Raw genomic sequence first — 125,363 nt, 5'->3', positions numbered from 1 at the left:
GAAGCTCATGCACATCCCCAAAATACATAGTGTACATGTACATGTTATACCGGTATACACACACGTACATGTTATACCAGTATACATGTACAATGTACATGTAACAATTAAAAATTTAACATTTCCTTGAATTAAAATTCCTCAATAAAATCATAAAATTTACTGCAATGATATGAGCCTAACTGAAGTTTAAAGATGATACATGACAACTGCATTTAATTTTTTTTTCCCCAAGTAACTAGAACCAAAAACTTCAACATTTTTATCTGAACGCGGACGGCCGGACGGACGACGGACGGACGGACGGACGGACGGACGGACGGACGGGCGCCCGGACAGACTGACGGAAATTGGTATTACAAAGGCTCGCATCTGACTTCGCAGCTCGCCAAAAAGGCCGCGTCGCCGCACCACTTTTGGGGCAAGCTCCATACCAGAAACCGGAGACTTTTTTTGGCCTAAGGTGCTTTTGTTTTATGTGTTTAAACATTGAGCACAACGATCATTCCAACACCAAACGGTAGTGTACGAGTCAGCGTTTGCAGAATGTCAAGTTAAGAATTAAAAAACTCGTGCAAAATCTGCGAACGGCTTTATTTACCGCGAAATAACGCAAAACCGTAAAGCCCGGTTCATACTTCATGCGAAAGCGAATGCGAAGCGAATTTGACGTCATAAACATTCGCTGCGAAATTCGCCCGAGTTGAAATATGTTCAACTTTTACGAATTCGCAGAGCGAATACTTGCCACGGAAGTCACAAGTCGCGTTCGCTTTCGCTTTCGCGCAGAGTATGAACCGGGCTCAACTCTTTTTTTTGTGAAATGACGTGATAGCATTGAGGCATACGTATCAGTTTGCAAAACAGCCCCCAAGAATCGCGAAATACCATGACAGTAATTTTAAAAATAAACACGTACCGTACACATGTACTGTAAAATAACAGAGTGTTACACAGTTTTGGAATTACAACGCATTATTTGTGAATTATTCATTCTTTTTCAAAAACTTTTAAACCCCCAGAAACACTCCCACTTCCTGATCTCACGGTATTGTAGAGGTTCCGATTGATGCATAATTATGTGTAGGCCTCATTAGTACTTTTTTGGTATCAATCATTTAATTCATGAACAAATAATTATACATATATAGGTTTTCCCCTTCCTCCACTTAAAAGTACACATTCATAACAGTCCCATGGTCTATTTCGATCAAAATCAAAGAATGTCTTGAATCAAGAATCACTCTATAGGCCCTATATGAACCATTATACACATGAATGTATTGATCTGATAATATGAAATATTGCGGTGTGTTTTTTTTTTCACTTTCTTTTTTAAGAAACTGTGTGCCTTTGGTTGGAAAAGTTTAACACTCCATGGACAGCTGTAAAAATTGTGTTACTTTAATTAAACATGCGTATGACTTCCGTTAGTTGGGATCTATGTTTTCCGGATGAGTGGAAAAACATGCCCATTTAGAACAGCGCTTCTTTGGTGTGTCCAATTCAATAGCAGTTTTTAAAGGGGAAAATCATCGATCCCGGCCATTTTGTATCATCCTTTTTTATGCCGAAAAGGACTCGCATCAAACTGGGGAGAAAATCCAAATGGCTCTTAGGATCCCCGGCATACTAAAGTGTTCGCCATATCATACATCCTAAATCTTTTGCTTGCTTTCAGGCCTTCTTCGTAATGTATCGCTCTTTAATAATTCAGGCTCCGCCATGAGTGAGTCTGCTTTACAGTCCATTCATGTATCAGGTAGGCTTTGATACATCGTCAAAAAATCTAAAACTGCTTACCTCCGGCTCGGGTAATTATCAGCACCCAGACTCTAAGCAGTCTTAAACAGAGTGATTAAAACCTCTCGAGCACACATTTATTCCCTAAGTATCGTATATTACACTATGTTACACTGCAGTGGTTCTGCAATGCAGTACGTGGGTAGCGATGCTTTGGTGTGCATTGCGTAATACTTTTTAAGCCGTGCAGAAATCGGCAATTAACGGATTTTTTATTCGTAAGTTGAAATTCTGCGAAAGCAGACTCATTCATGACTGTTTGGTGTTGAAATGATCGTTCTAATGAACTTAGACATTAAAAAAAAATTAGGCGGTGTCCCCCTCCCAGACGCACGGGTATGACACTTAAGAATTGTGGTTTTGAAGGTTGGACGCCCCACCTACTCGCTGCCGTCATTAAACCTTTTGTGAGAGACCTCAATGGGCTCTCGGATTATATGGGTAAAATACGAACAAGGAAATATTTGAGAGGATTTCCAACCAAGAGGATAACACAGAAACGGCCACTATTAAGAGCAGGAATTTGAAATCCCCTAACAGACGCAAAATGCTTTGAATGTTGTAATTCCAGGCCATGATAGCAAAAGGGATTTGATTTCGCATCAACGCTGTTTCTTTCAACAGCCTCATAATGTACACTCTCCGTAAAAAGTGGGATGCAGAACAATGACTGAAGTGTATAATGCCAACTTTAGAAATTGCCCAACTATAGGCCTATTGGACTGAAAAAAAACTATTGCCTGTTGCAGCCGATTTTTTGTTTGTTTACGCCATTTGCTCCTTACTGTTTAACAATATGGCCAACTCCCAGCAATGGCGACATTCTTGAATTATTTTATATTCACTTGGGTGAGCAGCTCTATGGGTGAGCTGGCCAAATGCAGAAAAGAAAAGAAAAGGTGAAATTATCGGAATCGTTCTTTTGCCGGCGCAGCCCCCCCCACTTTTTAGCGTCATGACCCGCCCCTAAAAGGGTCAGACAAAATGGCATTAAATGGTTTTGAACTTGTTGAAGTACCGCCTAGGCTATATGTGTTGGGAGAGAGTGTACCCAAAAATACATATAGAGTCCGCCCCACTTGAGTACATAGGAAAGGGCGCGCAGTGACGGTTGTTGCAACTATAGGCTTAGTTCTAGTACTTTTGTTCCCGGTCGTCAGAGAGCATTGCCATAAAAAAAATTGTTGATATTTACCCAACTGCATGAAGACCATGATTTTGGAAATTTCGGAGTTGTGAAGTGAAGCTTGAGGAAACTGAAGATCGGAAGCCTGCGTCTCCATCTTGTCTCTCAACATTTCTGACATCTTCATGATTTCCTTCCGACGCGGATACAGCCAAAGGTGTTGTATTTACACCGAAGCGGCGGGTAAGACATTTGAGAGCGCCTGTCATGTGCTTCTGAAAAGATGTAAACGAGCCGACCGTCGCACCAGCAGGGCTGCACCATCATTCCTTGCAATTGGCATAAAATAATCATATGGCCATTGCAAATTGACATGAATTGGATATTTGTACATTCCACACGCACAAAGATGGAAATGTGGTCCACATTGTAATGTTTTGTAAAAGTGGATACACACAACAAAACGTATAAACCGCGGCCCGCTGGTCCTGTCAAAAGCGCCTTTGAAAACTTAAATAACTTGGGGCGCCTCACGCGGATAGAGCGCCCCCAAGAGTCTACCGGCATTCAAGAGTTTTTTGTTGCCGGCCCGATTTGGCTTCGCGCGTGCCTGCCTGTAGCCGGTTGCAATTTGCCACTGTCAGGCGCGGATTCGGAGGGGGTCCCCTCTGCGCTGTCAAAACAAAAAAACAAAATACATAGAAATTATGATAAAACATGTGAAAGTCCCCCCCCCCTGCTTTGACACCCCAATTTTTTTTAATGGTAATACATGTCCGCCTTTGCACAAAATACGGACAGAGCCAGCTCAGTACTGTGGCGCACCCAGGATTTCGGTTTGGGGGGGGGGGGCTTAATTTATTTATTTATTTATTTTATTATTTTTTTTGGTTAAAAGTTGAATTTTTTTCAAAAAAAATGGCCCAAAATTTTTGGCGGCAGAAAAACATTGGGGTTTGTTTTAGGGGTGCTGCTCAATCAAATGGAATCGAATGCTCTGGTAGCGAAAATGAAACGCGTGTTCCGAACAATTCTCAAATTCAGACGAAAATGAATGACCGATTTTCAGAAGTGAATGAACATTTTAGGAAATTGGCCGGGAAAACCTATAATATTTATTTACATCGTACTTAGAAATATACTTAGAAATATCTTCCAATGAATAAATCATCGTCTTTTTTACTCGCAGTGGAAACAAGTCAAGTTACCCCACGTGCGCTTTTACCCCAGTTTGCCCCTAATAACCTAAACGTCCGTTTTCTTCCGGTTAACTGGATCCAATTGTTCCTTAAAATCAACTTGTACAAAGAGGATGACATGTAACTGTTAACACTGAATAGTTTATTCTCGAGCACCTCACGATATTAATACAAATTAACCGACCAAATTTTTTGAAACACGTGGGCAGTCATGTGTCGGTTTGTTTAAGTGGTAGTTTCCATAATTAATATGAAATTGTATTAAAAACACGGATTGTTCATAATTCATCCAACCTTTGGAATATTTCAATCAAAGCTATCATTTAGGCTTGCAATTACCTAAAAAGGAAAACACCACATTATATAAGCTGCAGCGCTTTGGAACACTTGCAATATAAATAAGTAAATACAAAAATACATGCTGAAATGTATACAAACAACGTCATCTCAAATAGTCAAATGTAACAACAAAATATGTCGGGAAAACTGGCAATGAAAATTTGGTGCAGCCCAATTAGATTCCATGAGGTTTTAAGTAAAAAGCCTTAAATGTTGACACTTAAAACATGTTGCGTCCCATATATTACCTTACTGGCACAAACCGAACAGAGCGGCAAATCTATGGCAGCCATTCAACAGATTAGATAACATAACCAATTATTGGTTGAAATAACCAATTTGATAATACAATGTATGTGTTCAACCAATCGATTGGTTGGACACGTATTAACCAAGTGTTGGTTATTGCAACCAATGATTGGTTATGTTAAACAATGTTGTTTTTAGAGTATACAACATCAAAAAAATCAGTTACACACAAAAAACAGTTTCAATACTTGTAAATATTTTGGCAAATTTCTTTTGAATGAACCTTGTAGCCTACGGCCTCATTGGAGTGAAAATAAAGCATTCCAAAGATAACCAACAGTGTTTCAATTACTTCAAGTACCCTGAGTTCACTTTCTAGACATCCTTAAAGCCAATTTTGATATTGAGGGAATAAATTCTTAGTTTTCTAGCTTTTAGAGACCTGTTTGAAATGAAAGAAGTGTACAGATCAATGTTAAAATGATTTTTTTCTTCCAATTTTGTTCAAATAAAAAAATACCCGTCAACCCAAGAAAAGGTTTGTTTATGAAAAAAAAAACAATCAAAAAAGAAAAGAACTCAAACATGGATGATTTCGAATGTACTGATTGGAATGTTTTATAGAAAAGCAATGCTAAACCATAAACACGAGGTAGAAGTTGAATGCTAGGAAGCAACATAATCTTTAACATGCACCACTTTCTCATTACAATGACAGGGCATTGAGAAATTTCTACAATTATCTGTGTTACATGTAGTTTGTACCACAAAACTGATAATGTTTCCATGCATTTCAAATAACATGATTTCATTTCAAAAGACACGATTGCATGTCAAGAGTTAACAAAGATAATTGCCTTCATGTAGATTATGACCAGGAAAACCATACTGAAATTCTACAAAATTGAGCTCTGATAAACTTCCAACACGTTTGTAAATATGAACATGTAATCAATTGCCAAATTTACCTCATTCACTTATGTAGTGTTTAGTATTTTTCGTTCTAGGAGACATATTGTCACAGAAGACGAAGACTTGCCATTGTTTACTGCAATCAAATTTCAAATTTTGCTACTGCATTTGCCCAAGTAAGTAATGTATCAAACTTAAACATGTTCCTGCACATATATACACACAACAACTTTAACCTTTAATTCGATTTAGTAAACAATAAGTATGAGTAAATTGTTACACACATATCATTGCAGAATGTATATATAAATAATACTGATACCAGCCAATAACTGACAAAGTACTGTACAAAACCTAATTCAATATTGCTTTTGGAACTTTTGTACCCTGCAATCTTTCATAAAAGCTCTCTTTAAGGAAATGCTTCGATGCAACTTGGTGTGTCCTGCACTGCAAAGCATTTTCTAATAATGCTGTCGCTATACCGGTAATACACTTGATTCAATCCTTACAATGTAAGAATTTGGGATAGTTTACCAGTCTGCTTAAAAAAAAAGTCATTAAGCTGACAAATTCAACGAAAGTATGTGATTTTATTCTTTTCTTTTGACCATCTTTCAATAACTTTAGGGAGTATTTCAATTTTGGAATGTATTACCTGGAATACCATCTGTTGTAATTTGGAATGCACACTGTTGCCAAAGGGATTTGCATTCATGTTTGCATTTGAATGAATTGGCCTGTACTTAAATGACATAATGATATATTGCTTACATGCATGTACATGTACATCAATATGGATATATGGCAGAGGAGCAGGATGAGGAGGAGGAAGGGCTAAGGGGAGGAAGAAGAAGAGAAGCAAGGCAACACTCCTGCTACTATACGATTTAAGAACATTCCTTCTGGGAGTGGGTCACCCCATTTGTTGGCTGCCCTCAAGGCAAAAGAGCATAACTTGAATTTTTTGAACTTGTTGGGTTATAGACCTTTATCATGCTGCCACCATTTCAGTCATGTTCCCTGCATCCATAACAGTACTGAGTGTGAAAAAAGAAACCAGACTATTGTTACTTCCAGCCTCGCTTTGGTTACGTTGATTTAAATAAGAAAAAATCATGATGGCTGCAACATAATGGTCTATTGGGTGGGAAAGAGTTCCATACCTGGACATCACTCGACACCCTGTGCACAAAACCTAGTATGAGACTGGTCTGAATACCGATTTCCTGTTTGCTTGCTTATTTATGCCAACTTTCGAGTAAATATACTTATGCACCTAATGATCTAAAAATTGATCCCCTTTGTAACTGCACATTGCTCTGCTTTTAACAAACTTAATAATTTTATGCAATTACATTTACATGTATGTTGATGCTATGATGGTACTTTGCTGTTTTCATGCTTGCTATGATAAACACTTACTGTTTATGTTAAGACACTGTAGACACTTCGATGTACATAAATGTATATTGGTTATTAGTAATATATTTCGTTATGAGAATATACTTTGTTATAATACATACCACTGTATAGTTTCTAACAATGTGAGTGGTAGTTGCCTGTAATAATACCTAAATGGCAAGAACTGTCTGTACATATAGTCATTACATTAGAACTAGCCATTAAGTCACGCCCACTGAACATGTTGGCAACAAAATAATAAATCATTATATGTGAAGCGATCAAGCTACATGAGTCGTTTGTTACAGATTTGAAAAGAGCACAACCTCAGCATTACTGCTGTGAAAACCGCATGCTGATACCATCTTTAGTTCAAAAATTATGGAAGTGGGAACACCAAGGGATGTGATGAAGTGATGTGATGAAGTGGCCCTATTTTGGCCTGTATCTCCAAATACAAATTCCCGACAAACGACTCCTTTAGCTTGATCGCATCACATATGCATGTTATACAATTGTTATCTGCTGTGATGTAGTCCATGGTGTTTCGTACACCTGAGGGGTGCGCTTCGCCTTGGGTATTATTCCAGACTTTCTTTTTGATACCTTTATACATAACGGACTGACCCACCACATCAGCAAGGCACAGGAAGTTGGCCTGGCTCATTGTTCTTCTAGTAACGACTTTGCCAACATGTGTCTTGTATATTAAAGTTGTCCTGTATACTGTACTCTTGCCTGATATCTCTCCATTATTTCTAACAGGGTCACCAACTAACATGACCTGAGTGTGTGTCATTTATGGCACTGGTGTAACATTTAGAGGAACATGAGGGATTGGCAAGTCTGACAACTCTTACAGAAGACAAGACGAAATGTGCCTATCCAGTGAAGCAAACTAAGACTAGATGAGCCAGTAAGTCGACTGGACGTGGCAGACAAAGGTGTACCATCAAAGAGTGAGGAAGGATCACCTCAACAGAGATTGACTCAAGTGACGTCACCAATCATCTGGCTGTCTAACAAAGGACCAACATTGAAGTGCTGGGATTCTTGAGCAAGTTACTACCATCCTACAGTTTTTCCAACTATGCGAGAATTTAGGGGTGGAGTCATGAGATACGGGGAGAATGTCTGAGGCTGGTTGAGATGGCGATACACCACATGAACAGTGAGCACATCCAAGACAGTGACAATGAAGGGTTTTTGCTACTCCAGAGCCTGGACCAATGCATCAGAGGCTGTGATTACTGGTGAAAAGACCACGGGCTGGGATTATGGGGCAGTCCACTGTTTTTCTTGGACCATGCAAAGCTGCCCTCTTCTAGTGAAAATAATACTGTTTGGTTAGGGCACTCATGCGCCATTGAATAACAAAATGCTCAGGTACTTTCCTCTCGCATGATGTATGTTGGACATCTGTGGTAATGTGGTCGTTCACACTGGCTTGAAAACTACAAACAAGCACAGCCGTGCTACATGCACTCACTTGATTATCAGTAGGTAACCAGACAACATATGTCAGTATTCTGCAGTACAAGCATCAAGCCGACACACAGTACCATTCTTGTGTCATATTGGGTCTGCAGTCAATGCTGTGTTTTTGATAGATTTGCCGTCACGTCATTTAATAAATAATATTGTTACTTGCACCTCGATCTTAAACATCTTATTAAAATACAATTCATGAAAACCTTTAATCAATCTCTGGAGCCTTATGAGTTATAGGTATCTTACAGCTAGTCTTCTCCGCTTCGTGACATCACTTCCTGTGAAACTTTCTTGAGCAGAGCCACTACATCATCATGACCTAAAAATCAAGCAAACACACAGGATAGACTGCGTTACTTATTAGCAGACAAGTTCAACGGAGTTTAATTCATGTAGGGCAACACACACACATACAAACGCAGGCCTGCCTTACATACCTACTGTGGACATTCCTTTGTATTCATGTAGTTAAGAAAAACCGGAGGAAAAAAACTCACTTTACTCACACTATGAAAACTATTTCAACCCAAATTTTATCATGATTTCCGTGAGTGTTCCTCTTCATTTTGCGACAAATAACCCTAACCTCAAAACGCCTCTAAACCTGTTTTCCAGAGAGGGGGGAACCCTTGTGTGGAACTGGATTAGTCCACAGAAGGTTAAGACAACGTGCATCATGTGGACCTGTTTTGTTTTCTGGTCCTCACAAAGATGGCAAGGTTGGCACACTTTTTCCTTCGACTTTAAGTACATAGATCTTAAGCTGCACCATAGAGCTATATTGAACTACTAGAGCGCTAACTCGCCATTCTGCGCGCGGAGACGCTTTGAAGCCGTCCGGGGCGCAGACATTTTGAATTCATGTGCGTGTTTGTAGAACATAATGAAATTAGATGGATTGAATTTTGAAAGTGTACTCTACATGCAACGCGCAAGTAGAACATACGCAAACAACTTCAGCACGTCATTGACAGTTCAAAAAAACCATACGGCAAAAAGCATCTGCAGTGAATACGCGCACGCGTTGCGCTGTTTGCGTAGAGCAAAGTTACGAGCTCATTTGCTGATCGTGCGTTTCGGTTTTGGGAGTATTGGCTTCGATAACGCACCGGTATGAAATACAAACGCAGATATGCAAATAGCCGTTAAAAAAGCCATACAAAATTTCTAGGTCTCCATAGGTTTGTGCACAAACATGGATGCGCCCAGCAGGCATTACTTTGTACACGAAGTTAGCGCTCTAGTAATTTAATATAGCTCTATGAGCTGCACTGATGCTTTACCAAGACCCCTGATGAAGATCTTGTAAAGACCGCAACATCAGGCCAGCAAATTTTGTTGATTTGTAACTTTCGGGTCAATCCGGTCAGTAAGCAGTTTGCAGCAGTTTTATTCATTTACATATAACTTCATGAAATATAACAATGTCCACTCCTACCTAGCTATTCCATGCTAACATTATCTAAATTGTACTCAAATGGGATGAGCAACAATGCTGCATAAAAATTCTCGGTTTCTTTATCAACAGTGGTTTGTGTTATAAGGTCCTGAATGCAGTAGCCTGAAACAAACCACTTTTCAGTTTTCGAGAAATAATTTCCTCACCTCTCTCTCTTGCCCAGGTGAGACATGTCTGTTTTTTATTGTGGCTGGTGATGACGTCATCATGACAGGCTAAATCCAGGTTTGCTCCGCAGTCAATCAGCAACTGCACAACTGGTGTATGGCCATGGTAGCATGCACTGTGTAATGCTGAATGACGAAAAAAGGTAACAAATGCTGCTTAAACAGGAACATGTATTTTTTTTTTAAACCATACGTGCATTTAAAACTATGGGGATTGGGATATTGCACATTGTACAGTAGTAACTGTTCCCCTTACATAACATGCAGTAATGTTTAAAGGGAATGTACATCATTGGCTTTTGCTGTAATTTTCAGAAATGAACTATTTGAGGGGTTAGTATAATAGATCAAATATTGTTACACTGACATGTTTAAAGTTTCGTGTTCGAAAATGCTGGAAAAACCAAGAAAAACCAAAATATTCAAGTAGTCTGGTTCCTTGACTCCACTAAAGATAAAATGGACCAATTTATAGATGCCGGAAAATTGTAAGGTAAGGGAACCAGTCTAGCTGGCCTGCACCCGTTCATGAACATGTAACCAATAGCAAACAAAATTTGGACTGAAAAAAAGTGTAAAGTTGGAGCAGTAATCGAAAAATAGTTAGGTTTTTCCAACGGCGGCCGACCACCGTTGGAAATGTATACAAAAATACCATTTTCTTGAAAATGACTTCACACCAGGTGCCATAATTTTACAGGATGCTATAGACTGTCATTTACCAACATCCTAGTAAGGTATTTCAGAAAAACTTGGTAGTTTTATTTTTCGATGTTTGCAAATGTTGTATATTCCCTTTAATTATGTATAAATGTATACATACCCTTGAGTACAAGGAACAGTGTTTTCTACATTCCTCCCTCCCCCAATATTTAACCAAAAAACCTAACATTTTGTATTGTGCTCTTTTTTTTATCACCTTGCCCTGTTTTTCATGGGCGCCCTTTTTTTAACTAGTGCTCTTTTTTGGAACGTCGCGCGAAAATTGGCAATCGTGCTGCCATGAGAGAGCGTTACCTATTGTCCGTTATAGTGCCCATGATAGTCTACTTTGAATAGTCCCCCTCCCCCCACTTTTTTAATTTTACGGGGGCCGGGTGAGCGGTAAAAAAAAAACCTGTCTGCCTTTCAGCACGGATGAGGCGAGTGCCCTTTTTCACGTCTACCCCCCCCCCCTCCAAATAAAAATTACCTTGCTACGCCTCTGGTTTCCCACGACAAAAATTGACAAATAAACAATGACTACACAGCAGTCATTGCATGCACAGTCATATATTATAGACAGACATACAAAAAGACGGACAGACAAGCAGACACTAACCCGTGTGCCCATCTCTCCCCTGTTGGTTGACATCCACTCCTGGCTGCTCCAGTAGGAACCTCACCAAGTCCAGATTCTTGCCATAGGTGCAAGCACTGTAGCAACGAAAGTCAATTTACACGGTGAGTCAAAAAAAAAGTGGTACCCAAACCCCCCAAAAATATATTTCATAATTAAACAAATCTGTAGCACCAAACATAATACTGACTGGAAAGCCAATTTCATAAGCTACTTCTAGAAGGAAAAATACTGAAATTGCTCAATCCGTTCCAAGAACATCACCATTTAAATGCAATGACCCTAAAACCTGTTTCATAAAAAAAAACAGTTTAGTGTGTATTCTGACTGTTTGGAACAACAAAGAAAATGACACACAATACTTGTTTCAACAACTGTCAACAACTATACTACACAATATCTTTATTAACAGCCCTGGTTAGGCAAACAATATGATTTATAAAATCCACTTTTTTTTTAAAGACGGGCCTTCAAAAGGACTTGGTTGAATATTTTGAACTTTTAAACTGAGGTCTTATCGCTGGTGATGTTTGAAGACAATTGTGAAGACGATTCTTGAAATCGCATCTTTGGACGAAAGAGTTTAACCTTTTAGGGTCATTGTGTTTAAATGGTGATATTCTTTGAACGGATTGAGCAATTTCAGTAATTTTTCCATCTAAAAGTAGCATATGAAATTGGCTTTCCAGACATTATTATGCTTGGTGCTACACATTTTTTTAAATATGAAATATACGGTAATTGTTGGGCTTGGGTTCAGCTTTTTTTGACTCACCCTGTATATCACATACTTGTTTATGAATTTCCTTCTAAATTTATGGACCTGGTTTGAGGCAACATTTGTTAAATACTGCAAGGAGTACTCATCCACTTCGACCTCGACTTCACACACAGGCAATTCCGTAAAATCCAATCCACTGCATACGCCAAACCATATGATAACAAGGTTGTTAATGCAGTGGTACCTTAGTTGGGTCTGTAATTGTTAGTGACTGTACATGTATCACATTAACTTTTCCAACAGCAGCTCATGAAAGTTTCTGACGTGTATTTACGGAATTGCCCACAGACATGCCGGCTGAATGAAAATCATGTCACGAGTGCTGACTTAGGCACTTCACACAACTGGGTGCGATTCACAATATATGATTCATTTGAAAGTGCTAGCAGTTATAAAAGTGCTCAACAAAATCCATTAACGTGCCCAAGACCAAGAAAGTTGCGCATGGATTTTGTCCAGTCTGCGGCTACAGTGCATGTGTTCTTGGGCAAGGCACTTTGTCACTCATTGTTTCTCTTCACCCAGGAGCAAATGGGTACCTGTGAGGGCAGAGATGGTTATTGTGGTTGATTTAGCTGCTTTGCGCCGAAATGGCAGCATTGAGCTGTATATTTCCCAGGGAGCTGAGATTCTATTTGGAATGTTTCATTGGTATAATGAGCAGGGTAATAATAAGCGCCTTGTACCCGTTGGCAATTTGGCGCTCTATAAGTCCAGTTATTATTATTGTCATCATTATTTTGTCAATCCACTGAGTTGAAACTTAATAGCAGAATAGTTGTTGCACATAAGATTGTGAGTAATTTTCTTGCTTCCAATGAAAAAAAATGCATGAAATGTAATGAGCTTATGAACTTTTAATGGCAAATAATTATGGCGGCTCAATGTTCACCTCTTTGCAAGACACTGACCTGTGAAGTGGTGTTTCACTGAAGATATTTTCCATGGCCAGACACTCCTGGCCTAGTCTCAATACAAGCTCCTTGGCAACATTGAGTCTACCATGGTAACAGGCTCTGCATACAAGAAGCACAAACAGTTGAATTGACAACAGTGAAGCATTTGAAATATGTTGTTCAGAAGAAAAGACCCTCCCTGCCTGTTGATCTAACGTTGCGCATTAACCACTTAGGCCCAAAAAAAGGCTTCGGCTTCTGGTACGGGGTTTACCCCAAAAGTGGTGCGGCTTTTTTTCCCTCTACTTTTTTCCTACTTCAAAATGTCAGCTGATGTTGCAGATGACGCTTTGATCCCCTTAAAACTCTCAAAAATATCCTTCAGAGTGGAGCTTGAGGTGACCTCAGTATTAAAAAGGCCATAAGGCTTGAGAAGTCTGCACCCAATTACGATCTCAACCGACACAAAAACTCTTCAGGAAATTTGGATAGTCAAGACAAAAATCAGAGAAAACGGTAACGTCAGACCATTCGGCAACATCGACATCGTGCATGAGCTGCCAGGCTTATGCTGCCAGGCTGGTCATTAGTCTGCTCCCATACGTATTGCGCTAATTAAAAAGCATTTACAGGTTCCAGATGCACGACCAGCACTCCCTCAGTCTGGCTTCCAGACGCACAATTACAAAATTATAACACCGTCTGCAAATGGTGCCCAGCTAAATTTATACTCAATCGAAACCACATCCAAAAACATGTTAAAATTGTGCAGCAGCAGGCTTCCAGTCAAACCAGCGAGTTTGGCAGATCTTACATTGAAAAAAAAAACTTTTTAATTTTGCCGACGAGCATGGCTACGGCGGCAAGCATTCAGAACAGAAACCGGAGACTTTTTTTTTGGCCTTAGATCACGACTTTTGGTCATGGGACCACAATAGCTGTCAAATTTGCTCAAAATTTAGAAAAATTAATGCAAAAATAAAGGAGGGTGGAGGTTATAAACCAATGCGGAACAGTAAATTTGAGACAAACAAAAAATCCTTTTAGATTTATTTGTTCTTTTTATCCATAACTTACGTGTGCAGAGCGGTGTCTCCGTAAATATTATCATCGAGACCTTTCACACCATAGGCTGGGTCAAGGAGGTGTTTGAGAGTAGAGATGTGCCCTGTCCTAGCGCAGTAGTGCAGCGGGGTGTTCTTCTCATTGTCATGTATGTTCACTGGAAATACGATCAAAAGATTTTGAAGTGGTTGAATATACTGTCCGTGAAGTAATAGGATACAAATATTGAGTGGCTCAGAGTGACATGGGAGGATTATCGCAAGATAAAATCTGGACTTTTCCATTTCACAAGGCGAAGCCGAGTGAACTGAAAAGTCCAGATTTTACCAAGCAATAATATTCCTCTCATTTCACAATTTAAAGCCACTCAATATTTGTTTTATATAACTGACATATATAGATCCTTGTCATTTGATATATTTGAACTTTTTTCAATACAAAACTGGAGGAAAATATATTTCTCTCTTCCAAACCACCCCTTCACGAAAATGTTTAAACCCAACGCTGTAGCGCTGGCTCTTTGGAACAATATGCGCTACGCGCAATGCTGACACACCAGCATGCATTTGCACACAAATACCGCGTCATGATCCTAACTGTTGAATAGTATTTCCCATTCCCCATGGGCGGATAGTGCTTTTTGAGCCGCGGCATGAATGGGAGCAATAAAGAATGCCACGTGATGTGAGTTCCACCAATCAAATGACAAGAATCTGTACGTCAGTTATATAATTCAGGTGACTTGCAGAGAATTAATTGATGTGGACTACATGAGCAATGGGTTATTTTTCTCTTAGGTATGAATTTCAGATATATTAAGCATGCATCTCTGCAACCGATGATATCCAAAACAATTAGCAAGTTGAATTTATATTTCTAGTAGTATGGTATACTGGTGTAGGAACTGTTTTGGCCATGTGTAGATATCGTCGATGTTTTCACGAAGTGACAAAAACCTCCAAGATCAAAAAAAATTTCAATTTTGAGTTTTGCCGACCAATTAATTGCATTTGACAAAAGGAAGAATTTGGCTGAGTTTACTTTTGTAATTATCGTAAACAAACATTTGACAAAATGCCTAAAATCCATGTTTTCTGTTTTCACGAAGTGACACAAACTTAACTCGATAGCAGGGCCAGAGGAATAAAGCATTTCTCTACACACACGTTATGATGGGATTGGACGCGCACGCCGTGAACGAAGTCGATAAAGAACAGACACGCGCGCGCTGCAGTGACGTCAGACGCGCAAATGTAACAATTTCTTAGAAGGTTTTATGTTTTCACGAAGTGACAAAGAGTGTGTACAGCTTAATGGGACAAAAAAATGAGGCCTCTGTGTTCTGCTGTTTTCACAAAGTGAAAAAAACTGTTATTGATCTTTACTAATGAATTACAGTTTAATTAAGAGAGACTCCTAATAAACAACTTTGAATTAGCAAAGAACAAAGCATACGTTACTTGACAATGCAAGAATTTCTTAAATCCGTAACTAAAAACTAGTCGAAAAGGTTTTTTGAAAAAATGATTAACTTCAAAGGCCATAATCTCGGAATGACCTTTTTGCACGATATTGAGGTTTTTGTCACTTCGTGAAAACACCGACGATATGAGTCATGTGATATCTCACTGACGGTCTCAGACTGTCATCTGTGAATTAGACTAGCCTCACCTTGGCCCAAAAATTTCGCTCAGATGACAACTCACACCTCTTGGACCAAACTGGCTTACTATTGTAGGCTTTTCAAATCTGGTTTATCAGTGTCTTATTATAACATTGTTTTCAAATCATGTTGTGGTTGACATAGGTAATCAAAATAACTTGTATAAATGTAACATCTCAGACATAACAAATTGCTGTTTAAAAAATGTAAACAGAATTCTGTTAAGCACTGTACATACCATCAGCTTTGTTGTTTTTCCTGCCAGTTATGAGCAGCTTGGCTACAGTCAGGAACCCCTTGGTGCAGGCCAAGTGAAGCGGGCGAACTCCGACCCCACTGCTCATGTTGATGTCGGCGTTATGGTTGATCAGGCATTTGACAACCTGTCCAACAAACAGTGGCAAAGAACATGTCATAAATCAGTCATTTCAACGAAGACGTATCAGCGTGAAGTGAAATCACTTGGTGAAATGAAAACTAACAAATAACACTGAAGGTGTTTTGGACACACAGTCATGTTTTACATAGCACCCGAGGACAAGCCATTGTCTTTCCTTGGTTCCTGTAATATAACACTCTCCCATAGACTTAGCACATCAACGCACAATCGAGGACCGTTTTCAACAAAAGATTAATGATCGAGGTCAACAAAGAATCTGTTGTTCCCTCTTTGTCTGTGGGTCCTCGGGTGTATGTAGTGTACGCCCACTCTTGTTGTTTCAGAGGTGTAATTGTATTAAATCATACAATTTTTCAAAACCAACCAGGTTTTGGGCACAGAATACTTGAAACCATCAAATTATACCTGAGTGTCTTTCTGAAACATTTACATTGGAAGCTTCAAACGCTTGCCAATGCAAATGGCTAAGAAAAACGTTAAAACAACGTCAATTACATGTACATGTATTTCACTTTTCAGAACGGCTGCGTTCTATTGTGATAAACATGGAACCAAAGTCTATCGAAGGGGCCAATGGTCACTTGTTTCTCCTTTTTAAAAGACCACTCCTACTGAGACCAAAGACAAATTCTTTTAGAACTAGCAGGACTGTTCTTATCAGATGCATTGTCAGAACAAAAACTACTAAGCGAAAGTTGATAATAAGCAGGACAAGTTCTATTCAGAACTAAATATCTTCTAAGCAATAGTTATCACCACAAGGTATTACCGCAAACTGAAACAATACCACTCCTACTAGTTGAGTGTTTAAAGTTCAAGAGACTATACCAATATGATTAATAGGTATGCACTGGAAGATGCAATGGCTTTATTAGCTATGGACAGAATTGATGACGGAAGCATTAACCGAGGCAACAGTTGTTTGCTTATTTGATAGATGGTTGTCTTTGGTTGTAGTCAGCCTTGACTATGGGAGACACTAAAAGGACAACACCTGTGGCTTGTAGGATATGAAATTCTAGGTCCCAACAAGTGTCTACAAGTCCACCATATCACAAGTCCATTACGTGTGAATCACGAGTCCACCACGAGACCATCACAAGTCCATCACAACTGTGACTAGTCCATCTCAAGTCCATCACAAGTCCCTCGGTTTCAAATCAAGTCACTAGCTCTTCAAATGAACTGCTGCAAAAGTATTCTGTCACTGTTCACCCCATTACTTGCGACTGGAATATTGAAAGGACTTGTGACTAGACTTGTGAAAGGACTTGTGATGGACTACAGCACTGTCTAGGTTGAACTGCTGTGGCAAAAAAAACTGACAGACACCATTCAACAAAATTTCTGACTGGACTATTAATACGATTCATTGGTGTATACCTGGTCATGACCAAAGAAGCATGCACAGTGCAGCGGAGTAAACATGAGAGCATCTTGGGCATGAAGGTCAGCATCGTACCTCAACAACAACTCTGCAACCTGAAGGTGAAATTAGAAACGTTATAAAAGCAGTCAAACCACCAGTAAACAGCTGTCATGTTTTGTGCTCTCAATATATGCACAGAACATAAATAAATCATGCATTGGGAATTTACTTGTGGAGGACTGAGGCAGAATCCAATGTTTGCGTGGATTGAAAATGGTTTCTACCCAAAAGGGCCTAGTGGTTAGGGTCACTGTTCACACTTGCATGCATCTACAGCTCATGTGAGTGGGCTCACAGAGCACTACCAGTGTTGGAGTACTCGTACTAATACTCAAGTACTTTATTATACTCATACTCGCAAGAAAAAATTACCCGTACTCGTACTTGTAACAAAGTACTCCTACTCTTGCAAATCGTCGTGTCAGTGCAACAAGGTCGTATAACCCCTAAAATGACATTTTAGAATGTCAAAAGGTCGTATCTCGCTTAATATAACCCGGATGTACACGCAAAGTCAATGGACGTCGAGATACGACCTTGTTGCACGGAGCGTATTCACGCGAGATACGACTTTGTTGCAGAATGGAGTTACAACCTTGTTGCACTGACGCAACAAAATGTTCTCCCACGAGAATTTAAAAACAAAAAAATTAAAAGCTGCATGCAGGAATAGAACCAGTTTTCTACTATGAGAGTCTTCTGTATTTGTTTAATCCCTAGTTTGACAGCAAAAAGCCCTTCAAAACATGCATCACATTGAAATTTGCTCCCACTTGTGGAAAGCACTCGTACTTGTACTCATACTCGAGTACATTTTTTGGTACTCGTACCCATGGAAAAAATATTGCCATGCACTTGTACTCACACTCATGAACTAAAAGTGGTGGGCAGCCATGTTAGTCAGGCAAATTCTAATATAAAAGTAAGGTAGCACTTTAACCCCCTTAACTCTAACTCCCTAGGGGGTATGCAAAATCGTATTGAATGTGGAGGATTCAGGACTGTTAGGGCTATCGCCGAATGACAGCTCTAGACGCAGCTCGATAAAAGCCGATAGTATTCCTGCTGCAAAGAGCATCCATTAATAGACTACGGCTGAATGCCTGCATCCCTACACATTCCACCCAATGTGCAGCTGTCCTTGGCCGAACAGTGCCAGCGTCAAGGAGTTAAATGACTAACTGACTAAGGTTTATAAACCTTCCCTCTTCATTGCATCTTATGAAGTTGCTGCGAAAGATTATGCAACCCTTCATTCCAGTTAGTCATTTAAAGTCCTACCTTACTTTTATATTTGATCAAACTCATGACAAAGCACTGGTACTCAGACTCAAACTCATGGCAAAGTACTCGTATTTATACTCATGGAAATGTACTCGACTACAACACTACTTAGAAATAATAGTTAACCTTTCAGAGTCTGTTTTGTTAAGCATGATGTAGCTTGCGAGGTTGTGACGACCTCTTCATTCAGTGTCTTGACGACCTCGCAAGCTACGTCATGCTAAACAAAATAGAGTCTATGTCAATATGACAAGAGTCCAATATCAGTCTCCATGCTGCTACAACACTAGGGTTCAACATTAACTTTTGTATTCACTAGCCAGCCGGGCTACTGAAACAGACTCTTAACTAGCCCAAGGGCATTTTCACTAGCCCACATTTTTTTAGCTCAAATACAAAAAGGCTAAATTCTGAGGCAATTTTGTCAGTGTTATTAATAAACAGATCTAATAATTTAACCTTTTATAGCTATAGTCCATCATTTGCAGCCATCCGAAAAAGTAACTGGCGTATTATTGTTGAAAAACATACTTGATTAAAAGATAGTAAGTGGACTAAACTCCCTGAGAAATCAATCTTTCTGGCAAGCTATCATTTTGAAGTAATCAACGAAAGAAGGCCTTTCCAACGGTGCGTCTTAAGACGCACCGTAGGAAAATTTAAATTAGTAGTTCGTTTTGTTATTCGGCGCAGCGTGCGCAAGCATCGGAACGATGCACAGGCGCGCACAGTTGCTATAATTCGTCAGATCAGTGCGCGACATCGCGTATAGCTGCAATTCAAAACAATTCAAAACATGATTCAGCAACTGTTGATTTGAAATTGAGATCCTAGAATGCTGTTTTTCTCGGAATATACAGCTGAAGCTGAGCTGAAACTTCATCAGGTTAGTTGTTCAGTATCCTTCTTTAGATTTTGAACACTTTTGTTGCTTCAAACGAACAAAATGCACAAATTACAAATGATGGACTATATCTTTAAAACAGTTGATAAAATGAGATACAAATTGATGAGGTTATTTTCTGAATTTAATGATTATTTCTTCCTGTCTGTTCATCTTTGCCGTATCCCAATAATTTCTTGATTCGCCATCCAGGCTACTTTAGGAATAGCTTGACTAGCCCGCCGCTGTTTTGACTAGCATCAATTGGCTAGCAGGCTACCGTTAATTTTGTACCCTGCAACACTGCCAAACGTACATGCACATCAATACAGCTAATACTTGATCACATACCTGAGCATGACCACCAAGGCAAGCCAAGTGCAGGGCGGTGATCGAGGCATAGCCCACACTTCCCACATCAGCCCCGCCCATCAGCAAATCACCCACCAACTCAATATCACCCTAGTAAATACAAAAATAATACTACATGTCAAAGAAAACGTGTCCTACTTTTGACCTTGAAAATTCTGTCGTTTACCAAAGGAAATAAACCAAAATTTCAGATCATGTAAACAAGACATGACAAATTTTATGGAGCGAGTTTCATCAGCTTTGTATAAGAGGGTGAGATTTGAACGCCATATGAAAACAATGCTCACTTTCAGAATGTTGATACAGTGCTGGAGACGATGGCAGAAGGCGCGAGCTGTGGATGACAGCTTCTGAAGGAATGCAGGATCATCCCTGATGTCATTGCACACCTCCTCGATCGTGTGTTGCACCACTCAAAAGTTGCAGATTTTGAAAGCGAGTATTCATTTCGTACAATGTCGTATGGCGTTTAAATCTCACCCTCTCACACTAAGCTAAGAACTAATTGTTTGATTGGTCGATTCGAATGCAGTGTTTTTGTAATACAACAACAGCCGGGCACATATCGCGTAACATGATACAGAGCGCATGACACAGGTTTTATTAAACCATGTCTATGACGCACAATGGGTGAATGATCGAAGACCCAACACAGAAAGGGCCCGCTGATTGGTTAAAATCTAGAGGTCAAGATTACTGCAGGATGCTGTGGTCCAGTGGTTATGTCGTTCGACTCGTGTGCCGTGGTACATGGTTTGAATCTTGACGGGGAACATGGTACTTGTGTGCTTGGGCAAGGCACTTTACTACGATTGCCTCTCTCCACCCAAGTGTAGTAAATGGGTACCTGGTAGGAAGAAATTCCTTAAATGCTTGAGCGCCATAATGGCAGCCGTGCTAAAGCCAGGAAAATAATAGAATGTCAGGAGCGTCACTTCGTGATGGACATGAGCGCTATACAAGAAGCCATTATTATTATTAAGATACTGTTGCCTGCATAATTAATCAGCGAATCTGCTCAAATGAAATACCGCAACATCATGGCTTTCACCATGGACAATTACACATGTACACAGACAGCACTGATGATGGGCCAGTTCCCAGATCTTCCTAGAGTCGTACGTACCTTGAAGCTGGCAACGTGAAGAGCTGTGAATCCACGTTCACTCAGGCTATTGATAGATGCTCCCACCCTGGCAAGAAATCGTACAACACTTCTGCAACCTGCGAAAGCACCCAATAAAATGACTGAATATAACACAACCTCAGATTTGTTTTATTTGTCTAAGCTTTTCATGCTGGAAAATAGTTCCTTTTTTAATAGTGGTTTTTAGCATAATTGTTTTAATTTTAATTTTTTTTTACATTTATTTATATATTTCTGTTTTTATATTTCCTGCTCAACCCAACACGGTCCAATACAACCCGACTTGCCAAGTTGGTGGGTATCCTGAAGGTTTAAAGTGACCGGCATATGCTCAATCCAACAGAATCCAATTGTTTTTCAGTTGTCTGCTGGATCCAACAGAGTCCAACTTATTTTACCAGTACCCAACAGAATCCGACTCTGAATGTTTTCAGTTGCCTGCTGAACCAGGCATGCAACTGGGAATTTAGAAAACACGAAGAAATTCCAAACCACACAAGACTTGTGTTTTTCAATTTGTATTAATAATAATAATTATAATAATAATTTGGGAGGCTAATCATCCTTACTCGCAGCTGGTATGCTGAATTGCGAAGGACGCGGCTACAACGTGGTCGGGCCGCTGGCATGTAAAGGGGCCTATGGCTGCCGGCCACATCGACCCATACATGTATATGACCACGGAGCACAGCCTGAGATCGAAAGGTTTTGATTTTTCCGGAGGGAGGAAAACCGGAGGGCCCGGAGAAAAACCCTCGTGGCACAGGAGAGAACCAACGCACAACTCTACTCACATGCGATCCGCGGCCAGGATTCGAATCATGGTCACGTCGGTGAGAGGCGAGCGCTTTACGCACACGCCACCCATACCACCCTGGCATACATGAGAAGTGAACAATGAGGAACTCAGCGGGGATCTGAGGAAAAGTTGCCTGCTGAACCCAACAGATTTTAACAGGAATATACCAGGGGTTTACTGCTTAAGCCAACGGGCTCCAGCGGGTATGTCCAATAGTGGGATCCCATTGGATTGAGCAGGGTTATAGGCACTTCTGGGTTAACATGTGTCTCCCTCCTATTCCCTTCTGAGTGTTTTCTATACCTCCATCCATGCAGCATAGATGCAGCAGTGTCAGCCCACTGTCAGTCTTCTCATGAATATTTGCATCACTAATCAGCTGCAAGATTTCATCAAGGTCATCAACACTGATAAAAGAATAGAAAAACAATTCCTATTATTTTATTCTGATGATCAATTTAGTATTGAAAAGTCCCCATGATGCGAATGCGAGACAGATAAATACTACATTGTGACCAAGCGTATTCCTCAAACCTCGACCCACCTTTCATTCATTTCGGCATGGCAGTAGTATTAAAGGGAAGATACAACATTTGCAAACATCAAAAAACGAAATGATCATATTATCACCAAATACCTTACTGGATTGTTAAGGAATGACGGTCTAAAGCATCATGTAAAATCATGGCTCCTGGTATGCTGACATGTTCAAGAAAAATTGTATTTTTCTAACGCTGGCTTATTTTTAAAAAAACTGCTCCAACTTTTTCGTATTCATTCTGCATTTTCTTTGCAATTAATTACACACCTGTGAAGGGGTACAATCCTGCCAGACTGATTCTCTGACCTTGCGATTCCCCAAAGTCTACACATTGCTCTGTTTCATCTTAATTGTGGCCAGGAAACCAGACTACATTATTTATTACAAGAACACGATTGGTTTTCTTGGTTTTCCAGCATCTACAATCTCACGTGAAACAAGCCAGTTTAACAATATTTGCCATAACATTCTAATTCTCCAAATCCATTTACATGTATTTCTGAAAATTGCCGCAAAAGCAAATGTTGTACTTTCCCTTTAAGCTTATAACAGTGCTGTGACACAATTGTTGAGTACTGGTACAACTGTTGATCTGCCAAAGGACCGTGCCGAACAGCCAAGCCAAATGGTTCCTAATGCGGCATTAAAAGATATACAAATTAATAGAGTTTCGGAGATGCTACTGAAATCTGTTATTACACATACATACCAGCAGGCTTGTTGTAGAGCACTCAGCTCATTGTCCTCGTTAACGGTTGTGTCCTGTGCAACCCTGGTCCTCAGTGTGACGTAACTGTCCTTCACTCGCTTCAACCATGCTTCTATAAAAACATTTCAAAATACAAAATTACATGTAGGCCTACATAGCTTATGTATTTCAAGGTAAAGGGAAGATACAACATTTGCAAACATCAAAAAACGAAATGATCAAATTATCACCAAACATCTTACAGGATTGTTAGGGAACAACAGTCTAATGCATCCTGTAAAATTGTGGCTCGATCTGGTGAGCAGACGTTTTCAAGAAAAATTTATTTTTCCAACGCTGGTCGGCCGACCAGCGTTGGAGAAAACTGGCCTTTTTCCAAAAGTGCTCGTTCTTTTTTATATTTCATGTATTCAGTTCGTCTGCATTTTCTTTGCAATTGATTACACACATGTGAAGACTAAAACCCTGCTAGACTGATTCTCTGATCTTACAATTCCCCAAAGTCTATAATTTGTCCGTTTTATCTTAAGTGGGGTCAGGGAACCAGACTACAATAATATCATTGGTTTTTTTTGGTTATTCCAGCATCTACGAACCCAAAACGTGAAACAAGTCAGTGTAACAATATTTTCTATAACATACTAATCCTCCAAATCAGATCAGATCCCACCATATGAGTCGTTTTTAATGACATATAAAAAACTTCACTGTCCTCAATGCATTTGAAAAAGTTTTACCCAGCCTTTATGTTTTTCCCTTTGCCAACTTTTTGAATCAAACATTTGTAACATATTGTCTTTTAATTTGTTTCCAGCAACGTCCTAGCTACTATGCAATTTCAAAATGTAGTAGAAAGGATAATGGCTCCTTTGGGCACAAAAGCATAAAGAGAGTCGAGAAAATAGAAGAATCATCTGCCATCTTGGAAAATCTTAATAGAGAAAAAAGGGTCACCTCCTCCCCTTTTTTCCAATAGCCTGGACAAGAATCTTTTTTTTTTTGGTTTAAATTGGCCTACGGAAGACATCTACTTGTACATCAGACTGGGACCTTAAGTGCAGAAAAACGTGAAAAACAATTCATGCCAACCTTTTAACTGACAAAGTTTCCACGAGTCAAATAAATTAAGACGACATCGTCAGTATTTCACCAGCCAGGTTTGAAGTCTCAATTCAATTTTTCCAGAGAAAATGTTCTTTACTTTTTTGCACCTGATGAGAGTGAAGCCATGTAATTGCAATTTGAAGCCTAAGACTCGACTGGTACATGCATGTCCAAGTGTTAAAGGATTGACCCTAACCCCCTAGTACTTCCTCGGGACTACCCTGCTAAATCCAACAAAGTCCAACCAGACTTTCCTGCTCAATCCACTGTGCCTCATTTTCAGTTGTCTGCTGAATCCAAGGGGGTCCAACAGGGTGTTATTATGTGGTTCAGTTGCCTGCTGAATCCAACATTTTGCATGAGGGGTTAACTGCTCAATCCAACAGGCTCCATCGGGTATGTGACATTGTTGGATCCTGTTGGATTCAGCAGGGTTTTTCAGTCACACAATGTATAGTCTGGTGTCATGACTAGGAGATATGTGTAAAAAAACAGGGACTGGCCAGAACCAAAAGCTTATTTAGACACAGTTGAATGATTCTGTACTAAAGGTGATGGACTAGTTTTTTAATGTGCCAGTTATTTTCTTGTTTTGCATGTTTTCCGCACTTCACATTTGGGGACTCTGATACACAGTATGGAGAGCCTCAAATTTTTGGACTACTGTACATATGTGCACCAATGGATTCCTTTGGGGAACTAACCCACCGGGCCTGTTTGTACAATGTATGTGCAACCTCTATGAGAGAACACAGCAAAAAAATCATTAAAAACAGGCCCTTTTTCACATCTGTCACCACCACTTCATTATTCGACAGAGTATACATGTACCTTAGATCTTACTACAGTATGACCCCAACAATCTTTCAGAAAATGAAAGAAAAACTGAATAAAACACTGATTTTCACTCGCGAATCGATGTTAAACACTGCATTTTTAGTAAAAAAAATCTCTCTGTTTTGTGTGTAAACCACGCGTTCAGCCAAGAACTGGTCCATTAACATCATCACAACGATAAATACAACCACCCGGAAGCTTAGATCACTTGAGTCATTTTTCTTCGTCTCGTCAGCTTCCAACAGTATAACCCTTATTGTGATTGGTTGAGGTTTAGGCTCGAGTGTATTCATTTACAAAAGAATTGTTCTCTAAACTCCCATCAAATTTGTTGTTGCTCAAGGCTCAGCGCGTAGGGTCTGTTATTGTACACATGTGCTAGGCGGTGCTAGTGTATATACACAGAGCCCGAGAGCTGTTTTTTATCTCTATGTCCAACATGTCCAAGGTCATCTGCCTGTGGGCATTTGGTACTCCTAGAACTATAAAGCTCCACGTAGTGGAGCCTCATACATGTAGATGAAGAACCCCGCAAAATTGTTTTCAGCACAAAACACTAATTAAGTACAAAAACGTCCATCAAAATGCACACATTTCCCACAGAACCGCTGCACAGTTTGCCCCCAAACTCCATACTACACCTCATGACATACTCACGTAATGTGCGCAGAACAAACATCGCTGGATTTTGTTGGTTTTTTGGCTAAAATGATAAAAATATGCCCTTTCCGCACTGAGCCAACCTGACACTTGAAACGTGCACGCATATGATCCAGCAATGATTTTTCTGTTCGCTCGGAGCGCGCCGCGGGGGGTACGGTACTTGCACTTGTACGCTTGCGCATACTATCATTTCGTTAGGCTTTTGGCTGGTTTACATGGGGTCCTTTTGACCACAAAGGATTTGATACGAACTCATATGAAACATATCCCATAAACATATTGAACTATATCTCCTACCTGAGCAGGATGATGGTGGTCTGGACTTGTAGGCTCCCATCACACCGGTGCCCTGCCACGCTGGTCACCACCTGTCCAACGTCTACATTTTTGTTGTCCGCTGCTGGTTACGGAGCTATGCACTTACATGTAGATGTCATTTAGGCTTGGATGTCTTATGAGACTTGTCTTATGAATTATGGAATCTGGGCTGGGATAATAGAGGGAAAATAGACAATTTTTGTAATACACTGGGGATATCTGGATATACAGTTGCGTTTTTCAGGCCTCTTATGATCTAGTTTTTATAACGTAGTTTCTCCAGCTCTAATGCGATTGGGGCTGGAGTTACTCAAGCTTCCGTAGACCCCCTACTGGGGTGCTAGAACTCCTTTGTCAAATTTTGGATTTGGAGTACAACAGACCAAATCCAAATTTGAAAAAGAAGCTCTCATGTTCTAGTGCCCCATTTTAGTGAGTCTAGCATGTCTAGGAGGAGGATCAAGGATATAAATCACGATAGGCCTAAATATCAGTATTGGCTGATTTAAATCATGTTGATTTAAATTACTGATTAAAATCGCGATTTAATTCAAATGATTTTATTGAACCACTGACTTAAATCACTTTTTTTGTAAAAAACTTACTTTTGGCAAAATAAACTGGTTGAGGGTCATTTTAATCATATGGAATCAACCGATTCCGCTTAATTAAAAAAAGTAAGATGTTGTTAACACATTCAAACATGCCCTTTTTCATCAGCATCAACTCAACTTGCATTTGTACATATGTACATATAGTTTTTGCATAATTACCCAAAAGCATTCATCTGATTTAAGTCCAGATCTGAGTTTAAAAGTTTTTCTTTGAAGTTTGAATTTTAAAGACAGCACACTCACATTTCCTTTATGTGAATCAACTGTGCTAGTGTATAGGCTAACCTGAACCATCAAAAGGTGTATTAAGACCCAATTGATAGTCTTATCCCTAACTTTTCTCCATATAAATTTAGAGGAGATTTAAAATGCCTTAAAAAGGTGTGAGGCCTGATTTCTGTTCGCCACCTTGTATGAAGGACCATCAATCCAACACTATAAGTTACACAAGGATCAGTGCTGCCGGTTTTGAAATTAAAAGCATTTTTATGAAATCAACATGCCAATGGAGAACTGCAATATTCTTTTGTATACCATGTACACATACCATAAATCATGTTATTCATTCATCCACACTCACACAATGTATATCAGCTGTATCAATCAAGAAATGCACCTTTAAATGTCTTCAGTATTATATTGGTGTACCATTGAACCAATGTAGATGAAATCAAACTGATTTTTTAATCACTAATTCAATTCAATTTTTTCAAAAGCATTTATCAATTGACTGATTGATGGAGATTTGTGGATGACGGGTATTTTTTAGCTTGAGTAACTCCCGCTCAAGATCTGGAGTATACTCAAGCTTGGTATTTATAGGAACCTGTTAACTCGTTATTCATGTAACTTAATTACTAAGGCCGGTACGGGTACGGGTGCATGGGGAGATTAAGAAACATTTTTACTAGAATTAGAAACATCAAATTATTTGAAAGTTAAAAACATCAAAATAATCTGATTTAATTTAAAAACAAAACAAAAATTGATGTAAAATTTTGTATAGGCCTAGTCCTGGGCACGGCCGCACGGCCTAACGTTAGGCCTAAACATTAAAACAAGTAGCGTTCACTTACATCTGTAGGCCTACATGTAAATCTGATTTTCAATTTTTTTTCATTAAAAAAATCGCCAACCCTGCTGAAAATATAGAACCGTAAACGTGGCGCCATTTACATTTGTACAAATGACAATGCCACGTTCCAGAGTCAGATAAAAGCTACGCGATCCTATTTCTACGCACTCACAAACTGACTCACATTCAATTGGTGAGTGACACTGACAACGCGCAAACGGTAGGCCTGTCACGCCCCAACTATCGCATCGGTCCCAACTATAGTTGGGACTGTCCCAACTATAGTGCGGCAGTTGGGTCGGCCCAACTATAGTTAGGACTGGAGTTGCGCCGGATGCTTCATGCTTGATAGATCTTGTTGGATTAAATGTTCCGCGGCGCTGGCACCATGTATTCGTCGTGCATGCATGCCGCAAGGCTGGCCGGTCACGTGGTACTGCCTAGTTGGATGAGTTTTCCAGCTGCTGGGTTCATTGTCCAGCAACATTTTGCAAAATTCAAAGATTGCCATGGCCGGCCAACTATAGATGGGCCCCACCCATAGCTAATGTCAAAGGTCCCAAGTAAAGTTGGACAGTATGTAACAGAGATGTAGGGAATGTTTTATAGTCGTCGTACATCAATGTAAACTATAGTTGGGACCGCCAAATAAAAATATTGCGGTGGCCCAACTACAGATGGTCCCCACCCATAGATAATTTCATTGGTCCCAAGTAAAGTCAGATGTGTATTAGAGTTGTAGGGAATGTTTTATAATCGTACAACAATTTACACTATAGTTGGGACCGCAAAATAAAAAGATTGGGGTGGCCCAACTATAGATTCGCCCCATCAATAACTAATTTCAGTGGTCCCCGGTAAAGTCAGACGTGTATCAGAGCTGTAGGGAACGTTTTACAGTTGTACATCAATGTAAACTATATAGTTGGGACACCGCAAAATAAAAAGATCGGAGTGGCCCAACTATAGATGGGCCAGCCCAACAGTGGAACTTACAGTTAGGACCGTCCCAACTATAGTTGGGACAGGCCCAACTATAGTTGGGCCAGCCCAACTGTGGAACTACAGTTGGGACAGGCCCAACTATAGTTGGGACCGATGCGATAGTTGGGGCGTGACAGGCCTACGTACATTTTGTACCTGCGCAGATTTGGATGGTGATCGACATTGAAATTTGAAATCAATCATTTTTGTGGTCATGATGGTCGAGGATATTAAATTCACCCACCTGCCCACTGCACTAGAGGCCTCCTGCTGGCTTTGCAAATCTTAAATCATGTCAATAATGCCTCTATTTTTGTTTCACACAGTTACGGTGTGTGTTCCGTTAAAAAAACTTGCGAGTGTAACAACAACACTCAACAGCGCCTCCATCGGTGAAATGGCCACCTCCGCAATAAGACTGGTCCCCGCCGCCCACAATTCAGATTCGAAGGAGCATGGATGGACCAGGAACCAGGCTTTCCCGCGCGCGCGCTAGATCCATGTGACAACTCCATGCAGCTGGTTTACACACATACATGTAGCACAGTGAACGTACTTCATGTAATTACGCGACGTTCACAGGTCTCCGAGAATCGACCTCGACAAAACATGTAATTTTGGACACTCTAAGGTTGGGTACGTTAGTCGGGAAAAAAAATGTAGGAAAAGATCCCATAGTAGGCCTGTCACAGTTACTGTTTAGCCTCATAATGCATAAATGTGGCCAATTTACCATGTTTACTGGACTGGCCTACCTCCGTCATTGTCCGTAAATGGCTTGACATTTCTCCATGCTTCCCCATGTGCTAAAACATGTGGAACTTTGTCAAATTTAGATTTTCACATGTAGGCTTAGTTTGTAGTTTAATTTTGCTTTAGAAGCATACTCACTGTCTTCATACTTATAGGCTAATCAGAAGGTGCTGCCTTTTTTCAGAACTAGGGGCCTATGTCTATTTTTCGTGGAATTTCATGTTGAAATTTTGATACGCAAACGTACGTGTGCAAACGAATCTGGAAATTTCACGAAAAGTAGACTAGACATCTGAAAAAGGCAACACTTTCTGATTAGCCTATAAAGAGGGTCCGTACGTGAGTATGGTTTTAAAGCAATAAACTACAAACTAAGCCTAAATGTGAAAATCAAAATTTGACAAGGTTCTACATTTTTTTCCAAGTTTGGCCTTTATAAAATTATTTACAATTACAGAGGTAGTCCAGTAAAGAAAGGGTCCTCGGTACCTGTATTTTACCAACCAAGTTTGAAGACTCAATTCAATTTTTAAAGGAGACTTTTCTTCAATATTTGGCAGTGGCTTGCACAAGAGAAGGAAGTCAAATGATTTCAAAATGAGGCTAAAGACTAGACTTCTACATGTCCATCCATGGCCCAACTGTTTGACAAGACTGACTTCTTCATTCATTGTCATTAGTGACTAATAATAGTCAGAAATAGTGACCTTGTACCGGACATCCTAGGTATTTCTTTTGGCACAGTCAGCGGACAGTTGATTGATGCAGTACTGAAGAGTTGTTGGACTGGTTGTTTCATACTGGTTGTTGGACTGGTTGTTTTGATCACTGATTGAATATTGCAGTGAACTCAATCTTTCTTTTTGTTTTCTCTTCTCTCAGACTGACATCTGAGTCATACATGTAGAACAATTTTCCAGCAGGCAGCTCCATTCATTGATCAATGTTTGCAGTCAGTCAGGAAAGACGGAAGGTAATTCATTAACCCTTACTCCCTCTGCATTTTTGTTAGAAAAGGATGCAGCCTCATTCCTGCAAAATTCTCCATTACACAAATGTAGTTCTTGAAATTTGGTCTTTGGATCGGGGTCCGCTCATAAGTCCGACGCCTCATAAGTCCCACAAAATCGCATCCCCCAACCAAATATAGGCCCATAAGTTCGACGCCTCATAGGTCCGACGCCTCATAAGTCCGACGCCTCATAGATCCGACGCCTCATAGCTCCGACGCCTCATAGCTCCGACGCCTCGTTAGTCCGACAAATTAAACGCCTTGTTTTTCCGTTGTCGGACTTATGAGGCTTCGGACTTATGATACGGCCCCTTTGGATCGGTGTCCACTGCTTCAATCCTTCAAAATCCTCCAGCAATCACTGGCAATAATTACAAATGTATATTGATGCAGAGCCAGTGACATCCTGGGATTAATATAGCAAGTAATTATAACACGGGTGGTTTACTACCCAACCATTTGACGCACTCAATCCAAGAGGTTTTATACCTGAGATCGAGGGTTTTTAAAGAATCAGGTGTTATTTGAAGGTTTGTTGGCCGGTCTTCAAAATTGTCACGTGATGATTGGAATCGACGCTCGGGGAACTGGAATATATCAGGGAGCTGAATTCTCCAAAAAGTGGAATCATTTTTGATTCCGAATTAAGAATCAAGTTATCGATTCTATTTGATTCCAGCGTGCATTCGCCCAAGCCTACATTTAACATTCGTGTTCATCTCGAGCTTGTTGGGTAACCAATTTGTCATGCATGGTACAAAGACATTGGGAAAACTGTTCCTGGGAATGGCAGGGATCACCTTACTTATTTTTCACATGCATGCATGCCAGGCATAATTTGGGCGATTCACAATGCAGTTCACCACCAAGAGTTTGCCACAGAGAGTTAATTTTTCCCAGTGCGTTGCGGGAGGTGGTTGACAAATTCGCAGCGCGGGACATTTGAAATCATTAGTTTTTCTGTCAGTAGTATCAAACATTGTACAATGTAAGTGTATGATTAGAGTATCTGTTTGCCATTTTCTATTCTTTTTATCAATATGGTGTTTTTTTATATGCCCCTACCAATCTATAACAAATTAGCTCAAGTTGTCTACTGACACTTGCATTCAAATGGGCCGTGCAGTTCTGTCGACCAAAAAGTTGAAAAATGATCTCTCCATGGCAAACTCTGGCTGGCACACGTACTGTATTTTGAATTACCCGAATTGAAAAGCATTCATATTGTATTGTGCATAGCTAGCTGGTTTCGTGTCAGGCAAAATGCTTAAAGTTTGCGTTTCTTCAATTGTTTCAGAAATCTTAGTCGTCTTACGCTACCAGCTGATGGTCCTCCCTGGGATATGTGCATACCTCTGTGATACTGTTCTGCTTATGTGTTGAGTTAAAGTGTAAGTACTGGGACTGAGAACTTAAATCTGTGAAAAAAAGTAAAGTCTGTCATGAGCCAATGTGGCCCATCAGGCTGGCGTTTATCTCCGGTTTCAGTAGCATGAAACAACTGAGAATATTTCTACTCCCCCTGGATGGGATGCTAGTCCATTGCAGGTTACTCTTCAGCTAATGTCGGTACCCATACTCCTGGGTGGAGAGAGCTAAGTGGGGGTGAAGTGGCTTGTCCAAGGACACAGCATATGACCAGCAGATGGATTCGAACCCATGACCCTCTGATCATGAGTCACGAATCCTATCCACTAGGCCGCTCTCCCCCACGTGGTGGACAAGTAAAAAAATATCTGGACAGCCAAATTTGCAAAGGAAAAAGTAATTTTGTCAACTGTTTTGATTGTAAAAAGCATCGTCTTAGTCTGGTAAACCTGACAAAGTGAGGTATGCAGTGGGTGCTGGTCTTTTCTGTAGGTCAGTGCTCCATTTAAACAAATTCTATTCTGAAATGCTTGAACTAATTTCAGCCAAATTGTCATATAATTTCATAGCTTTACCTGCTGTCACTATTTTACACCTTAATTTCTTTCAATATCGAACTTAGTGTACATTTACATGTAGGTGTGATGCAGTGAGTAGTCATGGTGCCATGAAGAGTTGTGGTGATGTGACTTCATAAGTATTTCTTGTCAAATAATTTAGAAAATTGCCCCATTTCGTCCCCGTTTTTGAAAACTGACCTGCACATGCTTTTTGGTGTCAGTTTGTAAAAACCGCATCATCAATAATGTCGGTTTCACAATTTTTGTTTTCACGAACCTACATGCAAACATGTGGCGGACATAAGAATGCTTTGCAAGGTTGGACACAAATTTAGTCTATCTTACGGCTTCAATGGGCTTGTGAAAAAATTTAATTAAACACCATTTTACTTGTGAAATTAGAACTGGGTGTCAAGTTCGTGAAAACGAAAATGTGCGGATTGCGCACATGTATTTGTAGTACAGGATCCTAGTTCGTGTTCGTGAAAACCAAATGAACATGTAACACAAATCTGTCTGGCACTCAATGCGCAACAGAGTGTCAGTTTGTGGTGTCAATGACGATATTTGTTTTCATATTGCAGCGGTCTTATATCCAGTGAAGGTGGATGAGTCAAAGAGTTTGCAGCACTCTCTTCATGGTGACTGCTGTGAATGTTTGACAAATGTACAGCTGCCAGGTACATCCCTTATTACCAACAATATACATTGCAGGTGTCATTGGAAATAGGTCTTTCTCAAAACGGCTATCTCTGTAGCAGAACTGAAACTGCGTATTTTATGCAGTCAAGCACGCATTGTGCAGTGTTGAAAGTGTTCCAAACACACGTGGGCTTGTTGCTCGAAATGCGTTCGAAATATGACGCAGCCGATGGACTTTATGCAAGTTGATGCTCAAAATGCCGATGCACGTGGCCGGTCTGTAGGAAATAATATCATTTGAGAGAGACCTATACCAGCTGTGTAAATGTAGGTGTCATTCAGTCATTGGAAATTGTTAGTGGTTTTCTGCACTGCGATATGCAATTTACGTGTTCTGAAAATATGTTGGAAGTTAGAAATCACCAAGTCTGATATTTCCTTTGAGGCTTTCTCGTAGGTAATATACCAATAGCCAATTTTGTTTTGTACATGTAACCACTTCACTGGTTAAACTCGACAAGCAACACTTGGGGTTTTTTTTATTATTGAGTAGAAAGATAGAGTTACAAACAATTAGTGGTCTTATGATTTGCATTTTAATCAAATGCTTGATGTGTTTTCGGTGACCTCAATTGATGTATTTATCCATAATTAATCCTTCCCCCGCCAGTTGGCCGCTGTAAAGCGTAACAATGTTTCTAACAAAAGTTCCACATGAAACAGATTATAAAATAACATAAGTCCTGATCATTTGTCAGAAGTGAAATCAAATCTGCCTCTTTTCTGAACATACCAAGCCCCTACCCTAAGGAAATTTATGAAAAAGACAATCAAATGAACCCACATCTTCATTTTTTGTCGCTAAGTAATTAATACCTCTAGGATCTTAAACTAAATGTTGCTTCTCAGGCTGAAATAAATCTTCCATCTCACATTTAAAAAAATCACATAATTGATCCCTAATTTTATAATGAAATATTATTTATTGCATGTCACCAATACCACATGATCAAGACACCATGGAGCCTCAAGGAGACACCGAAATACAGGGAATTTCAGGGGTTTATACTTTTCATTCAGTTTCCTGGCAGACTGTTCCAACGCAGAAACCGGTTCTTTTTATTGAACCGGAACTGGCTCCAACAAATTCTGGACCCTGTTAGTACTAGTCTGAAGCAGCATCACACCAAATTTCTTTGACCACCTAATCTGAAGTCCCAAACTGCCATTCCAGTTATTTAGCCAGTTTTGGTTAATAGTGTTTGTCCAGTAGTCTTAAAAACAATTTAGAAAACCACCCCTTTTTTATGTCTTCATTGTGCAGTGGTCATTTCAAGTGGAGATCAGCGTGTCAACAGCAGTCTTTTGAAGGGTTCTGCTTCCACTGTGTTTGCCATTGCTGTAAGAACTACGTCGTAGTTATCAGGTAGACATCCCATACTATCTACTGCTGCCCTGTTCGGTGAAATGCAAATTAAGATTTTAATCTGAAAATCTGTTTGATGCTTTAAATCACCAATTTGATGATTAGAAAGCTTTTCTGTAGAAAGGTTTTCTTTCTCTATTTTGCTTGAACTTTGCAAACAACGAATGTAATATCATTTCATTTAGTTGAAAATGCCACAAAGAAAGTTTTCTTTGATTCTAGTGTAAACTAACACCTTACTATCCTGTTTGATATGTTTTCAGTATTGTAATTGATTTGTGTATTTATTTATCCGTACCAGGTTCAGTAAATATGAATACTACAGACTGTTTGATGTGCAAAGCTCCCTTTTTAAGCAAGGAAAATGACAATGGCAGGTACAGCTTGCAAGATTGTGGCTTATCCCCAGCACAATTTGAGGGGCAGGATGGGTTTCTTTGCCACTCATGCAAATCAAAGCAAATGCAAGAAACAAGAAGAGCTTCAAATAAGAGACCAAGTAGCTGCCCTTTAGAACATCCTGAGTGTTTAAAGTGCAAAACCCCATTTCAAAAAGCCCCTAAAGGAGGATACCAAAGGAGGAGCTTAAAGGCTATGAAGATTTCCCCAGAGCAGTTTGGAGGGCAGGATGGATTCGTTTGTTACAAATGCAGACGGATTCTGATGAAGCAGCAAGCTCGCATTCCAAAAAAAAAACCAAAACGGAAGCGTCTCGTCAATCCCAGACCAAAACGGAAGCGTAGCTGCAATCCCAGACCAAAAAAAAAGTCAGAAAATACAAGACCTCATCATGAGACATTGAAAGAGCTTTTATTAAATAGAATGAAGGACTGTCAATATGGCCCAATGGTTAGACTGCTCCTTCGAATGGAATCAGCTAGGAAAGCTTATCAACTTTTTTTGGATAAGGCAGTCCGAAAAGAAATCAAGGCTTATCCCAAAACCCACTTAGCACATGCTGTTACTGCTGAACAAGTAGCCAGTTTCAAATGGGTTGAAGTCATTGAGGAAGCTACTTCGTGCATGCCGATCCTTGTAAATGTCCTGAAAGCTGCTCTCCCAGATCCATCGCACAGGAAGGGAAATGTATTCTGTGGCCGTGGGGTGAGATCAACAAAACAGGCTCAGGGTATTTATAACCAGCGCCTGGGCTTTATTTTGTCATTGATTATGTATTCACATAATCCGCAGGTGTACAGTTTCATTCAGGGATGTGTTTCTCTGCAACTGTGGAAACATGGATGCAGCCAAAAAGTTGTTGAAAGTTTGCATGCTCTTGGCATATGCAAAGGACTTAAGGGGACAGCTAAGACCGCATCCAAACTGAAGAAGGATCCAGCACAGAAACAGAAGCAATGGCAGCGTGCACTAAGTGAACAACTCAAGGCAAGTGCCGCAGCTGTTGAAGATAGTGAGACCCATAAGCCATCCCTTTGTAATCGAGTGCAGGCAGGTGTTCTGAAGTCACCTGTTGTAGAAGACATGGATGATGATGTTTCATCTGATATGAGTGTACATGTATCTGCTGACAGCAACTCTGATAGTGATGTTGTGTCATCTCATGAGGGGCAGGAGATTCGTGTGGATAGGAAAACCCACAAGCCAGCCCCTTGTAATGAAGTGCAGGCAGGTGTTTTGAATTCGCCTGCCACAGATGGCATGGATGATGATGCTGCTTCTGAGATGAATGTGTCTTCTGAGAACAACTCTGATAGTGATGCTGTGCCATCTCCTCTAGCACAACTTTCTCTACATGTAACTGCTGTTAATGTTGATAATTTGCCAAGTACATCAAGCGGTAAACATGGTTCATTCTTTGAGGACACATCCCATAAAAGAAAATATCAGGCACCTATTCACACGCTTCCATTGCACTTACGACGTAAACCTGAGCCTGGGTATACCATAGTGTGTGACAATGTTTTGATGCAGTCAGCTAAACGTTCCAACGAGTTAAAGTTGCAGGCCGCAATCTTTGCTGTAAGGAATAGAGTTGGATTTGACCAACAAATGGCTTACACTATGAAACATGCTGAAGACATCCCCCTCTCATGTTTTCTTCCGACTTTTTCCGACTGGAGAAATTTGAAGCAGAGGATGTGCCAAATTTTGCAGCACATTTTGAAAGATCATTTGCCGTTTTTGAAGGGAGTGACATGTTCTGCCCCTAAGCGGCACCTGCACAGTGATGCTTTGAGTAAGAAAAGTGAAATTGTCAGCTTAGGCGTGATAGATGAAAACCCCTTCAGCACACAAGGCTCAGTCTGTATGCTTGAGTCACTTCATCGGTTTGTGCCGTCATATGGAGAGGACTTGTACCCAACTGCATGTTTTGGAGATGGGCTGTCTGTAGCGCAAATGACCGATGCCAAACAAACGAGAGTTAGTGGAGCTTCTGCAGCGGATAGGTTGGAGGGACTAGTGCAGTGCCCACAAGACTTTCATCGAAGAGGTGTTTTGCTCCAAGACACAATGGATAGATTCTTCAAAGAGGAAAGTGCAACAGACAGGGGAACACTCTTTCAGTTGAAACAGGAGTTTGGTCATCAGTCAGTCAAAAGGAACGTCATGGAAAACTTCAATCATGTGGAAGATCTTATTCAGTTCTGCACACGTGCATTCAGCATAATGCTAGCACTCAAGCTTATCCAAGAAGAAGATATCCCTGAACCTTTTCCATCCTCAGGAGCTGCCTCTCATCAGAAGGTATGGCTCACGAAATTCATCTGGAAAATCGTAGATTTTGTTTGGCCTGAAATCCCAAGTGAAGACATGAACAAAGCATGTGAGCAACAAGGAGCAGGCGCCACACTTGGTTTTAATGGCCATAATGGTGATGTGGAAAATGCCATCAATGATGATGCCTGTAAGTGTGGTGAATCAACAGGAGAAGGAATGATCAGATGTTCCAACAGGGAATGTGGTTGGTTCCACTACTCTTGTGCATATGTTCATGGTCCCGTGGAAGGTGATTGGTGGTGTTCAGCAGAGTGCCAGGCTTCCAAGTCCTCTTTATATTGTAAATGCCATAAAAAGACAGAAAAGGAAGAGGTTATGATCCAGTGTGAGTTGCAAAGACATTGTTCTTTCAACGAATGGTATCATCTTGAGTGCGTAGGAGGGGCTGAAGATTTCCCAGATGAGTGGTATTGTTCTCCTGAATGTGAACAACGAGGTTTAGACAAATCAGCAAGTGACGGGGTCCAGGAATATTCCAGAGCCTTGTTATTTGAAGGTCTTTGCCATCTAGCCTTCCGTGATGCAGTATGGGAGGGTGATGGACCAGCCATCCTCAGCCACTGGAGGATCAACACCCTACAGTTTTGGAATAACAGTCATCTCAAATACTTCAACTTGGCACACAACATGCTGGCAGGAGTCAATGGATTTTATCCTGCCCGAGTTGCACATGACATGACCTGGAACAGAGTGGCTAATTTAACAGGTCAGGCAGATCACAACATTGGTCTGGATCTGGTGAAAGAAATTCCAACTGAAGACTACCAGGAAATGTTGTCTCAAGTGCAAGGTGTGAATCCAAAGCACCAGGGGGAACATTCCAGCAAACTGAGTGAGACGTTGTGTCGTGATCTAGATGACATCTTTTTGCAGTCTCGTTTTGGAATCCAGAAGCAGCGATCTGAGCAGGCACGACAGAAATTTGATCAGGACGTCCAGTGTTTTGCAGCTTCCTATACGGATGATGGCCTCTTTGATTTTGTTCCAGGCAGACATCACAAGTGCTTTCCATTTTTCAAGCACTCATTAGATGTGAAATCCCCACACATAATGGGTAAAAAGCTCCTGCAACTCAGTAAACTCATGGACATGGGCAGGGAATCTGTACAGTCATGGTCTGCTGCACATACATGATGATGTAATCAAGACAGTTTGGCTAAAATCTCAAACTACTTTTCAAGTTTGTGACTAATAAGCAAGTTGGTTTTTGTTTGGTTTGTCTTTAAGTTTATGTAATGTAGTATTGAAAAACAGTTAAGAAAACTATCCCCATTTTATGCCTTTGTTTCACAGTGGTTGTTCAAGTGAAGATCAACAAGTCAAGATGTACAGTATTCTCTTGAAGGTGCAACTGCTGTGAATGATTTTGGCATTGTCTCAACTGTTGTTGCAGCCGCCATGGTTATGGCTTGCATTATACTACCCGTGTAGATGCCATCTGAATTGTTAATGGTGCACTGACTTTGAAAGAACAAACTTTGATTATAACAAAAATTCCTGTAACCATATCCAAATTTGCAAAATTGTGCATGCAACGAGCATGTTTTTTAAATTTACAGATCTGCAAATGGGTTCTTTTTAATGTTGTAAAATAGCGCAACCCTGTTTGGTATTGTCAGTTAACTCAATTGATCCACACTGGCCTCAGTAAATATGAATAATACAAACTGTTTGATGTGCAAATCCCCTTTTTTAAAAGAGGAAATTAACAGTAGCAGTGATTATAAGGGCAGTTGCATGTACAGCTTGAACGATTGTGGCTTATCTCCAGAGCAGTTTGAGGGTCAGGATGGATTTCTTTGTCAATCATGTAGATCAAAGCAGATACAAGATAAGAGACTCGCAAAAATGAGACCAGCCTGTAGCCATTTGGAACATCCAGTATGTTTGAAGTGCAAATCCCGTTTTAAAAAGCAAAAGAAAGGATATAAAAGACGCAGCTTGAAGTGTTTGAAGATATCCCCAGAGCAGTTTGGAGGGCAGGATGGGTATCTTTGTTTCACATGTGTACAAGTAAATAAAATGATGCCGCCAAGAATAACAGGCCCTCCAAAAGAACATGTACATGTACATGTAAATAAAATGAGGCCGCCAAGAACAACAGGCCCTCCAAAAGAACACGTACATGTACCGGTACAGTGGTCTTCCAAGAGATCACTCTCTCAAGTTAAGGAAAGGCCAGCAAAGAAAAAAAAGCGAGAACAGACAACAGACCTTAAAAGGTTAAAAATCGTGGTTTTAAGATCTATCCGCAAAAGCCATTATGATCCCATTTTTAGAGCGCTCCTGAAAATCAAATCGGCTAAAAAAGCTTGTCATCGGGTTTTGAATACAGAGGTCCGAAAGGAAATCAAAGCCTACCCCCGAACCCACTTGGCACAGACTGTGACTGCTAAGCATGTTGCCGATTTCAGTTGGGACGAAGTTGTTGATGAAGCTTCTTCCCACATGCCGATTCTTGTTAATGTCCTGAAAGCTGCCCTCCCAGATCCATCCAACCATACAACCACAGGGACATTCTGCGGTCATCTGTGCAGATCAATGCAACAGGCGTATTGTTTTCGTAACCAGCGCCTTGGGTTCATATTGTCGTTGATTTTGTATTCACTTAAGCCACGGGCGTACAGTTTCATTCAAGGATGTGTTTCTCTGCAACTTTGGAAGCTGGGATGCAGCCAAAAGCTTAACGAATGTTTGCATGTTCTTGGTGTCTGCAAAGGACTTCATGGGACTGCAACCGCAGCAATTCACATACAGAAAGACCCCACCGAAACACAAAAGCAATGGCAGCGTGCACTGAGCAAGCAACTCAAGTCAAGTGCCGCAGATGATGAGCATAGTGAGACCCGTGAGCCATCCCCTTGTAGTCAAGTACAGACGGGTGTTCTGAAATCGCCTGTTGTAGATGACATGGATGCTGATGTTTTTTCTGATATGACTGTATCTGTTGACAGCATCTCTGATAGTGATGCTGGGTCATCTTCTGAGGGGCAGGAGATTCCTGTAGCTGTGGATGATAGGAAAACCCACAAGCCGGCCCCTTGTAATGAAGTGCAGGCAGGTGTTTTGAATTCACCTGAAACAGATGATGTGGCTGATGATGCTGCTTCTGAGATGAGTGTATCGGCTGACGACAACTCTGATAATGACGCCGTGTCCTCGCCTGTTGCAGAATCTGCTTCAATTGTGGCAAACGTGGCTGATTTGCCAAGTTCATCGGGCCGTAAACATGATTCAAGCATTGAGGCCACATCACATCACAGAAAAGATCAGGCATCTAAAGTAAAGCACATGCCTCAATTACAGTTACCACATAGACCTGATCCTGGGTATACCATAGTGTGTGACAATGTTTTGATGCAGTCAGCTAAACGTTCCAACGAGTTAAAGTTGCAGGCCGCAATCTTTGCTGTAAGGAATAGAGTTGGATTTGACCAACAAATGGCTTACACTATGAAACATGCTGAAGACATCCCCCTCTCATGTTTTCTTCCGACTTTTTCCGACTGGAGAAATTTGAAGCAGAGGATGTGCCAAATTTTGCAGCACATTTTGAAAGATCATTTGCCGTTTTTGAAGGGAGTGACATGTTCTGCCCCTAAGCGGCACCTGCACAGTGATGCTTTGAGTAAGAAAAGTGAAATTGTCAGCTTAGGCGTGATAGATGAAAACCCCTTCAGCACACAAGGCTCAGTCTGTATGCTTGAGTCACTTCATCGGTTTGTGCCGTCATATGGAGAGGACTTGTACCCAACTGCATGTTTTGGAGATGGGCTGTCTGTAGCGCAAATGACCGATGCCAAACAAACGAGAGTTAGTGGAGCTTCTGCAGCGGATAGGTTGGAGGGACTAGTGCAGTGCCCACAAGACTTTCATCGAAGAGGTGTTTTGCTCCAAGACACAATGGATAGATTCTTCAAAGAGGAAAGTGCAACAGACAGGGGAACACTCTTTCAGTTGAAACAGGAGTTTGGTCATCAGTCAGTCAAAAGGAACGTCATGGAAAACTTCAATCATGTGGAAGATCTTATTCAGTTCTGCACACGTGCATTCAGCATAATGCTAGCACTCAAGCTTATCCAAGAAGAAGATATCCCTGAACCTTTTCCATCCTCAGGAGCTGCCTCTCATCAGAAGGTATGGCTCACGAAATTCATCTGGAAAATCGTAGATTTTGTTTGGCCTGATATCCCAAGTGAAGACATGAACAAAGCATGTGAGCAACAAGGAGCAGGCGCCACACTTGGTTTTAATGGCCATAATGGTGATGTGGAAAATGCCATCAATGATGATGCCTGTAAGTGTGGTGAATCAACAGGAGAAGGAATGATCAGATGTTCCAACAGGGAATGTGGTTGGTTTCACTACTCTTGTGCAAATGTTGATGGTCCCGTGGAAGGTGATTGGTGGTGTTCAGCAGAGTGCCAGGCTTCCAAGTCCTCCGTATATTGTAAATGCCATAAAAAGACAGAAAAGGAAGAGGTTATGATCCAGTGTGAGTTGCAAAGACATTGTTCTTTCAACGAATGGTATCATCTTGAGTGCGTAGGACTAGGAGGGGCTGAAGATTTCCCAGATGAGTGGTATTGTTCTCCTGAATGTGAACAACGAGGTTTAGACAAATCAGCAAGTGACGGGGTCCAGGAATATTCCAGAGCCTTGTTATTTGAAGGTCTTTGCCATCTAGCCTTCCGTGATGCAGTATGGGAGGGTGATGGACCAGCCATCCTCAGCCACTGGAGGATCAACACCCTACAGTTTTGGAATAACAGTCATCTCAAATACTTTAACTTGGCACACAACATGCTGGCAGGAGTCAATGGATTTTATCCTGCCCGAGTTGCACATGACATGACCTGGAACAGAGTGGCTAATTTAACAGGTCAGGCAGATCACAACATTGGTCTGGATCTGGTGAAAGAAATTCCAACTGAAGACTACCAGGAAATGTTGTCTCAAGTGCAAGGTGTGAATCCAAAGCACCAGGGGGAACATTCCAGCAAACTGAGTGAGACGTTGTGTCGTGATCTAGATGACATCTTTTTGCAGTCTCGTTTTGGAATCCAGAAGCAGCGATCTGAGCAGGCACGACAGAAATTTGATCAGGACGTCCAGTGTTTTGCAGCTTCCTATACGGATGATGGCCTCTTTGATTTTGTTCCAGGCAGACATCACAAGTGCTTTCCATTTTTCAAGCACTCATTAGATGTGAAATCCCCACACATAATGGGTAAAAAGCTCCTGCAACTCAGTAAACTCATGGACATGGGCAGGGAATCTGTACAGTCATGGTCTGCTGCACATACATGATGATGTAATCAAGACAGTTTGGCTAAAGTCTCAAACTACTTTTCAAGTTTGTGACTAATAAGCAAGTTGGTTTTTGTTTGGTTTGTCTTTAAGTTTATGTAATGTAGTATTGAAAAACAGTTAAGAAAACTATCCCCATTTTATGCCTTTGTTTCACAGTGGTTGTTCAAGTGAAGATCAACAAGTCAAGATGTACAGTATTCTCTTGAAGGTGCAACTGCTGTGAATGATTTTGGCATTGTCGTCTCAACTGTTGTTGCAGCCGCCATGGTTATGGCTTGCATTATACTACCCGTGTAGATGCCATCTGAATTGTTAATGGTGCACTGACTTTGAAAGAACAAACTTTGATTATAACAAAAATTCCTGTAACCATATCCAAATTTGCAAAATTGTGCAAGCAACGAGCATGTTTTTTTAATTTACAGAACTGCAAATGGGTTCTTTTTAATGTTGTAAAATAGCGCAACCCTGTTTGGTATTGTCAGTTAACTCAATTGATCCACACTGGCCTCAGTAAATATGAATAATACAAACTGTTTGATGTGCAAATCCCCTTTTTTAAAAGAGGAAATTAACAGTAGCAGTGATTATAAGGGCAGTTGCATGTACAGCTTGAACGATTGTGGCTTATCTCCAGAGCAGTTTGAGGGTCAGGATGGATTTCTTTGTCAATCATGTAGATCAAAGCAGATACAAGATAAGAGACTCGCAAAAATGAGACCAGCCTGTAGCCATTTGGAACATCCAGTATGTTTGAAGTGCAAATCCCGTTTTAAAAAGCAAAAGAAAGGATATAAAAGACGCAGCTTGAAGTGTTTGAAGATATCCCCAGAGCAGTTTGGAGGGCAGGATGGGTATCTTTGTTTCACATGTGTACAAGTAAATAAAATGATGCCGCCAAGAATAACAGGCCCTCCAAAAGAACATGTACATGTACATGTAAATAAAATGAGGCCGCCAAGAACAACAGGCCCTCCAAAAGAACACGTACATGTACATGTACCGGTACAGTGGTCTTCCAAGAGATCACTCTCTCAAGTTAAGGAAAGGCCAGAAAAGAAAAAAAAGCGAGAACAGACAACAGACCTTAAAAGGTTAAAAATCGTGGTTTTAAGATCTATCCGCAAAAGCCATTATGATCCCATTTTTAGAGCGCTCCTGAAAATCAAATCGGCTAAAAAAGCTTGTCATCGGGTTTTGAATACAGAGGTCCGAAAGGAAATCAAAGCCTACCCCCGAACCCACTTGGCACAGACTGTGACTGCTAAGCATGTTGCCGATTTCAGTTGGGACGAAGTTGTTGATGAAGCTTCTTCCCACATGCCGATTCTTGTTAATGTCCTGAAAGCTGCCCTCCCAGATCCATCCAACCATACAACCACAGGGACATTCTGCGGTCATCTGTGCAGATCAATGCAACAGGCGTATTGTTTTCGTAACCAGCGCCTTGGGTTCATATTGTCGTTGATTTTCTATTCACTTAAGCCCCGGGCGTACAGTTTCATTCAAGGATGTGTTTCTCTGCAACTTTGGAAGCTGGGATGCAGCCAAAAGCTTAACGAATGTTTGCATGTTCTTGGTGTCTGCAAAGGACTTCATGGGACTGCAACCGCAGCAAATCACATACAGAAAGACCCCACCGAAACACAAAAGCAATGGCAGCGTGCACTGAGCAAGCAACTCGAGTCAAGTGCCGCAGCTGATGAGCATAGTGAGACCCGTGAGCCATCCCCTTGTAGTCAAGTACAGACGGGTGTTCTGAAATCGCCTGTTGTAGATGACATGGATGCTGATGTTTTTTCTGATATGACTGTATCTGTTGACAGCATCTCTGATAGTGATGCTGGGTCATCTTCTGAGGGGCAGGAGATTCCTGTAGCTGTGGATGATAGGAAAACCCACAAGCCGGCCCCTGGTAATGAAGTGCAGGCAGGTGTTTTGAATTCACCTGAAACAGATGATGTGGCTGATGATGCTGCTTCTGAGATGAGTGTATCGGCTGACGACAACTCTGATAATGACGCCGTGTCCTCGCCTTTTGCAGAATCTGCTTCAATTGTGGCAAACGTAGCTGATTTGACAAGTTCATCGGGCCGTAAACATGATTCAAGCATTGAGGCCACATCACATCACAGAAAAGATCAGGCATCTAAAGTAAAGCACATGCCTCAATTACAGTTACCACATAGACCTGATCCTGGGTATACCATAGTGTGTGACAATGTTTTGATGCAATCAGCTAAACGTAGAACTTCAAAGGAATTCACGTTACAGGCCTCGATCTTTGCTCTCAGGAACAGAGTTGCATTTGACCAAGAGATGGACTACACAGTGAAATGTGCAGAAGATATTCCCCTTTCTGATTTTCTTCCAACTTCTACTGACTGGTATTTCTTGAAGCACAGAATGTGCTTAATTCTGGAGCGCATTTTGAATGACCACTTTCCATTTTTGGAGACAGTTGAGTGCTCTGCTCCTGAGCAACACCAGCACAGTCATGCTATGAGTAAGAAAAGTGAAATTGTCAGTTTAGGTGTGATAGATCAAAACCCCTTCAGCACAGCAGGCTCCATTAGTATTCTTGAGTCACTTCATCAGTTTGTTCCATCGTACGGTGATGAGAACTTGTACCCAATTGTATGCTTTGGGGACGGGCTCTCTGTGGAGAAAATGGTGGATGCCAAACGTTCAAAAGCTGGTGGGGCTTCTGCAGCAGATAGGTTGGAGGGACTAGTGCAGTGTCCGCAAGACTTTCATCGGAGGGGTCTTTTGCTCCAAGACACGATGAATAGATTCTTCAAAGAGAAAAGTGCAACAGACAGGGGTACACTCTTTCAGCTGAAACAGGATTATGGCCATCAATCAGTCAAAAGAAATGTCATGGAAAACTTCAATCATGTGGAAGATCTGATTGTTTTCTGCACACGTGCATTCAGCATAATCCTGGCACTCAAGCTTGCTCATTTGGAAGGTGTCTCTGAGAGGCCTGGAGATTTTCCGTATGCAGGACCTGCCGTTGAGAAGAAGAAGTGGCTAGCACATTTCACTCGTAAAATGATAAATTTCATTTGGCCAGGTGTTCCAAGCATAGAAACAGACAAAGCATGTCGGTTAAAAAAGGCCTACGCCTCAACCCTTGGTTTTGCTGATCTTTATAGTGAAATGGCAAGTGCTGCCAATGATGATTGTTGCAAGTGTGGTGAATCAACTACAGAAGCAATGATCCGATGTTCCAACATCGAATGTGGTTGGTTCCACTACTCCTGTCAAAATGTTGATGGTCCTGTGGAAGGTGATTGGTGGTGTTCAAGGACCTGTGCAAAAAAAAATCAGGCTTCCAAGTCCTACAGGTATTGTAAATGCCATAAAAGGACAGGGAAGGAAGATGATATGATCCAGTGTGAGTTGCAGAGTCATTGTACTTTTTATGAATGGTATCATCCCGAATGCATAAACGTAGAAAATGCTGATGATTTACCAGATGAGTGGTATTGTTCTCCTGAATGTGAGCAAAAAGGGTTACACAAGCTGGCAAGTGACGGGGTCCAGGAATATTCCAGAGCCTTGTTATATGAGGGTCTTTGCCATCTAGCCTTCCGTGATGCAGTACTCGAGGGTGATGGACCAGCCATCCTCAGCCACTGGAAAATCAACACCCTGCAGTTTTGGAATAGCAAACATCTTGAGTATTTCATCTTGGCTCATAACATGCAGGCAGGTGTCAATGGGTTCTATCCAGCCCGAGTTGCACATGACATGACCTGGAACAGAGTGGCAAATTTAACAGGTCAGGCAGATGGCAATATTGGTCTGGATCTGGTGAAAGAACTTCCAACTGAAGACTACCACGAAATGTTGTCTCAAGTGCAAGGTGTGAATCCAAAGCACCAGGGGGAACATTCCAGCAAACTGAGTGATACGTTGTGTCGTGATCTAGATAACATCTTTCTGAAACTTCGGGGAGTCCCGACAACGCCATCTGAGCAGGAACGACAGAAATTTGATCAGGATATCCAGTGTTTTGCAGCGTCATATATAGATGATGGCCTCTTTGATTTTGTTCCAGGCAGACATCACAAGGGGTTCCCATTTTTCAAGCACTCATTTGATGTGGAATCTCCAGAAACAATGGGTGCAAAGCTCCTTGAACTCAGTAAAAGCATGGACATGAGTAGGGGATCTGTACAGTCATAACTTATTGAACATGCATGAATGTGTACAGCTGGGCATCATAAGACAGGTGATTCAGAAGAGTCTCAGAAGAGGTTACGCACCTGAAGGAAATGCATAAACAGTCAAGTAAATTGTACATATTTGTAAATCCATTCACAGATGCTCTTCCTTTAAAAAAAAGATCCTTACAAGCAACCTCCTTTTTGGAATATTACTTATGCTCTCCCTTTTAAAAAAATCTTTACAAGCAACCTCCTTTTTTAAATAAGAAGGTTGAAAAAAGGAGATCCGTGAGGAAAACATGTCACATTTTGCTGTTGTCCAGTGAAATTTGCAAGATGAAGGAACAAGGTCTGCAAGGTCTAACATCAAGTCACTGGTGTACCCTCCGTCAGTCTCGGATGTAAACATACATGTGTCGGTCTGTGAGGTACATCCAGATACTACTGGTATCTGGACAATAAGTGGAACCATTCAATGGTACATGTATGGGACGATTCATGTTTACAGTTACAGTTTGGCAGAAATTGAGAAGGAAAGATGCCCTGCTTAAGCTCTTGACTCAAGAGAGTCAACTTTCAAAGAACTACATGCACAGTGATCAGATCCTTCCTTTTGCCTCACAGTGTCTGAAACAAATGTTATTTTTGGTTGGTTTGAAGAATCTCAGAATATTCAAAATATCCCCAGCTTGACATGTTTGCATTTCCTGGCCGCTTCACAGTGAGCTTTCCCAGTCACTTCCTCTTCTGGAAAACTTTGTCATGTCTGGCAAGACTAGGTCCTGATGATACAACGTCAAAGTAACACGTGGCCATCCGTCCACTATGCCATTATTGCAGTAGACAGGAGTTCTGTAAGTAACACCACTGTGCATGCATTTCAAACTGGACAATCAGGCTTCTTTTTAAAATAAAATAGCTGTAAATTCTTTGCCATCTTCATAATGGTTACTACCTGTGCTGTGTGTGGTTGTCATAATCATGCCGATCCAGCACTGGAGGTTAGCTCCGTGTTTTTAGTACAGTTTTTACCATCCATCACAGTTGAAAGCTTGCCTACGTACCTACATGTACCGTTACTCTGCAGGGTCCTTAATGATATTTGCCTACTTCAACGTTGATGCTGACTTTCTGATGGATGTTGGCCGGGTCATGTGGGTCAATGAGAGGCCTCTTGCCAGCACTTCTCTGGTTTTTCTTTTTCTTTTCTTTTTTTCAAAATGAGCAGCATGCTTCCCATTTTTGAATGCTTTTCTCTCATGTGCTCATTGGGCATTAGCAGGCACAGGATCATGTGCTCTGATACTGTATCTAATCCTGGCATAATATTAAACCTTCAGTGTGCAGTTACAAATGTACGGTACATGTACTAGCACTTCTCAAAACATTCTCACAAGTCATTCTTAGCTGTACTCTTTCAATTCACTGAAGTAAACTGAACATCAGGCACAATTGTACACTGGAATGAGTTTCATGTGATGATGGTGCGACAGCTTTTCTGTTTGTATAGAACTTTTTTGCCTCACTTACAAATAATGCCGCCATTCCCAACGTGAACCCAAGCCACTGAACTGCAAATGGGTTGTGTTTAACAGTTAGCGATAACGCTGCATTGTTACACTGCATTGTTATAGCATGGCTATGTCAACAATTTTGGGGGTTTTGTGGAAATTACTCTCCCCTGACAAACGAGACTACAAATAATATAAGTGGAAGGCACTTGTAATTAAGTGACAGTTGTTGTAATGTGGAAAAAACAGGCCAACCTTTTGTAAGGGTGTTACACTTCATTTTGAAGAATCTTATGCACATGTAGCAAAGAATCCATCCATCCCTTTGTCATATTTGGCTTTATATATATACAGTTGTATATCCAACATTAATGTCATAGAATGGGTAAAACATTTTTGGAGAAAAAAAAAAACTTACTTGGGGATAGCAGAATGTATATGTGCCTTGTACATGTAAACCAGTTTGTGGAAATTTGCAAATGTTGACTGAACAAAGCCTGTGAATGTTGAGCGGTACAAATAGGGTTGGAAAGGGATGCCTAATTTTTATTTACACCGTAGTGTAGGGTACCCATTTTTCAGGTGACTTGAATCAAGGTTACAGGATTGTACGCGGCGTTCTACAATCCTGTAACCTTTCGCCTACGCGCGCGCGCGCGTATGCTCTCTATACATGTGTGAAAGTGTATAAATTATGAATTGCAAGGTTTGGTCGAGCACTGTCATTGTCTAATGGTTAGGCATGCTGGCTAGAGGTCCCGAGTTCGATTCCTTGCTCGGCACTAATCAGATTTTGCTCTTTTTTCATCTTATCTTAGAAACGTTATTTTTCAGTCGGATTCTAATAATTTATAGCAGCAATTTTCTTTTCTTTTCAGTTTTGAGGCTCTGGAGGTTGTTTTTTTTTAAAGGGAACTAAAGTCCGAAATCCACACCAAGTTGAATTATACTAGTCTCCACTCAAGCCGGGTAATAATACCACGGCCCCATAGGAAAGCGCACAAAGTACCCTACACTGCGGTGTAAATAAAAAATACGCGAAAGGGATGAGGCCTGCATGCATGAGTTCTTAGTTTGTAGTTGAAGCACTTTGTTTTGTTAGAAGACAAATTGAATAACAAATAAGGTCATGTAAAACTGCTTCACTTTGACATTTATTTTGCTTTACGTTTGGCTTCTTTTTCACTACTGCTTCAGACAAGTTGAAAGAAATGACCAGAAAAGGGTGTACAAAGAAGTACAAAACAAGTTACTTTATTAAGTTACATGTTAAGTTTTGTTGATCATTATGAATTTGATATTAATGCTTGCATAAGAAGCATTGTAAGTATCATGCAAGAAAAGTCAGATCATGCGCGAGGCCTGTATTTTCATCATTTATAACTTGTTCAGCATTTGTTGTACTTGTTATATTTTCTATTATGGCATTCTGCAACACGAATAAGATGACTGTCACCAGTGAACATGGTGAAAGAAGGTTTCTGCAGGTCAACAGTAATGATCAAAATGCACATGGAAGCACTTGTATACATTACAAAGAGTGCAAAATAGCGGGAACCTCTTTTTTTAGGGGGGGGGCATTTTGTTCACTTTAGGTTTTATTATCTGTAGCTCTCTTTGTTTTCTTCCACATAACTTGAAACATATGAGATTATAATATTACAATTTGCAGACCAATTATATTATGGCATTCTGCAACAAGAATATTAAAGATGACTGTCACCAGTGAACATGGTGAAAGAAGGTTTCTGTAGGTCAGCAGTAATGACCAAAAATGCACATAGAAGCACCTGTATACATTACAAAAGACCAATTTGAAACCTACATGTACATGTGAGGTGTTGATATTGTAGTATGTGTTCTGGAATACTGAACACATGTATGTTATTGTGATTGTTTTCTTCAATCAAATATAACAAAAAGAACAGATTGAACAAAGAAGTTCAAGTACTACAGTGTACATGTACACATTGAACAAGTTAGTTTATTAAGTTAAAGGGAACATGAAATAAAATTTTGATTGCATTTTTTTTGCTTAAATCAATAAAGGATGATGTTCTTAACAATATTTTGTGTATGGCGGTGTTTATTTTCTAAGATAAATGGGGGAAAATAATTTGTAAACATGTTTGGTCAAACTACTCCGCCCCACAAAGGGAAGCTTCATTAACATAAAACTTCGCGAGGGGTATGACGTGAGTGGAGGCAGAGACTTGCCGCGCTGCGGGGGCACCGGCATTGCGGCGTGCATCATAATACATGTACATATACATTGCGGCACTGAAAGTTTTTCTGGTGTTTCGTTCGGAATCGAGGAGAAATAACACCCGATTTTCGGCCATGCCGACAAGGTGTGTGGCTGCTGGGTGTAGCAAAACTACCAAGGATGGATGGAGTAAGCCTTCATTTCCAGTAAATCCGAAATATCGGAGCATTTGGAGAGCCAAAGTGAAGGTAAATACCAGAGCAAAGTGGTCCGGGCCCAGTGAGTTCGCTGCCCTCTGCGCTGCACTTTGAGCCGCACTTTGAGCCGTCGTGCTTTGATGCTGGTCTTTACAGCAACTTGGGCATGCCCCTAAAAAAACATCGAGTCAGTGTCTGAATCATTAGAACTCAGATTCGAATCGGACGAATCTGTACCATTTTCATCGGATTCGCTAAGGAAAGAAGAGGACGGTCTTCGGAACTTTTACGGTCATGACGGTCGTCGTGTTCATTCGACAACGGTGGCACCGTGGCACGTCCACGTGTACTGTACATATCCCATGTAGACACATTCGTACGTGTGCATATAATGCCACGTACGGGTACGCGGCGGCTGCACATACACACAGCACAGTAGCTTCGCTAATCCGTCTCGTACCCAGACGTCATTTACGGGCCCTGGATTTCTCTGCCTTTGTTTATGTCATGAACAGCGCCCTCATTTGGAGTTGCCGCGAAAATCAAAAAGGGGGGTTCAATTTTGGACGGCAAATTACCACACTAAACGTACACCAGAACCAGTTCTGCTTTTATTTCACATTTAATACACATAAATGAATGTATATATAAAATAAAATACGTTATGAAAATTTTGGACTGCATGTTTCCTTTAAGTGTGAAACTTAAACCAAATAGAAACAAGTTCATTTGTGTGTATGTTTTGTTATCGCCACTACATGTGTCAATTATCTCATGTGCCAAAACTTGTTTTAGGTATTACGTCAGTTTTATGTATTACTTTGCACCAAGATGACTGCAGGGGGTGACCAAGAAGGTCCTCTGTGAGTTTGTAAAAAAATAGAAATGACCACTGTCCACATAGAAGATCCGAGACAGAAGTCCTGGAAGTTTCATTTGCATACATGTATACTTTGGCGGAAACGTTTGACTTTGACATAAGTTTGGTTTGTTCTGTCTTCTCGTTTGCTTCCAAATTATATGAGATTTTTTTTGTGTTACAACTTGTGGTCCAAATGAGAAGCAATCCTAAGGTGTTGAATTTATAATGCATATAATTTATGTACTTGTAAGTGATTGTTTTCTACAGTAACTTTTTCACACTTTACAAAATGTGTACATACTTGTGTAATTTGTGGGTGATTCGAACATTTACCGATAAATATGAAGTGCTGCAATTTCAGGGTTTATATTTCTTTAATTTAAAAAGGAATATTACAACTGCATGAGTGATTTGGTAGCTGGTGTGATTTTTTTGTTTGTTAAACAGCTCCAACGATTGATCCAATTTGGACATTGGATCGGCTACATGTATGTTTTGTCTTCCGAATGGATTTGAGCAAGAACACAAAAGAAAAGGTTGAACATGAGACAAGTAAAAAAACAAGTTAATTAAAGTTACTAAAGTGTTTGAAGTTCATTATTTTGTTTGTTATAAATGTAGAGGCCTATATAATGATAAAGCAGTTGTAAGGTATTCATTTGTTGTTTCTGCTTTATGTTATATCTGATCTGCACCAAGATGAGTGCTACAGGTCAAAATGGCTCGAGGTCTAGCTGTGAGTAGAAAACATTAGAAATGCCCACATGAAAGTACACAGTATGAAACTATGAATTGAAGGATTAAAAAAAGAATAGGTCTCTCTCAAATGACCTCATTTCCTACTGGTACAGATCAGCCACCATGACCCGTGCATCACCATTTTGAGAGTCAACTTGCATAACACACATTGGCTGCGTCATATTTCGGACACATTTCGAGCAGCAATTAAGCGTACATGTTTGGAACATTTTCAACACTGCGCAATGTGTGCTCGATTGTGTAAAAATACGCATTTGCAGTTCTACAGAGATGGCCGTCTTTGAGCAAGAAAAAAACCTTAATGTGTTTAAATTGAATAATACCGGTACACATGTTATGCAAAGCCTAGTCACACTTGTAGATGTACAAGGTATGGTGATGCAGAATATGTGGGTCAGATAATACAAGTTCACATAGTATTTTCTGTTGGGGGTGGGTGCTGACTTGATACACAAATGATTGTATTGCTTGCTTTGTCAAAAAAAAGCTCAGAATGTTACAGAGAACCTCAAATTCCACATATTGTATATGTTAACCAAATGAACAAAAAAGAGAACGTTAATTTGCAGTTCTTCATGTTTATTTCTTAAAGTTTTTTTTTTTCCAAATTAGATGACTCACAACAGTTATGCCATCATTACACAGGACATTCTTTATCTAATTTGCTTCTGGGCATTTTGCCATATTCTTTCGGGGGTATATAGAACCAAGCCGAGTGCAACATTAAGGGAGTTTTCGAAATCTTTGCTTCGTCTTTGGCTTCGGCTTTGTTTCGGACTTCTAAATCACTGAGAAGCAAACTAAACAAAAATATTCAAATTTTTGGCTCCAATTCAACCGATTGAATGTTCCTGAAGCATAACAGGCACCAAAATATAGCTGGATTTCCAGAAGTTGGGGGCCTATAAAATCTCCTTAAGCCAAAAACGAAGCCGAAGCCAGTCATTTCGAAAACGCTCTAACAATGCAAATTTAGTTTGTTTTATTTTGAAATTACAGACAAGTTGATATTAGTTTCTTAAAAGTGTAATTTCAGTGCTAGTCACGATTGTATCCAAGACATTGTGCAGGAACGGGTCTTGTAGTTAAAATGTTCATATTGACAGTGGGAAAAAGAAACTCACAACCAGTCTTGTTGGACACAATCACAGTAACAGTGTCAGTAAAATGTTATGCCTCACAATAACAGACTCTATAGATATCATTATTACAAAAGTAGAAATGCTATGCCAAGAGAAATGCTTGGGTTTTACAAAGCTTGGGAAAAAACATATGCCATCAATTTTCAACAAATTAACATTGTTATTACTGAGTTGAAGAATTTCCAGAACCTAATAAGCCATGATGCTTTGAATAATGGCCTATGGGTAGGCATTGAGGTATACATTTGAGGTTGTATGAACCTAATTGTTTCTGGGTTCCTGGAGGTAGCATCATCGACACCATGACTTAATTAAAGACTTTAAAGCACAAATTTGACTGAGGTGAATTGTGAAACATTACTCTGTATAAAAAGGTGAAATAAACACTGAGTTTTTCAGAGAAACGTTAATTACTTCACTTGATGTGAAACACTTGTCCAAATTATTTATTGTTTTCTCAAAACAAATGGTAATGAACTTGCTAGCCAGGTACCGGTACGAGAAAAAAAATATCAAAATTTGACTCTGGGGATTGGGCACAAAACAACCTCGTCCCCAGTGCTTACTTTATTTCCAACCGCGTTTCCAGGTAGTGGTGGGCGCGTACTGCACCCTGGAGACGAGGTTGGGCACACAAAATACCCGCGCAACATATAAGGCCTTTTTAAAATCCTGGCTTTGTTTTCATCTGGGCTTAAGAAAATGTAATGCGACCAACTTGTGGGACTTTATCTTCATTTTGGTCCCTATTATGCTTCAAAAACAATCATTAGGTTGATATAAAGCCAAAAGTTTTAATATTTTCGCTTGGTTTTCCTATAATTGATTCAGAATTTTGAGGCAAAGCCAAATCAGAAGACGAAGCATAGGTTTCGAAAACACCCCATTGTTTTCCCGCTTGTTTTCAGTCTCGTTCCCACAATGTCGAGCTAACAGTACGGTGCATAACAGAACGCGCCCCTTCTACTCGGACACGAGGTTGGTTAGTTTCCCGCCGTCAGCCATGTCAGCCATCATGTCAGCCGCGTGCATGAGTTTCTGAAAAATAACCAAGAAGATCTGTAAGTTTATTATAACATCATTGTATTTGTAAGGTTCGAACCATAGTCAGAGCAAGTGTAGTTATTCAACGTTATCTTTGTTATCAAGCATGTCATTGTCAAGCCAATATTTTGCGACTTTTTAGTCGGCGTGCGATGGATGGTCGAACCATGGAGCTGAAAATGGTCGAACCATGGAGGTAGGAAACATTACTGCATGTGGCCTTACGCTGGTACGCTATACAAGTCATGTCATGTAGCCTACACACTACAGCCAGAGCGGAGTACACACTGAAAAGTGATTGGTGATTTTGGTACCGATTTTGAGAGCGATTATCTTCTCATCGAGGACAAAGATTTCCAAAGTTTGGGTACTTGCTCGTAGAGAGACTCATAGGCCCTACTTTTCCATTAAAACTTCTGGCGTCTGGCCAAGAAACGACGATCAGCATGATCAGCAGTCTTCAAATTTCAAACATGAGATGCATTCTTGCCAAAAAAATTGGGGTTAAAAATCTCTCCATAAAACTTTTATGGAGAGATTTTTAACCCCAATTTTGTTGACAAGGAATCCTAAAAACTTGAAAAACTAGTTTGCCACGAACTAGTTTTTCAAGTTTTTAGGATTCCTTGTCTGCCATGTCTGCTTGTAACTTTTTAGCCCCATAATGTGGCCAGTTTACTGGACTGCCTCCGTAAACATAGGCCACACGTCCACCATCTTGGAATCTGACTCGCCGAAATTTTGTAAGTGATTTCCACATTGCGACTTCAAACCCAGTTCATTTATGCTTTAAAAATACACTTACCCTCTTAATAACAAAATTAGAACCTGCTGCCAGTGTCAGTTGCCCAGCTGCTGCGTAATTTACGACATTTTCTGGACCATTCTTGGCAACTTGATCCAACCGTGGAGCTATCTCCATGGTCCAACTGAACAATGCCCTCGTGCAGATCGTTCACCTGTCAATCACGCGTGCAGGACGCACGCCGCAGGCCCAGTGGTAGTCCGGTTCCCAGACCAAAAGATTCTGACTATTCCTGATCCTAGGAATAGTCAGAATCTTTTGGTCTGGGAACCGGACTACCACTGGGCCTGCGGCGTGCGTCCTGCACGCGTGATTGACAGGTGAACGATCTGCACGAGGGCATTGTTCAGTTGGACCATGGAGATAGCTCCACGGTTGGATCAAGTTGCCAAGAATGGTCCAGAAAATGTCGTAAATTACGCAGCAGCTGGGCAACTGACACTGGCAGCAGGTTCTAATTTTGTTATTAAGAGGGTAAGTGTATTTTTAAAGCATAAATGAACTGGGTTTGAAGTCGCAATGTGGAAATCACTTACAAAATTTTGGCGAGTCAGATTCCAAGATGGTGGACGTGTGGCCTATGTTTACGGAGGCAGTCCAGTAAACTGGCCACATTATGGGGCTAGTAACTTTTGTAAGATGGGTTTAAGACGAAAAGGATGATTGCAGCCATTTTTTCATGTCGAAGTGGTTAAAAAGATAAAATGGAAGTTTTTTCTGACGTGGTTTGTGCCGGCCGCTGAGACTGGAAGGTACTCCTTGAACTATGAGGCTCCACACAGCCTCATAGTTCTAGGAGTAACTGGAAGGTGGAAGATCGTCTGTACAAAGTGCAGGTGTGTAGTTTTGTGGGGGATGCCGAACTTACGAGCAGGGGTCAGAAAGTGACCCTAATTTCGGCACATGATAAACAACTCACAAAATCAATATTGCAAATTTTGTTGGGGACATAGGCCTACATGTAAGGCCAAACAAAAAAAATGGTGTGTTTACGGTAACGGTCTGAAAAAATCCAGGTAGGTAGGTAGGGTAGGGAAATAATTTTATTTGTAATGTTTTTTTTATTTCACCATGTTCACTCAGACAGTTCTGCAGGCTCATGCGTGTTCTTTTGCAAAATATTTGTATAAAAACATTATCCAAGCATTCAAGATACTCAATCGATACATTTCATTCCAAAGTAATTCGTACCATCCCAGGGTTCTCCCCAGGATTTTTTCAAACCTGTGGGGGAAGTGTTGCTGTGATTCAACAACCTGCGAAGCCATGGCGTGGGGTTCGGGGCCCGCTTTTTAAGGGCCCCGAAAATATTTGAGAGAAGATCTTGTACTTTTGTAGGCCCCTATTTTTGTAATTAAAGAAAAAAAAATAAAAATTACATTATGATTTACAAGTAAGTTTCAAACTGAGAAATTAATGTGAAGAAAAAAATGCGTTTGCTTTCTTTTACATGCCTTTCAAAAAAGCGTCAATTGTTGTATATAGGTCGGAAAAATTATTTCGCCAATTTTTTGGGGGTGCTGATTAATGGAGCATCACAGAGCAAGGAATCATGTTTATTTTGTGCCTGGATTATTTTCATTTCCGCCACGAAAATTATCAGTGGCCATCAAAAGTGATCAAAACTTGCCTCACCTAATAAAAAAATATTTTTGAGGTGGGTGATTCCACAATATACTACATACATCACGGCCGCTGGCTCCGCCGACATTCAGTCTGGCCGGCCGTACATCGCGCCGTGCTCACGGCGCAGTATCAGTGTGCATTACTGCACTGTGTACTGTACGGCCCATCGTTATGGCCCGAAAATCTTGCACTACTGCAGAAACACGCTACAATGTTACGCCACAAGTTCGAGCTTTGCAATCTCGTCATTTTAATGAAAAACACATACACAGAAAATAAAGATCACGTTCTGTGAATTAATTCGTAGAAATTCTTTTTCTCCACTGAAGTTTGTTTGGTATTTTTACGATCCAACTTCAGCCGACGGTACTGGTACGACGTTTGTATAGCAGTAGTCACTGGTTCCAGTCCTTCAGTATAGTATTGATTCCGTTAGCATGCGAAGGGAACCAGTGCACCTTGCTGTATGCGCTGCATGCCTGTCAGCTGGCGGTTCTAACCCGTCATCGTGTGCATTTTGATCACACATGCATCACAAAAACAGGGTTTTTTCAAGATTTTGCATGTCGAGATGAAATAATGGCATATGTAACGATTATATTGTGCATTTTAATGGCGTGAATAATGATTATAATGTGCGTATTGGGGGCTGAAAAATGTGATCGGCATTTTTGTCGGGCCGATTCGCAGTACGCACGTTTGTACGTGGGGAGAACCATGCCGTCCGTCAGCCAGGCGCACCAGTTCACCCTGATGCGTTTGTGCAAAAATAATAGTACTTCATGTAATTTGAGAATTCAAGTTTTGAGATCGTTGCGATTTCGCACGTTCAACACAGGTATGTTTGTGTCAAATCATGGTCAGTTTCAAGTGTTGAAAATAGTCTATGTTCATGGCAAATAATTAAAAGTACTTGAAATTTGTGAAATTTGTTCATTACAAATGATCAATATCAACCTTCAAAATGGCAAAAATAGGGCCAATGATTTTCCGTTTCAGAAAAGTGCAAATTCCGTTTGCAGAAATCCTAAATTCCGTTTTAGACTGAAAAATTCCGTTTCACATTTATTCATTTATTCAATACAAAAATTGGCATTTTATATACATTAGGCCTATACCATGTGCACAGAAAATAATTCCAAGACCATAATGAAATAGTCGTTTGGTTGGAGCGCGGGCAAATTGCCCCCAAAAAGATTGCTATTTTATCAACGGCCGATCAATGTACAGACGTAGTATTTAACTTCGCCACAGTCAAGTCGTATACTGCACTGCCACTGCCACACACGTGAGAAACATGCGATAGCTGTACAAGCCAATCCAATGACGTCACACACATCAGCTGGCCGAAGCGAAATTCATGTCCGCCATTTTGTTTTCGGGCTAATGTTAGCTACAAAAATAGGATACTTTACGGTAGATTATTGGACCTAAGCACGACATGCATTTCAATAGAGCCAAAGTTAGATGTTATACGAATGGTTGATTGATTGCACAGAGAAAAATAAACCTGCCGATGGAGCAAAAGAGACCCGCGAGAGCATGCCGTGAGTGTGATGATTTTCACCCGTGCGCTGGCCGACAGCTACGGCGTGCGTTGGGACTGTCACTCCCATGACCACGCGTACTACGGTAATGAACTCGTAACATTTATTGCTCTGATCTTGAACGTTTTTGTCCCACCAACATCGTGATATAAACATCACTCATTTTTTATATGGCTCCTCTGTTCAATCAATCATCAACAACTCGTTACATTTTATGAAATTGTGTTTTTTATGCCCCGCGGCGAAGCCGAAGGGGCATACTGTTTCCGCCTTGTCCTTCCGTGTGTGGGTGGGTGTGTGGGTGGGTGTGTGTGTGTGTCCGGATAAATCTTGTCAGCGCGATAACTGGAGAAATACTTAACATACGAACTTCAAATTTGGTTTGTGGATTGTTCTTGGTAATCCTAAGAAGCCTTTTGCATTTGGGGCCAAAAGGCCAAAGGTCAAGTTCACAGTGGCTAAAACAATAGAAATCTTGTCAGCGCGATAACTTGAGAAATACTTAACATATGAACTTCAAATTTGGTTTGTGGATTGTTCTTGGTAATCCTAAGAAGCCTTTTGCATTTGGGGCCAAAAGGCCAAAGGTCAAGTTCACAGTGGCTAAAACAATAGAAATCTTGTCAGCGCGATAACTTGAGAAATACTTAACATATGAACTTCCAATTTGGTTTGTGGATTGTTCTTGGTAATCCTAAGAAGCCTTTTGCATTTGGGGCCAAAAGGCCAAAGGTCAAGTTCACAGTGGCTAAAACAATAGAAATCTTGTCAGCGCGATAACTTGAGAAATACTTAACATATGAACTTCCAATTTGGTTTGTGGATTGTTCTTGGTAATCCTAAGAAGCCTTTTGCATTTGGGGCCAAAAGGCCAAAGGTCAAGTTCACAGTGGCTAAAACAATAGAAATCTTGTCAGCGCGATAACTTGAGAAATACTTAACATATGAACTTCAAATTTGGTTTGTGGATTGTTCTTGGTAATCCTAAGAAGCCTTTTGCATTTGGGGCCAAAAGGCCAAAGGTCAAGTTCACAGTGGCTAAAACAATAGAAATCTTGTCAGCGCGATAAGTTGAGAAATACTTAACATATGAACTTCCAATTTGGTTTGTGGATTGTTCTTGGTAATCCTAAGAAGCCTTTTGCATTTGGGGCCAAAAGGCCAAAGGTCAAGTTCACAGTGGCTGAAACAATAGAAATCTTGTCAGCGCGATAACTTGAGAAATACTTTACATGTGAACTTCAAATTTGGTTTGTGGATTGTTTTTGGCAATCCTAAGAAGCCTTTTGCATTTGGGGCCAAAAGGCCAAAGGTCAAGTTCACAGTGGCTAAAACAATAGAAATCTTGTCAGCGCGATAACTTGAGAAATACTTTACATGTGAACTTCAAATTTGGTTTGTGGATTGTTCTTGGCAATCCTAAGAAGCCTATTGCATTTGGGGCCAAAAGGTCAAGGGTCAAGTTCACAGTGGCTAAAACAATAGAAATCTTGTATTTATTCTGAGATTATTGGGATTAGGGATTAATTCATATAAAATCTACAGAAGACACTAATGCTGTCAATGAATGTTCCATGTGACCAAGGTACATGTAAGTTGATGTTAAAAGAGTGGTGTTATGTCATGGGAACAGTCACGGTTGCGGGGCATTTGTGTTTGTAAACACACCTGACTTGTTTATCAATGAAATTGCAGAAGTTATTTTGTTCAGATTCAAATTCCGTTTTCCGTTTCAGGAGCAGATTCCGCGAATTCTGTCCGTTTTCCGCGATCGTGGAAAGTCATTGGCCCTACAAAAAGTTTGAGGTCGGCAATTTGGCCAAAAAAAATTCCAGGTCGGTCGGGTTACCGTAAACACACCATTTTTTTTTTTTTGACCTAACTAATATAGGGCAAAAATACAACTTTTACGGGCATAAAAATATAAACCTACGAAACTAAACGTGTGCGTAACGCAACTTTTTCCCCACGCGCTGAAACATTGTGCTGCCCATTGCAAAAGCATGTGACTGCACGCAGTGCCGAACTTAGGCACAGGGTGCCGAATTTCCGGACAACATGAACGTCTTTCAAAGTGACGTGACATTACCAAAGCAGGTTCGGGATCGATTAAGTTTTGGTATCGCAACATGCGCTATGCCCACATGCTGTGTGTCGACGGGAGTACCGGGTAAATCGATACTGCATACCGTAGGTCAAAAAATAATAATCGACTCTTATGGTGCCGAAATTCGGGACGTCTACCCTATCCAAGCTTCACAGAGTTTTTATTTCTTTTGTACTTTGTCATTTCAGACTGATTCCCGAGGCGACAAATCTGAGGAGCTTCCTGTTTGCATGTCTACTGGTCATTTTTACATGTGCATGTCACAGGCTGTCAATAAGGACTAAAGGTAATTATCCATGGGAATGTCGGCATGATGACAGAGATCACTATTAACCCTAACTAACCCCCCTTGCGTATTTTTACTGGAAAGTATCCTGAATCCGCCAAAATCCATCAATTTTGCCATGCAATAAAAAGTTGGTTGGCAGTGAGTCCATCAGAATGCACCAGTTAGCCGGGAGTAAATCTGTTGAGATCCTGAGTCCATCAAAGTCCCCCAACTGCTGAATATGGAGGTATCCTGAATCCATCAAAATCCTGCAGTACCGATAGGCTTACTGTCCTGAGTCCATCAAAATCCCCCAACTTTTTCAATATGGAGGTATCCTGAATTCGCCAAAATCCTCCAAATCAGGGGTGTGGATTTTGATGGATGCAGGTACGTTAGGGTTAATCAGTGAATCATATAACCAGTTTGTGTCAGACGACTTGTTTACACGATCAGGCTGTTTTTATACACACACGTCTCATGGGTAAAAATGTCGAGCGTGCCTCGACTTGCCTCTGGATGACGTCTAAACACACTAATTCGCCATTCGTTTGTACACAGAGACAAAGTCTGAGAATGACAGTAGTCATTCAATAAGACAACCCCCAAAATGGACAGAGCACATGCACACAGACAATAGGGGGTACTGATATTGATACGCTCACGATGCATATGCGATGTATGCATTAGGACACCCTTTGCGACACTGATGCATGCAGCAATCATGGGCCGTGCCAAACCACTTTTCACTTGACACTTTTTGTCAACCGCAGAACAGGAAGTCGATGCCAATGCATGAGTTTTGAATGCTGGCTTACACAAAGGATGTAATGCTTTTTATGGAAAGGGGACTGTGATTAACACGCCGACTTGAGCGAAATGGCGACTTACAAAAGCCGAATTAGAAATAAAAAAAATCAATGGAAATGCATTACAGACAATCGGGACTTAAGTCAGACGGCAGACTTGAGTGATTTGACAAGTTGTACGATGTCGGTTTAGCCGGAGTTTTCTGTATATCAGAAGTTGGCTGCTATATTTTGCCTTTCAATCTTTCGGAAGTTTCCCTACAACTGAGGGCGCTGTTGCTGTGATGTTATTCAAGGCACACTTCATAAATAAACTCAATAATTAAATTCAAGCATCCTGTTTATTTCTTGCTCAATTTTTTTTCCCAGACTGACATCTGAGAAATCTCCAGTGTGCAGATCCACAAGTGATGCATGTGCATGTAATTCAGCTGTCGGGGGAAAAACAGAAGGTAATTATTCATATTTAATCTGCATTATGTTCTTAACCTCAGCTGCTTTGAAAAGGACCAGACATTGTATACTTTAAATATAAATGCAGGTGCTACTTGATTCTTTTGGCTCTTGCACCAATATGCAAAGTGTTGCAAGGTAATTGTTTTATTTGGGGGTGGGGTGGGGGGGGGGAAGGGGTAAACATTTTGTGAACAGGGCACTCGCACATCCTTGCTGAAGTGGGCACTTGGCCTCCATAAAATCAAAGGGTGTGGGGGGGGGGGGCTGGTTCCATCTTCCATTGGCGGGCTGTTCAAGCTAGACAATCATGCACACTATCCGACAATATATGGCGCTCTTCCGGGCATGCAGTTGTGCAAAATTCCAAAAAGGGCACTTGTACAAGGCCGCTGGTACAAAAAGAGCACCTGTTATACCATCTTCTCCTCATTCCTCCTCCCACTTTTACCATACTCCCGACCCACGCCTCTGATATTTCATTTTATTTTTATTTTGCTGGAATAAAAAACAGACAAATTGAAAAGTTTTCCATGAGAATGTTGGCGGGATGACTGAGAACACTTTTAATCAGTGGAAAACCAGTGTGTGTCAGATGACGTGATAACACGATCTGGTTGTTTTTATATTTACACACGTCTGAGGGGGTTAAAATGTCAAGCGTGCCTCAACTCGCCTCCGGATGACGTCTAATCTTCCATTCGTTTGTTCACAAACACAAAGTCTGAGAATTTGGTGGAGGGGTACCGTATGTTGACATTGAACAAAGCCGCTGTGTACGGCCTAATGTTCTACAATTTATGCTCCGTGGACACACCCCGGAGTGTTGAACAAAAATGAGGTTGCGGTAAGAAATATTGTACAAATACTGTTGAAATGACTCTTGCAAATCAGTATATCTGGGGTTTGGCTGTATATCAGAAGTTGGCTGCTATATTTTGCCTTTCAATCTTTCGGAAGTTTCCCTTCCATTGAGGGGGCTGATGCTGTGATGTCATTCAAGGCACATTTAATAAATAAACTCTATAAATAAACTCAAGCATCCCCTTTATTTCTTGCTCAATTTTTTTCCCAGACTGACATCTGAGAAATCTCCAGTGTGCAGATCCACAAGTGATACCTGTGCATGTAATTCAGCTGTCAGGAAAAACAGAAGGTAATTATTCATATTTTATTTGCACAATGTTCTTAACTTCAGCTGCTTTGAAAAGGACCGTAATCATTGTAGGCCTATTCTTAAAATATAAGTGCAGACTACTTGATTCTTTTAGCTCTTGCGCCAATATGCAAAGCGTTTCAAGGCAATGTTTTATTTAGGGGTGGGGGTGGAGGGGTAAACATTTTGTGAACAGGGCACTCGCACATCCTTGCTGAAGTGGGCACTTGGGAAAGATTTCCATATATGAAGTTCACTCAACACTCTGTGTACAAACCCTATGAGAGTGGACTGAAAAAGTGTTTTCTAAGAAAATGCTTGTATTTTCTCACTGCTGAAATTGACTTTGATGACATGAAATTGCTATCTTGGGGCTTGTTAGTCAATACAGAGGAAAATTAGTGAACTTCATATATGGTAATCTTGCCGGCACTTGGCCTCCACAAAATCAAAAGGTGGGGGGGGGGGGGGGGTCCTGGTTCCATCTTCCATTGGTGGCGCTATTCAAGCTAGATGATCATGCACACTATCAGACAATATATACATCGCTTTACAGGGCAGCACAATTGCATACAGTTGCGCAAAATTCCAAAATGGGCACTTGTACAAATGTACAAGGCCGCTGGTACAAAAAGGGCACTTGTTTTTCCATCTTCTCCTCACCCCTCCTCCCCCCCCCCCCCCCCCCCCACCATACCCCCGACCCCCGCATCTTCTATTTTTATTTCATTTATCATTTCGCAGGTATGAAAAAACAGACATACAACTATAAACAGTAATGTACAATTATGGATATTAGAATGACCAATATACAAGAAAATTGCACCCCTGCAGGATCACTAAAAAAAAACATGTTCTTTGCTTTGCCATGCATTGCATGTGTGCAACTGTTTCTGGAAATTGATGATTGTATTTCTTTTTCACACACATTTGTCTGAAAAAAACTAGACTAAATTTGCGGTAGGTTCAAAGTGTGTGGGCCGGTTTTATATTAAAGGGAAGATACAACATTTGCAATCATCAAAAAACGAAATGATCAAGTTGTCATGAAATATCTTACTGGATTGTTTGGGAATGACAGTCTAAAGCATAATGTAAAGTTGTGGCTCCTGGTGTGCTGACATTTTCTAGAAAAACTGTAATTTTCCAATGTTGGTCGGCCAACCAGCGCTGGAGAAAACTGGCTTTTTTCAAAAAGTGCTCCTTCCTTTTTTATATTTAGTTCATCTGCATTTTCTGTGCAATTGATTACACACCTGTGAAGACTACAACCCTGCTAGACTGATTCTCTGATCTTTCAATTCCCCAAAGTCTATAAATTGCCCCGTTTCATCTTAAGTGGGGTCGGGGAATCAGACTACAAGAATATGATTGGTTTTCTTGGTTTTTCCAGCATCTACGAACCCAAAACATGAAACAAGTCAGTGTAACAATATTGGCTATAAAATACTATTCCTTCAAATCCATTTATTTCTGAAAATTGCAGCAAAAGCAAATGTTGTACATTCCCTTTAAATTATATGCTTTAAAATTGTACATGTTAATGTGTTTTCCTTTCAGAAACTGAATCATCTGGGCTTCAAGCTGAAGGTCTTTTGTGGTGCTGTTCTGCTTTTTATGTGTTAATCACAATGTAAGTATGGTGCATGTAACTGAATTTAACCCACCTGGGGAAAGTTCATATTCAGATCAATATGTAAAAACCCACTAAAACCTTGCAGTTCAGTTTCAGGTGAAGTGTTATACAACACCTGAATAAATCCCAGTCATCTGATTGGTGGATCGTTGATCACATGTCATTTAATTATTCGTACCAGCGCGCGTGGCACGCAGCGCACAGTGCAATAGAAGTTCCATTGCACGGTGTCACTGCTGCCGGTGGTGTCGCTGTTTTAAATCAAGATAAATTGAATCTGATTGTTCTTAACCTGTCAAACAGTTTGCATTAATATAAATATGATGAACTAAGTCAAACTTTTAAACAGTTTTTAACCTGAATAAACTGGCTATTAAAAGTCAACCAATCAGATGACAGGGATTTATTCAGGTGTTATATAAAACAAATAATGAATGTTTCAAGTTCGTGCAATGGAAAAAATAATTTCATTCGGTGACATAAACCTGAATTGCACTCACCTCATGAAATTACTCTTACCATTGCACTCACAAACATTCATTATTTGTATATTAAAGGGCTCATTGGAATGATATGGAATTTGTTGAAATGCATTCCTTGAAATGTCCCTTGAAATACCGGTAAGAAAAAAGCTATACTTTGTACAAATGTTAAACATTTGTACACATATTAAACATGTTTAACCCTAACCTCCCCAACTCCACCGAAATCCTTCCCCCTATTTTGGTGGATTTTAGGGGACTTGGTCCTGCAGGCCTGGTTTGACTAAATATTGATGGAGTATGATGGACTTGGTCCTGGAGGCCTAAAGCAGAGCGTGCATTGAAAGCAGTGTGATTGGTGGATTTTGGTGGACTCGGTCCATTCTTTAGTAAAAGGCAGTAGGGAGTTAGGGTTGAAATGTGTTGCCTTAGATTCATATCAAGCAGGTTTAAAAATCAGCATTAAGAAAACCAGCCACAATTTATATGTATGTCTTCTTTTCGTAGTGGTTGTTCGAGTGAAGGTTGACTCGCCAAGATTTCTCAGCATTCTCTTGAAGGTGTGAATGCTGTGGATGTTTGTGTCAACTCCATCAGGATCGTACGTGCAGCTGCCAGGTAAATCCCGCACACTTCCTGAGTGCATGCGTTTGTTTATGGTGTAAATCGAGGACACACATGTGCAACATCATCAGGACGACGACCTCAATTAGAAAACGTGTGCAAAACCAATGAGAGCTGTTGCGAAAAGTTAAACTACAAACAAAGGAAAAGGGAAGAGGAACAAAAGAAAATCCCAGATTTACACCATAAACAAACATGTGCGTGTACATGTAGGTGTCATCCTTAATGGTGTACTGTACTGTGATTTATAAAATCAATATGATATAGGTTATAACAAGTTTGAAAACACCATCTTTGTTCAAAAACACACCTTCCTGTACAGGGTGTTTAAAATAAAAAAGGAAACCCAACTTCAAAGAATGAGTATGGACAGATGATATGTTTACTGGCTATAAAACTGATATTATTTGAAAGCGTAATCTCTATGCTTTTCAATGATACCGTGTTTAGGTTTTCTGAGTCATGCATCACTGAGCATCATTGTCCTGAAAATAGGATGCAAAAATGTAGCTGGTTCACTTTCATAAAAAAAAAACCCACTGGGAACGGTGTGCCTATTACGAAAATGTCTGTGAAATGGCTTGAATGTTAATCCTCGGGAAAATGGCACATTGTTTTAAACGTGGCTTGGTCAAATCGAGAAATTTATGACAAACAATAAAATCCAGTTCTGAAACCAACCCTATTTGTGTTTTGGTTTCTTTTTATGCATTGGTGTCTTCTTCTTGAGTACTTATTATCATGCACACAATGCCTATTGTGTTTGACATGAAAGTGAACCAACTGCAATTTTGCATCAAAATCTCTCGACAATGGCGCTCAGTGATGCATGACCCTGGAAATGTAAACAAGGTATCATTGAAAAGCATGGAGATTACGTTTTCAGACGATACCAGTTTTATAGCCAGTTAACATTTAGTCTGTCCATATTGGTTCTTCAAAGTTGGGTTTCCTTTTTAATGAAACACCCTGTGGTTGCCCAAATTTCCATTCATAGAAAATTCAGCTGAAAACCATCCTCTTTCTTACTGTATAAGCAGTAAGCATTTGTGATATTTTGCTGAAAGAGCTGCAAACAGTAGTTAGCCTTTGATTCAGTAGTATATTTGTCCACAATGGTTTCAGTAAATTTGAAGCACATGGACTGTTTAATGTGCAAGACCCCGTTTGAAAATGAGGAAAATGGCAATGACAGGTACAGCTTGAAAGTTTGTGGCTTATCTCCTGTGCAGTTTGAGGGGCAGGATGGGTTTCTTTGTCACTCGTGCACATCAAGCATGTACAACAAACTACAAGTACATGTAGGAGAAGTGCACGTTCAAAGGAGAGACCATATAGCTGCCCCTCAACAGACAAAACATATAGACAGCTAAAATATCGGTGGTCAAACGAGGGTCTGATGTGCGAATCCCCATTTGTAAGAAAAGGAAAGGGATTTAATAAATTGGTTACTCACGTTACGAAAATGTAATGCGAGTAACCAATTTTTGTGCTTCTTGTTTATCATACATAACACGTTTTTCTGGATGTCATCTTTGGTGCTTTGGTAGGTCTAGGTCTACTCTATCTAAAATGGAGACGCACAAAATTGGTTACTCACGTTACGAAAATGTAACATGAGTAACTGATTTTGTGCGTCTTGTTTATCATACATAGCACATTTTTCTGGATGTCATCTTTGGTGCTTAGGTTGGTGTACCGGTAGGTCTACTCTAACTATCATGGAGTAAACAGTTATTAAACCTTTTCAGTAATAAAAGCCCAAGCAAGGAAACTCACAAGTACATCAAAAATGTAACATGAGTAACTGTGGAATTGCCCATATGCACATGTGTACATTTAGACAGAAATAAGTTGTTTTGTGCTACACTAAACCAGAAAAGAAAGTCACCCCTAAATACTTTTTGTCTAACTCAAAAACTGCTGGGCACATCTTGCTCAAATTATGACTTATCAGTACAGACATTCCTTAGCAATCCAGCTATACTCTTTGTTCGGCCCAAAACAGTGATAATTGGTACAAAATTATGCATTTAAGACGAAACTACCGAAAAATAGTTGCACTTTTGTGTACATGAAAGGTGAGTGTGAACCACAACTTGCACGTATACAAAAGTGCAACTGTTTTCAGTATCATTTGTCATAAACTGCATAATTTCGTACACATTATCACCGTTTTGGGCCTAATAAAGTGTATGGCTGAATTGCTAAGCATTTTTGTACTGTTTGGTTGTTATTTGAGCGAGAGGTGCTCAGTTGGTTTTGAGTTAGACAAACAAGTATTGGAAAGGGGGGAGGACTTTCTTTTTGATTGAGTGTATATGGCCTACCGGTCCTTTTCCCACTATGCTTGCAAGCATTAAATATGTTCCCCCTCCCTCTGCCCCTTCGACTGAAGGCCTCAATCATGCAATCCGTAGAACTGTAAAGATTCAATTTTGCTTTGTCTTAAATTCATATCAGGTACTTTTAAAAACAATTAAGAGAAACACCCACATGTTATGGCTTCTTTTGCAGTGGTGGTTCAAGCATTCATGTACCTCAACGAGTCAAGATTTTGCAGCATTCTCTTAAGGTTTGAATCGCTCCATCAGAATTGTAGCACACAGCTGCATTGTAGCAAGTTAATATTGTAATTTGAACTTACTACAGGTATGCTCGTATTGAAAGTTTGAAATACCGACTTTAGCCCAAAAGAAGCCTTCCTGTAGACACCATCTCCTCAGTTCTGTTTCGTAAAGATAGCAAATAGTACAGAAAAAAAGGTTATGTTTTTCTAAATCAGATGTAAAGTTACACAGCCCTGCTGAATAATTTTGAGTCAACTGTATTTGTTTATTTATCCACTGGCATCAGTAAACATGAATAATACGGATTGTTTGATGTGCAAAACCCCATTTGTAAATGAAGAAAAGGACAATGGCAGGTACAGCTTGCAAGACTGTGGCTTATCCCCGGCGCAGTTTGAGGGGCAGGATGGGTTTCTTTGCCACTCATGCAAATCAAAGCAAATGCAACAAACGAGAAGAGCTTTAAGTAAGAGATCAAGCAGCTGTCTCTTGGAACATCCTGAGTGTTTAATGTGCCAAACCCCATTTATAAAAGGCCCTAAAGGGTACAGCAGGGTCAGCTTAAAGGCTTTGGGGATTTCCCCTGAGCTGTTTGGAGGGCAGGATGGATTCATTTGTTACAAGTGTCATCCACGTGCCTTGCAACCAAGAGCGGCACAAGCCAAACGTAAGAAGGACCCAAAATACATGTATCCGCCCTCGCCTGTAAGGAGATCACAGCAACATAAATGTGAGAGAGGGGGGAGGTCATTCTCTCCAAACTGGCAAAACACACGTGGGCATACCTATCGTAAGAAATTGAAAGAAAAGGTGTTATCAGCTATAGACAACAGCAAATATGAGGGCATTTTTAGAGAGCTGTTTCAAAGTAAAACTGCCTCAAAGGGTTCTCATCGACCTTTAAAAAAGGTAGTCCGAAAAGAAATCAAGGCTAATCGCAACCCCCTCTTTGCTCTCCCTGTTACTGCTGACCATGTTGCCAACTTCAATTGGGACAAAGTTGTTGATGAAGCTTCTTCCCGCATGCCGATTCTTGTCAATGTCCTGAAAGCTGCCCTCCCAGATCCATCCAAGCAGGTGAAAGGAAGGGCGTTCTGTGGTCGTCTGAGGAGATCAACACAGGAGGAGTATTGTATTCGTAACCAGCGCCTGGGCTTCATATTGGCAGTTATTTTGTATTCACAAAGGCCAAGCAAATGTCATTTCATTCAAGGCTGTATATCTCTGCAACTATGGAAACATGGATGCAGCCAAAAAGTTGTGGAGTGTTTGAATGCTCTTGGTGTATGTAAGGGAAAAGGTGCAACTGCCAGACAGCAGTCCAATCTGACGATAAACCCAGCACAAAAACAGAAACAGTGGCAGCAGGCACTAAGTAAACAACTCGAGTCAAGTGCCACAGCTGTGGGGGATAGCGAGACACGTGAGGCATCCTTATCTAATGAAGTGGAGGCAGGTGTTCTGAATGAAACACATTCACCTTGCACAGGTGACGTGGATGATGATGCTTCTGATATGAGTGTTTCTGCTGACGACAAATCTGATAGTGATGCTGAACCCTCTCAAGTTGTAGAATCTGTTTCAGCTGCAGCAAACGTAGATTTGCCAAGTACATCAAGCAGTAAACATGATTCTTTCATGGAGCACACATCCCAGGAAAAAAAAGATCAGGCCCCTAAACTAAAGCACATGCCCCCATGGCACATCTCACTCAAACTTGAAGAACCTGAACGTGGGTATATCTTAGTGTGTGACAATGTTTTGATGCAGTCACCTAAACTTACCAACGAGTTAAAGTTGCAGGCCTCGATATTTGCTGTCAGGAATAGAGTTGGATTTGACCAACAGATGGATTACACTATGAAACATGCTGAAGATATTCCCCTTTCATGCTTTCTTCCAACTTTCTCTGATTGGAGAAATTTGAAGCAGAGGATGTGCCGAATTTTGGAGCACATTTTGAAAGATCATTTGCCATTTTTGAAGGGAGTTGAAAGCTCTGCTCCACAGCGGCACCAGCACAGTGATGCTTTGAGTAAAAAAAGTGAAATTGTCAGTTTAGGCGTGGTAGATGAAAACCCCTTCAGCACACCAGGCTCCGTCTGTATACTTGAGTCACTTCATCAGTTTGTTCCATCGTACGGTGATGAGAACTTGTACCCAATTGTATGCTTTGGGGACGGGCTCTCTGTGGAGAAGATGGTTGATGCCAAATGTGCAAAAGCTAGTGGGGCTTCCGCATCAGATAGGTTGGAGGGACTAGTGCAGTGCCCGCAAGACTTTCATCGAAGAGGTCTTTTGCTCCAAGACACAATGGATAGATTCTTCAAAGAGACAAGTGTAAAAGACCGGGGGACGCTCTTTCAGTTGAAACAGGAGTTTGGTCATCAATCTGTCAAAAGGAATGTCATGGCAAACTTCAATCATGTGGAAGATCTTATTGAGTTCTGTACACGTGCATTCAGCATAATGCTAGCACTCAAGCTTGCCCAACTACCAGATATCTCCACAAGGCCTGAAAACTGTCCATCTTCAGGAAGCACCACTTCTGAAAGGATATGGCTCACTAAATTCATCTGGGAAATGATAGATTTCATTTGGCCTGAAATTCCGAGTAAAGACATACACAAAGCATGTGAGCAACAAGAAACGGGTGCTGCACTTGATTTTGATGGCCGTTATGGTGATGTGGAAAATGCCACCAATGATGATGCCTGTAAGTGTGGTGAATCAACGGGAGAAGGAATGATCAGATGCTTCAACAATGAATGTGGTTGGTTTCATTACTCTTGTGCAAATGTTGATGGTCCCGTTAAAGGGGATTGGTGGTGCTCAGCAGAGTGCCGGGCCTCCAAGTCCTACAGGTATTGTAAATGCCATAGAAAGACAGGAAAGGAACGCAAAATGATCCAGTGTGAGTTGCAAAGTCATTGTACTTCCAATGAGTGGTACCATCCTGATTGCATAGGAGGGGCTAAAGATTTACCAGATGAGTGGTATTGTTCTCCTGAATGTACACAACGAGCCTTAGACAGATGTGCAAGTGATGGGGTCCTGGAATATTCCAGAGCCTTGTTATATGAGGGTCTTTGCCATCTAGCCTTCCGTGATGCAGTACGTGAGGGTGATGGACCAGCCATCCTCAGCCACTGGAGGATCAACACCCTACAGTTTTGGAATAACAGGCATCTCAAATATGTTGATTTGGCACACAACATGTTGGCAGGAGTCAGTGGATTTTACCCTGCCAGAGTTGCACATGACATGACCTGGAACAGAGTGGCAAATGTAAAAGGTCAGGCAGATTGCAATATTGGTCTGGACCTGGTGAAAGAAATCCCATCTGCAGTCTACTGTGAGATGTTGTCTGAAGTGCAAGGTGTGTATCCAAAGGATCCAAGAGACCAGCGTAGGAAACTGAGTGATACGTTGTGTGGTCATCTGGATGACTTCTTTTTGAAATCCAAATCAGGAATCCAAGATGAGGCATCTGAGCAGAAGGGTCAGAAATTCCATCAGGACATACAATGCTTTGCAGCTTCATACATGGATGATGGCCTCTTTGATTTCGTTCCAGGCAGACATCACAAGTCCTTTCCTTTTTTCAAGCACTCGTTGAGTGTGAAATCCCCAGAAACAATGGGTGCAAAGCTCATACAACTCAGTCAATGCATGGACATGAGTAGAAACTCTGTACAGTCATGAATATGGGGGCATTATAACCAGGACGTGTGGTACCAATGAGAAAATTAGTCGAAGATATAGACACATAAATTTACCATATGGGTTTCCTTTTACTAATTGTGTACCTACATGTACATCTCAGATTTGACTGAAAGTAGGAAAGAAACTGGTGTGACGGGTATTTGACTAGTCCATGGGTCACACATGTGGATTGTATTCCTACCTATGAATAAAGTTTTTATCCCAGTTGGTAACATACACATAACTTTCACATTGCAATTCTGATCAGTGATTACCGATCCCAGCATTGGTCAGTGTAGGCCTATAAGTTTAATGGAAGACATAATTATGTGTAAACCCTCTTATTTGCTACCTTGATATCAGAGAATGTTCACCATTATTTGGGGGATCGTACCGATATGTGTTGGTGTGAATTCAACTACCGGTATTTGCATGTCATGTGATTGCAAGAAGCACTCAGAAGGCAAACTTGCCAATTAAATTATAATGACAATAATAAGTTGGTTTTGAAAGGATGCCAGGAGTAAAATAGCCAAATGTGGAGCAGCACAGTTGTTAACTTTAATATTTTGCATACATGTCATAAACACAAATAAGTAGGTTTCTGAATGCAGACCATGTACAGGGAACAATATGGGAAGATCTCAATTTTTGGTGTCTTCTCTTCACAGTGGTCCTTTACAGTGACGGTGACAAATCAAGAGTGTGCAGATGAATCTACAAGTTGAGCTGTGGCTGGTCGCACCATCTCCATCAGTTTCAGATAATGTAGCTGTCAGTTAAATGTACAGCCAGAATAGTACCTCAATATGTGGACGAACTGGTATTCGAGACTCTTCAGTTGCAATATGAGTCAGACAGAAGTCCCCACTCTACGTATAGAATCCGAAGGGTAAACTTTCCAACAGATGCATTCAACCAATACCTTCCTTTTGTTCATTGTGCTTGAAACAAGTGATTTGTGGTTTATTTTTATTTTTTAAACAATGTGTTCTATATGTAATTCTGCGGCAGTACTAGTGTGAAATAATACACTGTTACTTCACATATTTGTAGTCAACTGTTTTATAGATTACTCCACAATGGCCTCCTCAGGAAATACAAACACTCCTGAGTGTTTGATGTGCAAGTCCCCAGTTGAAAACATGGATAACAGCTGGAGGAGGTACAGCTTCAAGCTCTCAGGCCCTTCCCTTGAACAGTTTGAAGGGCAGGATGGATTCCTTTGTTCTTCATGTAAATCAAAGCATCTGCAACAAACTGCCAGTCAAACACAAACTGGTCAAGTGAAAAAGAGACCTAGCTTCTCTTTTTACTCAAAACAAAAAGCTCGTAAAAAGCCTAAGTATAGTGTGCCACATGTGTCTTCATCACATTCGAAAGTGAAAACCCGTCAGAATAGGACCTCTTACAATTGTAAATTGGTAGAGTATGTTTCAAAGGCAATCCAGGAAAGTCGATACGCTCGAGCTATCAGGGCCATTCTTCATCATAGCAAACAATCAAAGAAAGCATTCTGTACGGTTGCCAGCACAGCTGTCCGACAAGAAATCAGCAGCTGTGCCCTTAAAACACTACAATGGTCTGTTACCGCTGGAAATATCGCAACGTTCAAATGGGACAAACTTGTTGAGGAGGCTGCTTCACACATGCCAATTCTTGTAAATGTTCTGAAAGGAGCTCTTCATCGTCACCAGGTGAGGCTCTCAACACGACGAAACAAGTGCATGCCTGGCCAGCGCCTGGGCTTTATCTTGTCGTTGATTTTGTATTCAAATCGGCCGATCAAATACAGTTTCATTCAAAGTTGTATGTCTGTGAAGCTGAAGAGACATGGATGTATAACTAGTATTTTTGACTGCTTGCATGCTCTTGGTGTATGCCAAACTCGAACATACACACCCTTGTCAATAGATATAGCAGGGACAGACAACACTAAAAGGCAAAAACAGTGGCAGCTCAATCTAAGTCAGCAGCTTGAGTCAAGTGCCACAGTTGCGGCAGATAGTGAGACCCAAAGAATATCACCTTGTGGTGAAGACCAAGCAGCTGTTCTGAATGAAACACATTCACTTGTAGCTGACATGGATGATGATGCTTCTTCTGAAATGAGTGTTACTGCTGACGACAACTCTGATAATGATGCCGCAACCTCTTCTGTTGCAAAATCTGCTTCAGCTGCAGCAAACGTAGATGATTTGCCAAGTACATCAAGCAAACATGATTCAAGCAGTAAGGACACATCACAGGAAAGAAAAGATCAGGCACCTGAAGTAAAGCAAATGCTTCCCGCAATGCATAATCCACACAGATTTGAATACCTCGACCCAGGGTATATCATAGTGTGCGACAGTGTGTTGATGCAGCTAGCTAAACGTAGACCTTTCAAAGAGTACCAGTTACAGGCTTCAACCTTTGCTGCAAGGAATAGAGTTGGATTTGACCAATCGTCGGATTACACAATGAAACGCGCCGAAGAAATTCCGCTTTCCTGTTTTCTTCCAACTTCCGATGACTGGGAAGGATTGAAGCAGAGAATGTGCTTAATTTTGGAGCGCATTTTGAAAGATCATTTGCCGTTTTTGAAAGGAGTGGAATGTTCTGTTCCTGAGCAAAACCAGCACAGTGATGCCTTGAGTGAGAGAAGTGAAATTGCGAGCTTAGGCGTGATAGATGAAAACCCCTACAGCACATCAGGCTCAGTCCGTATGCTTGAGTCACTTCATCAGTTTGTTCCATCGTATGGTGATGAGACTTTGTACCCAATTGTATGCTTTGGGGACTTGCTCTCCGTGGTGAAAATGTTTGATGCTAAATGTGCAAAAGCTAGTGGGGCTTCTGCAGCAGAAAGGTTGGAGGGACTAGTGCAGTGCCCGCAAGACTTTCATCGAAGAGGAGTTTTACTCCAAGACACAATAGATAGATTCTGTAAAGAGGAAAGTGCTAAAGAGACTGGTACACTTTGCCAGATTAAAGAAGACTTTATTCATCGTTCTGTCAAGCAGAAGGTCGCTGAAAATTTCAGTGATGCCGAAAATCTTCTGAATTTCTGTACACATGCGCTCAGCACTATGCTAGCACTCAATCTTGCAAAGTTAAAAGGAACCACCAAAACTCCTGCAGATTTTCCAACTTCAGGAAGAGCCTCCCAGAAAAAGAAATGGCTCACTGAATTCACAGAACAAATGGTAGATTTCTTATGGCCAAGACTTCCATGTGATGGCAGCCTAGACAAAGTGTGTAAGCAAAACGAGACACAGGTTTGTCTTGACAAGAAAGACTTTGGCGATATTCTTGATGATATGGTAAAAGGCACCAATGGCTGCAAATGTGGCGAGTCCAGTGGAGAAGGATTGGTCCGATGTTTAAACAGGAAATGTGGTTGGTTCCACTACTCTTGTGCAAAAGTTGATGGTCCCGTGGAAGGTGATTGGTGGTGTTCAGCAGAGTGCCAGGCTTCCAAGTCCTTCGTGTATTGTAAATGCCATAAAAAGACAGGGAAGGAAGATAATATGATCCAGTGTGAGTTGCAAAGTCATTGTTCTTCCAATGAGTGGTACCATCCTGAGTGCATAGGAGGGACTAAAGATTTACCAGATAAGTGGTATTGTTCTCTTGCATGTAAACGACTTGGCTTAAAAAAATCCAAAAGTGATGGGGTCCAGGAATATTCCAGAGCCTTGTTATATGAAGGTCTTTGCCATCTAGCCTTCCGTGATGCAGTACGTGAGGGTGATGGACCAGCCATCCTCAGCCACTGGAGGATCAACACCCTGCAGTTTTGGAATAGCAAACACCTCAAATATTTCATCTTGGCTCATAACATGCTAGCAGGTGTCAGTGGGTTCTATCCAGCCCGAGTTGCACATGACATGACCTGGAACAGAGTGGCAAATTTAACGGGTCAGGCAGATGGCAATATTGGTCTGGATCTTGTTAAGGAAATCCCAACTCATGAGTATTGGGAAATGGTGTCCAGAACACAAGATGGGTATCCAGAGAAAGAGGGGGAACAGCAGGGCAAACTGAGTGATGAATTTGTACGTGATTTGGATGGCATCTTCTTGAAATCTCAGACATCTGGAGCAGCACAATCTGCTCAGGAGAAACTCAAATTTGATCATGATGTCAAGTATTTCGCTTCTGCATATATGCATGATGACCTCTTTGATTTTGTCCCAGGTAGACATCACAAGTCCTTCCCATTTTTCAAGAACACTGTAAATGTGAACTGCCCTGAATTAATGGGGAAAAAGCTCTTGCGACTCAGTCAGTGCATGGACAGTTGGAGGGGTGTTGGGAAGTCTTGAATGCAATTGTAAAATCAATTCAGTCACCATTGTTGGAGGGAACCGAACTGGTACATGTAGAGAGGGTCTCATGTAGAGACTTGTGCGTGTGCCATTTATTATCTTATGTCAATTGTTCGGCTGTTTGAGATGCAGATTCCTCATGACTGAGAGTAGACCACATGTCTGTATCTTGTTGATCGACATTTGTTAGGGCAAATCATTTGTGTGAAATAAATCCTAATGAACTATTGTTCAGCCATGTTGGTTTTGTGCTTCAATATCTAATATTTGTTCCTATATTACACATAATACACATAATGCGCCACGTCGCATTGTTACGTCGCATTCATGCTGGTGGCCCAGAATCTCTGACCTGCAGAAATCAAGATATAATGAGGGATGTTACAAAGCAATGTGGTCAGTATTCTGGATGCATGTACATCAGCAAATGCCACAGGTAATGTAGTCCTGCACGAAGGTAGCCAGACACTTGAAACAATTCTGTGATCTGCAAAAGAAAAATGTGTAGTTCATACCACTTGTCAATACTATATTTGGAAATGAAATTTTTATTTTTTTTTCTTTTTTTTATGCTTGGTCTCTGTCTCGGTGTCGGTCTCTGAATTCTCAGTCTCACTCTTGGCCTCAGTCTCGGCTTTCAAAAATCTCGGTCTTGGAAGTCCGGTCTTGGTCTCAGTTTTGAATGTCTCGGTCTTGGTCTTGGACATGGAGATCTCGACTACAAAACTGACACATGTACATGTGTGTACCTGTCTTTAAAACATTGCAAGCCATGTACAGGGAACAGTATGGTAAGATCTCAATTTTTGGTGTCTTCTTTTCACAGTGGTTCTTTCCAGTGAAAGTTGACAAGTCAAGAGTGTGCAGGAGAACCTACAAGTTGAGCTGTGACTGGTCGCACCATCAGTGTCAAAGGATGTAGCTGTCAGTTAAAGCCAGAATACTACCTGAATATTCAAAGCAAACTGCATTTGAACTGTACCGCAGACCATTCAATTGCAAAACGAGTCAAACAGAAGTCCCCACTCTACCTATAGGTTACGAAGGATAAACTTTACGCCAGCTACCGGTACTTTCACCCAATATTTTCCCTTTGTTTATGGCACTTGAAACAAGTGATTTGTGGGGGTTTTTTTTGTTTTGTTTTTTTAACAACGTATACTACATGTACTTCCGCGAAAGTACTAGTGTGAAATAATACACTCTTGCTTCACATATTTGTAGTCAAGGTTTTATCAATTACTCCACAATGGCCTCCTCAGGAAATACAAACACTCCTAAGTGTTTGATGTGCAAGTCCCCAGTTGAAAACATGGATAACAGCTGGAGGAGGTACAGCTTGAGGCTCTCAGGCCCTTCCCTTGAACAGTTTGAAGGGCAGGATGGATTCCTTTGTTCTTCATGTAAATCAAAGCATCTGCAACAAACTGCCAGTCAAACACAAATTGGTCAAGCAAAAAAGAGACCTAGCTTCTCTTTCTACTCAAGACAAAAAGCTCGTAAAAAGCCTAAGTATAGTGTGCCACATGTGTCGTCATCACATTCTAAAGTGAACACCCTTCAGAATAGATTCTCTAACAATTATCAATTGGCACAGTATGTTGCAAAGGCAATCAATCAAAGTAAATACTTTCTAGCTATCAGGGCCATTCTTAAACATAGCAAAAGTTCGAGGGAAGCATTCTGTAGGGTTGCCAGCCATGCTGTCCGACTAGAAACCAGCAGTTGTGCAAAAAAACCGCGTGCACTTAAAATACTCCAATGGTCTCTGAACGCTGGAAATATTGCAACCTTCAAATGGGACAAAGTTGTTGAGGAGGCTACTTCGCACATGCCGATTCTTGTAAGTGTTCTTCAAGGTGCTCTTTATCGTCACCAGGCAAAGATACCAACCTTTTGCATGCTTGACCAGCGCCTGGGCTTTATTTTGTCGTTGATTTTGTATTCACATCAGCAGAAATACAATTTCATTCAAAGCTGTGTGTCTTTGAAGCTGAAGAGACACGGATGTACCAATAATCTTCTTGAAAGTTTGCATGCTCTTGGTGTATGCTTAAATCGAAAAGCAACACCCTTGCCAAAAGATATGGTAGGGACAGACTACACCAAAAGACAAAAACAGTGGCAGCTCACTCTGAGTCAGCAGCTCAAGTCAAGTTCAACAGTTGTCGCAGATAGTGAGACCCAAGGAACATCCCCTTCTAATGAAGAGCAAGCAGCTCTTTTGAATGAAACACATTCACCTGTAGATGACCTGGATGATGATAATGCGGCTTCGGATATGAGTGTATCTGCTGACGACAACTCTGATAATGATTCTGTGTCCGTTCCTGTTGCAGCATCTGCTTTAGCTGCAGCAAACGTAGATGATTTGGCAAGTACATCGAGCAAACATGATTCAAGCATTAAGGACACATCACAGGAAAGAAAAGATCAGGCACCTAAAGTAAACCTCATGCCTCTCACACTGCATATTTCACAAAGAATTGAAAACCTTGACCCAGGGTATATCATAGTGTGCGACAGTGTGTTGGTGGAGCTAGCTAGTCCTCGCAGTGGATACAAATTACAGTCTTCAACCTTTGCTGCAAGGAATAGAGTTGCATTTGACCAATCGTTGGATTACACAGTGAAACGTGCAGAAGAAATTCCACTTTCATGTTTTCTTCCAACTTCTGATGACTGGGAAGGATTGAAGCAGAGAATGTGCTTAATTTTGGAGCGCATTTTGAAAGATCATTTGCCATTTTTGAAAGGAGTGGAATGTTCTGTTCCAGAGCAACACCAGCACAGTGATGCCTTGAGTGAAAGAAGTGAAATTGCAAGCTTAGGTGTGATAGATAGAAACCCCTACAGCACACCAGGCTCAGTCCGTATAGGTGAGTCACTTCATCAGTTTGTTCCATCGTACGGTGATGAGTCTTTGTACCCAATTGTATGCTTTGGGGATGGACTCTCTGTGATGAAAATGTTTGATGCTAAATGTGCAAAAGCTAATGGGGTTTCAGCAGCAGATAGGTTGGAGGGACTAGTGCAGTGCCCGCAAGACTTTCATCGAAGAGGAGTTTTACTCGAAGCCACGATGGATAGATTGTTCAAAGAGGAAAGTGCTAAAGAGACGGGTACACTTTTCCAGATTAAAGAAGTCTTTAGTCCTCATTCTGCAAAGAAGTTAGCTGAAAACTTCAGTGATGTCGAAAATCTTCTGAATTTCTGTACACATGCGCTCGTCACCATGCTAGCACTCAAGCTTGGCAAGTTAGATGGAACCACCAAAGCTCCTGCAGATTTTCCAAGTTCAGGAAGAGCCTTCCAGAAAAAGAAATGGCTCACTGAATTCACCGATGAAATGGTAGATTTCTTATGGCCAACACTTCCAAGTGATTGCAGCCTACACAAAGTATGTAAGCAAAAGAAGACACAGGTTTGTCTTGACAAGAAAGATTTTGGTGATATCCTTGATGATATGGTAAAAGACACCAATGGCTGCAAATGTGGTGAGTCTAGTGGTGAAGGCATGATCCGATGTTTCAACGGAAAATGTGGTGCATGGTTTCACTACTCTTGTGCCAATGTTGATGGTCCCGTGGAAGGTGATTGGTGGTGTTCAGCAGAGTGCCAGGCTTCCAAGTCCTACATATATTGTACATGCCATAGAAGGACAGGGAAGGAAGACAATATGATCCAGTGTGAGTTGCAAAGTCATTGTACTTCCGATGAGTGGTACCATCCTGAGTGCATAGGAGGGACTAAAGATGTACCAGATAAGTGGTATTGTTCTCTTGCATGTAAACGACTTGGCTTAAACAAATCCAAAAGTGACGGGGTCCAGGAATATTCCAAAGCCTTGTTATATGAGGGTCTTTGCCATCTAGCCTTCCGTGATGCAGTACGTGAGGGTGATGGACCAGCCATCCTCAGCCACTGGAGGATCAACACCCTGCAGTTTTGGAATAACAAACATCTCAAATATTTCATCTTGGCTCATAACATGCTAGCAGGTGTCAGTGGGTTCTATCCAGCCCGAGTTGCACATGACATGACCTGGAACAGAGTGGCAAATTTAACTGGTCAGGCAGATGGCAATATTGGTCTGGATCTGGTAAAGGAAATCCCAACCCGTGAGTATTGGGAAATGGTGTCCAGAACACAAGATGTGCATTCAGACAAAGAGGGGGAACAGCAGGGCAAACTGAGTGATGAATTTGTACGTGATTTGGAAGGCATCTTCTTGCAATCTCGGACACCTGAATCAACACAAGCTGCTCAGGAGCAACTCAAATTTGATCACGATGTCAAGTATTTCGCTTCTGCGTACATGCACGATGGCCTCTTTGATATTGTTCCGGGTAGACATCACAAGTCCTTCCCTTTTTTCAAGCACACTGTAAACGTGGATTGCCCTGAATTAATGGGGAAAAAACTCTTGCGACTCAGTCAGTGTATGGACAGTTGGAGGAGTGTTGTGAATTCTTGAACGTGCAATTGTCAAATCAATTCAGTCACCATTGTTAGAGGAAACTGAACAGATAAATGTTGGTCTTTCGCAGAGACTTGAGTGTGAGCCATTTATTATTTTATGTCAGTTGTTTGGTCGTTTGAATGAAAGTACGTGTACCAGTACATCTCTGATTTGACTGAAAGTAGGAAAAACATGTTGTGACAGGTATTTGACTAGTCCATCGGTCACACTTGTTGATTGTATTCCATCATATGAATAAAGTTTCTATCCCAGATGGTAATGTACATACATGTATAACTTTAAGTTTGCTAATTTGATCAATGATTACCAATCCCAACATTGGTCAGTGTATAAGTTTGATAGAAGACATACATTTGTGTAAACCCTCTTCAAGGACAGATACCAGCGATACCGGTATTGGCTTCCTTGATAAAATATGTATACCATTATTTTAAGGATTGTGTGTGTTGCTGTGAACTCAACTATTTGCATGTCATGTCTCTGCAAGAAGCAGTTACATAGCGAACTCACCAAGTAAATGACAATAATGAGTTGGTTTTGAAAGGATGCCAGGAGGAAAACAGCAAATATGAGCAGCAGTTGTGATATTCTTAAATATTTTGCATGATACATGTCTTAAAACACAATGCAAGCCATGTACAGGGAACAATATGGAAAGATCTCAATTTTTGGTGTCTTCTCTTCACAGTTGTTCTTTCCACTGATGGTGACAAGTCGAGAGTGTGCAGGAGAATCTACAAGTTGAGCTGTGACTGGTCGCACCAGCTCCATCAGTCTCAAATGATGTAGCTGTCAGTTACAGCCAGAATACTACCTGATTATTTAAGGGAACTGCCTTTTAAGTGTACCGCAGACCATTCAGTTGCAAAATGAGTCAGAAAGAAATAGCCACTGTACCTATAGGTTCCGAAGGATAAACTTTACAACAGCTACTTCCACCCAATACTAACTGTTTGTTCATGCTACTTGAAATAATTGAGAAGTAGTTTATTTATATCTAAAACAATTGATTAACCTATTATATATAGTTCTGCGGAAGTTTAAGTGTAGCGTGAAACAATACACTCTTGCTTCACATATTTGTAGTCAGTACAGTTTTATCAATTGCGCCACAATGACCTCCTCGGGAAATAAAAACACTCCTGAGTGTTTGATGTGCAAGTCCCCAGTTGAAAACACGGACAACAGCTGGAGGAGGTACAGCTTGAGGCTCTCGGGCCCTTCTCTTGAACAATTTGAAGGGCAGGATGGATTCCTTTGTTCTTCATGTAAATCAAAGCATCTGCAACAGACTGCCAGTCAAACACAAATTGGTCAAGCGAAGAAGAGACCTAGCTTCTCGTTTCACTCAACACAAAAAGCTCGTAAAAAGCTTAAGCACAGTGTACCACTTGTGTCGTCTTCACATTCCAAAGAGAAGACCAGTCGGAAAAGATTCTCTAACAATCGTAAACTGGCACAGTATGTTGCAAAGACAGTCAGTGAGAGTAGATACGTTCAAGCTATCAAGGCCATTCTTTGTCATAGCAAATATTCGAGAGAAGCATTCTGTACAGTTGCCAGCAAAGCTGTCCAACTAGAAATGAGCAGATGTGCACTTAAAATACTCCATCGGTCTCTGAACGCTAAAAATATTGCAACCTTCAAATGGGGCAAAGTTGTTGAGGAGGCTACTTCGCACATGCCGATTCTTGTAAATGTTCTTCAAGGTGCTCTTTATCGTCACCAGGCAAGGAAAGCAACCATTTGCATGCCTGACCAGCGCCTGGGCTTTATTTTGTCGTTGATTTTGTATTCACATAAGCAGAAATACAATTTCATTCAAAGCTGTGTGTCTTTGAAGCTGAAGAGACATGGATGTTCAAATAGTCTTTTTGACAGTTTGCATGCTCTTGGTGTATGCTTAAATCGAACACTCAAACTCTCGCCAAAAGATATGGTAAGGACAGACTACACTGAAAAACAAAAACAGTGGCAGCTCACTCTGAGTCAACAGCTCAAGTCAATTGCCACATCTGTGGCAGACGGTGAGACCCAAGGAACATCCCCTTGTAGTGAAGAGCAAGCAGCTCCTTTGAATGAAACACATTTGCCTGTAAATGACCTGGATGATGATAAAGGGTCTTCTGATATGAGTGTGTCTGTTGACGACAACTCTGATAGTGATCCTCTGTCCTCTGCTGTTGCAGAATCTGCTTTAGCAGTAGCAAATGTAGATGATTTGGCAAGCACTTCGAGCAAACCTAAGGTAAAGCACATGCATCCTGCATTGCTTAATTCACTAAGATTAAAATACCTGGACCCTGGGTATATCATAGTGTGCGACAGTGTGTTGGTGGAGCTAGCTAGTCCTCGCAGTGGATACAAATTACAGGCTTCAACCTTTGCTGTAAGGAACAGAGTTGGATATGACCACTCGTTGGATTACACAGTAAAACGTGCAGAAGAAATTCCTCTTTCATGTTTTCTTCCAAGTTCTGATGACTGGGAAGGTTTGAAGCAGAGAATGTGCCAAATTTTGGAGCGCATTTTGAAAGATCATTTGCCGTTTTTGAAAGAAGTGGAATGTTCTGTTTCTGAGACACACCAGCACAGTGATGCCTTGAGTGAAAGAAGTCAAATCGCCAGCTTAGGCGTGATAGATAAAAACCCCTACAGCACATCAGGCTCAGTCCGTATAGTTGAGTCACTTCATCAGTTTGTTCCATCGTATGGTGATGAGACTTTGTACCCAATTGTGTGCTTTGGGGACGGGCTCTCTGTGGTGAAAATGATCGATGCCAAATGTGCAAAAGCTAGTGGGGTTTCTGCAGCAGATAGGTTGGAGGGACTAGTGCAGTGCCCGCAAGACTTTCATCGAAGACAAGTTTTACTCCAAGACACAATGGATAGATTCTTTGAAGAGGACAGTACTAAAGAGACGGGTACACTTTTCCAGATCAAAGAAGACTTTAGTCATCGTTTTGTCAAGCAAAAGGTCGCTGAAAACTTCAATGATGTCGAAAATCTTCTGAATTTCTGTACACATGCGCTCGGCACTATGCTAGCACTCAAGCTTGGCAAGTTAGATGGAACCACCAAAACTCCTGCAGATTTTCCAACTTCAGGAGGAGCCTCCCAGAAAAGGACATGGCTCACTGAATTCACCGAAGAAATGGTAGATTTCTTATGGCCAACACTTCCAAGTGATTGCAGCCTAAAAAACGTATGTAAGCAAAACAAGACACAGGTTTGTCTTGACAAGAAAGACTTTGGTGATATTCTTGATGATATGGTAAAAGACACCAATGGCTGCAAATGTGGTGAGTCCAGTGGAGAAGGAATGATCCGATGTTTCAACGGAAAATGTGGTGCATGGTTTCACTACTCTTGTGCAAATGTTGATGGTCCTGTGGAAGGTGATTGGTGGTGTTCAGCAGAGTGCCAGGCTTCCAAGTCCTACATATATTGTACATGCCATGGAAAGACAGGGAAGGAAGGCAATATGGTCCAGTGTGAGATGCAAAGTCATTGTACTTCCAATGAGTGGTACCATGCAGAGTGCATAAGAGGGGCTAAAGATTTACCAGATGAGTGGTATTGTTCTCCTGCATGTAAACGACTTGGCCGAAACCAATCCAAAAGTGACGGGGTCCAGGAATATTCCAAAGCCTTGTTATATGAGGGTCTTTGCCATCTAGCCTTCCGTGATGCAGTACGTGAGGGTGATGGACCAGCCATCCTCAGCCACTGGAGGATCAACACCCTACAGTTTTGGAACAGCAAACATCTCAAATATTTCATCTTGGCTCATAACATGCTGGCAGGAGTCAACGGATTCTATCCAGCTCGAGTTGCACATGACATGACCTGGAACAGAGTGGCAAATTTAACGGGTCAGGCAGATGGCAATATTGGTCTGGACCTGGTTAAGGAAATCCCAACTGATGAGTATTGGGAAATGGTGTCCAGAACACAAGATGGGCATCCAGAGAAAGGGGAACAGCAGGACAAACTGAGGGATGAATTTTTCCGTAATTTGGAAGGCATCTTCTTGCAATCTCATACATATGAAGCAACACAAGCTGCTCAGGAGCAACTCAAATTTGATCACGATGTCAAGTATTTCACTTCTGCATACATGCACGACGGCCTCTTTGATTTTGTTCCGGGTAGACATCACAAGTCCTTCCCATTTTTCAAACACACTGTTGACGTCAATTGCCCTGAATTAATGGGGAAAAAGCTCTTGCTACTCAGTCAGTGTATGGACAGTTGGAGGGGTGTTACGAAGTCTTGAACATGCAATTGTCAAATCAATTCAGTCACCATTGTTAATGGAAACTTATCAGATACATGTTGAGGGTCTTTTGCAGAGACTTGTGTGTGAGCCATTTATTACTTTATGTCAGTTGTTTGGCCGTTTGAGATGTGGATTCTTTGTGAGTGAGAGTAGACCACATGTCTATGTATCTCGTTGATTGACATGAGTGATACATGTATCTGGTCAATCAACATTTGTTAGTGCAAATCATAATAGTGTGAAATAAATCCTAATAAACAGTGGTTCTGCCATGTTGGTTCTGCCATGTTGGTTCTGTGCTTCAAAATCTAATCGTTGTTCCTACATGACACTTTAAGTTTGCTAATCTGATCAATGATTACCAATCCCAACATTGGTCAGTGTATAAGTTTGATACAAGACATTCATTTGTGTAAACCCTCTTCATGGACAGATACCAGCGATACCGGTATTTGCTACCTTGATATACAAAATGTAAGAAAACGTATACCATTATTTTGAGGATTGTGTGTGTTGCTGTGAATTCAACTATTTCCATGTCATGTATCTACAAGAAGCAGAAACATGGTAAACTCACCAAGTACAATATAGTGACAAATAATGAGTTGGTTTTGAAAGGATGCCACAAGGAAAACAGAAAATAAGAGCAGCAGTTGTGATATTCTTAAATATTTTGCATGATACATGTCTTAAAACACAATGCAAGCCATGTACATGGAACAATATGGAAAGATTTCAATTTTTGGTGTCTTCTCTTCACAGTGGTTCTTCCCAGTGAAAATTGACAAGGCAAGAGTGTGCAGGAGAATCTACAAGTTGAGCTGTGACTGGTCGCACCAGCTCCATCAGTCTTAGATGATGTAGCTGTCAGTTACAGCCAGAATACTACCTGATTATTTAAGGGAACTGCCTTTTAAGTGTACTGCAGACCATTCAGTTGCAAAATGAGTCGGAAAGAAATAGCCACTGTACCTATAGGTTCCGCAGGATAAACTTTACAACAGCTACTTCCACCCAATACTAACCGTTTGTTCATGCTACTTGAAATAAGTGAGAAGTAGTTTATTTATATCTAAAACAATTGATTTACCTATTATATGTAGTTCTGCGGAAGTACCAGTGTAGAGTGAAACAATACACTATTGCTTCACATTTTTGTAGTCAGTACAGTTTTATCAATTGCGCCACAATGACCTCCTCAGGAAATACAAACACTCCCGAGTGTTTGATGTGCAAGTCCCCAGTTGAAAACATGGATAACAGCTGGAGGAGGTACAGCTTGAGGCTCTCAGGCCCTTCCCTTGAACAGTTTGAAGGACAGGATGGATTCCTTTGTTCTTCATGTAAATCAAAGCATCTGCAACAAACTGCCAGTCAAACACAAATTGGTCAAGCGAAGAAGAGACCTAGCTTCTCGTTTTACTCGACACAAAAAGGTCGTAAAAAGCCTAAGTATAGTGTACCACATTCTAAAGTGAATACCCAATCCAAGGGAGTCTTAAGTAAATGTAAATTGATACAGTATCTCTCAAAGGCAATCAAGACAAATCAATACGCTCAGGCTATCAGGGCCATTCTTAATCATAGAAAAAGTTCGAAGAAAGCATTCTGTACGGTTGCCAGCACAGCTGTCCGACAAGAAATCCGCAGGTGTGCACTTAAAATACTCCAATGGTCTCTGAACGCTAAAAATATTGCAACCTTCAAATGGGGCAGAGTTGTTGAGGAGGCTACTTCGCACATGCCAATTCTTGTAAATGTTCTTCAAGGTGCTCTTTATCGTCACCAGGCAAGGAAAGCAACCATTTGCATGCCTGACCAGCGCCTGGGCTTTATTTTGTCGTTGATTTTGTATTCACATAAGCAGAAATACAATTTCATTCAAAGCTGTGTGTCTTTGAAGCTGAAGAGACATGGATGTTCAAATAGTCTTTTTGACAGTTTGCATGCTCTTGGTGTATGCTTAAATCGAAGACTCAAACCCTCGCCAAAAGATATGGTAAGGACAGACTACACTGAAAAACAAAAACAGTGGCAGCTCACTCTGAGTCAACAGCTCAAGTCAATTGCCACATCTGTGGCAGACGGTGAGACCCAAGGAACATCCCCTTGTAGTGAAGAGCAAGCAGCTCCTTTGAATGAAACACATTTGCCTGTAGATGACCTGGATGATGATAAAGGGTCTTCTGATATGAGTGTGTCTGCTGACGACAACTCTGATAGTGATCCTCTGTCCTCTCCTGTTGCAGAATCTGCTTTAGCTGTAGCAAACTTAGATGATTTGGCAAGCACTTCGAGCAGTAAACATTATTCAAGCATTGAGAAAACATCACAGCAAAGAAAAGATCAGGCACCTAAGGTAAAGCACATGCATCCTGCATTGCATAATTCACTAAGATTGAAATACCTGGAACCTGGGTATATCATAGTGTGCGACAGTGTGTTGGTGGAGCTAGCTAGTCCTCGCAGTGGATACAAATTACAGGCTTCAACCTTTGCTGTAAGGAACAGAGTTGGATATGACCAATCGTTGGATTACACAGTAAAACGTGCAGAAGAAATTCCTCTTTCATGTTTTCTTCCAACTTCTGATGATTGGGAAGGTTTGAAGCAGAGAATGTGCCAAATTTTGGAGCGCATTTTGAAAGATCATTTGCCGTTTTTGAAAGAAGTGGAATGTTCTGTTCCTGAGCAACACCAGCACAGTGATGCCTTGAGTGAAAGAAGTCAAATCGCCAGCTTAGGCGTGATAGATAAAAACCCCTACAGCACATCAGGCTCAGTCCGTATAGTTGAGTCACTTCATCAGTTTGTTCCATCGTATGGTGATGACACTTTGTACCCAATTGTGTGCTTTGGGGACGGGCTCTCTGTGATGAAAATGGTTGATGCTAAATGTGCAAAAGCTAACGGGGTTTCAGCAGCAGATAGGTTGGAGGGACTAGTGCAGTGCCCGCAAGACTTTCACCGAAGAGGAGTTTTACTCCAAGACACAATGGATAGATTCTTCAAAGAGGACAGTACTAAAGAGACAGGTACACTTTTCCAGATTAAAGAAGACTTTTTTCATCGTTCTGTCAAGCAGAAGGTCGCTGAAAACTTCAATGATGTCGAAAATCTTCTGAATTTCTGTACACATGCGCTCAGCACCATGCTAGCACTCAAGCTTGGCAAGTTAGATGGAACCACCAAAACTCCTGCAGATTTTCCAACTTCAAGAGGAGCCTCCCAGAAAAGGACATGGCTCACTGAATTCACCGAAGAAATGGTAGATTTCTTATGGCCAACACTTCCAAGTGATTGCAGCCTAGAAAACGTATGTAAGCAAAACAAGACACAGGTTTGTCTTGACAAGAAAGACTTTGGTGATATTCTTGATGACATGGTAAAAGACACCAATGGCTGCAAATGTGGTGAGTCCAGTGGAGAAGGAATGATCCGATGTTTCAACGGAAAATGTGGTGCATGGTTTCACTACTCTTGTGCAAATGTTGATGGTCCCGTGGAAGGTGATTGGTGGTGTTCAGCAGAGTGCCAGGCTTCCAAGTCCTACATATATTGTAAATGCCATAAAAAGACAGGGAAGGAAGGCAATATGGTCCAGTGTGAGATGCAAAGTCATTGTACTTCCAATGAGTGGTACCATGCAGAGTGCATAAGAGGGGCTAAAGATTTACCAGATGAGTGGTATTGTTCTCCTGCATGTAAACGACTTGGCCGAAACCAATCCAAAAGTGACGGGGTCCAGGAATATTCCAAAGCCTTGTTATATGAGGGTCTTTGCCATCTAGCCTTCCGTGATGCAGTACGTGAGGGTGATGGACCAGCCATCCTCAGCCACTGGAGGATCAACACCCTACAGTTTTGGAACAGCAAACATCTCAAATATTTCATCTTGGCTCATAACATGCTGGCAGGAGTCAACGGGTTCTATCCAGCCCGAGTTGCACATGACATGACCTGGAACAGAGTGGCAAATTTAACGGGTCAGGCAGATGGCAATATTGGTCTGGACCTGGTTAAGGAAATCCCAACTGATGAGTATTGGGAAATGGTGTCCAGAACACAAGATAGGCATCCAGAGAAAGGGGAACAGCAGGACAAACTGAGGGATGAATTTTTACGTAATTTGGAAGGCATCTTCTTGCAATCTCATACATATGAAGCAAAACAAGCTGCTCAGGAGCAACTCAAATTTGATCACGATGTCAAGTATTTCACTTCTGCATACATGCACGACGGCCTCTTTGATTTTGTTCCGGGTAGACATCACAAGTCCTTTCCATTATTCAAGAACACTGTAAATGTGAACTGCCCTGAATTAATGGGGGAAAAGCTCTTGCAACTCAGTCAGTGTATGGACAGTTGCAGAGATGTTGCGAAGTCTTGAACATGCAGTTGTCAAATCAATGCAGTCACCATTGTAAATAGGGGAAACTGAACTTCTACACGTAGAGGGTCTCATGTAGAGACTTGTGCGTGTGCCATTTATTATTTTATGTCAATTGTTTGGCCATTTGAGATGCAGATTCCTCATGACTGAGAGTAGACCACATGTCTACAATCTCGTTTAGTGACATTTGTTAGTGCAAACCATTTGTGCAAACTAAATTCCAATCAACAGTGGTTCATCCTTGGTAGTTCTGTGCTTCAAAATCTAATCGTTGTTCGTACGTTACACAGAATGCATCAGTGTAAGGATATTGTTTCACCCTTGGACCCTTATGTGCCTGGCATTGATGGATTGGTGGTCTATGCATGAACATGTATGTATCGACCGTGAATGTTGTCGCTTGGATTCGTAGGACTTAATTTTCTTTTGTGCCATAACAGTATCTAGGATTATGCCTTTTAGTGCGTTTCCCAATACTGCTTGGCATCTTCCGGTACTACTTCTATTCTGAAAACACTTCAAGTACATTCGTTTTGACTTAGAGACTTGTGACGCATGTGTCACTTTGACAAGGTACAAAGTTGATCTACAATGTATTGCTTTGGATGTGTTGTCATTTGGCTGTCTTGGGACAGATTTCGACGTCATGTATCAGATGAACATTTTCATACCTCAGTTCCGGTGTATGATGTACGTGTAGTCCGTGCCTGCAGAAATCTAGATCGATATTGTGTAACACATTTCTTTGCATATTTGTTTTTTTTGGGGGGGGTGATAAGATTTGAAGTTGTGTTCTTTTTAATGTGCATTTTTGTTAAGTCCTAGCAGCTACATGTCTGACCTACAGAAATCAAAATATCTCATCAGGACTCCAATGGGTGATGTTACAAAGCAACAAGTTGTCACTATTCTGGATGTATGTAACCAGCAAAATGCCATTGGCAATGTAGTCCTACACAAGTGTCGCCATACTTCAAAAATTCATGTGATCTGGAGAAAAAAATGTTTGTATCGGCCTTACAAAGGGAGTCAGGTTGGCACAGTGTACTACAACTGCAACCTGTTTAAAACTATCCCATTCAAGTTGATTTATTTTTCCTTCAAGCCAGATCTGCTTTGCCCAGCCAAGCTCTGTGGGAACTCATTCAAGACTTTCCTTCCAGCTTTGACACTGAACTAGTCTTGGTTGTTAAACTTTCTTTCCAGAATCTGTTGTAGAACCTGTGGTTTCTTGTCTTGGCCAGAACGATCAGTAAAAACGTGGTTTTTTCTTAAATTAAACCACATGTTTTTCATGCGCTGGTGTTCTGAGCTACATATAAGCCAATCATTTTCAATTCTCCAGCTTGACATTTAGGCAGAGTCTCTACTACCGCTAGGTTAACTTCCCCAGTTACTTCCTGTTGTGGCACACCTTAGTCAAGGTTTGCGACAGTACTCTGTTCAGTAATTCACTCTGCTGTCTCCTTTGTCTTTATCCAAACTGATTCTGTCATGCTTTCCCACCTTGGAATGATTTTTCTGTCATGATGATGCTCTGAGTTATGATCGATCATGTGCTCTGATACTGTCAAACCTTGGCATAATATGTCATCTTTATTGTTCATCACATACCTGCAACACCTGATGCATTCACATACCTGCAATACCTGATGCATTCCTAAAACCATGATGATACATCATCATCATTATCATACTTCTCTCAATTTACTCAAGACAACCCAACCGCAGAAACACACACACTCACTGAAATATTTCAGATGATGGTGCCACCACTTCATGTTACAAAAGTAGTTTTGATACAGTTTCATTAGCTCCCCTATGAAATACATTGCCTACAAGTCATACAAATGTATACAGATCCAATAAGTACCAAAAAATCATAAACAGAATAACAAAACAACAAGTGCATTATTCATGAATATTGAAACCATTTGAGCAAACTTATACCAGAATTGTTCAGCCAATCTAAACTCCTCAGCTCGCCCACATTTTTATGAATCATCTTGAAGGAAAAATTGAGACCGAGTGTTTGCCAACTTTTAAACCCAATAATTTTTTTTTTGGACAAGATGAACCAATGTTATTTTCAGGCTTCCTTTTTGGAAATGAGATTTAACAAAAGAATCCATCCAGGGCAAGTGGTTTTCTAGTTAATTACCTAATATTTGGTAACATTGTCCAGTTGGTATTTATCCATCAGGTTGTTTTTTTTTAATGGGGGGAGCAGCATTTTAATATGTGCGAATGTCTTATAGACCGATATACTTTATATGTGTGGCTTAGAAAGTATTGACTGAAAATAGCCGTGAATCTTTCCCTAGAAATTTAGAATGAAAGATGTTCATGCACAGTCGAGTCTTGTTATAACAAACTCGTTCGGACCTAGCCAAATTGTTTGTTATATCAGAATTGTGTATTAAGAGGAACCCATTCATTGTGCACATAAATGCACAGTCGGGACCAAGGCTTAATGTTTGTTATAACCAGAATTTTTTTTATGAACAGAGTTTGTACTAACAAGAGTCGACTGTACATGTACATATTTGGGATTGAAAGGGAGTATGAAGCCAGCTTGAGCTGTTTGCTTGTTTTCTAAGTTTTTGGGGGGCGTCTTTGTGGGGGGTTTGGATATAAATATTGCAGCCTGAATATAAATTGAACTAAAGCAAGTATGCGGTTGAAACAAGATTCCATGTACAAAGCATGTTAGTTAATGTACATGTACAGTTTTGCGTAACAGAAGAATGTTAAGAGCGAATGTATAAAGTTCAACAAAAATGCATGTTTAGCCGGTACATGTGTATGTAAATAGTACACCTGCGTACAGAAATTAATACATGTATTGTATGCAGCAACAGTGATTTGCCAGCACAATTGTTTTTCTTAATTTATTTTTTAGTTTGTACAAACGAGAAGTTTGAATGTTGACTTAATGTTTATGATCGGTATATGTAATGCTAATTCTTGTGTTGAAAGTGTAAATACTACTTGGCACAGTTATATCATGTGCCAGGACATTTTTTCTTTTCAGTTTGCACAAAAGAAAAAAGCTTGAATTCCAACTTTGTTATGTATAAGTGATGCTAACATTGCATCCAAAAATGTAAATACTAAGTGTATATCATGGCAAAAGTTACACCATGTGCCTGTTTTTATATAACATCTACCTGTATTGTTTTGTATACCATGGGTTTTCCACCCAGATGAGTGTCACACATGAGTTGTAACACAGTAGGAATGACAATGGTCTACGTGCACTTACACATTCCAAAGAACTAAACTCCTGGAAATTTCTGGGGAAAATGTGGAGAATTTGCAGTTTTTCATGTGGAGACTTTTGCCATTGACACAAAGTTTGTAATTTCTCTCTTGTTTTGTTTTCAATGGCTTTTAATTAAAAACAATTAAGTCAGATTGTAATATTAGAATTTGTGTACCTGAAAGAAAGCTAAAGATGTTGAAATTGAAGAGCATGTTGCATGCATGCAGAGATTGTTTTCTCAAAGTACAACAAAGGGTAAACAATTTAGTTGATGGTGTTACATGTAACTTTGCATAAAAAGAGAAACATTTGAAATTCAACAAAATTTGAATGTTATGTTTTGCGATGCTAATGATTCCATTAGTAGTTTGTAAATATTATTCAGTTTAACTATTTGTCATTTTGCTGCATCTACATGTATTATATTAGAGGCACCAAAATGAGTGTCCATGAGATCAAAGCAGTTCTGGGTTTTGCTTTGTTTCTGGTTTTTGGGTTTTTGGTTGTTTTTTTGTTTGTTTTGTTTTTTGTAGTAGTAGCAAGTGTTAGAACAGATACAACCACGGTCTGTGAAAAAGTAGAAGTTGTAAAGAACAAAACACACCTGGGGAATGTTTGGTTAATTATTATTTTGCATTTGATGTTCAGTAACATCATGTGATTTTGCACCGAGATGAGTGCCATGGGTGTAAAAATATAGGTTTTTGTGAGTTCTAAAATTAGAAATATTAAGTAATAGCGCAAGAAGTACACATTACAAAAAAATACCAAAATCCTGGAAACTGATTTTCCATTCTGTTTTGGTGGAAATATACTTTTGACATAAATTTAGGTACATTTTTTCTTACTTTCAATTTCGAAAAAAATCACATCAGATTTATATGTTACAATTTGTGGGACAAGTGAAGTGATCCATGAATTGTACATGATAGATACATGAACATGTATATACCTTCTTCTTCTTTTTTACATGTTATGAGATATGCAGTGTACAGTAAGAATGTGATTCAGAAATGTTTGGACAAAAGTTAAGTCCTTGGGATTATTTTTAAGTAGATGTAGGATTGATGATGACAGACAACGTTGCACTTAAGAGGAATCCAATCGTTTTTAAGAGGAATCCTTATTGGCTATGTATGTGACTAATAGATCATTTAGAGATTTTTGTGAATGATAGTCCTAGGTCTAACAATTGCAAGGAAATATTGATTCTTGTGTTCTTGCATTCTTTATTATCAAACAAGTTATCACAAAGTACAGTATTTACACCAAAAGCACTTTAAAAACATCCATGTTGATTGTATGTTAACCAAATGAAGAAGCGACAGAAGAATGTTTGCAGGGATTTTATTTGTTTCTTAAAGAGTGTAAATATAGGTTCATGTCCGGTACACACGACAGTCTTCCTATCAGTCTTAGATATACATTTTGTGATACAGCACCAAGATGAGTGCAACACGTATCGTAATACATGTACATGTACAAGTTAGTGTTACATGTAATTCGTTTCATTTGGTAAAGGCTAAGAGAAAGTGCTGATTCAATACAGGCGTTTGTTTTGCCAATTCTGGCTCCATGCAAGTTCCAATATTCTCATTATGACTTATGAGTGAAAAGAGATCACTCAAAACCAATCGTTTTATTGACTAGCTGTGTAGGCCTTTTTGTAGACCACCACGGTGGAAGTACAGACTATTGACACTGAGTTGAATATTATGCCAAGGAGGAAGTGCATATATGGATATGAATCTTCATGGAAAATATCTTAACAAACAAATCACATGGACATTACAGAATGTCAGAACCCAAAGGCCTAAGTCATACTTGGAATAGAAAGTAATGGCCATGAGCCATCAATATTGAGTGACTATTATTATTTTTGTGCGAAATGTACACTGTACTTGCATCTTAATGAGTAATATGTTCTGGTCACCTGAAGGTTTTTGACTGAGTTAAATTGTGAAACATTTAAAACTGTTGTAATTGTTGAAATAAAAATTAATTTCAATTGTTTAAAAAGAAAATTGTCTTGTTGACTGTCTCCTAAAACAAAGGTTGTATTTATTTAGCAGGCATCAGTCGCCCGGAATCCTGTTTCCTGACGTCACATTTGCTTCACATTCGCGATCCGATCCGAACTCAAAAGGGAATGTACATCATTGGCTCTTGATGTAATTTTCAGAACTGAACTATTTGAGGGGTTAGTGTAATAGATCAAATATTGTTACACTGACATGTTTGAAGTTTTGTGTTCGAAAATGCTGGGAAAACCGAGAAAAACAAAAATATTTGAGTAGTCTGGTTCCCTGACTCCACTAAAGATGAAATGAATCAATTTATAGATATCGGAACATTGAATGGTAAGGGCACCAGTTGTAGCTGGCCTGCACCCGTTCATGAACATGTAACCAATAGCAAACAAAATTTGGACTGAAAAAAGTGTAAAGTTGGCGCAGAAGTTCAAAATAGTTAGGTTTTTCCAATGGTGGTCGGCCGACCACCGTTGGAAATGTATACAAAAATACAATTTTCTTGAAAATGACTTCCTACCAGGTGCCATAATTTTACAGGATGCTTTAGACTGTCATTTACCAACATCCTAGTAAGATATTTCATCCTAGTAAGATATTTTTTGGTTTAAATTTTGCCCTGTTGGTGTCGGGAGCGCTTGTATTGTCTCTGCAATGACTCGGTCTTGTGTTGGAGCGAGTTATGTGCCAAGAAAATAATCTCTTGCTTGTGGCATAGGCCTAACTATAGGTCTAAAGTTCAGGGGAACTCATTGGATACATACTTTTTAGGTGGGGTTCGGGTGGGGGCACTGATCTGATGAGGGAACTAATTTTGTTCATCAAGTAAAGATTTTGAAGGGGGGCCACCGGGGGAACGGGGTGGAGCACGTGGCCTATATACATGTAGTTGTACGCCACTGCTTCACGCACGGAGTCAGGCTTGTGTGTACATCTTTCCTGTCATATCCATGAATGCATATTATGCGACCAGTTTCGGTGATAAATGGTTCAAATTAGGACTGCATCTTGGCCTTAAAGGGAAAATACAACATTTGCAAACATCAAAAACTACCAAATCATTTTGAAATACCTCGCTGGACTGTTAGTGAATGACAGTGTAAAGCATCCTGTAAAATCATGGCACCTGGTATACTGTCATTTTCAAGAAAAGTGGTATTTTTGTATCAATTTCCAACGCTGGTCGGCCGACCAGCATTGGAAAAAACTGGCTTTTTTTTCAAATACTGGCCCCAACTGACCATCGCACGTGTTTGCATGATCGATTACACACCTATGAACGGGTACAAGCCAGCTAGACTGGTTCCCTGACCTTACAATTCCCCAATGTATGTAAACTGCTCTGATTCTTCTTAAATGGAGTCAGGGAACTAGACTACAGGAAAATGATTGTTTTTCTTGGTTTTTATAGCATTTTTGAACCCAAAACCTCAAAAAAGTCAGTGTAACTATATTTGCTATATATTTCCAACCCCCCAATTCCATCCATTTCTGAAAATTACAGCAAAAGCAAATGATGTATATTCATCAACGGGTTACCACCTGTGGTACCACCTGTGTGATGATCAACAACCTCGCCAATTCAGGCGCATTGTGGCGAAATGAGCTATACACTCTTGTGGCGGGAATAACTAGATGACACAACAGTCTGACCTGATCGAAGGATGGAATTGGACCTGACCAAGTTAACCCACAAAAAATATTTATTAACCTCACGCAAGGAGGAGTGGCTACCAAAACGCAAGGGGGGGGGGGTATAGTTAACGAACGGCGGACTAAGCCTAGGGGCAGTTTGTTTGACGGAAATATACCGCCAATCTGTGATTCAGCAATAGACTTTATTGATAATAGAGGGGACTAACTTATTCAGATATATCCCACAGAGAGCTAGACTAAGCTTCACAGTGACGAGTGATTCCAAAGACGATGATCAATAATCTTTAATCCAGGCTCACACTTGACATGTACATATGTTTATACACACAACGACAATCTTATACAAGGATAAGCTACTAGAGTATACAAATAATCTTAGCAAGGGTCAAGTCTCTTTTATTACAACCGCGAGTGGTCAACTGCACCACTTCATAAACTTGACTTATCATAAACTTAATATAAGGCCAACAAAAAAAGTCTCTGGTTTCTGGTATGGAGCTTGCCCAAAATGTGGTGCGGCGACGTGGTTTTTTTTTTTTTTACCTGATTTTTTTTGCTTCAAATGTCGGCTGATGACTGCAAATGGTGCCCGACTAAACTTAGTGCAAATATATGGGAGTCCAGAGAGGCCACATAAAGCTTATTCTTGACCATAACCCAATCTAAAAACACGTTAAAATTGTGCAGCAGCAGGATTCCAGTCAAACCAGTGAGTTTGGCGGTCTTGAGACATCATCTTTCATTGAAAAAAAAAACTTTTTCAGTTTGCCGACGCGCATGGCTACGGCGACGCGCGCGCATACCAGATACCAGAGACTTTTTTTTGCCTAATATAAAGCTTAATTAAGGCTCAACTGTATTTGAAGACTTAATATAAAACTTAAGAGCTTAACCTTTGCTTTAAGGTTTAACACAAAAAGCTTATCTTTTATTTAGTAATTCAATATAATAGTAAAGGCGTTAACTTGTTCTTTATTATATAATATAAGACTTAAGAGATACCTCCTACTTTGTATTTCAATATAAACCTTAAGGGTCTATGTTTTACTTTGTAAGTCAATATAAAACTTAAGAGTTGTCTTTCTCTTTATGACTCAATATGAAACTTAACGAGTTAACTTGGACTTTGTATTTCAATATAACTCTTAAGGTGTTATGTTTTACTTTATAATTCAATGAAACACATAAAGGCTTAACTTTTACTTTATAAAACAATGAAAGACTTAAGAATTATGTGCCTCAAATAAACCTCAAAATTATGTGCCTCCAATATGCCTCAAATATACCTCAGGACTTGTGTATACCTCAAATATACCTCAAATTATGTGCCTCAAAATATATACCTCAAATATATCTCAGGGCTTGTAACTTATCAAAAAGTGGTCATCTGCACCACTGAACGAAATAATTGGGAAGTGTTCTTTCCCTTAACTCAGAATAACATAAACGGTCTACAATAACAAGCTAGATTGATACACGAATAATCCTAGCTGACTTCTTGACAATCACACAAGCCAAACTGCAAAATGAGGTACATGTACTTGTGACTCGTAAAATAACCCACACACTCGGCAGGTTATTCCCAAGCACTCAAAATAACCCCGTGATTATTTAGAGGGTGATTAAAATAGTCTCCGTAGTTCCCTCCGCCAGCTTCGGGAAGCTTACCCAGTAAGCGTATGGAAATCGCGAGCGCTCTGATCAGCCAGGGCCGCCCAACCGCAGCTACACCATGTTCGGCACAGAACAACGGCATGCAATTCCCTCTAAAGTCAGGTGAACTTTTCAGTGTACATGTAGCCGGATTTAGTTCCTTGCATTACCCTGATAATTTAAGTCTTATTTACTAAGATTTTAGTGGGTTATTGGAAGTTACAGGCATGCAACTTTTCAGCTGATCATCTGATTTCCTCTTTTTTGACCTCCCCTGTGTGCCATTGAAAATAGAAAAACACTGTACAAAGTCTGGGAAAAAATTTCAATTTCCTCTTGTTTTGTGATTTCCCAGTTGCATGCCTGAAGTTAGAAAGTAGGAATTATTTAAGATTGTTTGAGGGTCTAATTAGGAGAATAGCCGATCAGACCCCGGGGTGAACCTGAGTTGGGAATAAGTGAAGGCCTAGTTCAGTCCGAAGACTGCTATCCGTTGTCTGTGCCATCTGGCGTTGCTGCGGTATCACGTCCATAGAGGTCTGGGAGCACTCTCTATTAGGAGATCTGCCTGCCGTTGATCCGTACCAATTTTGGCGTGGGCGACGGTCGGGGCGACTGGACACCTGAGAGCTTGTCCGCGTTCTCCTGCTTGGGAATTATTCGCCTGACTTAAGAGGAGATACGACGCGTCGCAGCGCTGCAATGCATCGTAAGTTACGAAGAGTTTGATGAAATCGGGTGCTGGTATTGATATGCTTACAAGGTAGCAGACCAGTAAATAAACTTCCATAGACCCCAATGGTAAATGCTCCAACTTCAAAAAATACTCACAACTCTCCAAGGTGTTCGAGACACACATCAAATTAAAGCTTATTTCATCATCTTTCATTTTCTTTTCGATTTGGGCGGTCAACGGATTACTTTTAGGAGAAATTTTCGTCTGAAGATGATCACCCCTGAAAATAGTCCTGAAGCCCATCGCCATTTTGAAAAACGATGCCTACACTCCATTGCAAAATAGAGCGCTTTTATGGTCCAAATTACATCCAAATTACACAGAACTGAAAGCTCCCAGTCCTGTGCACGGCTTCCGCCCATATTCTTTACAAACCCTCAAGTTCATGGCCCACAGCATGCTCAAATACTGAAGATTTTGAGGGCATGCAAATCGCGATTTGGCCGGCGTAGGCAATTTCGGACCGATTTACTGGTCGGCACCCTATAAAGAAGCGGTTTTGAAAAATTTCCCCAAACCACTTGTACGGCACGAGGAAGGATGATGACTCATAATTCATTTAAAAATTGCGAGGAAAAAAAATCTCTGACTGCGATTTCTGGCCTGAAAATAAGACGTCTGTTTGCGGCTACCTTGCTGTAGGGCGCCCCCAACGGGAGTTAATTGAGGTTTTGCTCCTTCCGACCCCAAATTACCGCCCCCCCCCCCCCCCCCCCTGTTCGCTCGAAATTGCTGTGATCGGACGACGGTCCATCGGCCCCATTCAGATTTTGGGCGCATTTGTTGCGGAACCGCCATTGCTGACCCCTTTTGAAACGTTGCCCCCCCCCCCCCAGGTTCCGCCCCCTGGAAAAAAAATGTCGTGCAGTGTAAAGCGCCTGCGCAAACATTTGACAACAAACGATGGAAGGCGCCATTCTGAAATTATATGGGCCCAAGCTGCAGAGCGGGGGTACGAGCGAAGCTATGCACATCGGTGTCATGAACAGCGCCCGTAGTGCATGTCCTGGTGTACATTTTAATAGTCGGTGGGTTGTTTTTTTAAATTAAGGATGAGAACTTCTACTTCATATTATTTTTTTACGAAAATAATGTTTGATAACAGGCTGACGAAGGACTGTTTGGAACAGCGAACGTAATATGCATATAGGCCTGATAAACAGTGTTAACAAACAAATCCGTAAAAAAAAAATCCTTTTCTTTTTACAGACGTCCGCACGATTTTAAAATAGTAGTAGGGGAGTTGACAATCTGTTTCTGTCCAAATACAAAGAGTAGAAGTCAGGCGCGGAACCCCTGAGAGAGGTTTGAACCCGCCCAACCGCCAACCCCCACCCATGTTCTGACGCACACAAAAAATGTACATCTATCACAATTATAATAATAATAAGGTCCACCTGTCCGCAACAATCGAATATAAACATATATCTTTAACGGGCCTGAACCCCCCCCCCCCCCACAATTCATGGATCCGCACCTGCACGCCTGATGTCTTTTTCAAAAAAGGCCTGCATAATAATAGTTTCCATTGTTGCGTAACGAGAGGTACGTTTAGCACACGTAGGCCTACGACTAACGAGGCTGCCGTATACAATTTTCCAAAGAAATTAAAACAGTGGGCTCATTATTGCTCGAAATGTCAACTTCTTTTCGTCCATGGAGCCCAAACAGAATGGACCCACCAATGTGCCACGTTTCAACGCCTATTATTTTTGAGAAGAACTCTAAGAAAGCCGAATGGCCTAGTGGTTAGATTCGCCGTCCACGCATCGGGCGGGGCACGGGTTCGAATCCCGTCGGTGTCGTTTTGGTTTTATTCGCACTCGTTCAGTCATTATATAAGATGTTTAATTTCCCGTCGTAAATTACCAACAGTACCTTAGCTTAACCGGTAAGCACTGCTGCTGGTACTGTCCGCGAGTTTCAGGTTGGCGCCTTCGTACAGGCTCAGGGCATGTGGTCCACTCGGAGGATCAGGGCTTAGGGGCCGCCCTGTTCCTCCCTTAGCTCTTTGCTTTTACATGGTGCCTGGCCCTCCGGGGTTATATGGATGGACAGGGAAGGAAGTGTGTATTGGTCGGGGACCCCGAGACCCCGGAAGAGAACTAAGGGATTGGCTGGGGCATTGTTATGGCTCAGACCGATCCCTGAAAGCTTGACTAGCACATAACTTTTTGATTTCTTTTTTAATCCCCTTTTTTTTATCCTTTTTTTTAGCATCTGCTCGGCAGATGTACGGTAGTTTTGAAAACGAAGCAGAGGTCTATGTTATGAATCAATGAATCATAATTGACTATAATTAAAACGGAGTTTCGTTCGATCCTAAGGGACCCTCGAACAAATTCCAACTCGATTCAGGGACAGATATATCATTAAAAAGAAATTAATATTTTAGCCTAATTTTATGAAAAATGTAAAGCTAACCCCTTGCAATTTTTGTCTATTTTGGTCCAGAAAATCAAAATGCTCCAATCATCCTGGAAAGACTGTTAAGGAACCCTCGAACACATTCCAACTCGATTTAGGGAAAGATATATCATCAATATATATATATATATATTTTAGCCAATTTTTATGAACTGTAAGGCTAACCTTTTCAATTTTTGTCAAAACAACGAAGATGTTCCAAACGTTCTGGAAAAACTCGAAAGGTCAACTGGAACACATTCCCACTCGATTAAGGAATAGATATATCATTAAAAAAAAATGTATATTTTAGCCAAATTTTATGAAAAATGTAAGGCTAACCCCTTGCAATTTTTGTCAATTTTGGTCAAAAATGAAATTGCTCCAAACTTCCTGGAAGTACTCCTAAGGGACCCTGGAACGCATTCCGACTCGATTGAGGGACATATATACACAATGTATTATTAATAAGAAATTCATATTTTAGCCAATTTTTATGAAAAATGTAAGGCTAACCCCTTGCAATTTATGTCAATTTTCGTCAAAAATGAAATTGCTCCAAACTTCCTGGAAGGACTCCTCAAGGACCCTGGAACGCATTCCAACTCGATTAAGGGACAGATATATCATTTAAAAAAATCATATTTTAGACACATTTTATGAAAAATGGAAGGCTAACCCCTTGCAATTGATGTCAATTTTCGTCAAAAAATGAAATTGCTCCAAACTTCCTGGAAGGACTCCTCAGGGGCCCTTGAACGAATTTCGACTCGATTAAGGGCGGATATCTCATTTTAAAAAAATCATATTTTAGCCAAATTTTATGAAAAATGTAAGGCTAACCCCTTGCAATTTATGTCAATTTTCGTCAAAAATGAAATTGCTCAAAACTTCCTGGAAGGACTCCTCAAGGACCCTGGAACGCATTCCGACTCGATTAAGGGACAGATATATCATTTAAAAAAATCATATTTTAGACACATTTTATGAAAATTGTAAGGCTAACCTCTTGCAATTGATTCCAATTTTCGTCAAAAAATGAAATTGCTCCAAACTTCCTGGAAGGACTCCTCAGGGGCCCTTGAACGAATTTCGACTCGATTAAGGGCGGATATTTCATTAAAAAAATCATATTTTAGCCAAATTTTATGAAAAATGTAAGACTAACCCCTTGCAATTTATGTCAATTTTTGTCAAAAAATGAAATTGCTCCAAACTTCATGGAAGGACTCCTCAGGGATCCTGGAACGCATGCCGACTCGATATAGGGACATACATATTATTAAAAAGAAATTCATATTTGAGTCCATTTTTATGAAATTTTTGTCAATTTTGGTCAAAAAATGAAATTGCTCCAAACTTCCTAGAAGGACTCCTAAGGGACCGTGGAACGCATTCCCACTCGATTTAGGGACATATATATTATTAAAAAGAAATTCATAATTTAGCCAAATTTTATGAAAATGTAAGGCTAACCCCTTGCAATTTTTGTCAATTTTGGTCAAAAAATGAAATTGCTCCAAACTTCCTGGAAAGACTCGTAAAAGACCCTGGAACACATTCCAACTCGATTTAGGGACAGTTATATCATTAAAAAGAAATTCATATTTTGGCCAATTTTAATGAAAAACCCCTGCCCCCCCCCCCCCCATTTAACTGATAAATCGAGAATTTGTTGAGAAAGACAAGAATTTTTTGGGAAACATTTTAGCCCCCCGTTAGGAAAAGTCCTGGCGACGCCCATGGAGGTTGGGGACCCCCTCCCCCCCTCCCCCAGATCAGGGGGAATCTTAAGAGATAGATTTTCAAATTGAGTTGATAATTTTCTAGCATAACATTACTTTAATGCACTTTCCTCCCCCCGCCAAAAATCCCGGATCCGCCCCTGCACGTCTGATGTTGCATCTGTTGCAGGGTGGCAAATTACAACGGGCTAAAAATTTTAAGAGCGAGCCAGGCGGGGACGCTGAATGATAGCAGCAAAATCAGGGCGGTGACATCGGCCTGTCGGAAAAAAAATCGTGCACGTCAGACCGTACAGATGAAGAGCGCCGCCTACTTTCCGAGAGAGTCCATGTGTTTCCGCTTTTGACAGTGCCCCTATGGTAGCAGAACAGTGAATAAACTTCCATATACCCCAATGGTATGCTCCTACTTCAAAAATTCGGGAAAAATACTCACAACTCTCCAAGGTGTTCGAGACACACATCAAATTAAAGCTTATTTCATCATCTTTCATTTTCGTTTTGATATTTGGGGGGTCAACTGATGACTTTTAGGAGAAATAACCATCTGAAGATGATCACCCCTGAAAATAGTCCTGAAGCCCATCGCCATTTTGAAAAACGATGCCTACTCTCCATTGGAAAATAGAGCGCGTTCAGGGTCCAAATAACATCCAAATTACACAGAACTGCAAGCTCCCAGTCCTGTGCACGGCTTCCGCCCATATTCTTTACAAACCCTCAAGTTCATGGCCCACAGCATGCTCAAATACTGAAGATTTTGAGGGCATGCAAATCGCGATTTGGCCGGCGTAGGCAATTTCGGACCGATTTACTGGTCTGCACCCTATAAAGAAGCAAGGTTTTGAAAAATTTCCCCAAACCACTTGTACGGCACGAGGAAGGATGGATGACTCATATTTCATTTAAAAATTGCGAGGAAAAAATCTCTGACTGCGATTTCTGGCCTGAAAACAAGCCCTCTGTTTGCGGCTACCTTGCTGTAGGGCGCCCCCAACGGGAGTTAATTTAGTTTTTGCTCCTTCCGACCCCAAATTACCGCCCCCACCCCCCCCCCCCCTTGTTCGCTCGAAATTGCTGTGATCGGACGACGGTCCATCGGCCCTATTCAGATTTTGGGCGTATTTGTTGCGGAACCGCCATTGCTGCCCCGTTTTGAAACGTTGCCCCCCCCCCCAAAGTTCCGCCCCCCTGGAAAAACAAAACTCTCGTGGAGTGTAAAGCGCCTGCGCAAACATTTGACAACAAACGATGGAAGGCGCCATTCTGAAATTATATGGGCCCAAGCTGCAGAGCGGGGGTACGAGCGAAGCTATGCACATCGGTGTCATGAACAGCGCCCGTAGTGCATGTCCAGGTGTACATTTTAATAGTCGGTGGGTTTTTGTTTTTTTTTAAATTAAGGATGAGAACTTCTACTTCATATTATTTTTTTACGAAAATAATGTTTGATAACAGGCTGACGAAGGACTGTTTGGAACAGCGAACGTAATATGCATATAGGCCTGATAAACAGTGTTAACAAACAAATCCGTAAAAAAAAAAACCTTTTCTTTTTACAGACGTCCGCACGATTTTAAAATCGTAGTAGGGGAGTTGACAATCTGTTTCTGTCCAAATATAAAGAGTAGAAGTCAGGCGCGGAACCCCTGAGAGAGGTTTGAACCCGCCCAACCGCACACCCCCCCCCCCCCCCCACCCATGTTCTGACGCACAAAAAAAATGTACATCTATCACAATTATAATAATAATAAGGTCCACCTGTCCGCAACAATCGAATATAAACATATATCTTTAAAGGGCCTGAACCCCCCCCCCCCCCGCCACAATTCATGGATCCGCACCTGCACGCCTGATGTCTTTTTCAAAAAAGGCCTGCATAATAATAGTTTCCATTGTTGCGTAACGAGAGGTACGTTTAGCACACGTAGGCCTACGACTAACGAGGCTGCCGTATACAATTTTCCAAAGAAATTAAAACAGTGGGCTCATTATTGCTCGAAATGTCAACTTCTTTTCGTCCATGGAGCCCAAACAGAATGGACCCACCAATGTGCCACGTTTCAACGCCTATTATTTTTGAGAAGAACTCTAAGAAAGCCGAATGGTCTAGTGGTTAGATTCGCCGTCCACGCATTGGGCGGGGCACGGGTTCGAATCCCGTCGGTGTCGTTTTGGTTTTATTCGCACTCGTTCAGTCATTATATAAGATGTTTAATTTCCCGTCGTAAATTACCAACAGTACCTTAGCTTAACCGGTAAGCACTGCTGCTGGTACTGTCCGCGAGTTCCAGGTTGGCGCCTTCGTACAGGTTCAGGGCATGTGGTCCACTCGGAGGATCAGGGCTTAGGGGCCGCCCTGTTCCTCCCTTAGCTCTTTGCTTTTACATGGTGCCTGGCCCTCCGGGGTTATATGGATGGACAGGGAAGGAAGTGTGTATTGGTCGGGGACCCCGAGACCCCGGAAGAGAACTAAGGGATTGGCTGGGGCATTGTTATGGCTCAGACCGATCCCTGAAAGCTTGACTAGCACATAACTTTTTGATTTTTTTTTTATCCTCTTTCTTTTATACTTTGGTTTAGTTTGATATTTGCATCTGCTCGGCAGATGTACGGTAGTTTTGAAAACGAAGCAGAGGTCTATGTTATGAATCAATTAATCATAATTGACTATAATTAAAACGGAGTTTCGTTCGATCCTAAGGGACCCTCGAACAAATTCCAACTCGATTCAGGGACAGATATATCATTAAAAAGAAATTAATATTTTAGCCTAATTTTATGGAAAAAGTAAAGCTAACCCCTTGCAATTTTTGTCTATTTTGGTCCAAAAATCAAAATGCTCCAATCTTCCTGGAAAGACTGTAAAGGAACCCTCGAACACATTCCAACTCGATTTAGGGAAAGATATATCATAAATATATATATATATTTTAGCCAATTTTTATGAACTGTAAGGCTAACCTTTTCAATTTTGGTCAAAACAACGAAGATGTTCCAAACGTTCTGGAAAAACTCGAAAGGTCAACTGGAACACATTCCCACTCGATTAAGGAACAGATATATCATTAAAAAAAAAATGTATATTTTAGCCAAATTTTATGAAAAATGTAAGGCTAACCCCTTGCAATTTTTGTCAATTTTGGTCAAAAATGAAATTGCTCCATACTTCCTGGAAGGACTCCTAAGGGACCCTGGAACGCATTCCGACTCGATTGAGGGACATATATACACAATGTATTATTAATAAGAAATTCATATTTTAGCCAATTTTTATGAAAAATGTAAGGCTAACCCCTTGCAATTTATGTCAATTTTCGTCAAAAATGAAATTGCTCCAAACTTCCTGGAAGGACTCCTCAAGGACCCTGGAACGCATTCCAACTCGATTAAGGGACAGATATATCATTTAAAAAAATCATATTTTAGACACATTTTATGAAAAATGTAAGGCTAACCCCTTGCACTTTATGTCAATTTCCGTCAAAAAATGAAATTGCTCCAAACTTCCTGGAAGGACTCCTCAGGGACCCTGGAACGAATTTCGACTCGATTAAGGGCGGATATCTCATTTAAAAAATCATATTTTAGACACATTTTATGAAAAATGTAAGGCTAACCCCTTGCAATTTATGTCAATTTTCGTCAAAAATGAAATTGCTCCAAACTTCCTGGAAGGACTCCTCAGGGACCCTGGAACGCATTCCCACTCGATTAAGGGACAGATATATCATTTAAAAAAATCATATTTTAGACACATTTTATGAAAAATGTAAGGCTAACCCTTGCAATTTATGTCAATTTCCGTCAAAAAATGAAATTGCTCCAAACTTCCTGGAAGGACTCCTCAGGGACCCTTGAACGAATTTCGACTCGATTAAGGGCGGATATCTCATTTAAAAAAATCATAATTTAGCCAAATTTTATGAAAAATGTAAGGCTAACCCCTTGCAATTTTTGTCAATTTTGGTCAAAAAATGAAATTGCTCCAAACTCCCTGGAAGTGCCGAAAAAATCTCTGACTGCGATTTCTGGCCTGAAAACAAACCCTCTGTTTGCGGCTACCTTACTGCAGGGCGCCCCCAACGGGCGTTAATTGAGTTTTTGCTCCTTCCGACCCCAAATTACCCTCCCCCCCCCTTGTTCGCTCGAAATTGCTGTGATCGGACGACGGTCCATCGGCCCTATTCGGATTTTGGGCGCATTTGTTGCGGAACCGCCATTGGTGACCCCTTTTTAACCGCCGCCCCCCCCCCCCAGGTTCCGCCCCCCTGAAAAAAAAAACACTCCGCAAACATTTCACAACAAACGATGGAAGGCGCCATTTTGAAACCTATAGGTAGCAAACCAGTAAATAAACTTCCATAGACCCCAATGGTAAATGCTCCCACTTCAAAAATTCGGGAAAAATACTCACAACTCTCCAAGGTGTTCGAGACACACATCAAATTAATGCTTATTTCATCATCTTTCATTTTCTTTTCAATTTTTGGGGGGTCAACTGATGACTTTTACGAGAAATTTCCATCTGAAGATGATCACCCCTGAAAATAGTCCTGAAGCCCATCGCCATTTTGAAAAACGATGCCTACACTCCATTGCAAAATAGAGCGCTTTTAGGGTCCAAATTACATCCAAATTACACAGAACTGCAAGCTCCTAGTCCTGTGCACGGCTTCCACCCATATTTTTTACAATCCCTCAAGTTCATGGCCCACAGCATGCTCAAATACCGAAGATTTTGAGGGCATGCAAATCGTGATTTGGCCGGCGCAGGCAATTTCGGACCGATTTACTGGTCTGCACCCATATGGGCCCAAGCTGCAGAGCGGGGGTACGAGCGAAGCTATGCACATCGGTGTCATGAACAGCGCCCGTAGTGCATGTCCAGGTGTACATTTTAATAGTCGGTGGGGTTTTTTTTTTTTTTTAATTAAGGATGAGAACTTCTACTTCATATTATTTTTTTACGAAAATAATGTTTGATAACAGGCTGACGAAGGACTGTTTGGAACAGCGAACGGAATATGCATATAGGCCTGATAAACAGTGTTAACAAACAAATCCGTAAAAAATAAAAACGTTTTCTTTTTACAGACGTCCGCACGATTTTAAAATCGTAGTAGGGGAGTTGACAATCTGTTTCTGTCCAAACATAAAGAGTAGAAGTCAGGCGCGGAACCCCTGAGAGAGGTTTGAACCCGCCCAACCGCACACCCTCCGCCCCCCCACCCATGTTCTGACGCACAAAAAAAATGTACATCTATCACAATTATAATAATAATAAGGTCCACCTGTCCGCAACAATCGAATATAAACATATATCTTTAAAGGGCCTGAACCCCCCCCCCCCCCCCCGCCACAATTCATGGATCCGCACCTGCACGCCTGATGTCTTTTTCAAAAAAGGCCTGCATAATAATAGTTTCCAATGTTGCGTAACGAGAGGTACGTTTAGCACACGTAGGCCTACGACTAACGAGGCTGCCGTATACAATTTTCCAAAGAAATTAAAACAGTGGGCTCATTATTGCTCGAAATGTCAACTTCTTTTCGTCCATGGAGCCCAAACAGAATGGACCCACCAATGTGCCACGTTTCAACGCCTATTATTTTTGAGAAGAACTCTAAGAAAGCCGAATGGCCTAGTGGTTAGATTCGCCGTCCACGCATCGGGCGGGGCACGGGTTCGAATCCCGTCGGTGTCGTTTTGGTTTTATTCGCACTCGTTCAGTCATTATATAAGATGTTTAATTTCCCGTCGTAAATTACCAACAGTACCTTAGCTTAACCGGTAAGCACTGCTGCTGGTACTGTCCGCGAGTTCCAGGTTGGCGCCTTCGTACAGGTTCAGGGCATTTGGTCCACTCGGAGGATCAGGGCTTAGGGGCCGCCCTGTTCCTCCCTTAGCTCTTTGCTTTTACATGGTGCCTGGCCCTCCGGGGTTATATGGATGGACAGGGAAGGAAGTGTGTATTGGTCGGGGACCCCGAGACCCTGGAAGAGAACTAAGGGATTGGCTGGGGCATTGTTATGGCTCAGACCGATCCCTGAAAGCTTGACTAGCACATAACTTTTTGATTTTTTTTTTATCCTCTTTCTTTTATACTTTGGTTTAGTTTGATATTTGCATCTGCTCGGCAGATGTACGGTAGTTTTGAAAACGAAGCAGAGGTCTATGTTATGAATCAATGAATCATGATTGACTATAATTAAAACGGAGTTTCGTTCGATCCTAAGGGACCCTCGAACAAATTCCAACTCGATTCAGGGACAGATATATCATGAAAAAAAATTAATATTTTAGCCTTATTTTTATGAAAAAAGTAAAGCTAACCCCTTGCAATTTTTGTCTATTTTGGTCCAAAAATCAAAATGCTCCAATCTTCCTGGAAAGACTGTAAAGGAACCCTCGAACACATTCCAACTCGATTTAGGGAAAGATATATCATAAATATATATATATATATATATTAGCCAATTTTTATGAACTGTAAGGCTAACCTTTTCAATTTTGGTCAAAACAACGAAGATGTTTCCAAACGTTCTGGAAAAACTCGAAAGGTCAACTGGAACACATTCCCACTCGATTAAGGAACAGATATATCATTAAAAAAAAATGTATATTTTAGCCAAATTTTATGAAAAATGTGAGGCTAACCCCTTGCAATTTTTGTCAATTTTGGTCAAAAATGAAATTGCTCCATACTTCCTAGATGGACTCCTCAGGGACCCTGGAACGCATTCCGACTCGATTGAGGGACATATATATTATTAAAAAGTTATTCATATTTTAGTCCATTTTTATGAAAAATGTAAGGCTAACCCCTTGCAATTTTTGTCAATTTTGGTCAAAAAATGAAATTGCTCCAAACTTCCTGGAAGGACTCTTAAGGGACCCTGGAACGCATTCCGACTCGATTTAGGGACAGATATATCATTAAAAAAAATCATATTCTAGCCAAATTTTATGAAAAATGTAAGGCTAACCCCCTGCAATTTATGTCAATTTTCGTCAAAAAATGAAATTGCTCCAAACTTCCTGAAAAGACTCCTAAGGGACCCTGGAACGCATTCCGACTTGATTTAGGGACATATATATATTATTAAAAAGAAATTCATATTTTAGTCCATTTTTATGAAAAATGTAACCCCTTGCAATTGATGTCAATTTTCGTAAAAAAATGAAATTGCTCCAAACTTCCTGGAAGTACTCCTCAGAGACCCTGGAACGCATTCCGACTCGATTAAGGGACAGATATATCATTAAAAAAATCATATTTGAGCTAAATTTTATGAAAAATGTAAGGCTAACCCCTTGCAATTTATGTCAATTTTTGTCAAAAAATGGAAATTGCTCCAAACTTCCTGGAAGGACTCCTAAGGGACCCTGGAACGCATTCCGACTCGATTTAGGGACATATATATTATTAAAAAGAAATTCATATTTTAGCCAAATTTTATGAAAAATGTAAGGCTAACCCCTGGCAATTTGTGTCAATTTTGGTCAAAAAATGAAATTGTTCCAAACCTCCTGGAAAGACTCGTAAAAGACCCTGGAGCACGTTCTAACTCGATTGAGGGACAGATATATCATTATGGGCGACGCCCATGGAGGTGGGAACCCCCCCCCCCCTTCCCCCAGATCAGGGGGAATATTGAGAGATAGATTTTCAAATTGAGTTGATAATTTTCTAGCATTACATTACTTTAATGCCCTTTCCTCCCCCCGCCAAAATTGCCGGATCCGCCCCTGCACGTCTGATGTTGCATCTGTTGCCGGGTGGCAAATTGCAACGGGCGAAAGATTTGAAGAGCCAGCCAGGCGGGGACGCTGAATGATAGCAGCAAAATCAAGGCGGCGACATCGGCCTGTCGGAAAAAAAAATCGTGCACGTCAGACCGTAAGGATGAAGAGCGCCCGGCTTCTGTCCGAGAGAGTCCACGAGTGTCCGCTGTTGACAGTGCCAGTAAATAAACTTCCATAGACCCCAATGGTATGCTCCCACTTCAAAAATTCGGGGAAAATACTCACAACTCTCCAAGGTGTTCGAGACACACATCAAATTAAAGCTTATTTTATCATCTTTCATTGTCGTTTCGATTTTTGGGGGGTCAACTGATGACTTTTAGGAGAAATTTCCATCTGAAGATGATCACCCCCGAAAATAGTCCTGAAGTCCATCGCCATTTTGAAAAAACGATGCCTACACTCCATTGGAAAATCTCTGACTGCGATTTCTGGCCTGAAAACAAGCCCTCTGTTTTCGGCTACCTTGCTGTAGGGCGCCCCCAACGGGAGTTAGTTGAGTTTTTGCTCCTCCCGACCCCAAATTACCGCCCCCCCCCCTCCCACCCGCGCATTTGTTGCGGAACCGCCACTGCTGACCCCTTTTGAAACGTTGCCCCCAACCCCCCCCCCCCCCTCCGGTTCCGCCTCCCTGTAAAAAAACCACTGTCGTGGAGTGTAAAGCGCCAACGCAAACATTTGACAACAAACGATGGTAGACGCCATTTTGAAATTATATGGGCCCAAGCTGCAGGGCGGGGGTACGAGCGAAGCTATGCACATCGGTGTCATGAACAGCGCCCGCAGTGCATATCCTGGTGTACATTTAAATAGTTGGTGGTATTTTTTTTTTTGAAATTAAGGATGAGAACTTTTAGTTCATATTATTTTTTACGAAAATAATGTTTGATAACAGGCTGACGAAGGACTGTTTGGAACAGCGAACGGAATATGCATATAGGCCTGATAAACAGTGTTCACAAACAAATCCGTTAAAAAAATCCTTTTCTTTTTAAAGACGTCTGCACGATTTTAAAATAGTACATGTAGTAGGGGAGTTGAGAATCTGTGTTGGTCCATATACAAAGAGTAGAAGTCAGGCGCGGAACCCCTGAGAGAGATTTGACCCCCCCCCCCCCCCACCAACCCCCCACCCATGTTCTGAAGCACACAAAAAATGTACATCTATCACAATTATAATAATAATAATAAGGTCCACCTGTCCGCAACAATCGAATGTAAACATATATCTTTAACGGGCTTGAACCCTCCCCCCCCCCCCTCGCCAAAATTCCTGGATCCGCCCCTGCACGCCTGATGTCTTTTTCAAAAAAGGCCTGCATAATAATAGTTTCCATTGTTGCGTAACGAGGGGTACGTTTAACACACGTAGGCCTACGACTAACGAGGCTGCCGTATACAATTTTCCAAAGACATGAAAACAGTGGGCTCATTATTGCCCGAAATGTCAACTTCTTTTCGTCCATGGAGCCCAAACAGAATGGACCCACTAATGTGCCACGTTTCCACACCTATTATTTTTGAGAAGAACTCTAAGAAAGCCGAATGGCCTAGTGGTTAGATTCGCCGTTCACGCATCGCGCGGGGCACGGGTTCGAATCCCGTCCGTGTCGTTTTGCTTTTAATCGCACTCGTTCAGTCATTATATTAAGATGTTTAATTTCCCGTCGTAAATTACCAACAGTACCTTAGCTTAACCGGTAAGCACTGCTGCTGGTACTGTCCGCGAGTTCCAGGTTGGCGCCTTCGTACAGGTTCAGGGCATTTGGTCCACTCGGAGGATCAGGGCTTAGGGGCCGCCCTGTTCCTCCCTTAGCTCTTTGCTTTTACATGGTGCCTGGCCCTCCGGGGTTATATGGATGGACAGGGAAGGAAGTGTGTATTGGTCGGGGACGCCGAGACCCCGGAAGAGAACTAATGGATTGGCTGGGGCATTGTTATGGCTCAGACCGATCCCTGAAAGCTTGACTAGCACATAACTTTTTGATTTTTTTTATCCTCTTTCTTTTATACTTTCTTTCTTTTATACTTTGGTTTAGTTTGATATTTGCATCTGTTCGGCAGATGTACGGTAGTTTTGAAAACGAGGCAGAGGTCTATGTGATGAATCAATGAATCATGATTGACTATAATTAAAACGGAGTTTCGTTCGATCCTGAGGAACACTCGAACAAATTCCAACTCGATACAGGGACAGATATATCTTTAAAAAGAAATTCATATTTTAGCCTAATTTTATGAAAAATGTAAGGCTAACCCCTTGAAATTGTTTGTCTATTTTGGTCCAAAAATCAAAATGCTCCAATCTTCCTGGAAAGACTGTTAAGGAACCCTCGAACACATTCCAACTCGATTTAGGGAAAGATATACCATCAAAAAAATATATGTAAGGCTAACCTTTTCAATTTTTGTCAAAAAACGAAGATGTTCCAAACGTCCTGGAAAAACTCCTAAGGTCAACTGGAACGCATTCCCACTCGATTAAGGGACAGATATATCATTAAAAAATATTCATATTTTAGCCAAATTTTATGAAAAATATAAGGCTAACCCCTTGCAATTGATGTCAATTTTCGTCAAAAAATGAAATTGCTCCAAACTTCCTGGAAGGACACCTCAGGGACCCTGGAACGCATTCCGACTCGATTTAGTGACAGATATATTATTAAAAAGTAATTCATATTTTAGTCCATTTTTATAAAAAAATGTAAGGCTAACCCCTTGCAATTTTTGTCAATTTTGGTCAAAAAATGAAATTGCTCCAAACTTCCTGGAAGGACTCCTAAGGGACACTGGAATGCATTCCGACTCGATTTAGGGACATATATATTATTGAAAAGAAATTCATATTTTAGTCCATTTTTATGAAAAATGTAAGGCTAACCCCATGCAATTTTTGTCAATTTTGGTCAAAAAATAAAATTGCTCCAAACTTCATGGAAGGACTCCTCAAGGACCCTGGAACGCATTCCGACTCGATTTAGGGACACATATATTATTAAAAAGTAATTCATATTTTAGTCCATTTTTTTGAAAAATGTAAGGCTAACCCCTTGCAATTTTTGTCAATTTTGGTCAAAAAATGAAATTGCTCCAAACTTCATGGAAGGACTCCTCAGGAACCCTGGAACGCATTCCGACTCGATTTAGGGACAGATATATTATTAAAAAGTAATTCATATTTTAGTCCATTTTTATGAAAAATGTAAGGTTAACCCCTTGCAATTTTTGTCAATTTTGGTCAAAAAATAAAATTGCTCCAAACTTCCTGGAAGGACTCCTAAGGGACCCTGGAACGCATTCCGACTCGATTTAGGGACAGATATATTATTAAAAAGTAATTCATATTTTAGTCCATTTTTTTGAAAAATGTAAGGTTAACCCCTTGCAATTTTTGTCAATTTTGGTCAAAAAATAAAATTGCTCCAAACTTCCTGGAAGGACTCCTCAAGGACCCTGGAACGCATTCCGACTCGATCTAGGGACATATATATTATTAAAAAGAAATTCATATTTTAGTCCATTTTTTTGAAAAATGTAAGCCTAACCCCTTGCAATTTTTGTCAATTTTGGTCAAAATATGAAATTGCTCCAAACTTCATGGAAGGACTCCTAAGGGACCCTGGAACGCATTCCGACTCGATTTAGGGACAGATATATCATTAAAAAAAAACATATTCTAGCCAAATTTTATGAAAAATGTAAGGCTAACCCCTTGCAATTTTTGTAATTTTTCGTAAAAAATTGAAATTGCCCCAAACTTCCTGGAAGGACTCCTAAAGGACCCTGGAACGCATTCCCACCCGATTAAGGGACAGATATATCATTAAAAGATATTCATATTTTAGCCAAATTTTATGAAAAATGTAAGGCTAACCCCTTGCAATTTATGTCAATTTTCGTCAAAAAATGAAATTGCTCCAAACTTCCTGAAAAAACCTCTTTAGGGACCCTGGAACGCATTCCGACTCGATTTAGGGACATATATATTATTAAAAAGAAATTCATATTTTAGCCAATTTTTATGAAAAATGTAAGGTTAAATTTTTGTCAATTTTGGTCTAAAAATAAAATTGCTCCTAACTTCCTGGAAGGACTCTTCAAGGACCCTGGAACGCATTCCGACTCGATTTAGGGACACATATATTATTAACCCTTTCATGCCCACATTGTTTATTGACTAGGCTCTCCCCAGGACCAAATTGTTTGCTCAGTCATGCGGAAATCACTAGAGCGTGAAAAAATGAGCATGAGTCAAAAACTCACTTTTTTAACCCAGATTTTCACTGCCAAGGAGTGATTAAAATCATAGGTGTTTTGTGTAAAGTTTGTTCCTTGAACCTTACTCTTTTATGTGATGTAAAAATGAAGTCCATACGTGCAAATATAAGAAAGTGATGCCTTTTTGTTCATCTGGTCCCAATTATCAAACTGCAAGCCATTTCACCACATGACCGAATGGCACTCCATACCTCAAATTGTGCGTGGATACTTCTGAAGCACGTTTCTCTTTTTTTTTGTAATTTTAACACTCATTGATCGCCATATACACAGACTGGATAGGACATCGCGCCGTGTTTGTGCACGAATGCGCGGCCGAACAATGGCGGCGCGTTTACTGTCAGACGGGTAAACGCGCATCGTGCTTTCACTTTGTTTACTTTGGAAAATGGATTATTGAGTGAATTTTTTCTTACAGACGGGGGTTCAAGCGTTCCTCCAAAACAATCTTTAAAAAAAAAATAACTGAACGATGAAGAGTTACCCTCAATCCCTCCAAACAGCTTTTCCACACTTTCGTGATATACACTTTCTTATTATGCATTTTCGAAATTCAAGAAACCCCCCCCCCTTTCCTTTTCCCTTAATTTTTTTGTAATCCCTCCTCCTCCCAAAAATGATTGTAAGTAAATTGCCATTTCATTTTTGGCACATTGGTCATAAGAGCACACTGAATTACTCCATCAACGAAATGAATAATTGTTTTAATAATATGCTAAAATAACATCATATTTTTTTTAACTGAACACTCACACGAGAAATTGTATGGAGATTCATTCAAATGATTGATATATTTATTAAAAAACCTGAACATACACCAATTACTATCTAAAAGGTAAACAAACCTTAATTTTACAAAGTAATCAGTAAAAACTTCTTCCCGTCCCTAGATTGATCAGGGAATGACATCGTTCACCTCTTGTGATATTGTGTGAAAGGAGATGAATCACAAACCAAAATAGTACTATACTAATTTTGTCAAAGAATAATTCAAGCTACGCACGGTCTTGTTTATAATTAAATGTTTAGCTATACTTCTGAAAATAAATATAATTACTTGTCAGTGTAATGGGAATCGTTTTTGTGAGCGAATATGACGGTGTATATGGAAAGCCTATAGCTAGTAATCTTATATAACGGCGTACACAACATAATTTCAAACCGTAAAAGTACTCATTGCAAACTGTCAATGATGTGACAGTCATCTTGGGAGCTCATAAAAATACTTGCGTTGAACTCCACAACTTCTTTCCAAAACCAAAATTATTCAATGTTAACAGTTCCACATCGTAAAAATTGATTAAGTCAAACGCTCAGATGCCTATTACATCGCATGTTCCATTCAGTGGATGATACAGTCGATTCCATCCCTCCGTGAAGTTCTCCGTTTTCGTCTGGCTCAGTCCTGCAGCTGGTGGTTTTTGCTATATGGCTTTGTTGAAGTTCTTTGTTTGATATGAAGGTCAATCGGCCAGTTGTGCAGTAAGTTAGCATAAACCATCTCCTCGGTTTCTCTTGAAAGAAAAATAATAGAAACATTTCGGTAGGCGTTAACCCAAGGTAGCTCTACTGAGTGGAGCGCTGGAACTTCGGTACCCTCCGTACAAGCATGTACGGAGGGTACCGAAGTTCCAGCGCTCCACTGAGTAGAGCTAAAGCCAAGGCAGACATAACTTAATCAGATTTTGCATATAAAAGTTATAAAGGTTATTCGAATAAACTATTTTGAACAAGTCAACCATTGCCATTGCCAGTTGCCAGGTCACAGTTGCTAGTTACCACACAGGCCTCCATCCCCTCAAACTCAGAGCGACAACACTAACGATATTATAATTTGCTATGTTCATATTCCTCCATGCCATGTTGTATACTATAGGCCTTGTTAAAAAAAAAAAACTTACTTGCGAATTTTTGTCCTATTCTTCAACGCTCCTTACTTCCCGACTCCAGCAATCTAATGCAGCGCACACCTTGACTATACTCCTCATCGATTGTGATCAATTTAGATCTCTGTTTCTTTTATTCTTTCAAATATGACAACGAAACCGAAGAAAACCCAACTTCATTTTTTAATCCTCCGTTCGAAAGTGTACACAACTCGAATGCGAAATTGTGTTCTTTACCCTTTTCAAAAAACGCGCGCGCGGACGCACGTTCGTACGCGATGTCCTATCCAGTCTGTGTATATGGAGATCAATGGTAACACTATTTATAAACCACACCAGTAGAAAGATCCGAAAACACTCTTTCAGCTGGTATATAGTTGATGTATGGGCGGCCAAACATATCAACATACTGCCTTTCAGAAAAGTAGTGAATATGTCTGTGTTGAGGGTGTTTTGTGTGTGGTTTCCTGGTCGACTAAAGTCGCCCATGGGAATCAGCAGGGGGGTAGTTCTTGTCGACAAAAGTCGCCCATGGTAAGGAAAAAGTAATTAATATTTTAGTCCATTTTTTTGAAAAATATCAGGCTAACCCCTTGCAATTTTTGTCAATTTTGGTCAAAAAATGAAATTGCTCCAAACTTCATGGAAGGACTCCTAAGGGACCCTGGAACGCATTCCGACTCGATTTAGGAACAGATATATCATTAAACAAATTCATATTCTAGCCAAATTTTATGAAAAATGTAAGGCTAACCCCTTGCAATTTTTGTCAATTTTCGTAAAAAAATGAAATTGCTCCAAACTTCCTGGAAGGACTCCTAAAGGACCCTGGAACGCATTCCCACTCGATTAAGGGACAGATATATCATTAAAAAATATTCATATTTTAGCCAAATTTTATGAAAAATGTAAGGCTAACCCCTTGCTATTTGTGTCAATTTTCGTCAAAAAATGAAATTGCTCCAAACTTCCTGAAAAGCCTCTTTAGTGACCCTGGAACGCATTCCGACTCGATTTAGGGACATATATATTGTTAAAAAAAAAATTCATATTTTAGCCAAATTTTATGAAAAATGTAAGGCTAACCCCTTGCAATTTTTGTCAATTTTGGTCAAAAAATAAAATTGCTCCAAATTTCCTGGAAGGACTCCCAAGGGACCCTGGAACGCATTACGACTCGATTTAGGGACATATATATTATTAAAAAGAAATTCATATTTTAGCCAATTTTCATGAAAAATGTAAGGCTAACCCCTTGCAATTTGTGTCAATTTTGGTCAAAAAATGAAATTGTTCCAAACCTCCTGGAAAGACTCGTAAAAGACCCTGGAACACATTCCAACTCGATTGAGGGACAGATATATCATTAAACAAATTCATATTTTAGCCAAATTTTATGAAAAATGTAAGGCTAACCCCTTGCAATTTATGTCAATTTTCGTAAAAAAATGAAATTGCTCCAAACTTCCTGGAAGGACTCCTCAAGGACCCTGGAACGCATTCCGACTCGATTTAAGGACACATATATTATTAAAAAGTAATTCGTATTTTAGTCCATTTTTTTGAAAAATGCAAGGCTAACCTCTTGCAATTTTTGTCAATTTTGGTCAAAAAATGAAATTGCTCCAAACTTCCTGGAAGGACTCCTAAGGGACCCTGGAACGCATTCCAACTCGATTGAGGGACAGATATATCATTAAAAAAATTCATATTCTAGCCAAATTTTATGAAAAATGTAACGCTGACCCCTTGCAATTTTAGTAAATTTTCGTAAAAAAATAAAATTGCTCCAAACTTCCTGGAAGGACTCCTAAAGGACCCTGGAACGCATTCCCACTCGATTAAGGGACAGATATATCATTAAAAAATATTCATATTTTAGCCAAATTTCATGAAAAATGTAAGGCTAACTCCTTGCAATTTTTGTCAATTTTGGTCAAAAAATGAAATTGCTCCAAACTTCCTGAGAGGACTCCAAAGGGACCCTGTAACGCATTCCGACTCGATTTAGGGACAGATATATCATTAAAAAAATTCATATTTTAGCCAAATTTTATGAAAAATGTAAGGCTAACCCCTTGCAATTTATGTCAATTTTCGTAAAAAAATGAAATTGCTCCAAACTTCCTGGAAGGACTCCTTAAGGACCCTGGAACGCATTCCCACTCGATTAAGGGACAGATATCTCATTAAAAAAATGCATATTTTAGCCAAATTTTAGGAAAAATGGAAGGCTAACCCCTTGCAATTTTTGTCAATTTTTGTCAAAAAATGAAATTGCTCCAAATTTCCTGGAAGGACTCCCAAGGGACCCTGGAACGCATTCCGACTCGATTTAGGGACATATATATTATTAAAAAGAAATTCATATTTTAGCCAATTTTCATGAAAAATGTAAGGCTAACCCCTTGCAATTTGTGTCAATTTTGGTCAAAAAATGAAATTGTTCCAAACCTCCTGGAAAGACTCGTAAAAGACCCTGGAACACATTCCAACTCGATTGAGGGACAGATATATCATTAAAAAAATTCATATTCTAGCCTAATTTTATGAAAAATGTAAGGCTAACCCCTTGCAATTTATGTCAATTTTCGTAAAAAAATGAAATTGCTCCAAACTTCCTGGAAGGACTCCTCAAGGACCCTGGAACGCATTCCGACTCGATTTAAGGACACATATATTATTAAAAAGTAATTCGTATTTTAGTCCATTTTTTTGAAAAATGCAAGGCTAACCCCTTGCAATTTTTGTCAATTTTGGTCAAAAAATGAAATTGCTCCAAACTTCATGGAAGGACTCCTAAGGGACCCTAGAACGCATTCCAACTCGATTTAGGGACAGATATATCATTAAAAAAAATTCATATTCTAGCCAAATTTTATGAAAAATGTAAGGCTAACCCCTTGCAATTTATGTCAATTTTCGTAAAAAAATGAAATTGCTCCAAACTTCCTGGAAGGACTCCTAAAGGACCCTGGAACGCATTCCCACTCGATTAAGGGACAGATATATCATTAAAAAATATTCATATTTTAGCCAAATTTTATGAAAAATGTAAGGCTAACCCCTTGCTATTTGTGTCAATTTTCGTCAAAAAATGAAATTGCTCCAAACTTCCTGAAAAGCCTCTTTAGTGACCCTGGAACGCATTCCGACTCGATTTAGGGACATATATATTGTTAAAAAAAAATTCATATTTTAGCCAAAGTTTATGAAAAATGTAAGGCTAACCCCTTGCAATTTTTGTCAATTTTGGTCAAAAAATAAATAATTGCTCCAAATTTCCTGGAAGGACTCCCAAGGGACCCTGGAACGCATTACGACTCGATTTAGGGACATATATATTATTAAAAAGAAATTCATATTTTAGCCAATTTTCATGAAAAATGTAAGGCTAACCCCTTGCAATTTGTGTCAATTTTGGTCAAAAAATGAAATTGTTCCAAACCTCCTGGAAAGACTCGTAAAAGACCCTGGAACACATTCCAACTCGATTGAGGGACAGATATATCATTAAACAAATTCATATTTTAGCCAAATTTTATGAAAAATGTAAGGCTAACCCCTTGCAATTTATGTCAATTTTCGTAAAAAAATGAAATTGCTCCAAACTTCCTGGAAGGACTCCTCAAGGACCCTGGAACGCATTCCGACTCGATTTAAGGACACATATATTATTAAAAAGTAATTCGTATTTTAGTCCATTTTTTTGAAAAATGCAAGGCTAACCTCTTGCAATTGGTGTCAATTTTGGTCAAAAAATGAAATTGCTCCAAACTTCCTGGAAGGACTCCTAAGGGACCCTGGAACGCATTCCAACTCGATTTAGGGACAGATATATCATTAAAAAAAATTCATATTCTAGCCAAATTTTATGAAAAATGTAACGCTGACCCCTTGCAATTTTAGTAAATTTTCGTAAAAAAATGAAATTGCTCCAAACTTCCTGGAAGGACTCCTAAAGGACCCTGGAACGCATTCCCACTCGATTAAGGGACAGATATATCATTAAAAAATATTCATATTTTAGCCAAATTTCATGAAAAATGTAAGGCTAACTCCTTGCAATTTTTGTCAATTTTGGTCAAAAAATGAAATTGCTCCAAACTTCCTGAGAGGACTCCAAAGGGACCCTGTAACGCATTCCGACTCGATTTAGGGACAGATATATCATTAAAAAAATTCATATTTTAGCCAAATTTTATGAAAAATGTAAGGCTAACCCCTTGCAATTTATGTCAATTTTCGTAAAAAAATGAAATTGCTCCAAACTTCCTGGAAGGACTCCTTAAGGACCCTGGAACGCATTCCCACTCGATTAAGGGACAGATATCTCATTAAAAAAATGCATATTTTAGCCAAATTTTATGAAAAATGGAAGGCTAACCCCTTGCAATTTTTGTCAATTTTTGTCAAAAAATGAAATTGCTCCAAATTTCCTGGAAGGACTCCCAAGGGACCCTGGAACGCATTCCGACTCGATTTAGGGACATATATATTATTAAAAAGAAATTCATATTTTAGCCAATTTTCATGAAAAATGTAAGGCTAACCCCTTGCAATTTGTGTCAATTTTGGTCAAAAAATGAAATTGTTCCAAACCTCCTGGAAAGACTCGTAAAAGACCCTGGAACACATTCCAACTCGATTGAGGGACAGATATATCATTAAAAAAATTCATATTCTAGCCAAATTTTATGAAAAATGTAAGGCTAACCCCTTGCAATTTATGTCAATTTTCGTAAAAAAATGAAATTGCTCCAAACTTCCTGGAAGGACTCCTCAAGGACCCTGGAACGCATTCCGACTCGATTTAAGGACACATATATTATTAAAAAGTAATTCGTATTTTAGTCCATTTTTTTGAAAAATGCAAGGCTAACCCCTTGCAATTTTTGTCAATTTTGGTCAAAAAATGAAATTGCTCCAAACTTCCTGGAAGGACTCCTAAGGGACCCTAGAACGCATTCCAACTCGATTTAGGGACAGATATATCATTAAAAAAAATTCATATTCTAGCCAAATTTTATGAAAAATGTAAGGCTAACCCCTTGCAATTGATGTCAATTTTCGTAACAAAATGAAATTGCTCCAAACTTCCTGGAAGGACTCCCTAAGGACCCTGGAACGCATTCCCACTCGATTAAGGGACAGATATCTCATTAAAAAAATGCATATTTTAGCCAAATTTCATGAAAAATGTAAGGCTAACCCCTTGCAATTTTTGTCAATTTTGGTCAAAAAATGAAATTGCTCCAAACTTCCTGAGAGGACTCCAAAGGGACCCTGTAACGCATTCCGACTCGATTTAGGGACAGATATATCATTAAAAAAATTCATATTTTAGCCAAATTTTATGAAAAATGTAAGGCTAACCCCTTGCAATTTATGTCAATTTTCGTAAAAAAATGAAATTGCTCCAAACTTCCTGGAAGGACTCCTTAAGGACCCTGGAACGCATTCCCACTCGATTAAGGGACAGATATCTCATTAAAAAAATGCATATTTTAGCCAAATTTTATGAAAAATGGAAGGCTAACCCCTTGCAATTTTTGTCAATTTTTGTCAAAAAATGAAATTGCTCCAAATTTCCTGGAAGGACTCCCAAGGGACCCTGGAACGTATTCCGACTCGATTTAGGGACATATATATTATTAAAAAGAAATTCATATTTTAGCCAATTTTCATGAAAAATGTAAGGCTAACCCCTTGCAATTTGTGTCAATTTTGGTCAAAAAATGAAATTGTTCCAAACCTCCTGGAAAGACTCGTAAAAGACCCTGGAACACATTCCAACTCGATTGAGGGACAGATATATCATTAAACAAATTCATATTTTAGCCAAATTTTATGAAAAATGTAAGGCTAACCCCTTGCAATTTATGTCAATTTTCGTAAAAAAATGAAATTGCTCCAAACTTCCTGGAAGGACTCCTCAAGGACCCTGGAACGCATTCTGACTCGATTTAAGGACACATATATTATTAAAAATTAATTCATATTTAAGTCCATTCTTTTAAAAAATGCAAGGCTAACCCCTTGCAATTGGTGTCAATTTTGGTCAAAAAATGAAATTGTTCCAAACCTCCTGGAAAGACTCGTAAAAGACCCTGGAACACATTCTAACTCGATTGAGGGACAGATATATCATTAAAAAGAAATTCATATTTTGGCCAATTTTAATGAAAAACCCCTCCCCCCCCCCCCCACCACTCTTTAACTGATAAATCGAGAATTTGTTGGGAGAGACAAGAATTTTTTGGGAAACATTTTTGCCCCCGGTTAGAAAAAGTCCTGGCGACACCCATGGAGGTGGGGGACCACCCCCCCCCTCCCCCCAGATCAGGGGGAATCTTGAGAGATAGATTTTAAAATTGAGTTGATAATTTTCTAGCATTACATTACTTTAATGCACTTTCCTCCCCCCGCCAAAATTGCCGGATCCGCCCCTGCACGTCTGATGTTGCATCTGTTGCAGGGTGGCAAATTGCAACGGGCTAAAGATTTTAAGAGCGAGCCAGGCGGGGACGCTGAATGATAGCAGCAAAATCAGGGCGGCGACATCGGCCTGTCGGAAAAAAAATCGTGCACGTCAGACCGTAAGGATGAAGAGCGCCGCCTACTTTCCGAGAGAGTCCATGAGTGTCCGCTTTTGACAGTGCCCCTATGGTAGCAGACCAGTAAATAAATTTCCATAGACCCCAATGGTATGTAGTCTGAGTATCACCCGTTCTACGGAGCGAGCCGTGTGCTCCGTACGAACGTCTGATACATGCGTGCATGCAAATATTATGCAACGCAGCACATCAGCCAATCACAGCCGTTTACAGTCATTTTCCGTCCAGATTGTGACGGAGGATGTTGATTAGTCAACAGCTGTCAGCTGACTCAGCAGACATGGCGGCCTCCATCCGGCTCGTTAGTAAAAACGTCATACACGCGCACGCACCACTGATTACTAGCGCCCATTGGCTGCAAACGCTCGAACTGCGTTAACTTCCGGTTCCAAACGGTGCAGAAAGTGCTGGAGGTGACGTCACACTAACGAACCGGATGAAACCAACTTTTGTCAACAGAGACATGCTTGTACGATATAGTAGACGCCTGTTGATTGGTCAAAACTTGGTGGTCAGTACGAGGCCGTCTTGCATAATTAATCGTGGAATCTGCACGCATGTGATAGACGCTCGTCTTCAACGAGCGTCTATTACATAGACTAAATGGTATGCTCCCACTTCAAAAATTCGGGAAAAATACTCACAACTCTTCAAGGTGTTCGAGACACACATCAAATTAAAGCTTATTTCATCATCTTTCATTTTTGGTTTGATTTTTGGGCGGTCAACTGATGACTTTTAGGAGAAATTTCCATCTGAAGATGATCACCCCCGAAAATAGTCCTGAAGTCCATCGCCATTTTGAAAAACGATGCCTACACTCCATTGCACAATAGAGCGCTTTCAGGGTCCAAATTACATCCAAATTACACAGAACTGCAAGCTCCCAGTCCTGTGCACGGCTCCCGCCCATATTCTTTACAAACCCTCAAGTTCATGGCCCACAGCATGCTCAAATACAGAAGATTTTGAGGGCACGCAAATCGCGATTTGGCCGACGTAGGCAATTTCGGACCGATTCACTGGTCTGCACCCTATAAAGAAGCGAGGTTTTGAAAAATTTCCCCAAACCACTTGTACGGCAGGAAGAAGGATGGATGGAACAAGCCCTGTGTTTGCGGCTACCTTGCTGTAGGGCGCCCCCAACGGGAGTTAATTGAGTTTTAGCTCCTTCAGACCCCAAATTACTGCCCCCCCCCACCCCCACCCCCACCCGCTTGTTTGCTCGAAATTGCTGTGATCGGACGACGGTCCATCG

General features: G+C 40.5%; 5 protein-coding genes across 19 annotated transcripts; 4 read left to right on the top strand and 1 right to left on the bottom strand.

The window, feature by feature from the left end:
* Positions 1-7,553: 7,553 nt before the first annotated feature.
* Positions 7,554-29,440, bottom strand: LOC119720482 (serine/threonine-protein kinase TNNI3K-like). 3 transcript variants are annotated; one of them, XM_038190157.1, is made up of 13 exons: positions 29,297-29,440; positions 26,359-26,548; positions 23,458-23,569; positions 22,511-22,614; positions 21,388-21,485; positions 20,241-20,351; positions 17,677-17,775; positions 16,132-16,276; positions 14,243-14,387; positions 13,181-13,285; positions 11,471-11,565; positions 10,129-10,275; positions 7,554-8,842 (listed from the first exon to the last, which is right to left on the bottom strand). In XM_038190157.1, the coding sequence occupies exons 2-13, from the start codon at positions 26,396-26,398 to the stop codon at positions 8,772-8,774; spliced, it is 1,272 nt and encodes a 423-aa protein (XP_038046085.1). In that variant the 5' UTR covers positions 26,399-26,548; positions 29,297-29,440; the 3' UTR covers positions 7,554-8,771. The 3 variants fall into 3 exon arrangements, with proteins under 3 accessions (XP_038046085.1, XP_038046086.1, XP_038046088.1); XM_038190158.1 differs by having other exon boundaries at positions 26,359-26,543; positions 29,297-29,431; XM_038190160.1 differs by lacking the exon at positions 20,241-20,351.
* A 39-nt stretch (positions 29,441-29,479) lies between these two features.
* Positions 29,480-39,076, top strand: LOC119720481. 3 transcript variants are annotated; one of them, XR_005270093.1, is made up of 6 exons: positions 29,480-29,688; positions 30,688-30,778; positions 32,115-32,208; positions 33,330-33,425; positions 34,712-34,813; positions 38,846-39,076. XR_005270093.1 is itself a non-coding variant. In XM_038190156.1 (6 exons), the coding sequence occupies exon 6, from the start codon at positions 35,126-35,128 to the stop codon at positions 38,684-38,686; it is 3,561 nt and encodes a 1,186-aa protein (XP_038046084.1). In that variant the 5' UTR covers positions 29,480-29,663; positions 30,688-30,778; positions 32,115-32,208; positions 33,330-33,425; positions 34,712-34,813; positions 35,115-35,125; the 3' UTR covers positions 38,687-38,816. The 3 variants fall into 3 exon arrangements, 2 of the variants coding, with proteins under 2 accessions (XP_038046084.1, XP_038046083.1); XM_038190156.1 differs by lacking the exon at positions 38,846-39,076 and adding an exon at positions 35,115-38,816 and having other exon boundaries at positions 29,480-29,663; XM_038190155.1 differs by lacking the exon at positions 38,846-39,076 and adding an exon at positions 35,115-38,816.
* A 43-nt stretch (positions 39,077-39,119) lies between these two features.
* Positions 39,120-42,992, top strand: LOC119720480. Its single transcript, XM_038190153.1, has 2 exons — positions 39,120-39,565; positions 39,620-42,992. Exons 1-2 carry the CDS (start codon positions 39,206-39,208, stop codon positions 42,860-42,862), a joined length of 3,603 nt encoding a protein of 1,200 aa, XP_038046081.1. The 5' UTR covers positions 39,120-39,205; the 3' UTR covers positions 42,863-42,992.
* Positions 42,993-54,718: 11,726 nt separating this feature from the next.
* Positions 54,719-95,309, top strand: LOC119720342. Of its 11 annotated transcripts, none has more exons than XM_038189988.1 (8): positions 54,719-54,778; positions 61,035-61,132; positions 62,293-62,375; positions 63,452-63,532; positions 66,158-66,268; positions 68,792-68,849; positions 73,221-73,441; positions 86,390-95,309. In XM_038189988.1, exon 8 carries the CDS (start codon positions 86,817-86,819, stop codon positions 90,015-90,017), a length of 3,201 nt encoding a protein of 1,066 aa, XP_038045916.1. In that variant the 5' UTR covers positions 54,719-54,778; positions 61,035-61,132; positions 62,293-62,375; positions 63,452-63,532; positions 66,158-66,268; positions 68,792-68,849; positions 73,221-73,441; positions 86,390-86,816; the 3' UTR covers positions 90,018-95,309. The 11 variants fall into 11 exon arrangements, with proteins under 11 accessions (XP_038045916.1, XP_038045920.1, XP_038045917.1 ...); XM_038189992.1 differs by having other exon boundaries at positions 82,034-86,865; XM_038189989.1 differs by lacking the exon at positions 73,221-73,441.
* On the top strand, positions 78,022-82,424 carry LOC119720343. Its single transcript, XM_038189995.1, has one exon. The coding sequence runs from the start codon at positions 78,112-78,114 to the stop codon at positions 81,337-81,339; it is 3,228 nt and encodes a 1,075-aa protein (XP_038045923.1). The 5' UTR covers positions 78,022-78,111; the 3' UTR covers positions 81,340-82,424.
* Positions 95,310-125,363: the final 30,054 nt, after the last annotated feature.

The sequence above is a fragment of the Patiria miniata genome, unplaced genomic scaffold (genome assembly GCF_015706575.1).
Source record: "Patiria miniata isolate m_02_andy unplaced genomic scaffold, ASM1570657v1 HiC_scaffold_9, whole genome shotgun sequence".
Classification (NCBI taxonomy): Eukaryota; Metazoa; Echinodermata; class Asteroidea; order Valvatida; family Asterinidae; genus Patiria; species Patiria miniata.
Note: the sequence above shows the minus strand (reverse complement) of the source record. Positions and strands in the feature narration are given on the sequence as shown.

What these genes read in the sequence shown, in the direction of transcription:
- LOC119720482 (XM_038190157.1), bottom strand. Translation starts at nt 26,398, where the DNA reads ATGGGAGCCTACAAGTCCAGACCACCATCATCCTGCTCAG. An exon ending in GGAGACACCGCTCTGCACAC is followed by an intron (nt 13,286 to 14,242) that starts GTAAGTTATGGA and finishes TCTTGTATGCAG; the next exon opens with AGCCTGTTACCATGGTAGAC. An exon ending in AGTGAAACACCACTTCACAG is followed by an intron (nt 11,566 to 13,180) that starts GTCAGTGTCTTG and finishes TCGTTGCTACAG; the next exon opens with TGCTTGCACCTATGGCAAGA.
- LOC119720481 (XM_038190156.1), top strand. Translation starts at nt 35,126, where the DNA reads ATGAATACTACAGACTGTTTGATGTGCAAAGCTCCCTTTTTAAGCAAG.
- LOC119720480 (XM_038190153.1), top strand. Translation starts at nt 39,206, where the DNA reads ATGAATAATACAAACTGTTTGATGTGCAAATCCCCTTTTTTAAAAGAG. An exon ending in TTTGTTTCACATGTGTACAA is followed by an intron (nt 39,566 to 39,619) that starts GTAAATAAAATG and finishes GAACATGTACAT; the next exon opens with GTACATGTAAATAAAATGAG.
- LOC119720343 (XM_038189995.1), top strand. Translation starts at nt 78,112, where the DNA reads ATGGCCTCCTCAGGAAATACAAACACTCCTAAGTGTTTGATGTGCAAG.
- LOC119720342 (XM_038189984.1), top strand. Translation starts at nt 69,136, where the DNA reads ATGAATAATACGGATTGTTTGATGTGCAAAACCCCATTTGTAAATGAA.